General features: G+C 40.3%; 1 protein-coding gene across 1 annotated transcript; it reads right to left on the reverse strand.

Moving 5' to 3' along the window:
• Positions 1 to 2630: 2630 nt before the first annotated feature.
• On the reverse strand, positions 2631 to 109602 carry SEMA3G (semaphorin 3G; the record flags this gene model as incomplete). Its single annotated transcript, XM_083353417.1, has 16 exons — positions 2631 to 4454; positions 7041 to 7180; positions 7754 to 7979; positions 12338 to 12379; positions 15527 to 15618; positions 17004 to 17235; positions 17530 to 17674; positions 18010 to 18079; positions 20350 to 20464; positions 30115 to 30257; positions 30794 to 30910; positions 32569 to 32659; positions 38635 to 38754; positions 59107 to 59169; positions 65229 to 65389; positions 109476 to 109602. The coding sequence occupies 16 exons, from the start codon at positions 109600 to 109602 to the stop codon at positions 3960 to 3962; spliced, it is 2379 nt and encodes a 792-aa protein (XP_083209543.1). The 3' UTR covers positions 2631 to 3959.
• Between the last annotated feature and the right edge of the window lie 34577 nt (positions 109603 to 144179).

Below are 144179 nucleotides of genomic sequence, written 5' to 3' on the forward strand. Positions count from 1 at the left end.
CTTGTGACATTTTCAGCCTATTCTTACTTCATGAAACATCCAAGATTGCTTGATTGGAACAAGATGAACTCATTAATTGGACTGCTTTCTTTTAGTCTATTTCCAGGATGAATGATTTTTTACTTATCCCTTTTCCTTCATTATTTTTAAGATTCATTTGGATCAAAGCATTTTCACTTTTTTGGTAAATATTTAGTGGAATTCTGTAGGCACAGACATTGCAGGACAGCCATGTTTGTCTATGGTAGCAAAAAATCAGGAGTCTTATAGCCATTTTTCCAAATAAAAGTATGATTACGCAAATGTTATGCATATGAATTGCTCTGGTGTTTTAAGATGATTGCCATCCAAACTAAAAAAAACAAAAAAAAACAAAAACATTTCAAATATTTTAGTTCATACAAAGAATGGGGCAAAGTTGGTTTGTTCTGGAAATGGACCAACGAACGATTCTTCTGGAGGGAAGGGATTCAGAAGAGGTATGAGGAAGAAAAAGGCAAGGACATTAGCAGCAGCTTTTAGAAGGGAAGGGTAGCCACATAGAAGATCAGGAGTGGGTGGGCTGCTTGGATATTCTGTGCTGTAGCTACTAGGGAAGGTGGGGGGAGAGGGCAATCTGAACCAGTCTTGCCCTGTTTGCCCAATCATCCCTCCAGAACATATCTTGAAATGGTGTTTTGCACAGAACATTAGGCACAAACCCCGTGCCAAGAGAATCTAGTATATCATTTGTTGGTTATAGATAATCTATTGATGGTGAGCAATGATAAAAATGGGTTCAGAGGAAAAACAGATGAACTGACTTTACGAAGTAGTTCTGATTTGTTTTCTGGTTACATGTGGTGATAAGAATCATGCCCATCCCATCATCTCCCATGGGAGTCTATTCTGTTTCTAGACCCAATCGATACCTGCACATCATCCTCCAAACCATGTTCATTCCATCTAGTCCAGGGGTAGGCAACCTTGGCTCTTTTATGACTCGTGGACTTCAACTCCCAGAATTCCTAAGCCAGCTGGCTCAGGAATTCTGGGAGTTGAAGTCCAAGAGTCATAAAAGAGCCAAGGCCACCTACCCCGATCTACTCCATTCTTTTTTTAATAGGACAATGTCCAGTAGTATAGTCAATCAGGATGTGGGACCTAAAGTTTACAAAAGCTTTGCTTGATCTTGGATTGTTTTGAATGAGCTATACATTAGAGTTTAAGGAACATGTCACCAACTTGGCAAAAGAGAAATCCACAAATCTGGGGTGTACACAAATAGAACAAGCGTTGGAAACACCCTAGTGGATTATTGCCTTAGTGCCAACCAGGCTCTCTGATCTGCCTGTCCTTTTGTTACATTTTATTAATTAAACATATTCATGCTGACATGTTATAGGACAAAGCACAGCTATAGCGTCATCTTTATTTCCAAGAAAGTCTGTGAGCCATATGTTGGTTTTATCAGCATTCTCAGAAGCAACAACGACTCATGGTTGCAGCCCGATGCTTCCTTTGAAAACATGCCCATCTGTTAGGAAAAAGCCAACCATATGCAATACAGCAGATAGGAGGGGCTCGTGGAGGTGGGTGGGAATAGAGGAAAAATTGGGACAGAATCACCATGGCAACCATTTCTTACAATCCTTCCTGACAGACGGCTATTCCTTCTGCTTTTCAAGTCCTTGAGTCATCACAAAAATATGTAGGCTTGAATTGGGCTATCCTGACAGTCAACTACAAGGCTTGCAAGTAGTACTTTTATAGCTTTAATGCGGGAGAGAGTAAGGAACGCAATGGATGAATTTTCTGTTGATGAGAAAAATTACTCTCCCTAACATGGGATACAGCTGAAGCTTGGGAAGGAAGTGAGTTTTGATAGATGGCTTGACCCATCTGTCAGAATATGCCATTCAGTCCACACATGGAATCAAATCCCTCAGCTAAACAATACTGTGATTGTCAAGAAATAATGTTTCTACTTGGCAGTCACTTTTGTTCCTTTCAAGCAAATGCTTTGAAGTGCCAACATCTTAAACCTTCTTCCCTCAGTGAGATGACCTATCTGATGGGCTGGGTCAGACCCCCAAGTTGGGACCTTCTGGTTTGGGATCTATCCCACTGCACCTTTGAGGAAACAAACCGGAAACTCTCCTGATTTGTTTTTATTATCTATTCTTGGCAATCACGGTGCCATAGGGCACTCAAATCAAAGCAACCCAGGGGATTGAAAGATATTAGTATTAGTGGGCAGATGTCCAGACAAAACTGTTTTGTTATGAGGCTAGAAAGCTATCCCGCATCAGCATTTCCCATTTGACAAATGTTACAATCCAGGTCTCTCTCGTTCTCCCACTCTCTCGTTTGCTCTTTCCCCATATAAATGGCAAATGTTGGCAGGGCTGTGGCTAGGTTCTAGTAACGAACACCCCACTTCTCCTGCCCCCTTCCCAGCATTGCTACTGAAGCTTCTCTTCTCTGCTGCATCCATTGCCTGAACAGCAGTGAAAAGATGAAGCCCTGATCAGTTGGTAAAAAGTAACTAATATCTCAATCCCAGGTCCACCTTGTCCTACGTCTATTCATTATGCTGATGAAAGTCAAGAAGCGGGTGTAAAATTACATCCAAGACAGAGCTTGCTATGTAAGATTTAATTTATTTGAGGAACAAACGGCTAGTTTTCATTTAGCTGTCAATCTTTAAAACAAAGGAATTAATACAAGTCCATGAAAGGCATATTGGCTCATGTTGCCATCCGGTGGTGGGTCCCATGTGTGATTGTACTGCCCAAGAAAAGTGGCCAGCAATGAAATAATGAAATAATTATAATTATCCAGGCTTTCCTGGTCAGGATAAGATATTGGCAAGCAAAATGTAGGAAGCTCGGGAATAGGTCGACCAAACTACGTTATGCGGCCAAGGTTAGCCTAGTGGTTCCTCTGCTTTTCGACAGAGGGCTTGTGGGGAGGGGGGGGGGAAATTGCAACAAAGGAGGGCTGAGGAAAAGAAAAACTTAGCTGCTTTTCCGCCATTCATTTCCCCACTGAAATCTCTGCTCAGTCTAAGAAAAACCCAGGAAAGTAATGGGAGCTGCATAAGATTTTTTTATTTTTTATTTTTTTGGTCTGGCCCATGCTACCCCTGAGGTTTCTGTTTATTTCTTTGCTTGTTTGTTTGGCAAGTTTAGTTTCGCCTCCAACTGTTGGTTATTTGAAAAGAATGCAGTAGAGGGACACACGCGGTGTAAATGAGCATTAGGGTCAAATCATACTGTGAACATAACTGGCCTTTTTAAAAACTCATATGTAATCATGCCCAAAGAATTGGCATTACTTTCGACCTGTTGGACAGAACAAGGAAAAGCATGAGGCCGGAAGTGCTATAATGATCTGCTTTGCACCTCCAGGTACCATGATACGCAGAGTTCAGTGGTCACACCCGTACCCAGCATGTAGTATAGGGAGAACAGGTCACTGGAAGCAGCATCTGTTCCTTCAAAGGGGTGACCATGTCACCTGTCATCTACAGCTGATCCTTTTCACCTCCAGAAGAGCATGGGTTACATATCCCCATTCTTTCCAGCTCCCCACTGTTTCGTCTCAGTCCTGTAAGAGGAATGGGTGCTGCCGTTCCTTACTTGCTGGCAAGAGTCTCCCAGCCACCTGGTTAGATCCTTAAGGCTCCTTTTCTGAGTCACGTAGCTCAGCCGTACTGAACGTGAGGCTTCGTGGATGCTAGCATTTAACACAGTCACGAGTGAGGCCACCTCCACCCTTTCTTAGACTTGACACCGTGGGAGGGAGGTGTGATATAACTCACACCAGGGTTGTCAATATGGGATAGAAAAACAATACTTTGGTATTTGTTAAATCTCCAGCATTTTGACAGAAGGAAGGGATATCGATAGGCTCAGTTGATCAGCAAGGGCAAGGGGCTTCCATCAAGGCAAAGTTTTAGAAGGGTGGGTTTTAATTTACGGGATGCTTTTGCCAAGAGTTGGCTCCGTGTCCCCTTCAGTGGCTACTGCTTGCCTGGGCACCCGGTTTCTGTCACCGGGCTGCTTGCCTCTTCCCTTTTTGCCACCATCCAGCAGGTTCTTGCTCTTTGGGAGTTTGCCTTTATGCCACAGTGCACGATCTCCGCACCACACACGCTCACAGTACTCCTCCACTCTCTGCAGATTGCCGTAGCCGATCAGATGCATGATGTCTTTGAACCACAATCGCTGTCCCTGCACCAGGCGGAGATTGGGAACTCGGCATGGAGGCCGAGGCAGCTCCTCCTCCTGCTCCCTCTGGAAAATTTGTTCCAGCTGCTCATTCTCAACCACTTCCAAAATGATCTTGGTGACAGTCTGAGTAAAGCCCTGCTCCTGAGACCTGCAGTAATAAGTTCCAGTATCCTGACGAAAGAGTTTCCGAAACAGCAAGCCGTACTCTGTCTTCATGATCCGTTCATCCGTTTTCACCTGGAAGAGCCAGGAAAAAAGAAAGAAAGAAATAAACTAGGAAGCTAAAGAGTTTTCTGGAACTTCAGTTTGATTTAATCAAGATACCACAGGGCAAGGAGTGGGCAATAACAGGGCTGCAAACCTTCCCACAATCTTTCTTAGGAACAAAAACCCAAACAGATCTGCGGATATGCTATGATTCATATATTTTCTGACATATATTACAGTATGCTGGAATTGAAGCAGTGGTGTATGACAAAGTGATAACAGCATGGGTATGTGTAGAAAGTCCAGTGGCGAGAAATGCATCTCGCTTCTCCTCATGAGTAGTCAAGGTAGAATAAAAAAAGGAAATGCTTATTCATGTGACTGATGTGAGTCTGAGAATCCAGGGATTTTTATAATTTTTTTTAAAGAAAAAAAAATAGAATTACACTTACTAAATATTGAACATACTGGTAAAGAATGAGCCCAGAGACTGGAACATCCAGGCAAATTGATAGATATATAAAATATTGCCCCTAAGATCAGAGCTGTTCAAAATAAAGCTACTACTTCACTTCCCCTATTTCAGGGGTAGGCAACCTTGGCTCTTTTATGACTCATGGACTTCAACTCCCAGAATTCCTGAGTCCTGCTGTCAACTGCTGTTACTGAAATACTTGTGTTGATATTCCTGAGGTCCCCAATGTCTATTTCCTTGGTTACTTCCAATATGAAAAAAAGCTGGAATCTCACTTTCTAGCCTGAAAGGCAATTAATCTGTTAAGTGTATGGCATTTTCCTTCTTCACTGCCGATGGTAAGTACCTCTTCTTAGTATACTCTCCACCAACATCACAACAATAATCTTCCCAAACAATTTCTTCCCCCCTTTGGCTTGCCTGCCAAAGTAGTTCTTGACTGATGGTCAATTTGCCAATGTCTGAACACTAGCCATTTGCAAATTAACACTCTGGTTGCCATCGACTGCGGTTGCATCAGCAATCAATTCAGCTGTTTTAGAAAAATCACTGAATGCCTCCTTAAGGCAGGGGTGTCAAACTCAATTTGCCTTGGTGGAGCAGTGGGCTAATGCCTCCTTAAGTAACACCAGCTGCCTGCAATTAGTGCAGGTTCGCATCCCACCAGGCTCAAGGTTGACTCAGCCTTCCATCCTTCCGAGGTAGGTAAAATGAGGACCCAGATTGTTGGGGGCAATTAAGCTGACTTTGTAATAATGCCGCTTGGGGTGTGTGTGAAAGCCCTAATAAGCAGGCATATACATAGAATGAAGGCTATTGCTAAGCTTGTAAGCCGCCCTGAGTCTTCGGAGAAGGGCGGGATATAAATGGGATTTTAAAAAAAAATTCATTGAGGGCCGTATCAGCATTGTGGTTGCCCTCAGGGGGCCGGGTGGGTGTGGCCAGGGTGGGTGTGGCCTACTGGGTGGGTGTGGCTAGAGAGCTTATGGCCTACTGGGTGAGCATGGCCAGCTATACATCGTTCGCATCAAGGGTGCCTATGGGGGCCTGGGCAGGAGTGGGACAGATCTGAGGGTCTCTGGCAGAAGGAGGGTCTCTGGGCCAGGGCCAAGGCAGTGGGGGCTGTTCCCTCACTGTTTCCAGGATGGATTCGCGGGCCACATGAAACCACTTCGCGGGTGGAATCCGGCCCCCGGGCCTTGTGTTTGACATGTCTGCCTTAAGGAATTCAGGGTCAGTTAGTAAAGCCTTAAACAACTCACATAGCCACCTTCTTCTCCGAGCTGGGGGGGGGGGAGAGAGAGAGACAGCTATAAAAATAACTTCCAAGGCTTGAAGGCCCACAACAGCTTTTTCCTGTTATTTAAACTCTATCCATCTTACATTCAGTAGGATCCATTAGAACTGTACTTCCTTCTCTTTGGACCACTGTCTTGGCAATGATGGCCATGAGTAGTTTATTGACAAAAGACATTCCAAGTTATTGTATTGCCTCCTTGAAAAGGAGGTAAAAATCAAGAGAAGAAAATGCTTTTATTTTATTTTATTTTATTTTATTTTATTATTTAGTAGGCTCAGTTACATGATAATCTATTTTCTTTTGTTCAAGTCCGGATACAAATTACTTCCCCCACCCAAGCCCAGAATTAAAGAAAAAAATCAGATTGAGGAGTGAGAGGGAGGGTAGATCACATCCACCAGGTGCAAGAATTTAGCTCTGCGTTATTACTGGAAGAGGTTGAGGGGACCTTTCTTATCGGTTTCATCTTCAGTAACCAAAAACTCCATATGTACTTACAGCCTGAAGAGAAAGCAATTTTATTCACAGACAGGGAACATTTCCACAGAATGGGAATGGGTATATTTGGCAGAGATCCTCAGCTTTTAGAGCTGTATTGCAGACAGAAATTTAGTAAGTAAAGATCTCCCAGACCCTCACAATGCTCTATAATAATAAATAACTAATGTAAGAAAACAGTCAAGACAAAAAAAATGTGGTAGTTATGTGGCAGAAACAGCAGGAACGATAATGTGCTAACGTGACTCATATATTTACATGAGAGAGTAAATGTTTGGGTATACTTAGAAGGAGAAGTTTAAAGAAAATTGCCATTAAGAAGACAAAAGCAAGAGCGTCTCACCTCATCTCTTAGCTCCTCTGGAGATCTACGTACAAACCATTGCACTGCAGCTTGGTGTGACTTGGGGATACACTCTAAGAAGGTACTGTTGTGCTCCGTCCCATACACCACCTTCTCCTCAGTGCTGTCAAAGTCATCCACTACAAAAACACAAAAAGGCTATTACCAAAGACCAATCGTTCTGTAAGTGCCCGTCTCCATAAAGGGCGTCACAAAGGCCCAGGATTGCTTCTGAACATGCGGGAGGTAGGAATGGGTCTGGCCCATCCTGAGTCTTTGCTCTTTGGTACAGAGAGATATTTATTCCCCATCCAAGAAAACTGAATAAAAATTGCCGGAATGTTTGCAGCGTTAATTCAAGAGGCCAAAGACTCCAAGCTTTCCTCTCTTTCCCAATATTCCGGTGAAGATTATGGTGCTCTGTTTATGTTTTCAAATCATAAAACAGATACTGCCCAAAGTAAAAGTTGGCCCATCTTCCTGTGAAAATTTTTGTTTCCGTGAACACAGAGGTCATATTAGCAGTAACACAGCAGCCACCTCACCAGTAACACAGCAGCCACCTCACCTCACCTCACCACCTCATTTGTAACTGATCTTAATGCTGCCATGTTCACACTCTCCAGTGTTCTGGAAAGCCAAAGATATGACAGGTAGCCCTCCACAAAAGCCAGCCCATTCCGCTCTAAGCAGACATGCCCAAGTTTCTTCACCTGTCAGGTTTTGATCCAGGCACTGGTGCATGGGATTCCCATTCTGGATGTCTTGCCTGCGAAAGCGACGTTTGCCCGATTCCTGGTATCTGGTGCAAGTGAGGCCATCCCAGGCACAATATGGGTCCCGTGCCAGGCAACATTCTGCACAGGCGGTCCCGTAAATCTCACACTGATGCAGTTTCACTTGGGCCACACCGACCCGTGAGCCCACGTAAAGCATTTGCTGTCAAAGCAAACCAAAGCAGGGTTAATAGGAGAAACACCAAATCACTTTGGAGCTGGTATTTTTAGTAGCCGCCTCACGCTGATGAAAGGAGTAAAACACACAGTGAAATTGGTGGACAGTTTTTAAAACAGGGAGCAACCCACCCACCCTCCCCACTCACTAACATTGATATTACCACCTGGTTGGGTAATGAAACGTCTGCAAGTAAATAACCATGCTGAGAGAGCACCCAGGGCTCCACAGTTCAATCCTGAGCTACAGATATTCTCTCCTACTGGGACATCTTTTGTCTCTATCAGAATTTCCTCGGCAATTTTCAGAAAAGAAAACTGGGGTTTAGCTTGCTAAAGGCAGCTCCATATGATGGTTCTGATCCTACCCGAAGCCAACTCTACACCTGCCTAACTGGCTTGTCTGGAGAGTTGGCTGTCTTACTCCTAGCGGTGTTTTGATTCAGTAAAACTGGAGTACATGTGCAGTGTTTGATGGAATGCTGTTGCTGAATGGGAATTGTGAAGGCGAGGGGCATCCTCCCTGGCTCATTTCCTGGGCCCAAGCGAGCCTTCGCTCATTCCTTCTCCCACACCACTGAGGGTCAATTCCTACATCCTCAACTATGTGTTCGTTTCCCTTTCTCGCTCCCCCTCCCCCATCCCAAAACTCTTACAGGTCCTGGAAGAAATGCCCTGCCACAAACTTGCTGATATGCTTTTGTTTGATGTGTTTTTAAATATAAAGGTAAAGGTTCCCCCGCACATGCGTGCTAGTCGTTTCCAACTCTAGGGGCCGGTGCTCATCTCCGTTTCAAAGCCGAAGAGCCAGCGCTTGTCCGAGGACGTCTCTGTGGTCATGTGGCCGGCATGACTAGACGCCAAAGGCGCACGGAACGCTGTTACCTTCCCACCGTAGTGGTCCCTATTTTTCTACTTGCATTTTTTACGTGCTTTTGAACTGCTAGGTTGGCAGAAGCTGGGACGAGTAACAGGCGCTCGCTCTGTTACGCGGCACTCGGGATTCGACCCGCTAAACTGCCGACCTTCTGATCTACAAGCACAGCGTCCTAACCCACTGAGCCACCGCGTCCCTGTGTTTTTAAATACACACAGATAATTCCTTTTTACTTTTTATTTTTCAGTCCCACCCCCTGCTTTATCTTACGTTCCCATAGTAGTAACATGGCCATTGGAAACACTCAGAGTCAATTTCACTTTTGCTGTGAAATGGGTAACAGGAAATTTTTTCTCCTTTAGGACCCAGACAAAGTTAGGGAGCAGATCCTAACTGAACTATTTTTTCTAAGCTACCTTACTGATCAGCAGGCAGGGACACTGGTTGGCTCATGCTGATCTTTTACAGGTAAGATGGCAAATGCCATCTTGCTGTAGAAACAAGTGCAGCAAGGGTCAAATTGCGTGGGAACAATGGGACCGGGAAGGACTTGTTCAGTCTATACCCCACCCCCCAACTAGATTTTCCTGATTTAAATTGCCATCTTCCTTTTTCTACTGAATTTGGTCTTCTGAGTGAAAATATACACAGCTGTGTCATCAGCCTTCTTAAGTTACAGCATTTGGAGGAGCAATAAAATTAAGTGGCTTTGGAATCCCCAGTTTCCTGGATATGTTATGGCATTATTTATGGCCATTCAGAAATGAAACTGATTGCATACATTCACGTCAAAGAAAATCTACTTGGTAACGCCGGAGGTCTTAGAAGTCAAGACCTACAGAAAGAAGCCACATTACATATGCCTTGAGATAATTAATATCTGCAGTGTCAGACTACAGTTAACTACAGTTAAATCACAGATCTGTGTGATTTAAAATAGAAATTCATGATTTAAATGATTTCATATTTCTAATTTGCATATTGGTGACTATTTGAGAATAATTGGGAAGTTGTCAGCTGTTTATAAAGCAGGCACATGTTTTTCCCCAATGTAGCGCCCACTGAAATCTTGGACTATACAACCCATGATTTACAAACAAGATTCCCAGTCTATTGAGATTATGGTTACTGAATCCAACAGAGCTGGATAATGTTAGGTTGGAGGAAGGTAAATTATATTATGATAGTTCCCTGTTTGGGTAGAAAGTGTTTGCTATGAAGTATCTGAACTTTTCCTGGTCTGATTAGAACTTAGTATCTTTATTGTATTTGTTTTATTCTATCTAAATTTCAACAAAAAATCATCACAGTCTCCCGTAATCTAAAATCCAGTAAGTGTTCTGTTGGACTTCAGGCATGGTGGTGATTGAAAGCTGCTTTGACCACCACCACCACATTCCCATAAAGAACCTATTCTTTTGGGTGGGCGGGGTTGGTTCCTATTTTCAAATTTTTATTTGAAACAATCAAACCTTTGCGCTGGCACTTTAACTAGTTTAGCATCAACACTGTCTCATTACAGATCATATTATGATTTCCTTATATCCCCTGGGATGACAGAAGATGACAGTATTGTTTATAAAATATAGTCCCTCCAGATCCTGTAAAATTTTTAATATGAAACAAATGTGCTCTGTTTGAGTATCTATCATATTGCCTGCAAAAATTTAGTAATTCTCTCCCTCCCTCTCTATACACACACACAACTACTGTGAATTTATTATTCATGCATAATACTACTATAGCTTCAGTATTTAGATTAAATAGTAAAGAGATAATAGACATCCTTGATTAAAACCTCAAAATATTAAATTGTCCACTTAGTCATAATTAATTTTTATCCAGGTCTTTATGGGTTTATGAATTTGATCTATTATGTCTAAAAAATTACCAAATTTAAATTTTTGTAAACTTCTTTTCAGAAATATTTTTGGTACACAATCAATATATCTGACTAACACATTGATACCAAATTGATTTTACAGAAGAGTACAATATTTACTAATTTTCTAATAGGACTGGCTATAGTTCTGTGACTAAATCCAGACTAGTTTGGATACATAATTTTATTTATAATTGAATTGAGGGGATTAGTAATAATTCAATAAATACAGTACTTTATAATCAGTGCGGAGTAGAAAAATGGGTCAGTGTAAACTTACTTCTTGTCATTTTTTGCCTGGTTTGGAAATAAGGATAATTTTGCAATTGTACCAAGATACAGGAAGATTTTTCTCTGGGATAATAAGAAAATAATAAGAACTCTTGTATTTAAATATCCTTGCATTGTTCTTAAAATTCACTACTTAGTCTGTATACTTAAGCTGTATAATATACTAGGAGAAGGAAAGGTTGTATAAACCTGGTTTTAGTATGGAAATTTAAAGCCCAGTTGGAAAGAAGAATAGTTTTTAATAATTGATATAAAATTGTTTTGTCTGTGATTGTTCTTATTGGGTACCATTGATACTATTGTGGTGGATATTAAATGGATGTTGAATTTAACTGTGGCAGTAAGATTTCTAGTAAAAAGGTAAAATTACTGATTACAGAAGAATGGACTGTAAAATTTTTAATTTCGAGGATATGGTAAAGATCTTAGTGCACCTGAAAGACTATTTGCAATAGAGAGATACTACGGAGCAAATATGGGACTAAAAAGTATTATTTTGCATTTGAATAATTATTGATATGATATATATATGTTTGGAGTTTATCTATATGAATTAAAGTGCGATAGTTTAAATAGTTTAGGATTGTTTGCATAAGTTAGATTATGATTGTTTGTATTTTTATACCCTGTACTCAGCTCTGGGAAGTCGGGGGGGGGGGAAAGGGCGGGAGGGGTCGGGGAGGGTTGGGGAGTGGGAAGAGGGTGGGAGGGGAGGGGGTTGGGAGGGGTTTTGTTTTGCTAAAGATAAAATGTATTGTAAAACTTTTCAATAAAAAAAGAATAATTATATAATCTTCTTTAAAATTATTAAAATCTGAAATAAATGTTATTTTGCTGCTCCCTATGAATAGACTAAACTCTGAATCTGCATAATTTTATTACAGGCTTTTGTACAGTGATTTTTGGGTGTTGGATTTCTGAATAGCAATTTTTGTTCAAACCATGCCTGAGTCTGTGTTTACCATCTGTCTCATCAGCAAGTTCTCTATGTCAAATCCATTTAAACACTGTATTACATTCTGAAGGAACCTTGTAGATTAATAAATTAATTGCTATTTTTTGTCCAATTTCCTTTAATAAACATTTAAGATTTTTAAAATTCAACTATAGTAATGCTACAGGAAATTAAACCAATAGAATAAAGGATAAATATTTTGGAACCCTACAATTTGTTGGAAGAAATGAAAGAGTGAATGGCCATGCCTAGCTTAAATAATATTAATTTGAGTTTTATAGTAAAAATGCAAATGGATAGAGATGGATGATTTATTTTTATAATTCATTCATTACTTACCCGTTTCACAGAAATTTCCATCTCAGTGATGGGGACTGGTACCTGGAGGGCAAGAAGACATGGCAAACTCAGCTAAAATGTCACCAAAATGACTCCCAGCCCTATCCTATGACTCTACATTTATGTATTTCTTTTTTAAAAAAACAAGTTTTATTGGTTTTTCAGTTAAAATCTACATATTTAGAAAGCATCATGACGACTGGGTAATCAGAGATTCAGTAACAGAGTTTTCAGTACATAATTCAGCTTACAATATCAAAACATCCTTCTCAATTTCACTTAACATTTCATACAACCAGTTTAAACTAGTAAATTTCTAGAAATAGCATGGTCAGTTGAAAAATTTGCCAATTCAATTTCATTGAAATATATCTATGTCCTGTTATTAAAGTTTATCTAATTTTAATTTTAATTATATTATTCAAATTTAGCCTTTAACATCCCAAATAATATTCACAACCCAAATTTCCCTTATTTCATTACAGCAAAAACTATAGCATCTAACATGTACGCAGTGGCTGAGTAGCTATGTTCTACCTAATAAACATTGTCTGTTTCACATCCTAATACATCACACGTTACTGACAGGACCACAGCCTATGTTTATCAATCTACAACTATTTATACACAACCAGATTCTGTTTTAAATTTTAGCTAATGTCTTTTAACATCAAGTGGGACCTATAAACCAAATTTCCATTATGTCAGTGCACAAATTATAATGTCTAAAATAAGCCTAATAGATACATAAACACATTCTAGTTCTATCTCATAAACATTTTCTATTTTTGATTTTAATTGATTACTAAAAAGATAATCTTTAATGGTTCTCTACGAACTCACTTTTTAAATCTAACTTTGGGTTTCTTTTTTTGCCAATCAGGTTTCCAAACCAAGGCCTTTGAATTGCCAGATAGGTCTCCCTTAGCTCCAATACATATTATTTGAATCGAAGGAGGCCATCTAGCCATCAATGATCCACAAAAACCAAACCATTTGTAATCATTACATTATTGCCCTGTTAGTTCTAGTCTGTATTTGCTCTAAAAACTTTATTTTCAGTTCGGTCTGGATTTCTCTTTCGTCTGGGTTCATCTGCTTTAAGTAAAGAGTCTTATCCAATTTTGTAATTAATGCTTGGCTATCCAGGCTTTCAGAAAACTGTCTTTGTTGATCTTCCACGTACTCTATGTTAGCATCACTATCTTGTACATAGTATACTTCTAAAGTTATAGGTTCTTTTGATGGAGTCAACAGTTGAGTATTAAGTTTTCCCATAGTTTGTTGTTGGTCCTTAAGGTTATTTGCCATAGTGATAGTTCCTTGTACTTTTAAAGTTGTTGGTTCTTTGGATAGTTGTTGCTTATATTCCACTGTCTCAATAGTAATATCTTCCAATTTTGTTATATTCTGAAGTATAAATTCTTTAGTTGCAGTCTGGGTTTCAATTTGTGACTTAAGGTTGGCATGTAAATTATTAAATCTGGAGATAGACATCTCAGTGACTCTGTAGATTGTTTCAAGTATGAGGTTATAATCAAGCAAGGTTTGTGGCTGATCCTTCTCCATTTTGTAATAATTATAAATAGTCCTTGGTGGAGGCTATGTTTCAAACAAAAATCAGTAAGAGTCCACCTCCACAAGTCTAAGCCAAATTCATCTCCAGCTTTCAGGTTTTTATCTTAATGCCAAGGTCAGTCCAAAATGTAAGCAAGCTTGTTTGCCAATAGTATTCACTAGATGTCTCCAGATACTTCAACCTTTTCAGACAGTATCTTTTTATTTATTTATTTATTTGGTCCCCTTTTTTTAGACTAATAGGTAGAATAGTCCATTTCTGTAAATATAGGAACTTTGGGCCAAAAGTAGAAAGGCAGTAAGTCCAATAAATCAGTATAATTTAGTAGAAGGATGTTTCTTTTCTCTTCCAATGTAGACAAAGGCCGCTCTTAAGGAGGGTGGGGAAAAAAATCCCTTCCCTCTCTCCTCACAGGGGGAAGCAAATTCAAGAAGCTTTTGAAAGGGAAAGTAGACAATTAGGAAAACAAGAAGACAATTCTCAGCCAGTTTTCAACTGCTTTCAAGTGCTTTGTTGTGCTTTTGGATTTGGCAGGAAATGGCTAAATGATGGGGCATGGGAGTGGCCGATGCTTTCTTCTTCGGTTCGGAAAGTAGCTCCAAGCCGATGGGAGGGCCGCCACCCTTCTACCGCCGAGTGGAGAGACCTCTCCCCCACTCATTGCCCCTCCAGGGCAACTTTCGACCCATTTACAGGGGCCCCCCGATGAAGAAATCCAGGCGACATGAGGAGCGATTCCCTCACACGTCTGGAAGCATCGAAAGTCCAGAACCGGAAGCCTACATTTATGTATTTCCATTAGTCATAGAAAATCACTATTGTCCCAGCTATTTTCTCACAAAAACAAATGTGTGCACATAAGGGCAGTTGGACAAATCACTTGTTCGAAAATTAAACTTTCAGTAAATCTGAAAATTAGGGCTAATGGAAGTATACAACCATTCTCTTTCCCAGATTACTCAATAGTTATAAGTATAAATAAGTATACTTTCTATGGTCTTTTTCTCTTTTATCCTGAGAAAAACTGGATCATACAGAATGGCAAATTTGGGAGTGACAGCACAAAATCCAACAAGCAAGGATCTTGGGCTATCTAAAAAGCTGGGCAAGGTCCCATTAGCTAGCCACATGGGAACCAAACCTAAAAGAAGGCTTAAATAATTATTGCAGTATTCACATTATGGCTACTTTTATCATAGCTCCTTTTCATACTGTATGTATGCATACACACTTATCTGGATTAATAAAATACAATTTTTCACTTTCCGAGTGAAATTAATAAAAAATAATAAAAATTAATTAATACCAATTATTTTAAAAAAGAAATGGGGTATCTTTTGTGTTCAGGACGATAACTGTCTCCATAAAACACTTTGTAAACTTGGAATTATATAGCTAAAAAGTAATCAGGCAGAAAAGTGGTCCATTACCGTACATGTGTACATTAATATTGTAAGACTTTGTCAGAGGAACACATGTAAATACTGTGCAAGAAAACAGTGAATACCAAGCAATATGCAATACAGTCAAAATTAGCCAGCCAGGATTGCTCCTTTGCTGATCTATATACATGAGGCTCGCACATATACTGGGTGTTTTTTTTACTGCACCTTAAACACTTGAAGCTCTTCCAAAACCACTTCTTCAATAGCAGCAAAATTTCCTCTTTGTAGGGCTATGACCTTCAATATGGAGCCAGCCTCTGAAAGGGAGGAAGGAGAGAAAGAGCACTAAAACAAGGGCATCCCTGAAGTTGCCTAAAATCCTGGCAAAGGTAATTAGAAATTTTTTCAAGAGCTACTCTTGGATAGCAAGTAGCCTAGAATCTGACTCCTAGTTTTACACTACGAAAGACATGTCAAACACAAGGCCCGGGGGCCAGATGCGGCCCGCGAAGTGGTTTCATGCGGCCCGCGAAGCCATCCTAGAAACAGTGAGGGAACAGCCCCCACTGCCTTGGCCCTGGCCCAGAGACTCTCCTTCTGCCAGAGACCCTCAGATCTGTCTCACTCCTGCCCAGGCCCCCATAGGCACCCTCGATGCGAACGATGTAGAGCTGGCCATGCCCACCCAGTAGGCCATACGCACTCTAGCCACACGCACCCAGTAGGCCACGCCCACCCAGGCCACACCCGCCCGGCCCCTTGAGAGCAACCGCAATGCTGATGCGGCCCTCAATGAAATTGAGTTTGACACCCCTGCACTACGAGATGCACTACGCTACTAGTATGTGATTTTGGACCTCTCCTTTGCATCTCTGAATCATTTTTATTCTTTCTCTACTTAAATCTTTTAAACTTAAAAGCTATTGGGGAAATGCTAATTTAAAAAGAAACTATTTTTCAATGCTCAACTTTCCACCTTAAAAAAATTAAGTGGTAATTTAACCAGTTCATTTTTTTTTCTCATTCCCCGACCTTGACTTGGAAAACATTTCATGTAGTTGGCCAAGCTATTGTTTTTCTCACCGTTGAATGGGGGCTACATTTTGAAATACAACAAGTAAAAGGACACAATTTCTAAGAAAGGAGCCTTGATGGGAGATAAATTTGAACATTCCTTCCACACAACACTGTAACTGGAGATTCCCTGAAAAAGTATTTTCCCTGAAAAAGATACATTTGTGACTCACTCAAATCCTTCCATCTCCTTCACCATTTCTCTCCTCCTGAATATGTAAAAGTTGAAAATATTCTATTTTGCTGGTATAGGGCAAACTCCCTGTAGTGCCAAAACATGCCAAATCATTCACAGAGCCGCGTGGTGGTCACAATTTAGTTCTAACTGCTTCACATCCTGCCAAATTGGTCCAAATGGCTCACTTCTATTCTGAATTCAGCCAAACATGATGCACAGGCCTTGTTTCAATGCATAGCAAAGTTTTGCTTGCCCATTTATCAGTATTTTACCCAAGACTCCTTTTCAACGTCAGGATATAGTCTGAAGATTTGAAAATTCAGGAGATTAAGCTCACAACTTCTACAACATAATGAGAAGTAACTCCATATTCTGCATGCAGTATGCAGTTTGGAAGAGAGGTGTTCAGGTACTGCTGAACCCCAATACATTGCACGATTAAGGCCACACCTGTGCCAATGAACATGACATCATAATGCCCGTCCTCAGCTTCCACGCGGTCCACCACAATCTGCCGCAGGCGATGCTGCAGATTGGTTTTCACCAGCACAGGCCGCCGTTGTAGTGGATACACAGCTCTGCTCATCAGGGGGTGAGCACGTGCAAATTGCAGTACCTCATCTGGGTAGTCTTTGGTGGAAGAGTACTGACGACTTGGCTGGTTGGTGGTTTTGCTGGGGCACTAGGAGAAAGGGCAACTTTTTAGCAAATAGCTATTTATCAGGAATCAAAGCCAACCCTTCCCCCCATTTCATTACATTCCTTTATTCTTCCCATGCTAGCAGAATTTATTCCAGAAGTTGAGGAAATTGTTTTATTGTCATTTCCACTGACGTGAATAGTTCTGGCAGCTTTAGATAATCACACAAAATGTTATTTTGCATTTATTTTTTTAAAATTTCTTTGTTTCCTATATACTGTTCTTTTCTAACTCTTGTTTTTTCAAGAAAATCATCATCTTCATTCTTATACTTACAACTCCTGGCCTTGGGTAAGGCACCTTGCCCTCATAAGCTGCCCACTGATGATCAGGACCATCTTTATGAGCAAATGGCCCATTAAAAACCTCCCAGATGTCTGCCATACGATAGACACAGATGGCGAAGCCTTGGAAGACATTGCTGTTATGAGAAAAAAAATACCCAAATATTGCTTGTAACACAAGATTTAAATGTAACTGAGATTTGTTTCTTATCTCTCTAGGCTGCAATTCAGAAAAAAAAAATGAAAAAATTGTTTTTAGGTAAATAAATGCCCAGAAGGTTACAGCTTTTTTTGGAAAAACTAATTCATACTGTATGAATCCTATTGAAGTTGACTGAAGACGAATTGGAGAAACAGCAAACTCTACTGAGTATACAAAAAATTATAAATTCATTATTAAGGACATTTTTAAAAGATTCACTATTAAAAGTAATTATAGAAGAACTAGAAACCACAGACGGAAAAATCTCACCTGATGGTGCTAAACAGTGCATAGACTTCAGAATTCTTGCCATCTTTAGCCCTCAGAAGAAAGACGTCCTCTGTTGAAAAGTGGAGGATCAAATAAGTTCTATAACTGTTCTGTCAATATACTCACTCTACACAAACATTTCTCTAAGTGCTTTTTCTAATACCTTGGCAAACTCAGGAATTCTGGGAGTTGAAGTCCGCAAGTCATAAAAGGGCCATAGTTCTCCAGCTCTGGTCTAAAAGATATTTGTGCTGTCCATTTTGTTTCACTGCTACTAACTCCTCTTACACTAAAAAGGTAAAGGTAAAGGTTCCCCCGCACATGCGTGCTAGTCATTTCCGACTCTAGCTAGCTAGTCATCTCCGTTTCAAAGCCGAAGAGCCAGCGCTTGTCCGAGGACGTCTCCGTGGTCATGTGGCTGGCATGACTAGACGCCAAAGGTGTACGGAACGCAGTTACCTTCCCACTGTAGTGGTCCCTATTTTTCTACTTGCATTTTTTATGTGCTTTCGAACTGCTAGGTTACACTAGCACTGCCCAATTTAAAAGAAAATTGCATGGCACCAGACTCTAGCGTAGGAACATAAACTTCTTCAGAAGTGAGGGTTGTGCTGGTCTGTGGGTGCTATGCTGGAGAAGTGACCCAATTCCAAACACAGAGCCAGAATAAGACTACAATTGGTTTCATTTGTAAACAGCAAGGGAGTCAAGCTATTCTCCAAAGCACCCAAAGGCAGGACAAAAAGCAACGGATGGAAACTAACCAAAGAGAGAAGCAACCTAGAACTAAGAAGAAATTTTTCTGACAGTTAGAACAAGTAATCAGTGGAACAACCTGCCTCCAGAAGCTGTGAATGCTCCAACACTGTAAGTTTTTAAGAAGAGACTGGACAGCCATTTGTCCAAAATGGTATAGTGTTTCCTGCCTGAGCAGGGGGTTGGACTAAAATAGGGCTTTTCAACCTTTTCACTGATTGTACCACTTTTAGACTATGGCAATATTCGAGTACCACCAGTCCCCTAGCAAGGTGTCAAAAGCTTGATGAACAAAAAAAACGGAAAAAAGTGATTAAGTACAGGTAGTCCTTGATTTACAACATTTCGCTTAGTGACTGTTCAATTTACAACAGCACTGGAAAAAGTGACTTATCACCATTTTTCACACTTATGACCATTGCAGCATGCCCAGGGTCATGTGATTTACATTTGGATGCTTGGCAACCGATTCATATTTATGATGGTCACATTGTCCCGGGGTCATGTGATCCCCTTTTGTAACCTTCTGACAAGCAAAGTCAGTGGGGAAACCAGATTCACTTAACAACCATGTTACTAATTTAACAACTGCAGTGATTCACTTAACAACTGTGGCAAGAAAAGTCATAAAATGGGGCAAAACTCATTTAACAATTTTTTCTCCCCCCTTTATATCCTCTCCCTTTATATCCACTCTTCTCTCCCCCTTTTATATCCTCTCTTCTGTCCCATTTATATCCTCTCATCTCTCCCCCCTTTATATCCTCTCATCTCTCTCCCCTTTATATCCTCTCTTCTCTCCCTCCCTTTATATTCTCTCTTCTCCCCCCCCCCTTTTATATCCTCTCTTCTCTCCCCCTCAGCAAGACCCAGGCAGGCAATGCCTTGTGCAGCTCCAGCTGAATCTCTGCCTGAAGACTGTGTGAGGCTGCCTGCCACCCCCAAGGCCCCCCCCAATCAGCTGGAGCTGCACACTTCGATCCTGGGCTCTTAGTAGGACCCAGGCAATGCCTCGCAAAGTTCCAGCTGACTTTCCCACAAGCCTGTATTGCGCTGCCGCTGCTTCACCTCATCCACTTTTAGACTTTTTTTACACATATTCTTTTACAGTGCTGTTCAACCCGTCGTACGCATACCACTTGCCATGTACCGACATACCACTAGTGGTACATGTACCACCGGTTGAAAAGTCCTGGACTAGAAGACCTCCAAGGTCCCCTCCAACTCTATTATTATTATCATCGATAGAACTACTCTTCATCCATGCATTTAATAATTTCCCCTTTCTCCTATATCAAAAATTATAATTTGGTAATTTTCTGAAAGCCTTTGGAGATTGCAGACAAATCTTTTGGGGGCTGCATAAGGCCACGGATCTGAGATTATGGGTTCCTAACATAAGCATTTAAACGCCAAGTGATTTTTCATCAAGCTCTGATCAAATCTCCACTTGCTTAGTTTTAGGATTAATATAGCAGTAAATTTTCCTGATCTTTCCTTTGGTTCCACTTTTCCCCTATTGTAAATATAAATTCCTAATCCTCTACAAACCAACCAACTGAGATTATGGAATATAAATCACACCCAGTTCATCAAAGTGTGTGTCAATGCCATCTGGTCCTGGAACAGAACACACAAGACGGGCTTTGTTGAAAGTGCTCCATTTGTTGACCAGCACTCGTTGTCCACCAGCATCATTCTGAAAGAAGAGAAATAAATATTGTTCAGAAGTAAAAGCCACTGATATAGTGGCACATAGCAATTTTTGAACCTTTTGAATTTTTATTATTTCTGCATAAATGTGACCTAAAACATGATCTTTCTCTACATAAAGTCCTGAAACAAGATCCTGAGAACCTAGTTGAACAAACAAATCAAAAACAAAAACATTATACTTGTTTATTCATTGAGAGAAATGGACCAAGGATACTTTTAAAGGGGTTTTGTTTTGTTTTTCAAAGGACTGGACAGTTTTTTCCTTGGGAAAGAAGAAGACATTTCGCTTCTCGTCCAAGAAGCTTCATCGGTTCTGGCAGGGTGGTGGGGATTAAGGAAGGATTCATTCTGACAGGATGAGGAGGGAGCTGTTGGAAGGAGCTCTTGAGGCCACTTGGGGGTTTATCTGTGCCCTCAGGGTCATCTGTATCAAACTGCAAATGGGAGTGGAATCTTCTTGGAACTGCTGTCTCGTATCTGACCTTTCCCTAGCCGGCATCCCGTCGCCCTGTCTCCCAAGGTCTCCCACATCTCCCCCTTCCTCATTAAGAAAGAGAGGACCTGTCATCGTCCCTTAAGCTTTGACACTTTAAATTAGTACCTACTTGGCCTTAGCCTAAGGCCATCTCTTGTCACCGTTCTGGGAAGAGATCAGGAGGTGTTAGTCCAGAAACAATCCTGTGTCGTGGCTCAGATTTGGTGAAGTCTTTTTTCTCCAGAGGTTCACCATTTTGTCTGAGTGGGCATTGGATAAGTGGTTTGATTTTATTGATTTTGAGATTTTATATTTTGGTTTAGTTTCATGGAGATTAGGAATTGGGCAGCACAGAAATTTTTGTAATAAGTGGAGGGGAAAAAACTTTGAGTGACAGACGTAAGAAGAAGAGAGACAACTTTAAAACCAGATGGGGGGAAAGGGGGAGGGGAAATAAAAAAAACAATGACAATCACATATAATATTAAAAAGTATAAAGGGAGACGATGGCTCATCTAACATTGCAAACTCTAATTCTGCCCATAAGACTAGTTTGATAATGCACCTCTAAACAGAAGTAACTTGTAGTAATTCTACACACAATATTACTATTAATTATTCTGTTTATAATTAACTGCTCCCTTGAGAAACAGAATAATCTTTTCCCCCTCACACACACACACACTTAAAATGTTACACTCCAAGAAAAACACTGATAAGACTGAAAGTAACAATCAACTTTATAGTTTTGGGAAGTTGGTGGCAAGACTTTAAACTATATTTATTTCTCCCCAAAATAAACTTTAGACTTCTGACTAAAATAAATCCCATTTCACCACAGGAAGCATAAAGAAGTAACAGTGTACATGCTAAAATTATTCTTTGCAACTAGAAAATGCAAAGAAAAATACCCCAACATCTCCAGAAACCCAGGAAAAACACAGAAGATCCTTGCTCACTCTACACACTGTAATATAACCCTAACCTACTTTTCATCACTGCCCTGCTCAATTTGGTTTTCCTTCTCCCTCTCAAATATTCAATATAACACACAAGGAACACGTGTCTGTTTTCCTCTGCCATAGAGGAACCAAAATAAACTCCAATTATCTTACCACAATCACCATCACTACATTTCAGGTATTGTTCTATGTCGACAACTGTTCTTTTTCCTTCACAAAAGTAGCCCTACAAGGTCCAGAAATCCCTCTGAGTTTATTGTGGATCAATACTCTCAAGCGACTGCAGCAGTTTAACCCGGCCATTGTGTGTGTGTGTGTGTGTGTGTGTGTGTTTTGTCTGCTAAAGAGGCAAAAGGACAAGGCCACAGATTGTCTTAACTAAGCAGGGTACTCCCCCCCCCCCACCCCGTCCTTGATTTATCTGTGTCCCTGCCAACCCTGCAAATCAAATTAGATCCCCATCCTGGATGCCTCTTAAACACAAAATCCCTCTTCGTAGAAAGATTGGTTAATAAAGCAAATAATTGCTTCATCTTTATGTTTTATTGTTTAGGATGTAGGACTAGGATGAGAACAAGGAATTCACAGCCAGCAGAATTAGTCTATTTCCATGGAAATCTGCCATCTCCATTTCTCTAGTCCATTGTAGTACAATGACTTTATGACTTATTCTAGGGAGTTTGAATTATTGCAGGCAGGCGCCATCAGGAAAATTTCCAGCTGACAAATACTTCTCCTCAGCAGCTCTTTAGGCAGAGAAAGGTGGTTGTTGTTTTTCAATTTTTCAACAGCAGTGAATAGAGACTGAATCCTGCCTTGTTCATTAGGTTGGTTCTTAGCTTTGTAGAGGCCAAGCTCTGACTTTTGCTTCACAAACATGTTAAGTCTTTGAATTGTTAGTTATAGCTGCTTCCAGATGTGTTTTTAGAATGCAGGCACTCTGCCTCAAAAGGCAAATATTTAGAGTGGATTAGATGATCTTCCATTTAATATTCTCCTTCGCTCCACTTCTTATTTGATGTACAGTAGTTTTCTTTTTCTCCCTTTCTCTCTCTCTCTCTCTCTCTCTCTCTTTCTCTCATACACAAACACACACACACAAGCACGCACATAGAGATACACAGATACATATACACACAATTAAGAAGTGGAAGATGTTAATTGCTGTCCATCCACAAGGATCCTCTGGAAAAGTGTCTCCCAAGAGGTCATTTTCTAATATATCTAGATTCTGAATAAGCATCTACTGTATGCTTCTCTGTTCAGATTTTATTTATTTATTTATTGTACAGGTTGTCCTCAACTTACGACCACAATTGGCCCCAAAATTTCTTAAGCAAGACATTTGTTAAGTGAGTTTTGCCCCATTTTTTTGCCCCTTTCTTGCCAGACTTGCTAAATGAATCACTGAAATTGTTAAGTTAGCTATATGGTTGTGAAATGAATCTAACTTCCCCACTGACTTTACTTGTCAGAAGGTCGCAAAAGGTGATCACATGGCTGCAAGACACTGCAACTGTCACAAATATGAGTCAATTGCCAAGTGTCCACATTTTGCTCATGTTATCAGGGGATATTGCAACGGTCGTAAGTGTGAAAGATGTTCCTAAGTCACTTTTTTCAGTGCCACTGTAACTTTGAGCAGTCACTAAAGGAATCGTTATAAGTTGAGAACCACCTGTATTTGCTATATTCTTCTGGCTAGAAAACATTAAGAGAGAAAAAGAATATACTGGCAAACATTTGGTACAAAAGAACAGGAATATATGTCTGAAGCATCTCCCAAAATAGGAACATGTGTGGAACACACCCAGGTTCAGGCCAAGCATCAAATGATAAATTAGAGAAAATTCTTTGCTGCCTGTTGTGCAGCATATTGGTTCTTCTGGCAATAGCCTCTCTTTCCCTGATTTAAGAGACAGTAGACTATTCTCTGTTTTAGTTGAATATAAACATTAAAAAAATCAGCTCTCCTAAAATATGCTGTGAATAATCCAAATGCACTTTATCAAGCTGTAATATGACAGACTGCACACTCCAAAGTGCCTTATGTACCACACCCTCTCTGCAGAGTCTAGGAATCTGAGTCTTAAAGATGAGGCTAGCAATGTATTAATATATCCCAGTATGGTGAAAACAATGGCAATAAATCACCAAAAACAGGTCACAAATGAGCTGGCCAGTTGGAGCATAGGAGAAAGCAGCCCTAGACTTGAACTAGCTTAACGGTTTGCAGACTCTTTACACACCCGTAGGCAGCTCCATCCAGCATTTTTGGCCTTCACTGTTGCCATGGAGCATCCATAGCTCTGAGGTATGGTAAGATGGAACAGTAGTACTCATTCATCAAAATGATAATGGCTCTAGCACTGAGCGTAAGAACTGATGAATCCCAAGAATGAAGGGGGAGGGGAGCTAAAGAGATGAATGTATTTTACGAAGTGCTTAACCAAAAGTACTCGAACAATTTCAGCCAAGGATGGAATAGTAGGCGGGGGTGAAAGACCCTCCACTTGCCCACTTGGTGGAGATGCTCTCTGACATTTCAAGTATACAAAGATGCTATGGTGTTTGCTGGATACCTATTTCAAAGAGGGGTCCTCTCTTAACAAGTAAGAAAATCTATCTGTGGGGCTACTAGGAGTTGAAAACAATTGATTGCACGTAACTGTAAAGGAACTAGCAGTCAAGAAATATGTCACAGAGTAGCCCTGGATGAAGGGCTTGGAAAAGATATTCAGATGCTGAGGTTTTCCCTGTGCTCTCTATCAAAGTGAAAGTTGGACTAGGAAGAAGCTAGACAGAAAACGTAATGACACTTCTGAGTTTCCGTGCTGAAGAAAATTCCCAAACATACCATGGACAGCTAAAGAAACAAAACAAAACAAGATCATGAAACAAATCAACCCGGAGTTCTCCGTTGTGCCAGAAATGACCTAGTTCCATAGCTTACATAAGAAAAAGATGAAGCTATTTGTCAAACCCCTGATTCTTTCAAAGGCAACAGAAATAAAAGTGGGCAAATAATTCTCTCAGGTCTCTACCAGGCAAGCCATTCTATCTGCTGTCTGAAAAATGGAGATGCCAGAATTGGATTGCGATGTGCTTTCTACATTTATCATATATTTCACCACTGAACTGCATCACCTACTTAAACTTTTAAAGTCAATAAAGTACTGCCTTTCTTGTGAAAGCAATCCAATGTGGGCCCTATCATTAGTCATTAGAGGTATTTTGGGGCAGTAGCTACCAAAAAATTGGAGTTATTAAGGGAAACTGTGTTCCTCACAGTCTGTCTGCACTGTATCATCTAAGCTAACTTAACTCCCTCCAAAATGGCTAGAAAGTCAGTTTCTGTGCATTAAAGTCTCCTCTTAATGACTGAGATTCAGATGACTACTTTTCTCAGGCTATGTGTTTTACCATGAGTATACAGAATATTTCCCTGGGCTTATTTTTTTCAGATATTTTTTAATCACACCTTTATTATTTTTATAAATATTTCAAAGCAACGAAATAGTTTTACTTCCTAGTCCACCCTATAGTTTAGATTTTCCTGGTAATCTCTCAATCCTAGATCTGACCTTGCTTAGCTTTTTCAAAGCAGTCAGATTGGTTAGAATCTCAGACATGTCAAACTCGCGACATCATGTATCAGGATGGTTTTGCCATTGCTGGCAATGGGGTGGGTGTGGCTTCCGGATGACACGTCCGGCCCGCGGGCCGGCACTTTGACACCCCTGGGTTAGATGCTGAAATTTATCTTGGAAAACCGACAGTTTATTTATTTTAAATGGATAATTTGATCACCATCACGTGGCATATCAAAAGCAAAGGATCTGCTCCAGGTACTCTGCCAATAGCACTTATCAACAGCACCGATATACTGCTCCATAGTGCTTTATTGTACTCTCTGGGTAGTTTACAATGTCAACATTATTTGTATATTTCCCCCAACAATCTGGGTCCTCATTTTACCAACCTCAGAACGATGGAATGACTGAGTCAACCTCAAGCCTGTCAGGATCGAACTCCAGGCTGTGGGCAGAGTAGGCTAAGCTAAAGCAAGGTAAGTATGATCTCATCACTTCAGTTGTAGCATCCAACTTCCCCGGTAAAATACACCTAACACCATCTTTGCTATTATTTTGGTGCCAAGCAAAACATTTTTATTGTGCCTGGCTCTTTAAAAATAATTCTGCTGTTATTTTAACCTTTTATGGCTGCTTTTTCTTGTTACTGCCTTATTATTTTTATTCTGCATATATTTTATAGCAATTTAATATATGTTTGAATTTCTTAAATTGTTTTAATTATTTCTTATTGTAAATCTCTTTGCATTTTTTTAAATGAGCAAATAAAAATACTTTAAGTTTAATGTTGTATGTGTCTATGTGTTTTATAGATATATACATAAAATCTTAAGATACTTAAAATTAATATATATATTAAAATTTCACGAACACTGGCATGTAAAAATCTTCTGCTGATTCCAAACAAGTAAGTAAGACAGATTTAGCAAGGGGCTGGAGCTGAAAAGAACCATTTAGACATTCATTTTTAAAAGAAAAACCGTTCTGCTACCTGAAAACCTTGTGAAGAGAACTGAGTGAAGATAATTCAAAACACTTTTAGTGAAAGAGATCCAATCCCTACCCCTCCAGGAACCTATGGAAACTTTTCTCTTAAATCGGGCACTGGTTGGGGGCAGGGGGTGGCGCCTTCCAGTCTCAAAAAAGGGTACAGGATTTTATTTGTGATGTATCAGCTTAGCCCTCTGCTTTTAATGATGGGGAATGACATTACAAACGGTATTTAAAAATACAGCTGAGCTAGGTTTCAGATAAATATAAAAAGGTGCTTCAGATAGTGGAGGGAGATCTTCAGATAGCACTTATCTGCAATTCCTTCAAACAACTGTGCTTTTTTCCTGGAATCATGCACTTGCTTTTCACAGACAGTCAGTATAATCCCAGCAAAAACATTTTTGGATTAAGGAGCCACACCAGGCATTACATAGGCAGCCACATGAGCTCCGAAGCACCATTTTGGCTTCAAATCTGAAGCACTGTACATCCCTATTAAAAAGTAAATACATCGGTGCCGGTGCTCGAACAAGAAAAGGTTTTTGGTCAGTGAGAAAGAGAAAATTAAAGAGCTAGGAATGTATTTGCAATACGTTCATTTTTCTCAGTTTTGGCTTTCTACATGAGACAGATGTCATAAAAATACAAAGGGGAATATAATGACCTATAACTCCAATTTATTTGTTTTGTCCCTTCAAATCAGTTTTGACTCCTGTTGACTGCCTAGACCAGTCCCTGCCCTTCCCTAGGTAAGATTTTGGAAATGGTTTACCATGGCCTATTTCCAAGGCTGAGACAATATGGCTGGCCCAAGATTAGTCAGTTGCCTCTGTACCTGAGGCAAGACCAGAATTCCAACTTTCTAGCTGGACGCCTTAACTATTACACCAAACTGTCTCTCATGTTACTCGAATGACACAATCAATTACAATACTATGGAGGTTCAGGGAAGAGGAGCTTCTAGGATCAGCCGCCTTTTCTATTTCTACAATTAGCCTGTTTTCTTGAAGAGCAAGATTTTCATTACATTACACTTCATGCATGTGTGATGGTGAGAAATCCAGGAGGCAGAACTGAAGCTGGCATTGAAATGGCTTTGTGGAACCTTTGGCTAGAAGGAACTGCTCACAGGAGAACTGTAAACAGAAAGAAGGGAGGAAGTGAAAATGGCTTGAACAAAATAAAATAAAATAAAATAGGGCATTTCCACTTGGAAGAACAACTGAATTCAAAAGCTTTAAAGTATTATCCCTTCCTCCCATACAGCAACACCAGTCTCCTCCCCCCCCCCCCGCTGTCACTTTTGGGGGGGGGAAATCACAAGAAAGAGAATTACCAGAAAGAAAAGGTCCATGTTCGTAACTTGGCTGGAAAAGAAACAATTGTGTCAGGCAAGATTTATGCAGCCTGCAAAAGCCTGGCCTTACCAAAGAGGAGATCTTGATAGGAGAACTTAAGACCAGCCATGTGTTCCAAACAGACCTCCATTACATCACTCACTGCTCTTCTTGAGGAACCCGAGGCAAAGGGACAGCAAGTTTAACTTCAGTATAAAACAATTCAGTATAAATCAGGATTTAGTTGAAGATAAACCAGAATCAACTCGGCTCACCTAGGTTTCAGATAATTTGTCAACGTTTTCTCCTCCCCTGTTTCAAAACATTCGTTCCTTTAAAAAAAATATCTTACCAATGGTTCTATTTTTAGGTGGGTTGTTACTGGAAGCCAGTGAACATAGATTGAAGAACACTGTTGGTAATGGCTTTTTAAAGCATTTTCCAGCTTTAACTAGTTGCATATTCAGCTCTGGGTGTTAAAATAACCCTGTTGTGAATCCCAACAATGTTATATCTCCCCATCATGAAACTGATCACAAATAAGCAAGTGTAGTGAATAAGGAGGGAGAAAAGACACTTCCACATAAAGCTGCATACTGTGGCAAAGATATCAGGGAGACTTTCTGCTATGTATCTGCTCTTGCAGCTTACTTTCTTTTTCATCATATGAGAGGGACTGTTTGGTACTTCCTTGCATGAAAACAGTGAGAGAACTTGTCTTTTGGGATGTAAGGCACTTTAAGTGAAAGGGAGTTTATACAAGGTGTGCAGATGTCCTAGCAGTAGAAAAAGAAAATATAGCGTGAAACCACATTGGCTCCCGTAGGCACTTTAATCTTAATTTGGATTTAGCAACACATCCAACTTTGGCTACTTCACTTTTCATATATGTATTTTTATTTATTAAATTTATATGCTGTCTGTCTCACTGCTGAGCGACTGTGAACACTTAGGTTACAATAGTCTACAAATTCTTACTTGGTCACCTCTACCACTCACCAGAACCCATACCTAGTGATAGCATCTTCCCCAAATTCTTTAGCAAATTTATTTAGCCTCTCCAGGTTTTCGGAGCTGGGCTGGACAACTTTGTTTAATTGAAAGCAGACAATTTCTCCACGATCAGAGGGAAACCTTTTAAAATGTTTCCATGTTCAGTGCATCTGTAGCACTGCCAAGTCCTTGAGGCAATTCTTGCTTACCAGCAGAGCTTAGGGCTTCAACGGTTACGACTTTATTTTTCATTTGGACCCTTGGCTGCAGATCATACATGCCAATCCTTTTCTGGGAAAGTTTTTTGTTCCACTCTCCAGAGGCTGGACTACAATTTTGTTTGATTATTTCTTATGTGCAAATCCAAATTATCAATTCTTGGGTGTATTTTTTAGTAAGGAAGCTAAGAATTCACATAGGGTCTTAGAAAGCAAAAATGAAGCTGAAACACTTATCCCTTCTGGTGTGGAAAGCTGGCCATCTATACATTTTTGGTCTAGCCTCTGCTATTTCTGCATAAAAGTATGCAATGCCATTTAAGCCCCCAAATGAAATGTGTACAGCACCATTTCTGCCACTGATACCAGGAGAGGATTAATTTTTAAATGTATTTTTTAAAAAATCAATATAATGAATATACACATTCAGATATCTTCATTTCTCATATTCTCATTTGACTCACAGAAAACAAGTAATCAGACTGAAGCCTATTATTGCTTAACCATTTTCATAATAACCAGTAATACCATAAATCACAAAATGACATGCCCTTGTGCTAAGTTATAAAGTGGCCTTGTATCTATTAATAAATCTCTTTAAACTCACCCGTGAAATATAATTAGGCACCAGTCAAAGACCAAATGATCCATTTCACTTGTGCATAAAGATGTCAACTGACTCGTTTAACCTATATTTCTGATTTATTTATTACATTAATTTATATACTGCCTCCTTCTAGATCTCTAGCCAGCTTGCAACAACATCCGCAAAACACATTACAATGTACCACTAAAACAACAGAGCAGCAATAAAAATAAAATAAAGACACATCATATGGCCTTTATCTTCAACTACCATACAATAATTCAACTGCTTCTCCTAAATTAAATCCTAAAGGCTCGTGAGAGCAGCAAGCAACCACTTCACAGGGGATAAGCTGTCCCAGGATCTAGAGATTTTAAAATATGATATCCAGAGCTGCAAGGATTTTTTTTAGTTCAATACCAGCTCACATCTCTAAGGGGGCATCATTATGCCCAGAAATGACCTGAGAAACTCACCACACAGATTCTGCCCACACGGCTGAAGATGGCATGCCCTTTGCTGTCTGACTCTGCTGCCTTCTCCGTGAAGAAGAAATAGACTTTGTCATTGTCCCGATCATCATTCTCTGGGATCATATAAGCAGCAACAAATTTGGGAGCTGAACAAAAAATAATAATAATTGGACAGATTAAGAAAAAAGATCCCCAGAAGCAATTTGTAGCTTGGTGCTGGTCGTAAAAGTTTAAAATCTTGGCAGATTCTGTCTTGGAACAGTTAATGAAGATTATTGCCAAGAGAGATAACCGATAAGGACTCTTATTAAAACTCTACAGGGTTAGTTATATAAACACTTCCCCATCTCCTCCTTCTTTCCCATGTACAAATTTACAGTGATCATGACCTCCATTTCACCTTTCCCCCCTTTCTTATTTCTGTGGACAACATTCCCTTTTTCATTGATTGCTGTGTACATTGTATAGGTTTCTGTCAGTCACTTTTCTTCTCACTATCTCTGAGCTTTGCATGAGCTTTGTTTAATCCCCTTTATATCCTTGCCATGACCCAGTGCACAACATTCATGGAGCACACACCTATTTCATTCTTTGCCTAAAATGAAGCAATCCCAACTTCTCTAAGGCTGCATATTTACATGTTCACTATGTGCCTTTTGACGATGACTTAATTTTTCCCTACCATTAAGTAGCCTCTGGTCCATCTCTGTGCGTAGAGAAGAGCGATGTCCCATGGTCCGGAAGATCACAGGGTCCCTGCCCAAGAAATCGGCTGTTAGCCCTGTATACAAGTCTCCACCTAGAGAATAAGTTCAGTTAAAAACAGTAGTTGTTTATATACGTGTTTTGTATTAACACTTTTAATAGTAAAGGCACCAGCACATAAAGATGCATTCCATTATATTTAAAGGATTTCATGAGTATTCTGATTGCCCTATAACACGGGTCTGCAACCTTGACAACTTTAAGACTTGTGGACTTCAGCTCCCAGAATTCCTCAGCCAGCTTCTGGGAGCTGAAGTCCACAAGTCTACGTTATCAAAGTTGCAGACCCCTGCCTTATAACATTCACAGATGGTTCACGGTGAGAAAGCATAGCTTGCCTAAAGCCATCAATTGCATTGATGGCAGAGGTCAGATCTGAATGGGAGATTCCTTGGCTGCCATTCTGACAAGTCTGGTCTCTCAATTCTCCGGGTCTTTCTAGATCAGCCCTTTCTTATGCAACAGCCCATGGGATCTGATGGGGAGGGAAGTCCAGATGATTTCATCTACCATTTTTAATCCTCCCGTCTGTTCCTGTTACTTTTCCCATCATTTTTCTTACCATAAACAATTCATTACCAAAAGTAACACTGAAATGTATAGCACAATTTTTTGTGTGCGATGAGGAAAGAAAATAATTGAAGCATGGGGGAAGCAGTTGTCCCTGGAGAGAATGAACGGAGTTTTGTAGCTGCCTTTCCTTTCTCTACTGTCTTTTCTTTTTTAAATTATGTGGACTCAAAATCACACTGAAATTCTAAATGAATGCGACTATACTGGGAAGGAGCAGGCCTTACATCTATAGGGAAAACTCATCAACACAAGTTTTTAAAAAAATCAGCCCAGTGTTTCTCAACTTTAGCAATCTTCAGATGCAACGATTTCCAGAATTCCCCAGCCTTAAAGTTGTCAAGGTTGAGAAATACTGGGTTAAACAATCTTTGTCCTCATCCTGGTTCTTCTCACAGATTCCACTGAGCACTAAAACATAATTTAAATATAAATCGGGAAATTGAGACTAGAAGAGGTAGCAGTCTTTTATTTCAGCAAAACAGCAACTGTTTTCTCCCCCGAACCCTCAATACTGCTGGCTATAGCTACTGCTTATAATGGTAGTCTTAGAAAACACAACAGGAACCCACATCTATCACAGAATCATAAATTCAGCAACTGCACAACGGATTTTACATAGGAATTCAAGAAAGGCCTCAGAGAAATACACCCTCAGTAGTGTATTATGTTTTTTGGTTTTGTTGAGCTTTTTAATTTTGTTCATTATTGGGTTTTTGTTTTTTTTCCCCATTTTGTATGCTACCCTACATAACAAATGGTGAGAGAGGAGGCTTTCTAATACATGCTTACAGACAAATAACCCAAGTTATTGATCATTGAGCAGAGTGACCAGCAGCAAACTGGAAGAATGGTCCAACATATCCTTTCTAGACTTTTCTGAGTTCGCTTGAAGAACTGAATTCTCTCTGGAGAACAGAAAAAGGCCAGGCAAAGAAGCCTAGAAGATCAATTCCTGAAAAGTCCACCTGAAACAATGCAATTTTTCAATTGTTTTCACCATGTCTTAAACTGTAGATTAAGGTAGCAGGAAAAAAATATACGCATAAAATAATAAAATAATAAATATCCATGGACAGCTATTAGGATAAAAGATTCAGATTAATTTACTTTGGCACTTACTGAAAAATATGCTTGCAAACGCCCGATTAGGCTCATGTGGACATCTGCCCCGGCCACTTTCTATACTGGTTGGATCCAAGCTGAACATGTGCTGGAAAGAGAAATGAGGGGAAAAAATTAGGTTTCCACACCAAGCAAACAAAGTCAAAGGAAACGTGGAAGTACTTATGTGATAAAAATGAAGAGAACTCTAAAAGGCACTCAGATCGTAGGATGTGTAAGGAAACCCTTGTCGTGATAGCACAGATTCACCAAGAGGAAGTAACAGCAGCTTTTTATTCTTAATATAAGCAAAAACCAAGTTACTAAGACTGATGTTCATCCCATTATTAATGCTATGGCTTTCTCAGTGCCAATAGATCTTGGAATATTTACATATTTATGAATAATTTTAGTTGGTTATGTGTTGCTGAAATTAAAAAAAAATATTTCAAAATCAGTTGCCAATAAGGTATTAACACTGTCACACGGTCTTTCTATCAATTTTTTCAGTCAACATTTCAAAATCATAATGGACAAAGCCTTGAAATTAATGGCTTGGATCTGAACAGCAGGGGTGTCAAACTGCTGGCCCGCGGGCCAGACGCGTCGCAACGAAACCGTGCCCACCCCATTGCCGGCAATGGGGGAAAAGCTCCAATACGTCTCGCAACGTCACCAGTTTGACATGTCTGCTGAACAGTAAGGGGAAAAATTAAAGTTAATTAAACTTTAATTTAAGCTTTAGTGTTGTTGAGCATTTTAGAAAAATTTACCTCCCTCTCTAAATCAATCTCTAATGACCCACAGATCTTATAAACTTAGCCTTTTTACCAAATTAGCCTTTCCCAGTTGAATTATAAATATACTTAATATACAAATATGAATTTGATTTTATTAAACCTGCCGAATCTGCAAACATCTGGGAAACTGAAGAGAAGGAAAGTTAATCTAGACTGTAATGGTATAATTACAAGTGGAAAAAAAATGGAAAAGGGTTTATTCTGTTATTTCCTAAATTTAAATTGCAACTTTCATTCAGAAATTCAAGGTGGCATGCCTAATGCCAAACTCTTGAAATTATTTATGATATTTCCACTACATACAAATTTCAGTGTTTATAATTCCCTATATTTTGCAGTTTGAAAACTTCAATTGTCTTCATTTCTGGCAGCTTGCTGGCATAGCATCCATGATGTAACAATATCCTGCCCCTTGAACTGCTACAAAAAACCCCTTTCCTTACACAGTATAAAAGAACACACAGAGAGAGACACCCACACGGATACCACATCATATTTTCAGTATGTACTATGCATTTCTCTGGCCACTTGCAAAAACAAAAACAAATCTAAGTTGTTGTGGGAGACAACCTACCACTATATAAAGATGGTGAAACTGAGTCTTTTCATCAAAAGTTGGACAATTTTTTTCTAAATTTATTTTGGTAATAATTACTATTACAGCAAAACGTTGCTGCCCCCTCAAATAATAAATAAGTTCTTGTAGTGAAGTTACATATCCTTTTTAACAATACAGTAACACTGTATGAAGAAATGAAACAGGGTAGAGACATTGTTCATCTATAGTGGAACCTATAAAGGTATTTCAAAACTTATTTGAAATGCTTATTTACAAAAATCACCAAAAATTGTCCTTACCTTTCCTTCCTTCCTTCCTTCCTTCCTTCCTTCCTTCCTTCCTTCCTTCCTTCCTTCCTTCTTCCTTTCCTCCCTCCCTCCTTTCCTGCTATCTCCATTCCTCCCCTTTTTTACCATAGTCACTTGGCACCTGCTGACTTCTTCCAAATTCTCTCAATTTTCTGCCTCTTCCATATAAGGAAGTGTCCAGTGAGCTCCTGCTTGCCTTCTACTAATATATCAATCTATGATTCCTGCACATCATTACTTCTACTTCTATTAAAAATTCTCTGCTCGCTATGATTCCAGTAGGATAACAAAGTGACATTTTTTCAGCAGAAATGTTTTGCAATAACTTCACCCTGGTTCTCAACCATTTTGTGTACAGTGCTTCCAACAGTAGTGAAAATCAAACCAAGCAACTCTTTGCAGATATTCATGATGATGACAATAACAAAGTTTGTGAAACTGGCTACAAATTAGCTAGAAAGATTAATATTGGCCTGCTAAGAAGGTTGCTTATGTTTCTTTCTTAGCACAGTTAGGTTGCAGTAGCGGTTAAGTATAAGCCTTAGTAGAGGTTAAGAAGTTTGGGTTTAAGAACTTAGAGAGAGAGAGAGAGACAGAGACAGAGACAGAGACAGAAACAGAGAGAGGGGAGAAACAACGCAAACAATTGCATTGCCCCCCCCCTCCAAAAAAGGTGTCAGTTTCATTCTAGGTTCATATAAACCAGCATGGAGCCACAAAAAGGCTGACTCATCTCTTCAAAAAAACTGACATTTGATTTTAGTATTGACTCTAAATGTTGTCAATGACAAAATAAATGATGATCAAACTTTCATTATATGGAGGTAAAGGCCACAACCCATCCTAAAATTGCATTAAACGTCCTTGCCACAGTTAACTGTTTGGTGAAATGTTTTTGGTGCAGTCTTCACTATCCTGTTCAATTTCAAGAAATATCCCTCAGCTTAATGAAACTGCCTCCTTTGAAAATTGCAATGCTGATATTATTTCTGCAATTTTTGACTGTTTCTCTAGAGTCATTGCCTTGGCTGGACAAAGCAATCTCTTCAAATCACTTTCATTCAGGCTTTCTGCACACCCACACTTGGTATGACTCCCTTGCAGGCGCAACACAGGGCTCAGATTGTGTTTCTGCTTTGCATGGCAAACCAGAGTGATGTCAGTCTGAACATTTGGGGAGGGGGTTGCATGATGTGAGAAGTCCAAGTGATCATCCCAGGGGCTCATGATAAACAGCTGTGCTGAAAGGACTCTTTCTCCCACAGGCTTGGTCGTAAAAGCTTCTGAAATTGCCAGAGCCAAGAAGGGTTATGAGGTGAAATTGGGTGACCTTCCTGCTTAGGCCAGCTTGATTAATGAGGAAAGGACAAGAAATGCCACCCACAGATTTTATATCTGGTTGTTGATCTGGGTGTTTTTCATGAGAGGCCAGTGGGTCAAATGGTTACTAATTGGTTTTAACTCTTGGTTAGTTTTGATTTTATTTGTATTTGTTCTTTATGGAGCTAAACTAGACATTTAAACTAAGTTTTATAGAATGCAAAATTTTATTACTACATAATCTTTGTTACACCAAAGATTTTGTAATTTATGTATATATAGAAAGGTGTTGCATATATGTGTGTGCACACATACACACACACACGAAGACAACCATACATTTTCAGGAAGTAGACCCCAAAGCCTTCTAAGAGATTGAGCTAATAATGGATCTGTCTGTCTGTCTGTCTGTCTGTCTGTCTGTCTGTCTGTCTGTCTGTCTGTCTGTCTATCTGTCTATCTATCTATCTATCTATCTATCTATCTATCTATCTATCTATCTATCTATCTATCTCAGCTTTTTGATCTATTCACATACACCCCCAAAGTCCCTAAAGACAGCATCACCAAAACACAAAATGACTAGTTTGGGGAACATGATCAGTTACAAACTATCAAAATATCAGATGCGTGTGTAGGCTCTCTCTCAGCAGATGATTTCTACTAATTTTACTTCATTCCTGAGTAGGTATGCATAGGCCAAAGGTCCCGATGGAAACCATCCACTAATTTTCTCTTTAAAAGAAGATTATGGTGCCTATTTGGGATCCAAAGACATTTTTTAAAATTAAGACAACACTGGAGACTGTTGTTTCATTTCATAGCAGTTATTTCCTAATTTAAAAGATTTCTTTAAAAATGTTAAAAACCATGGGGGAAGCAGCAGCTTCCAAAATAGATCTCACAGTTCCAAAGGAATCCATTCTTGGAAGCTACAGTATTTGTAGCTCATATCCCAAATATCCTATATAGGCCCAATATTTATGCTATCCCCCAAGCACAAGACAGATAGCTTAATATTAATGTAGAGCATTATACAGTTGCAATTTCACTGGTTTTTATAGGTTGCTAGCACTGATGATGTTACCTAGGTTGGGTTATGAAACAACTGCAGGAAAACAATCAAGCTCAGAAAGCACCAAGGACTCCTCATTTTTTTTCATCTATCCCCATCTAATGTTATGTCTGCACTCTCCATTTAAGTATGCCTAGGAGTGAATGCTAGGGATGCAGTGGCTCAGTGGGTTAGGACGCTGAGCTTGTCGATCAGAAGGTCGGCAGTTTGGCGGGTCGAATCCCGAGTGCCACGTAACAGAGTGAGCGCCTGTTACTCGTCCCAGCTTCTGCCAACCTAGCAGTTCGAAAGCACGTAAAAATGCAAGTAGAAAAATAGGGACCACTACGGTGGGAAGGTAACAGCGTTCCGTGCAACTTTGGCATCTAGTCATGCCAGCCACATGACCACGGAGACGTCCTCGGACAAGCGCTGGCTCTTCGGCTTTGAAACGGAGATGAGCCCCTAGAGTCGGAAACGACTAGCACACATGTGCAGGGGAACCTTTACCTTTAGGAGTGAATGAACATATTCAGATGGAATATGCAAATTGGGTTTAGTTTGGTTTGTTTTTAAAAAAGAGAGCAGACAGGAAGATAGGCAGAGGAAGAAAGCAGTATAAGTAGGAGTTAGATATGAATGGAGCAATACACTGATCAGCTTGACAGCTTCATATATCCTACATTCATTTCTTAGAAGGCTGAGAAAGCTGAACAAATTCCACAAAGGCAGTTATGTTAAATTGCAACAACAAGGAGGCTAAGTGCAGTGAACTGAGAAATCAAGGGTTTTTTTCCTATTTGAGAAGCATAAGCACATAAATCAACTTTTCCAAATTTAACATGATATAAGGCATTTAACATAAAGAATTGCAAACCTAGTTGCTGTCTGCATTGTTTCCTTCTTGGAAATGGAAATACCACTGTTTAATCTTTCTGCCTTAAGTGAGTAAACGTGTACACATACAAGAAAAGCTCTGTTAAATCAATCAAAGGCTTCTATATGGTTTCAAGAGATATCTGTCAGCTTATGAAACCAGATACTAGTCTGATTAAATCTTTGTCTGATTCAAAAGATCTTTTTTTATTTTATTTGCAAAACTGTAGTTTACTGTATTTAATATGGTGACTTGCTTTGAATATAACACTACATTATAGTTTAGTATTTTATAACAACAATCCTCGCTTCCTCTCATGCCAGCACTCCTGTCTCTCCAATATTGTTGCATTCATTTGCAGTTTTGTGTAGCTACAACTCAATTTCAATCCAGAAGTTGAGTTATTTCTTTTCACCATTATTAAGGCCAGCCATAATACTACCCCATTGTCTGAAACCGATAGGCAGCTACTGATTTCTTTGCAGCTGCCTTGGAAATGGGAAGGGAAGGGAAGGCAAGCAAAAGGGAACTGATAGGGGGAAACCATACGTGATGTAATGATTGAAACATTGGAATGGGACTGGAAGGACATGGGTTCAAGTCTCACTCAACTGGTACACCCTTGAGGCAGTCACTGCTTCTCAATCTTGTAAGGATCAATGAGGGAAACTCCCTCCCCAAGGAGCCCACCCTTATTTCTATAGCAATCAGGATAGATGCTATAAATATAATAATGAATAAAATAAGAGTACCATTTTCCACAAGAAAAGGGAAGGCTTGGGAACTCTTTCCTCACCAACAAGTCTTCCTTCATCTCCTTTATTTGCTTTATATCCTACCTTTATTTTTTGCAACTCAGGGCAAAATTTTTTTCTGTGAGATGAGTTGGACTGAGAGAGAGAGACTTACTCAAAGTCGCCCAGCCAAGTTCAATGAATAGTGGAGGTCTAGAGTTCATGGTGGGTAGAAGGTTTCTAGTCCAGCATCTTGGCTCCCTCAGTTGAAAAAAAGGCTGACTGACTCAAAGAAACATTTTACAAACAAACAAAAGTCATCTCCTGCCACCCCAGGGCAGGTGTTGTTGGTCACAACTGCTCTTCATAGAAAAGGGTCTCAATCCTTCACTAGAGTACTTATAAGGTCAATGAGGCACCTTGTCTCCTTACCTCTCCTCTGTGACCCACATAGATGAAAGCACAGATAGGATGAAAAGCTCCAGTCCCGCAAGCTAAGAGATGAGTCCGGTTTAAAGGATAAAGAACTCGGATATAGTTTGCACACTCCGTCTGGAAAAGAAATGACAATTGGTATTTGCAATGCTTTCTATGTTTCCATGAAATGACTTCATCTGGATGGTCACAGCTAGGTATTATGAGTAAAAGAAGGTGTTGAGCAAAGGATGACACAACTAGAAGTAGGCGGGACTTCTGGTTCAAGGGATAAAGTATCATGAAGAGATACAGTTATTGAGAACCAAGCTCAACTAGCTCTAGCTTTGGTTTCTGAACGCTGATTTTGGCCAGTCCTTTTCACCCATTCTCCATGCTTTGGAACACCTTCCCCCACAGAGATCCATGAAAGCACCTGCAATCCAATCATTCAACCTATCCCAGGAGGAAAGCATGTTGCGACGGTTAGGTCACCTAGTCAATACATGGCTTAGTATGTTTTCTTCTGCTTTTTATACAACCGTAAAAACATTAGTTAATTTATTACCTTCAGGGGAGTTTTCTTGTTTTATGATGATTTTGACTGTTAGCAATGTAGCCTTTGGGAATGGGCAGCTTAATAAAGAATAAATAATCAAAAACAGTAAAGTGATACATTGAGCATAATGAACCAAACAGCATTTTCCATTTGCCAAACTAATGTTATTTTAGATCCAATATCTATACTGAAGTATAGAAAACAAATCCCTTCTCATATTTCAAATTCTCACACGCCATTTCCCAGGGTTATAAAAATCTTTCTTCTCGTTGAGACAATATCACCACCACCGATCATAGTACAGCTTTTGATCAGGCAGCAAACTTTTCTCGTGTTTTCCAAAGCGGATAGCAAATTCCTGTTTATCTCCACATTACAACCTCCTCCCATGTTCCTGTCACTTCAGCTGAACCAATGATGATCTTTCCTCACCTCTGACTGCGTGGATGACTGATGTGACTGGAACCATTTTATTATCATTCATAGGTCAGGAAGTGAGGTTGTCATATTGCCTTGTGCAGTGATATCCTGTATTAGTCTAAGTATATATAATGTAACACTGCTCTTAAATCAGCAGAAAACAGGAAGAAAGTATCACAATGGGTCTTAAAATAACATTTTCATTTAGAAATTCAAATGGGCATCTTGAAAGAAATTTATGCAGAAAATAAGGTTTATCCTGCCATAGTTCACAACCATGTCCCATGCAGGAAGGGAGGACAGACGGACAGACAAACAGAGAGAGAGAGAGAGAGAGAGAGAGAGAGAGAGAGAGAGAGAGAGAGAGAGAGAGAGAGAGAGAGAGAGAGAGAGAGAGAGAGAGAGAGAGAGAGAGAGAGAGAGAGAGAGAGAGAGAGAGAGAGAGATTTCTGCTTTCCAGTCTTTATTTTTCAGGATAGATTTCTTTTTCTTAGAAATGTTTATATGGACACACAGTCTCCATCACTCCATCACACAGACACACATCACTCCATCACTCCATCACACAGACACAGTCTCCATCACTCCATCACGTAGCCTCCTCTATATGTCTATGTTAAAGACTTTTTAAAATTTAAAGTAAAACTAAATAGGAAGCGAAGCACAGCGCCAGTCTCTAACATCAGATTCCTTTGTAGGAAGGATACGCGGTCCTCAAAGATCCCATTGTGATGACAATATTTTGAAGGATTAGTTCTTTTTTTGACAAATGGGATGTAATGGGACACACATAATCCTGCACATGGCTGACAAACGGTAGGTTCGTTTGGATAGGGAAATGTATTGGGGATGCCCAACTCCACCTTACAATCCCTCCCATACCTTGCAGCAGGAGCTTTATTGGGTAAATGCTGCTACATTTCCCCAAGAAAAGATGAAGGACAACATAAAGGGTTTCTAATGGGATTATCTCAGCTACTTCTCTATCAGCAAAACTCCAGAAATATTAATCCCACATTTAATTTGCCTGTTCCCTAGATGGCTATTTTCCCCACATCTTCAAGCAATTCCTGGATTGAAGTTCTGCCTCTCCGGATTTAATAATAATTAATAATAATAATAATAATAATAATAATAATAATAATAATAATAATAATAATAATAATAATAATAAGTTGGAAGGGACCTTGGAGGTCATCTAGTCCAACCCCCTGCTAAGGCAGGAAACCCTATACCATTTCAGACAAATGGCTGTCCAGTCTCTTCTTAAAAACATCCAGTGACCCCAGAAGGGAAAAAGGAAAAAAGGAAAAGACAGAATGGAGTTGCCCCTTCCTCTTTTTAAAGCCTACCTAAAAGGAGAATCTGTTTGATTCTTGCAGATTTTGGACATTTATGTCCATATTCCTGGATTGATAGACCTAGTTTTGCTTTCAGGTTTCAGCATCTGTATCCCTTGAAACCAGTGCCAGGTTTAGACCTGGTGAGGCATTAAGCTATATAAATTTAAACTAGAAGGCTTCAGAAAGGAACATATTGAAACAGAACTTTGGGTGACCACAAAAAACACTGAATACACACATACACACACACACCCCTTTTAATTATTTAATAACAAGGCATTTAAAGTGAAAAATACAATTTATTTTCAAATGAATGTATTTACTGCTAACATATCTATCATTTGGCTGGCTTAATATCTCTCATAAATTATAATACAGTACAACAACATACTTAAATGTAATTTCTAAAAGCAAAAAGAAAACAAATATCAAACATGTGGTGGGGTCCTAAGTTGTAGCTTGTTTGCCTTATGTCTGAATCCAGCATTTCTTGAAACAGATTATCTCATTCATTTTTGGGTGCTGCTTCCTACAAACTTGCCAAGGGAGCCATTTTGTGAAGGTAGTTGATCTATTCTCAAAATCTCAAATGTACCCCCAATTTAAAACTATTGTCTATTCCTGATTTTAATTGCTCAGAAGTTGACTTACAATAATCAAATGCTACTTTAAACTCCAACAGTTATAATAAAATTGTTGGCAGACATTCTCAAAAGGTAGCTATCTTCCAGACAAAGAGGACTTGATTTAGGAAGAGCTGTTTCCAAACACAATAAAGTTAAGAGGCCAGGTGATTAAAGGGGAAAAAAGAATACATATGATTTACTTGTTTGCTTTTTTTCCTACATGTAAAGCAGGCTATGCTATCGAAATAAATTTGTCCAGCAAGTTTCATAGAAAAATAGGAATCGGAATCTGGGTTTCTGTACTCCATGCTCATAATTTAACAGCCGTAGTACACAAGTTCAAAAAATATACTTTCAGAGCTACAAGTTATTGAAAAATATTCCTTCTGTTTCAGAAATGGAGAGTGTCTGGATTCTGTGACAGCCATCTCTACATGCTGGATTCCAGGCACCAAGATTATGGGAGATTCCTCCCTCAGAACAGAATACCAATGAAGGCTGCAGAGTTGATACTGACTAGGCAACTTGGTTCTATGGGCATAAGGCAATATATAACAATTCAGGACCCATGAATAGAATGGGATTTGACATAAAACATTCATTTCTAGGGTCCAGCAATCCCAAAAGCCATCTTGGACTTTTCTCTGCTCTAAGAGTCTTATGAAAATTTAGGGAAACTTCAAATGAATTGGCTCATACCCTAAATAAGAAAATGACTGACTTATAAGCAGCCACTCTCTAATGCTTCAAACTAGATCAGCCTTCCTCAACATGGTCCTATAATACCATAGTATTAAGCATTAAACTATAATACTTCAAGCCAGAGGGCTGGTAGCTGTGCTGCATGGAGAATATGAGAGTTGTAACCCAATGTATGCAGACAGTACTAGCTGATAAAGACTGCATAGAACAGTAAAATACATAATCTCTCTCTCTCAGAGCAAGACCTCCTCAGGACTTCTTAATCCATTTTGCTTCCCCCACCCCAGGAAAAATTATTAGTAAAAAAGAACACATCAGAATCAGAGCAAGGGCCTTAGATTCAGTTGCCTGCAAATTCCAGTTAAGATGTTGGGGGGGGGGGGCGAGTGTTGCTGGTAGGGACACAATTACAGGAAATGAAGGAGACAAACAACCTTCATCTAGCCAAACCAGTTATTTAAAACGGAAGTTTAGTTACATGGCAAAATAACAAACGATTACTCAGAAGTCTGACCTGGATTAATTGTTGACTTTTCCGGAGCAGAAGTCATTGGCAGATAAGCAGAGAGAAGCCATGGAGTCTATTGGAGGCACCACCAGATAGATTCCAATGGCCATCACACATAACAAACTATATTATGTATTGCTGTAGAAACCCAAGGTCTTACCCTCCCTTTCTTACACTGTTCTTTCCCTCTGCATCATATCATCAAACAGAACACGTTGTATCCCAGCTCTCATTTCTATTTTGAACACACCACTTTAAAAAAAAAGTCCCTGGGTATTTCAAGTAAACTACTAAGTAGTAGGCTGCTCTTTTAACACTCAGTCTCAAAACCAGGCAACAGTTGGTACCCACTTACGTAAGACTACCCAGGGGTTATATTAAAATGGGAAATCTGACTGATACTAAGGAGGTATCACATGTTTTCATGATAACTTTATGATGAGTTCAAAGACTAAGTTAAAGGTGCTCATAATGCATCAGTTCAACTTCCAAACCAGAACTATTTAACCAAGAATTGCCTTTAACTCCAAAAGCCAAACGCAGAGCCTAGAAACCTGCAAAGGTTGCCACCAAACTGTAATTTTAACAAGGTAGCGGGGGGGGAAAAATGATAAAATATCTCAGAAGAAAGCAAACATAATAATAATAAAGTTGGAAGAGACCTTGGAGGTCATCTAGTTCAACCCCTTGCTCAGGCAGGAAACCTTATACCATTTCAGACAAATGGCTGTCCAGTCTCTTCTTAAAAACTTCCAGTGTTGGAGCATTCACAACTTCTGGAGGCAAGTTGTTCCACAGATTAATTGTTCTAACTGTCAGGAAATTTCTCCTTAGTTCTAGGTTGCTTCTCTGCTTGGTTAGTTTCCATCTGTTGCTTCTTGTCTGCCTTCAGGTGCTTTGGAGAATAGCTTGACTCCGTCTTCTTTGTGGCAGCCCTGAGATATTGGAACACTGCTATCATGTCAACCCTCATCCTTCTCTTCATTAGACTAGATATACCCAATTCCAGCAACCGTACCTTATATATTCACTATATAGGTAGTCTTTGACTTAACAACCATAGTCTGGACCAGTTTCCATTGTTAAGCAAGACGGTTATTAAATGAGTCATTCCTGATTTTACAACTTATTTTGCCATGGTTGTTAAATGAATCACTGTACTTGTTAAGTAGATCAGGCGGGTTAAGCAAACCCAGCTTCCCCCACTGAGTTTCCTTGTCAGAAGTCTGATGGGAAGGTCTCAAATGGCAAAACTCCGGGACAGTGCAAGTGTTGTAAATACATGCCAGCTGCCAAGCACCCAGATTTTAATCACATGACTCTGTAGAAGCTATAACAGAATGACAGGTCTGGAAGGAATTTTGGAGGTTATCTAGTCCAATCCCCTGCTCAGGCAGGACACGTGATACCATTTCAGACAAATGGCTGTCCAATCTCTTCTTAAAGACTTCCAGTGTTGGAGCATTCACCGCTTCTGGAGGCAGGTTGTTTAATTGTTTTAACTGTCAGGAAATTTCTCCTTAGTTCTAGGTTGCTTCTCTCTTTGGTTAGTTTCCATCCGTTGCTTCTTGTCTTGCCTTCAGGTGCTTTGGAGAATAGCTTGACTCCCTCTTCTTTGTGGCAACCCCTGAAATATTGGAACACTGCCACCATGTCACCCCTCATTCTTCTCTTCATTAAAGCAGACATACGCTGTGATGGTTGTAAGTTGGAGGACTGATTGTAAGTCACTATTGTAATTTTAAATGGTCGCTAAATGAATGGTTGTGAGTCGACTAGCTGTACTTAATTTTAATCAAATATAAATGTAAAAGAATGAAACCTTACTGAGATTTTGTTCAGGTCATAATCATTACTTTTGGAATATGCCCTCCTACCACCGTGCCTTTCAAACACTATGTGGTGCCTCTAGTTGGGGAAGAATTTTATATATCCATTTGAATAGGATCAAATTCATCTCTAATGTATTTATTTGGACAGAGATTCTTCCTGTAATTTAGGCATGTCCAACATGCGGCCTGCATGCAGCCCTGGACAGCTAGTAATACGGTCCCAGAAGATTGTAAACTTTTAACTTTATTATGTGATTTTTAGCAATATTTATATACATTAATTATATTATATACTTTATATGTGGCCCAAGACAATTCCTCTTCACTTAATGCAGCCTGGACAAGCCAAAAATCTGGACACCCATGTTGTAATTCATATTATAATATCATCAATTATTCCTTTATTAGTCTTTCAGCCAATAATGACATTGCTAGTGCTGCTAATGCCTTTATGTATTTTCCCTCCTCAAGAGATTGAGGAAAATTGAGGAAAAGCAATATCGACACTTTGAAACAGGCAGCGTTCCACAGATCAGTGTGTTCCGGGCACATAAGCAACTCCCATAATTCCCAAATGGCACAATTCCTGGCCCTGCTGAATCGGAATTCTGGGAATTGTATTCCTAAAAACATCTGGAGGGCATGAGGTTGGAGAAGGTGGAGCTACAGTAATTTCCATATTTCTCATAAGAAAATGCCTATTCAAAAGGAAAATTATCTCATTTCAAATATATAATCAAAAAGTCAGCCTGCCCTTCAAGTGATTATTTTGTGCCTTGTTACTCTTCTTCAGTTTCCAGAGAAGAGTCATTTATTTGAATTCTTTCAAAGCTTGATAATCAATTCCATATTTTCAGCTTTCAAGTTTTCCCTTTGAGAACCTTACCAGAACAAACAGCGGATAGATCTCAACCAGAGATTTGTGTTTCATATCAGGTTAATGCCTTTTAATCCGAAAATGTTATTCTTTCAAGGAACAATAAACAGGCATAACATTTTTTATCATATATGTAATAGCAGAAAAATAAGTCAAATTTTAAAATATTTTGTATTAAATTATCCTGGTCTAGATGGCAGAAGTGTGGAAAATGCATATTTTAAACATTTTAAATTTTGTCATATAAGGTTTTTATTTTATTTTTTTCATACTTTAGGGACCACGATTTAGTACACATTTGCAGATTTAATATGCTAGATTTAGTATTTATGCATGCACTGGAATCTGAAATTAATTTCTTACAAAATGATGTTTTTGTTAGATTATTTTGCTATATTTTTAAATTTGTAACACTTGAAAATCGTAGAAATGTTGTTGTTGTTAGTTGCGAAGTCGTGTCTGACCCATCGCGAACCCATGGACAACGTTCCTCCAGGCCTTCCTGTCCTCTACCGTCTTCTGGAGTCCGTTTAAGCTCACCCTTACTGCTTCAGTGACTCCACTTCATTCTCTGTCGTCCCCTTCTTCTCTTGCTCTCAGTCTTTCCCAGCATTAGGCTCTTTGCCTAGTGAGTCCTTCCTTCTCAATAGGTGGCCAAAGTATTTGAGTTTCAACTTCAGGATCTGGCCTTCTAAAGAGCAGTCAGGGTTGATCTCCTCTAGGACTGACCGGTTTGAACGCCTTGCACTCCAAGGGACTTCCAGGAGTCTTCTCCAGCACCATAGTTCAAAGGCCTCAATTCTTTGGCGCTCAGCCTTTCTTATGGTCCAACTTTCACAGCCATACATTGCAACTGGGAAAACCATGGCCTTGACTATACGCACTTTTGTTGGCAGGATGATGTCTCTGCTTTTTAGTATGCTGTCTAGATTTGCTATGGCTTTCATCCCCAGAAGCCAGCGTCTTTTAATTTCTTGGCTGCAGTCCCCATCTGCAGTGAACTTGGAGCCCAGGAAAATAAAATCTGTCACTACCTCCATTTCTTTCCCAAATATTTGCCAGGAATTGAGAGGGCTGGATGCCATGATCTTGGTTTTCTTAATGTTAAGTTTCAAGCCAACTTTTTCACTCTCCTTCTTCACCCGCAACAAGAGGCTCTTTAGTTCCTCTTCACTTTCTGCCATTAGAGTGGTATCATCTGCATATCTTAGGTTGTTCATATTTCTCCCAGCAATCTTAATTCCAACTTTTTATTCATCTAGCCCTGCCTTTCTCATGATGTGCTCTGCATATAAGTTAATTAGGCAGGGCGACAATATACAGCCTTGCCGGACTCCTTTCCCAATTTTGAACCAATCAGTGGTTCTGTGTCCAGTTCTCACTGTTGCTTCTTGGCCCACATATAGGTTTCTCAAGAGATAAATAAGTTGGTCTGGTACTCCCATCTCTTTAAGAACTTGCCACAATTTGTTGTGATCCACACAATCAAAGGCTTTAGCATAGTCAATGAAGCAGAAGTAGAAGTTCTTCTGGAACTCCCTAGCTTTCTCCATGATTCAGCATATGTTGGCAATTTGATCTCTAGTTCCTCTGCCTCTTCGAAATCCTGCCTGTACTTCTAGTAGTTATCGATCCATATACTGCTGGAGTCTAGCTTGTAGGATTTTAAGCATGTGAAATGAGTGCAATGGTGCAATAGTTTGAACATTCTTTGGCATTGCCTTTCTTTGGAATTGGAATGTAAACTGACCTTTTCCAATCCTGTGGCCACTGTTGAGTTTTCCAAATTTGCTGGCAAATTGAGTGTAACACTTTTACTGCATCGTCTTTTAAGATTTTGAATAGCTCAGCTGGAATACTGTCACCTCCACTAGCTTTGTTGTTGCTCAGATTTCCTAAGGCCCATTTCACTTCACATTCTAGGATGTCTGGCTCGGGGTCAGTGACCACCCAATTGTGGTTATCTGGGATGTTAAGTTCGTTCTTGTATAGTTCTTCTGTGTAGTTTTGCTACCTCTTCTTAATCTCTTCTGCCTCTGTTAGGTCCCTGCCATTTTGGTCCTTTATCATGCCCATTTTTGCATGAAACGTTCCCTTCATATCTCCAATTTTCTTGAAGAGATCTCTAGTTCTCCCTATTCTGTTGTTTTCTTCTATTTCTTTGCACTGTTCACTTAAGAAGGCATTCTTACCTCTTCTAGATATTCTCTGGAATTCTGCATTCAATTGGGCGTATCTTTCTTTTTCTCCCATGTCTTTCGCTTCCCTCCTTTCCTCAGCTATTTGCAAAGCTTCCTCAGACAGCCATTTTGCTTTCTTGCATTTCTTTTTCTTTGGGATGGTTTTAGTTGCTACCTCTTGTACAATGTTGCGAACCACCGTCCATAATTCTTCAGGCACTCTATCAGATCTAATTCCTTAAATCTATTTGTCACCTCTACTGTGTATTCATCAGGGATTTGATTTAGCTCATATCTGAGTGGTCTAGCGCTTTTCCCTACTTTCTTCAATTTAAGGCTAAATTTTGCAACAAGAAGCTCATGATCTGAATCACAGTCAGCTCCTGGTCTTGCTTTTACTGGGTGCAGAGCACATAGTCAATCTGATTTTTGTGTTGGCCGTTTGGCGATGTCCATATGTAGATCCGTCTGTTGGGTTGTTGGTTGTTGCTATGACCATTGTATTTTCTTGGCAAAATTCTATCAGCCTGTGCCCTGCTTCATTTTGTACTCCAAGGCCAAACTTGCCTGTTATTCCAGTTATCTTTTGGCTTCCTACTTTAGCATTCCAATCCCCCATGATGATAAGGACATCATTTTTTGTTGTTAATTCTATAAGGTGCTATAGGGCTTTATAGAACCAGTCAATTTCATCCTCTTCGGCACCAGTGTTTGGGGCATAAATTACTGTGATACTGAATGGTTTGTCTTGGATTCGCACTGAGATCATTCTGTCACTTTGGGGATTGTATCCCAGTATCCTAGGAATAGAAAAGCTTAATTAAAAAAATCAGTGCAATTATTCGATGCATTTATATCCCATCTTTTTCCAAGAGCTCAAGGCTGTTTACACTGGGATGGCCTTTCAATTTATCCTAATAGTAGCCAACCTCTGAGAATTGTTGGGTTGACAGAGAATGGTATCAATAGAAGGGAATATCTGTAGTTCAGTGTTGAACTATGGAGTCCTTGGTCTCTAAGTTTGGTTATAGTCTTACTAACACTAATAATGTTACCTAGTTTGGAATGAAGTCTCTGCAAGAAAACAGCTAAACCCACAGAGCATCAAGGACTCCAAGGACAAAGAATGACTGCCACAACCCAAACTAATAGGGTTCCATGACTAAGGGTGAACATAACTTGGATCTCCTTGGTGCTGGTCCCAACTATTAAAGACACTGGTTGTCTTTTTCAGGTCTCATTATGATTTAGGAATCCAGAGATTCAAAGTCATATCCCAGGTTCAAAGAGTTCCCTATTTCTCAGATTAGGCTACAAAAGAGATTACAGTTATAGATACTATAAAGCTAAAACAAAGACATCATTTCATATAACCACTATATCTAACAGCAAGGGATTATGTGAGTTGTAATTCAAAACATCTGGAAGGCACCAAGTTGACTGGCCTAAGCTAATTATTTTTCTGCATCCAACTCTCTCCTCATGAGTTAGCTTCCTTCTTCCTTTCTTCCTCCTCCTTTCTTCTCCCCATTCCTTCTACTACTGCTGCTATTTTAATATGACATGGGGAGTTCTAATGAATCTGTCAACCATGATTAACCTGTTTCCATTTTGCTGATTTGTGGTGCTTAGACAATCCTTTTAGCTCTTAGCCTTTTAAATATACTTCAGGAGAAATTTCTTTCCTTCAGACAAGAGGGCACTAGAATTCAGTGGGGAAAACAGCAGCACCTTAAAATAAGAATTAGATTTATTTTCCTTATCCATCTTATGGACGATCACTTGACCATGAGCCAGCAGTGCGCAGCAATAGCAAAAAAGCTAATACAATCCTGGTTGTATAAACAGAGGCATAGAATCAAGATCACGCGAAGTATTAGTACCGCTTTATAAAACCCTAGTAAGATGACACTTCGAATACTGCAACCAAATTTGGTCACCATGCTACAAAAAAGATGTCAAGATCTTGGAAAAAGTTCAGAGAAGAGCAACTAAAATGATCAAAGGCTTGGAGACTAAAACACATGAAGAATGGATGCAGGACTTGGGTTTGGCTAACCTAAAGAAAAGAAGAAATAGGGAGACATGATAGCAGTATTCCAGTATTTGAGGCACTGCCACAAAGAAGAGGGCATCAAACTATTCTCCAAAGCACCAGAGGGCAAGACAAGAAACAATGGTTGGAAGCTGACCACAGAGAGAAGCAACCAGTGGAACAGTTTGCCTTCAAAATCGTGGGTGCTCCATCACTGGAGATTTTTAAGAAGAGATTAGACCAGGGCTTTTCAACCAGTGGTACGGGTACCACCTGTGGTACATTGGCACCTGGCAGGTGGTACACGACCATCCTAGAAAAGTGGTAGCAGGGGAGGGGAATGAGCTGAACTGGTGGCAGCACCGTACAAGCCTGAGCGAGAGATGGCTGAAACTGCAGGGCTGTCAGGGCTCAGCAGAAGCACCAGGATCAGCACTGCTTTCCAGCTGATTGGCGCTTCTTTGGGGCTGTCAGGGCTCAGCAGAAGTCCCAGGATCAGCACCAGGCTCCAGATGGAGCTCGGCGCTGATCCTGGTGCTTCTGAGCCCAGAAGAAGTGCCAATCAACTGGAATGTTGTAGCATCTCCAGGCTCTTGTGATTTACATTCAGATGCTTGGCAACTGATTCATATTTATAATAGTCACAGTGTCCAAGGATCATGTGAAGTGACCAAAATCTGCTTCAACCACCCAGCAGACTGGGGGAATAAAAACCAAACACCCCCCCCCCCACCCCTGCTGCCAACCCTCAACAGAAATGCTCACAACGATAAAAACCTCGGACAGGAGGAAGAGCGCTGCTGGGCGGGCAGGCATGTGTCTTGCTCGGCTATGGCTTGGGGGGCACTTTTTTCAGTGCCATTGTAACTTTGAATAGTCACTAAGCGAACTGTTGTAAGTCGAGGACTACCTGTACTTCATCACTTTTCCTTTTTTTGGTCATCAAGTTTTTGACACCTTGCTAGGCAACTGGTGGTACTCGGATGTTGCCATATCCTAAAAGTGGTACAATGGGTGAAAAGGTTGAAAAGCCCTGGACTAGACAGTCACCTGTCGGAAATGGTATAAAACAGAGAAGATGTACAAACATATTCACCTACTGATGAACTGAAAGTCCAAATAGCCAAGCAAGTGCCTAAGTAAAAAAGGAGAAATTTAAAGTACGGTAACGTCTTTCAATAATTATTTAGAAAAAAATGCAATTTCCTATGAAGTTATTTATATAATATTTGTCTGCGGTCACATATCCAAATTATGATGGATAATCTATACAACTTTTAAAAGGCAATTGAAATATAAAATCAGATAGTATTAAACTCCAATAAAACAAAATGCAGAATACCTTGGAATTACAAATGCACAACATCTGGCATCAAAATGCCTCTCCGCAAATAAGCTGTGTCTCACCTACTACAGGGGGTGCGTCAAAGCAAGATCCCCAAGAGATGCAAGAAGCAAAGTTCTTTTTTCACTCTTTTCATACCCTGTACCAACACCCAGTTCTTCAGCTCCATCCACTGAATAGCACTGAACATAAATACAGATAAGTAAGAAGAATAAGAGTTCCTTGATGAACTAAAAATCCAATATTCTTTAATGGCTCTTGGTGTATTACGTAAGGCTTCATTTTATATAAGTGGAAAGACTATAAGCTAAACCTAGAATGTGTCTGGCAGCAAGCTCATGGAAAGAGTTATCGGACCTCTAAGCCAGTCTAAAAATGTACTGGAGAACTGGACATATTTTCCACTTTTATTATTCTAACAATGCTTTTAACTAACAAGGAGGATAGTGAAGACATGGCATTTTAACTCCCATTACATTAGTGGATCTTTAATAGCTGGTGTATTCTATAAATGTAATCATTGCTTCTATTGATCCATTCCTTCTGGATAACATTGGTCAAGTTCTCATGTATCCTATTAAGAGCAGAAATGCTGGGAAAAGAATACTTTTTTTCTGCAGCTACAAGAACAGATTTCTTTATTTTGTGTTTCTAGCAGCTAAGAATGAGCATTTTAAGACTCCCCTCAAAGCCTGCAGCTTTTTTTCAGACTGCAAAATAAATACCATAAGGCTGAAGGGAGTGATACTCACTCTTGGGAACCATCACAGTGAGATAGACTGTCAACAAAAGATCCCAGGGTTCTCATAGGCCCCACATTTACCCCCCTCCCCATCTCAGATTATTGCTTGCATGATGTAGAAGCAAAGAATAGGCACTACGTATTAGTAATAAGATCTATAGTGAATCTAACACCAAAATGCAATCCAGTAGACAGCTTAATGTCTCCTGAGAATGTGTTCTGCAATCAATACCTAATGAGTTCTTGCCTCCCCAATCTGTATAAAGAAGATGGAATTTCAGCAATAAGAATCCCAAACTTCAACGGTAGAGAGTACAGTACCCCAAGGAATAAGATCAGAATCAAGAATCAAGCTCAAACTGATGATATTGTACTAATGCCTTTAAACTGTGATGCTGGAGAAAAAGCTGAGAATACCCTAGCCCACAAAAAGAACAGATCATTCAATATTAGATTAAGTAAGATTAGACAACCGCCTAGAAACACTAATAATGGAGCAATGCTATTTTGAGCATATAATACAAAGGTTACCGGAGAAGATGCTAATGTTTTGGAAAACTGAAGCAATCCACAGGAAAGCTAAGAAAAGATAAGAGCATTAGATACGATCTCTGACGACACAAGCATAAGCTCACAAAAACCCCAAAGAGCAGTTAACATCAGATAATCTTAAAAAAATAATGGCCACCAAGTCATAAATATCCAGTAAAAAGCCTGTGAGTGTCAGGCACAAGTGACCAGGAACAGGATTTGAGCTAAAAACACTAAAGGTTTATTACATATTATTTATCCACAAGGGGTGTGGTGGCCTAGCAATTCAAATGCTGGGCTTGTCGATCAGAAGGTAGGCAGTTTGGGATACAAGTACCGGGTGAGCTCCCATTCTTAACCCAGCTCCTGCCAACCTAGCAGTTTGAAATCATGCAAATGCAAGCAGATAAATAGGTGGGAGGGTAAGAACAGCATTCCATGTGTCTCAGTATATAGCCATGCTGGCCAAATTATTACGGAAGCGTCTTCCGACAACACTGGCTCTCTCAGCTAAGAAACAGAGATGAGCACCGCCCACTAGAGTCAGACATGACTGGCCAGGGGAAACTTTTACCTTTACCTTACCTATACACAAGAATCTGATCTACTAATGGTCAAGTCAAATTGGTGCTAGATAAGAGTCAATAGAATTCACAGGGGGCTGGACTTAAGTCTCTTGTGGAAGCACAGTGACTCCAAACTGATAACATGTTTGACCCTGCCCTCTGGGTCAGGCTGCTAATCTCTTACAGTGAAATGGATTGGACTGAGAGACACTGGCCCAAATTCACTCATGCCTAAATCGGAAATGGAATAGACATTCTACTGATTTCCAGACCAGCCCCTCAACCACTACAGCAGACTGACACTTTTTATGAGCGGGCCCATATTTAGCAAATTACTCCAATCTGAAAATCATTACAGTATTTCATTTCCAGAAAGATCTGCCTTTACTAGGAAAGGATATAATTAGCACACTATTAAAATGGAGGAAAAGAAGTCTTGAGCATAACCCACTAGAAGCACTCCCAAACTATCTGCATATCAGCTATTCCTCCTAATGTGAGCTCTCGTACCCCTTTGAATCAAGCTTTGTTAGCCTGCATTTACCCTTGTACAGTTTCTCAAAACCATATGGTAGACGAGAACATACATCATCAGCCTAAGAAGAATACTGCAATAGGTTTAATATAGATGTTAACTGAAATTCTGGACAGACCAGGCAAATCCATGATCAGATATGACATCTACACTCCACAAAAATAAAACTGGCATGAGATAAATTCACTGGGAATATGAGGAACTGCAGTTCAATGCAGCTGAAATGTATCAAGGTGGGTAATGCTGCTGTAGGAGGAACTATGGAAATCATATGTGATTGGATGAAAAAAAAAGTTTTGTTTTTATTTTAATGCAAACTTATCTTAGGCTTACTTTCCAAATCTATAGATTAATAGAAAATTTATTGTCTATTAATATGTGGATGCTACTGGATTTTGGGATGCAGTTTTATGAACAAACAGCATAAAGCAATATGCAGATATTTTATAATTGGAATATGTTCTCAAAAATGTTTACAGTAGAGGAAACAACAATCAAAACTATGTCATTCTAGGAAAAAAGCCTATAAAATAAATACATTAGGAAAAACTTTTACAAAAACGTGTACATAAATAAGAAGCATTTATTTTTGGTGAGCACTACGAGAAAAAAAACTCAATTCAGAAGAGATGCCAAAAGTAGCATGGAACAAAATTAGCATTGGAAAACATGAAAAACTGAGCAAAACTGATACTGGCAGATTTTCTCATCCCTGCTTTTCTTGGATTAACTGACTGCATGGAACTGAATACCGACGGATTGGCGATTACAACAGGAGAAGCTGCTGACTTCAAGCCCAATTTGTGGATTTTCCTAGGTATCTGGCTGGTGTCTGAAGTGGGATTTAAGACCAGATAAATATCTGACCTGATTTAGGAAAGTTCCTCTCCTATGTAATTATTAGGAAGGAAAAAACCTAAGGGACTTTGGACAATACGCCACCAATTCAGAATAGCCTGAGCTTACAAAATAAGTAAGCTTGCTAAGACAGTACATGATTCCCAACAAATGCAAGACCTTGGAAGATTTGTTTACATGGCTATGAGAGCCAGGGCAACAGCCTATGTTGGAAAATGCATGCGCTAAAATAAAGCATGGTGCAAAGTCATCACTGGCATGTCGGCCTCGGCGGACATGCTAGCGAACTTTTTGATTCAATATAGCTGCTGGGACTACCTCTTTCCTCCGTTGGAGATGGTTTGGACTGGCGGACGGGCATTGACTGACGGCGCTGATTGGCGGTGTGAGGATCAACAGAGGCTTGGCCTCCCTGTCCTTTACTTTTTTGTTGCCAGGCAGGCGTTATGACTGGCTCCGTACCTGATGGGAATTAAGATCTCCCTATTGATAGTCTAATGTGGACGGGACCGAACCGTGGTGGGAGGACGGTTTTGGACTTGTCAGCGTCCACCTCACTGGTGTGAGAGACCAGTTGGGGTGGGCCTGGCTCAGGATCCCCTTTTTCTCTCTCTGCTCCAGTCAGATGCCTCAGCCGGAGTGAGAGGACGGCTGAGGTTGTCTTTTGGATTTCCATCTCAGGTGAGAGCTGAGATGGCTCTGCAGATTGAGAGATACGCCCACTGGACTTTTTCTTTTTCCATCTATGTACCATCAACGAGCAATCCTCTGGATATATTTGCAACATCGGCCCTGAGAGACTATTCGAGCGCAATATGATTTATCGTTATTCCGAAGCGGACTTGTATGCCCTTAGGGCGGTTCCTGCCTCATGGGCACGACCTGTCGCCTGTTTCCATACTCCCCTTAATGACGGGTCCAAGCTTTGGGACTCCGAGAGGTGGTTGGGCTTGGACAGGGGCCTCGAGTTAAGACGCGCTAAGAGGCCCCTGATAAGATTCTTAGCCGGTTATTTTAAGAGGTTAGGGAGGGGGAGGATGGGGAGGGTGGGGAAGGAATCCGTAACCGGCACTCAGTCTGGACCTGTTAGAGGTCCCGACGGGACGGGGTCGGGGGAGGTGGCTGCTGGCGCTGGGAATGTGGGGGTGGGGCATCGAATCCCCACGGCGATAGGGTATGGCAGCAGGTGTTTGCGCGGAGGGCCATATCAACATCTGGGATCGCGCCCCCGCTATCTCCTAGCGGTGGCGCGCTCCGACCCTCCGGTTAGCACCCTCCTACCCGGGGATGAGGGTGATCAGGCCCCTGAGCTCAGGTTGGTCTATTTTAACGCTAGATCCGTAGTTAACAAAGCTCCCCTCATCCGTGACTTGATCGAGGAGGAATGTGCGGATCTAGCGTGCATCACGGAAACTTGGTTGGGTTCGGAGGGAGGGGTGCCTCTCACCGAGTTATGCCCGCCAGGTTTCCGGGTGCTGCACCAGCCACGGGCTCAGGGCAGGGGTGGTGGGGTGGCAGTGGTTATTCGGGAGACTTTGTGTCCTCGGGAGGCCACCATTGTCCAGATGGCCGGGAGTGAATCCCTCCTCTTGAGATGTGGTCCTCGGGTTCAGCTGGGCTTGTTGCTCACATACCTGGCGCCCAGCTGTGTGGCAACAGCCCTGCCTGAGCTGCTCGACACCCTCTCAGGGTTGGCGGTGGAGTTCCCCAGGCTTATAGTCCTGGGTGACTTCAACCTGCCATCACTGGGGGGGTCGTCGGAGTTAGCTCGGGAGTTCATGGCTTCCATGACAGCCATGGGCCTGACCCAGGTTATTGAGGGCCCGACTCATGAGGATCATACTCTCGACCTGGTGTTCCTGTCTGGACAATGGTTGGATGATCTGGGAGGGGGTTCTCCGTCCATCACCCCTCTGTCATGGTCAGATCATCACCTCCTGAGGCTGGTTTTCCGTCATGCCATCCCCTGCCGCTGGGCGGCGGAACCGACCAGGTGGTTCCGCCCCAGGCGCCTAATGGACCCGGACCGGTTCCAGAGGGCGCTTGGGCCGATACCTATCACCCTTACCCACAGCCCAGTCGATGCTCTGGTGGAGGCCTGGGAAACGGCTGCCACCAGGGCACTCGACTGTGTTGTACCCATGCGACCTCTGACTCGGCGCAGATCCCGTTGGGCTCCATGGTTCTCTGTGGAGCTCCGGGAGATGAAGCGTCGGAGACGAGGTCTAGAGAGCGGTTGGAGATCCAGCCGATCCGAATCCGACCGATTGCAGTTAAGAACCTTCATAAGGTCTTATCTTGCGGCGATAAGGACGGCGAAGTCTAACTACTTTGCCGCCCTTATCGCGTCCGCAGATAATCGCCCGGCCGCCCTGTTTAGGGTGACTCGCTCCCTCCTTAACCAGGAGGTGAGGGAGGATCCCTTGCAGGGACGAGCCGAGGAGTTTAGTCATCATCTGACGGACAAAATCGCTCGGATCCGGACCGGCTTGGACTCTGACTGGGCAGAGTCTAATGTGGAGGAATCAGGCGGTCTTGAGCACGTTATCTGGACTGAGTTCGACCCTGTTTCCCCTGATGATGTGGACAGGATCATGGGGAGACTGAGCTCCACCACCTGTTTGTTGGATCCGTGCCCCTCCTGGCTAGCTTATGCGGCTCGGGAGGGAACACGAGGCTGGTTCCATGCAGTAATAACTGCTTCTTTGAAGGAGGGTGTCTTCCCTGCCGCCTTGAAGGAGGCGGTGGTGAGACCCCTCCTCAAGAAGCCTGCTTTGGACCCGGCTGTTTTAAACAACTATCGTCCAGTCTCCAACCTTCGCTTCCTGGCGAAGGTTGTTGAGAGTGTGGTGGCGCATCAGCTCCCTCTGTTCCTGGAGGAAACTGATTATCTGGACCCGTACCAATCGGGCTTCAGGCCTGGACACAGCACGGAGACGGCATTGGTCGCGCTGGTGAATGATCTCTGGAGGGCTAGGGACAGGGGTTGCTCCTCTGTCCTGGTCCTATTAGATCTCTCAGCGGCTTTCGATACCATCGACCATGGTATCCTGCTGCGGCGTCTCAGGGGGCTGGGAGTGGGAGGCACCGTTTTACGGTGGTTCTCCTCCTACCTCCAGGGCCGCTCGCAGTCGGTGTTGACAGGAGGGCAGAGATCCGCCCCGAGGTCTCTCATTTGTGGAGTCCCTCAGGGGTCGGTTCTCTCGCCCCTCCTGTTCAACATCTACATGAAGCCGCTGGGCGAGATCATTCGTGGTTTTGGGGTGGGGTATCACCAGTACGCTGATGATACCCAACTTTTTCTTTCCACCCCGAACCAACCCAGTGATGCCCTCTCCGTGATGTCCCGGTGCCTGGAGGCGGTTCAGGTCTGGATGGGGAGAAACAGGCTTCGTCTCAATCCCGCCAAGACTGAGTGGCTGTGCATATCGGCGTCTCGGGTTAACCAAGTTATTCCACCTCTAACGATGGGGGGTGAGGTGTTACCCCCCGTTGATAGGGCTCGCAACTTGGGCGTCCTCCTGGATTCACGGCTCAATTTTGAAGATCACATAGGAGCCGTGACCAGGGGGGCTTTTGCACAGGTTCGCCTGGTGCGCCAGTTGCGTCCCTATCTGGACCGAGACGCCCTACGCACAGTCACTCATGCGCTTGTGACCTCCCGTTTGGACTACTGCAACGCTCTCTACATGGGGCTGCCCTTGAAGACCACTCGGAGGCTTCAACTGGTGCAGAATGCGGCCGCGCGAGTTGTAATGGGGGTTTCCCGATACTCCCATGTAACACCTCTACTCCGCGAGCTGCATTGGCTTCCGGTTGCCCTCCGGGTGAAATTCAAGGTGCTGGTTATCACCTATAAAGCCCTACATGGCCTGGGTCCGGGTTATTTGAGGGAACACCTGCTGCCGGCATCAAACGCCCTTCGCCCAGTGCGCTCCCACAGGGAGGGTCTGCTCAGGGTTCCGCCGGTGAGAGATTGCCGGCGGGTGACACCCAGGGATAGGGCCTTCTCAGTGGGAGCGCCTGCCCTCTGGAACCAGCTGCCGGTAGAGCTGAGGACTGCTCCCGACCTCCGATCATTCCGCCGGGGCCTGAAGACCTGGCTCTTTGAGCTCTCGGGCCCAGGCTGAGGAGAAAATTTTAACTGGGGTTTTAATTTACAGGGTGAATTTAATGCTTTTTTAATTGGTTTTAACTTTTCTATGTTTCGATTTTAATTCCCTGTAAACCGCCCTGAGTCCTCAGGGAAAGGGCGGTATACAAATGCAAATATTACATTATTAAATTAATTAAATTTTCCTCACCTCCTTTATTAAAGTGCTATCCACCTATCCTTGAGTAGACGGAAAACTATGCTAGTGTGAAATTTACTGTCCCACTAACACCCCATATACCCTGACTACATCTGTTCCCTTCCCTTCCCATCACGCCTATGAGTAACAAAACTTTTAGACTCCTTGAGTTTGCTCGTTGATGGTGTCAGAATAAAGGGGAAATAATGCATTAATAGTATAGATCGGGACGACTTAAGCCTCATGCAGCTGGGGATGAAATCAAGAATGTCATGGGGCACAGCAGATACCAAGTCGTTTTTGTGCTGTGGCTAGGTAGGTAGGTACAAGTGAGGAAATAGATCCCTCATCTCCTTCCTCACAGAACGCAATTTGCTTAAGTTAGGGTAGGGAGTGATGTTCAACCACGGATGAATCCTTTGTGTAGAAAATCCAAGGTGACCGCAGACATTTTCAGAAGCTGCAAATTCATTTCAAATATGTCACAGAGTGGCGATGAAATTTAGCATAAGCATTTTACAAGCCATGGGATGACCTACCGCTATGTCCTTTCCTTTCCGGAAGCATTCTTCCTTCTGCCCAGGAAGAGGTGGCCAGTAAATCTGTAAAAGAAGACAAACGTGAGTTCAAATCAATTGAAGAACGTGCCTGAGGGACTGGGGATCTTCTGAATCAGAAGAGTAGTTTCAGTTCAGTAAATCCCAAGTTTCAGGATCTGCTCTCTAGGCGATATTTTGGAAACATCAAAAAATGGCTCCAGTTACCAGGAATAAAACTCTCCCAGAGATAATATTATCGAATTTACTTATCTCCCCCAAACCCCACAGATCTTTGTCAGTCTTAAGCCAAGTGACTGACTACAAGTAGCCAAGCAAGCAAGATGAAGCAGCTCTTGGACTCAACAAAGCACTCTCCACTCTGAAGTGATATAGGAAAATAGTTTCTCTCTGCAGAAGAAGGAGCAAATTAAGCAATAACCATAACTCTAAAATGAGCATAAACCATTTATTTATGTTATGTAATAAATGCCAAACATAGTCGAAAACCACAAGACAAGCAAATAAAGAGACCAGACAAGGAAAAAACCACCTCAGTCATTAAAATGAGTAGTTCAAATAAATTCATAAAGACAAGTGGACAATTGATAAATGGTTGAACCAAGTAGAAATAAGAACAGAACTCATGAAGTACAACGTTGAAGTGATGACAGAATTTAAAAAAACCACAAGGGAAAAAAAGAATAACTCAGAATACAGTTAAGCGTTATAAATCATATGTAGTAACTGTCAAAAAAAATCTTAGCAAAACACGCACTAAACAAAAAGAGAAATAAAGAAGAAAATAATCAGTAAAAGGAAAAGAAAGTGCTACCATACCAAGATTTCCCACCTTAATTTTCTACTGGACATGGCCCCATCTATCTCATGCCACCAGCTGCAAAACCACACAGGTAAGTTACAAGCAGCTAAAAAAAACCCCTAGATTTTTCCAAAAACAGAAAACCAGCTACTTCTACTGTGGGTGGAATACTCAATCAAGTGTGTTTCTCCTGCAGGTTTTTTTTTAATTGGCAGATTGACTGCCCATCATCTATCATGCATCCTGACTCCTGGTTCACATTTCACACTGACTCAGTAACACTCCTGAAAGTGATTGTGGTCTGCAATTGGTGTAGACAAAACAAAGGAAAGCATGTTGGCTTTACACGCATTGGGTATGGCTGGCAAGTCGAGGGCGTCATCATGCATGGCAAGGCTCAGAAGCAACAATAAGAGTTTCTCAAGGACGATGAAAGGGAAACAAGGCAATGGAAGAAATAGAAGGCTAAGAAAGTGGACCACTAATTAGATCATCATAAGAGACGTCCTCGGACAAGCGCTGGCTCTTCGGCTTTGAAACGGAGATGAGCACCGGCCCCTAGAGTCAGAAATGACTAGCACGCATGTGCGGGGGATCCTTTACCTTTTAAGAAATGTTAGAACCATCAAAAATGAAAACTAGAGGATGAAACCAGAAGGCATGAAAAAAAGAGAAAGTTGGTGTGATGACTTCCTCAGATGCTTCCCCAGGTGATAGTTCAGGTGAGGAAGAGCCTGACCCAAGGATGCTAGTGGGAGATGTGGAGAAACATCTGGAGGTTGCCAGAGGGCATGAGCCAGGAGCGGAGGGGCCGAGCACAGTGGAGCAACCAGAGGAGCAGCTGGACAGGAGAGGCACTGTTGCAGCTGGGAAGCCCAGAGGCTTCAGAAAGAGAAGGCGTGCAGCTACAGCTGGTCAGTGGCGATCAGGATGAACTGCCTCCTCCTTCAGAGCATGTAGGGCTGAGAGGAGGTAGGCATAACGAAGGTCAGCCAGGTTACTTGTGAGGCGGCAGCCTTGTCCCTGTTGATGAAGCAGGAAGCAGTTATTTAGTTCAGCAAGTGGAGTGTAACAACATGTCCATTTCCTTGTTGTGTGTTCTTAGCCTTTGTGATTCTTGACTTGACTCTCAGACTGGATTCTGTGTCTTGAACTTTGGATCATGCTTCTTGAACTCTGGACTTGCCTTTGCCTAGTGGATTTGCCTTGCCTTTGCACTGTGGACTGGCGCTGGCTTCTCTTGAGTAGCCTGTTGAACTCATTAGGGGTGTGCTGGTGTTGGTGAAGGAAATTACTGGGGAATACTCATTTGGACTTGGAAGCCTTAATAAAGACTCCCAACATCCGTGGTGCTTGGATGTGGGTGGGGGTGGGACAGCACAGTTCAATGCTGAAAACCGAACTAAATTTTATTATGTTACTTGAAATTAATCTATTAATCTATCTACTCTGAGAAAATGAATTTTAAGAGGCTATCTCAGTATTTCAAATATAAAGGAGTCTCTGGGATTGTTTTATGTTATTGAGCTGTAGTTTCATGACACAAGAGAGAATTAAGATAAAATCTTAAATAAGGAACTTCTGATTAACCCTAACCTGACCCCACAACTTGGCACTTTTATCCCTACTTGTTTATGCAAGCCCAAGACCTGATTTATAAAGTTTGTTTTACTGGCGGATGAGCTGGCAGAGAATTGTAGAGAAACATTCAGTTTTAAAAAGAAGTATAGAGGAGTAAATGTTGACTCTTTTGTGTGGTCTCACACCCTCAGGAACTTAGCTATGCATAAATGACAAATTGCTATTTCTAAAAACCTTACAATTTACAACTGGCTAAGATTTCATCCAAAGGCAGTAGTGCTCAAAATCTTCCTTTCAAAATGGCCATGAGAAGCCAAGCTATATAATGAAGGAGAATAAATTTGCTCTTGTCCCATAGAATATATCATACAGGCTTGTCTCAATGTCTCTTATTAATAAAACAACAACAGGGATGGACTCCTGCAGGGCAGTCAGGTAAGCAATACAAAAGCCTGAAGACTAACTAAAATGAAAGCCATAATTTTGGCTTTCAGCTGCTGTATTTTAAAAACCGAAGTACCAAAAAATGAAGTGACCAACATTAATGAATAATGCATGAGTGCATGACTCCATTTAGACATCTAAATGAATATCAAGTAGCCATAACTAATGCAACATTTGAGCAGAATATACCTAGATACATCATAATATCATGATGGAATTGATCTAAAGGGAAAAATGAAAATCTTTCAACAGAGAACTCTATATAGTCTGTTCAGAAGCACCCCTGATCTTACTGTTGATCCTTCCTGCTTCAAAACCTAAGTTGTTTTAGATGTCCTTTCTTTACATATAAAAACTGAAGAGAAGACAAACACATCCCTGGCTGAGGACCATTTAGTTGAAAGTCAAAACAGTATCTGATCATATGAAACTATAGGTTATGAGTCTTTATTCCCTAGGTGCTGGATTCCTACTTTTTCAAAACTGTTAATGTAGACTTCCTCTATCAACCTTCCATCTAGCTAATGATGATACTGGCTAGTGATTATGAGAATTAAAACCAAAAACGTCTAGAGGGAACCAGATTAAAGAAGGCAGAACTAATGCCAAGACCTACCTATATAGCTGCACACTCAGAGGATATCTATTGCATTCCCTCTTCTCTCAAACATCCATACACATAAATCTCTTCAGTCTAGGTACAGTGCACACAGATATAACTACGGTAGTTTTCTTCTGTTGTCACTGCATCTATTATATTCTTCAGATTAATGAAATGACTTTTCTTTTATTGACTGATTCAGTGAGACCAGATTTAGACAGTGACTTTATATTACATCTTTACATGGATTGGAGGAAAAGTTTGTTATGACTCATGTGGGCCAGGCAGAAACCAATAACACAAAGAAGACAGTCTTCTATGGAAACCCTATCTTGACTAAACCAATTAGATTGTCTCTCTTCAAATCACTGAACAAATCCCATCACATTAGTTATAGAATATACTTAAGCATATGTTCCAAGGCATATTAGATCTGTGCATTTGCAGTGACCCCACAAAGAACAAATGGGACACAACCCATAATTTACCTTTAAATTGCAGCTTATGCATTTGCAAATAGCTTTCACTGAATATACATCCTTGCACAAAGGGATCAAGCAATTCTCTTCCACATGCATGATTTAGAGAATATAATGTTGGCCGGACCAAAAGAAGAAAAAATTCTGGATTTAATTTCTCATTGGCCAGATTCCCTCTAGATACTCTTGATTTTTTCTTTATAGGCTTATGAAAGTGTAAATGGCCTATCTCACAGAATTAATGAACAAAGAAACAAAACAATTATCATTAAGAAGTTTGCATAGTACTTGTACTAAAAAAACTCCTAACCTGTCAGATCTCATTTCCTATCTCAATTTATTCTAAGGTTGACCTAGCAGTTGATTTACTCATTTTACATGTATGGCAGAAATCCTTCTGTAAACTTCTATAAAATACTCAAAACTTGATTGTGTCTCAGCTTCCCATGCTTTCAATTATTTTAATTGCAATATAATCTCTTTTGGGCTGTATGTTTTGCAAAACCCTCATCCATCTATCCAATCTGGTGTCACATTTCTGGCTTCTATTGAAGAAAGTTTGCTCTGCTCTTGACTCTAGCAGAACTTAGACTTGACTTTGCAGAGCTCCTTCTGTCCATCTCAAGTTTCAACTTCTATGGAAGAAAATCTCCTCTAGGGATGATTTAATATCCTCATCTAAAACTACTGAAAAGTGCTTGGTCATGCTAGAGCAACATTCAATGAGCACATTTAAAACCACACACATAGAGAAATAAAAACCAATATGCAACCCTCTGAAGTATCCAAAAAGGAGGAATGACTGCTGAAAATAACAGAATTAAAATGGAAGGCAAAATTGACCTGTTTGATTAGGGAAAGACAATAATCACGTTTAGTGATTGGAAACCCCTTATGGACTTTTTACAAAAGAAGGGGAAAAACGAGCTTTTGATTAGAAAGGGTAGACTTTGGAAAGCGGGAAATTATGATGTAAACTTAAGAGAGAGAGGACAAAATTTAAAAGCATTTATAATAGTTGCTAAGAAAACTGGGAGCCACTTTTTATAATCTTTTCTTTATCATTTTTTCCTGTATTCTTTTTCCTATTTCCTTTCTTATCTATTCACTATTTCTCCTCTATTTTATTTCTTTTCTAAAATTTATATTGTTCTATCTTGTTAAACATTTGTTTAATAAAAACAAACACAACTCAGTGTGCTTGTAGAGGCACTTGACTATTATCATGTAGATAATTAATGTTAAGTATACATTTTATGGCAAGCTTTCCCAATAATATTTAAACTGGCCAGCAAGAGGAAATATATAACTAAGATTAATAAACACAAGTATAGAGGCAAACTCTTAGTATCTCAACAATTTGCAAAAAGTTCCCATAAATGGCACAGATGGCTACTTCCAAATTGATTTCCAATTTTTTACAGAGCAGGAAATCCAATAATTTCTCTCCCCATTTGCTGCTATGGTCATGGAGAAGCAGCCAGAGCATCCACGGTGGGATGAACTGATAATCTGCAAACTCTAGACTGCCACTCTTCCGTTGAAATGGGCAACCAGTCCTGCTGTCCAAAACCTAGGTTTTATAGTCTTCTTCTCTGCTACCTTGGTCCTATTTATCCCCACTGCAAGCAGGTCACTTTTTCCTCCAAAGGAGGTCTCCAACTAGTCAGATTCTTAGAAAACTATTCAAACTGAAGTCTCCTTTCACTTTTCTGAGCTTGACCCCTAAGGATCTCAAAGACACGTTCATCTAGTTTTCTTGGCAACAATAGGGAAATAACTTGTCATTGTCATCTTTTGGGGTGGAAGGTGAGGAGCCTTCCCAGTCTAGATTGCAGTCCTAGCACTCCATTCACCAGATACTACCCAGGCTTAAGCCTGCTTAGCTTGGGGTCCAGACAAGATCGGCTAGATGCTAATCACTAATAAAACCATATAATAAATACATTCCCAATATAGAATGAACTGAGAACTTATAGTTCCAGTCTCAGCTGAGTACAGAAAACATTTGATGGCCATAAATAAGCCATAGTCTCTGGCTTCTTTCATTCTGTGTTCTATGAGAATCAGTAGAATAGTCTCCTTTTAGAAGCCACCATGAAGAGGGACCATGTGGAGCAAATTTTAATTATTCTTATGTAAATAATCAGTACTATTACAAAACCTGACTGCAAACAATCCATCTTAAGAGCATTACCTCCTTAACATCCATATTGGTTTGGTCTAGCCGAAGCGAGTACAGAGTATCCTTTCCTCCAATGAATAGGCGGTCACGGTATTCATCTAGGTACAGGGAGCGAAAGTCTAAACTTCCCCGGTGACCAAGAAACAGGACTGAGCGGTTAGTGGCCAGGAGATCTAAGAGACAAGAATCAAATGACAAAACAAAAAAGTTAGGAAAAATAAGTTGAAACAGAAGATGTTCTCTGTATCACATAGCTTGGGTAAGCCATTGCTTTGTTTGGGCATAAGGCACAATTCAACAAAAGAAGGTAGCAACAAGTGAGTAACAGCAAGTGGCTGAGGATTTGCTGGGATTAAAGTCTCATTCTTTCCAATGTGTCTTGCCCATTACATTTTCCATTTTTGCAAGTATAGGCTTTGGGTCAATTGCTATAGGATCTTTTGAGGCAATATTTAAACCAATGTCTATTTCTCTACCACTTATCATGGTCAATTGAATTGTAGTATAATTCACCCAATTTTCTTTCTTTACATAGCTCACTGATTTATATATTAACCACAGAGAGAGTTTGCACAACATGGTAAGCAATGTACTGACTAATTAGCAGCTCTGCAGAGCAGACAAAGACATAGTGTGTTTTGCTTGATTTTGGCTTAGTGTGTTTTGTAAGCCCATCTACTGTGGCTTGTAAACCATAGTTATAGCTTGGTGTGCTACATGACTGTAGCCAATTGCAGTTTAATAATAGGCTCATAATCAAATCATAAGAACTAGTTTACTGAATTCATACTGAACGCAAAAGGTGATAGGAAGACTTAACAGAATAACAGAGTTGGAAGGGACTTTGGAAGTACAATCTTCTGCTCAAGCAGAAAACCTTATACCATTTCAGACAAATCCAGTCTGTTCTTAAAAATCTCCAGTGTTGGAGCATCCACAATTTCTGGAGGCAAGTCATTGCACTTATTAATTGTTCTGTCAGAAAATTTCTCCTTGGTTCTAGGTTGGTTCTCACCTTGATTAGTTTCCATCCGTTGCTTTTTGTCCTGCCTTCAGATGCTTTGGAGAATTGCCCCCCTCTTCCTTGTGGCATATCAGTGCCTTATTTTCCCTAAATTCCTCTACAAAACTCATCTTTTCCATGAAGATTTTGGCAGAAATGCTTAGTTGTACTCCAAAATGTTACTAAACCTAAGAATGTATATTTTAAAAAACATATTCAGGTTATTCCTGGATCTCTCTTCTTTTCTTTTTATCTGCTTTAAATTGAGATTGTGATTTTCTCAGGATGAGAATCTTTAGAACTTTATTAAACTGCAAACCTATAGCATTCCTTCTATTTTTCTCTAGTTCAGGTGAGTAGGAATCTCAAAGTCCCAAAACTCAAAGGTTGTAGAATTACAAAATTAAGGGGGTGGGGGACCACTAAAGGGGAAATTTCCTCTGGATCACAAGGCCAGGAAAGGGGAGGGAGGGGTCTTAGAATGGAGCAATCAGCCACATTCAAGAACTTTTGCCCTCTCTGCTCTCCTTCACAGAACCCTCTGCAAAAAAGGATCCAAGGGGACCAAAATGGCAGCCATCAAAGCCCCACCCAGTGCGTGTACAGCAGTCATACATATGTAGCAAGGGATGGGGCTTCAATCTGCAGTTCTGCCCACTCTTTTGGTCCCCTTATTCCTCTTGCAGAGAATAAGAGCAAGGTGGATGGACTCAGCTATAGTGGCAATGAGTGCATCGCTGGGAGACAAACAGATTAAGGATAGATCATCATGGGGAAAAATCTGTGTAGCTGCTAGAAGTTGAAAATGATTTTATGGCACATATTTAATCAATCAAACTGCTTTGCAGTTGGTTCTGCATAAGGATGCATTAGGGAATTTTCTTTCTGGGTTTTTTCTCCATAGCTATGTTGCCAGATATGGCTGATTTTCAAACTTAGTCTATCTTTTGCTGGCTTCTCCAGCCACATCAAATTTAATCCTATTCTGTTCAGGGTTGGGTTTTTTTTAACATTACCATGTTGACCCACAGACAGCAGTCCTGAGCCTCTTTACATCATTTTTCCAAAATTCTTTTGGGTTGGAAAGAACAAAAAGTTGGTGGGAAAAGAACTGGAATAGAGAAGAGCAGGGCTGGAGACTGGAATGCTAAATAGAAAGAATCCAAATTATAACCTTTTCTTGTGGTCTTGTTTTGCATAGAAAGATATACACACATGCATACAATTTCCCACTCTTTTTTGTGCTATAAAATGAAGAGAGATCATATGGTTAATTTTCTAGTGCAAGTCAAAAGACAAATACATTTCTCATATCAGTGCATGCCAGACGACAGTGACAGATTCAAGTAGTATCTCAGAAAATCTGATAAATCCTTTTTTTAAAAAAAATACTTTTTAAAAAGCTGTTTAATCTTTCAGTGTGTTATTCTTACTCATTAAACATCTTTCTTAGTTTAAAAAAGCACACACTTCTGAAACTGAGAACCACAAAATCTGAGAATGTTCTTACTTGGCATAAAATCCAAGAACTGTGGAGTTCTTGGTGCTCTCTGAGCTTGGTTGTAAGAGAACTCCAAGAACTCTTCTTGGTTTACTGAAAAACACATAGTCTAGTTTCAGGGAGGGTGTAGGGCCTGGAAACGGTATTTTAACATCATCTGTGTAAGCCCTAAGAAAGTACTGCAAGATGACAAATGCCAAAATTAATCTTTTTCAATTCCACAAACTTCTCAAGTTTCAGGGACAGAAGCAGGGGAGAGGAGTTATAAAGGCGGATTTCTCTAAATCAATTACTACAAAAGTTTCTGCTCTTGATGATATATACCAGGGGTGTCAAACTCAATTTCATTGAGGGCCACATCAGCATTGCGGTTGCCCTCAGGGGGCCGGGTGGGGGTGGCCTGGGTGGGCATGGGTAGAGTGCGTATGGCCTACTGGGTGGGCGTGGCCAGCTCTACATCGTTTGCATCAAGGGTGCCTATGAGGGCCTGGGCAGGAGTGGGACAGATCTGAGGGTCTCTGACAGAAGGAGGGTCTCTGGGCCAGGGCCAAGGCAGTGGGGGCCGTTCCCTCACTGTTTCCAGGATGGCTTCGCGGGCCGCATGAAACCATTTCGCGGGCCGCATCCGGCCCCCGGGCCTTGTGTTTGACATGTCTGATATATACTGAATTTGTCAAGAATCAAATGGCTTCGTGTCAGGGAAATTGGATGCAGTAAAAACAATTTTGAACCCTGGTTCAGATTTCTACTTGGGTTAGGAAGAAGGGGATGGCTAGAAAGGTAGTATTTGTTCCATCCGCCATGTCTCAGCAGCAATAATGCTAGTAGAAAAGATGGGGTTTAAACCTGGTGAAATAACACCTATGCTAGGAGGGCCATCTTTTTATTCTGAGAACTTCCCAAGAGATTTTTCTAGCTAGGAAAGCTATGTACTCCTGCGGAAAGGCTGGAAGGAGTGGCCATTATCTGGGAGTGAAGACAGAAGGATTCTTTAAGGCTGATAAAAAGGCTAAAGGATAAATGCTCTATAAAGCAGTCAATCGTGTGACAAGGATAACTCCCCAACAGTTGCAGAATGAGTCTTAACTGTGGCTCCTGAAAGCTGGAGTGGATTTGAGGTCTTGCAACACTATGGGGAAAAGTCAGGAAAAGAAATGTGGGGAAAAAGAGATGAGAGAAGAGCACACAGGGTTTCATAAAAAGAGAAACTAGTAATATTAATTAAAACCCTTTTTATCAATAAAGGAGAATATTTGTAGTTCAGGGTGGAAATGAGGGGTCCATGGTACTCTCTGAGTTTGGTTGTTTGCTTGCAGATTTTCATTACCCAAACTAGGTAAAATCATTAATGCTAGTCCTCTAGCACTGATGAAGTTACCTAGTTTGGGTAATGAAATGTCTGCAAGCAAACAACCAAGCTCAGAGAGCACCAAGGACCCCTCAAAAACCTTTATAAAAAGCTGAAGCCCAGTAGATGCTCTTCATGTGTGTTCCTCACCCTCCTTCCACTGGGTCATTATGTTTTGGGGTAATGAGAAATCTCAATGTACCTAATGGTCAAAGCACCTGACATGGCAATAAACAAAGGTCGAAACGCTCATCATGAGATGTAGCCCACACAGAAACCAACAGGTTAATGAAGCCTGTTGCCTGTTGTTCTTTAACGTAGGAGGAGATACAATATCTGCAAAAAAAAATACCATCTGTAATTTTTCTTCTCGATTGTCTACTCATTAAAAGAAAAATATTTGCAGACTGAAATTTATTTGAGCTTTCTCATGTTAAATATGACTGACCAAGGTCAGGAGGATGTGATATTAGAATATATAAACATCACATATATTCCTGAACGTTACAATCATCACTATGGAATTCACTGCATTAACATTTCCTCCTGTTGTAATGCTGAAATACTGTTATGATGAAGTTTTAAGATGGAAACAGTCTTAGTGAGAAGAGGCCTCTGTCAAGTCAGATGGTTAGTGTCAATTGCACAACATAACTGTTCTGTTGTATAGTGATGAGAAAATGCAAGGAGGAGAAATCCCCCAGGGAATTGTTTCACACATGTAGGAATCTATCTTTTTTTTTTTTGCCCCTGAAGATGGTGAGCTTGGAGTCAGGTGCTAGTCATGCTGAATAGTTCCCAGCTGTTAACAGGCATGCCAATACAGAAAGCATCCTTGGAGACCAGCATTCCAGTTGGCTTCCTAGGCATTCATCAGCTGCTTCTCTGTTTCTCTGGCAAGGTTGGAACTATTATATGAAATATAATTGTGTATTTATAACCCTTACTCCACAGGAGGATAAACCAGACCATATATCTCTGACCTTTTAAATCAGCACTGGCTGTAAGAATCTGACTACAGAATATTTTGCAATACCTAACAGGATTGCTCAGGTCTGACTCAGGAATTATTGAAATTCATTGCCAGGCTCTGCGCTTCCAGCTAAATTCTCAGACACATTTTTATTTCATTAATCTGTTCTTGCTAAATTGTGCCTTCCTTGAATATGCAACACCTTTGATTCAGTAGCTTTCTTTCCCCACCTCACTTTTGTCCCTCTAAAATCTAAGAATTCCCAGCAACATCTTCCTGTTTCCTACAAGTTTTCTCCATAAATCACAGCAGTAGAGGGAGGGAGGGAGGCAAATAGGATGACATGTGGGAGATGTTGCTGAGCAATTATAAGTTGGAGGGAGAAAAACAACCAATCCTGACCTCAGCATGTTCCTCACATACCAGATTCAGCTCTGGCTGACTTCATTTCACCCTCATCATCTTGGCTCAGCATTTAATCATTTGGTGCACCTTCTTGCTACCCTGAAAAAAAACGACTCAACAATTGCTGGCTCAAAGCTTATTCCAGAAGAATCCGGATTTTTCCTTGGGGTGGACAGTCCCAAAGTCCTTCAAGATTGCCTCCAAGTTATCCTGTAGAAAGATGAGTGGCCAATAAACACAATAAATAAAACAACAAAAAATCACTCTATTACCACAATTTGGGAACGCATGGAGAAGAAATGGGAAAATTAAGGGAAATACAAATGGATTTAATGACTCAATTTTTAAGTTAAGACAGTTGCTTATTGGGAGCTGAACATTTCTGACTTGCCTTCTTCACCATGACATCACCTTGTTAGAGTTTTGTATGTTTTGTTCTCTTAAAGTAAAATCCTAAGCCTTGCAGAATGCAGAGCCTGACTTGAGACTCAATACTTCTTTCAGAAAACTGCATTGCTCTTGATGAAATCAGGTCACACAATGCTCAAGGAACTTTAAAATTCATTCCTAAAAGGAGGCAAACAGGAACACTGACTCTTTTTCATGTCCACAAGAAATTCTACTGGGTATTTTGCACCGGGTGTCATAAATATCCTTGGGTCTCGGTGGCAAGGATCACCAATGAAATTCAATGGTAAAAAAGTAAGGTTTTACACTTAGCCAAGAAAAACCAAATGCACAGGTATAGTATAGGTGGTACCTTGCTCAATAGTAGTAACTGTGAGACGGATCTTGGAGTCCTAGTGGACAATCACTTAAATATGAGCCAAAAGTGTGCTGCAGCTGCCAAAACAGCCAACACAGTGCTAGGCTGCATTAATAGAGGGATAGAATCAAGATCATGTGAAGTGTTAATACCACTTTACAATGCCTTGGTAAGGCCACACTTGGAATACTGCATCCAGTTTTGGTCACCACAGTATAAAAAAGATGTTGAGACTCTAGAAAGAGTACAGAGAAGAGCAACAAAGATGATTAGGGGACTAGAGGCTAAAACATACAAGGAACGGTTGCTGGAATTGGATATGTCTAGTTTAATGAAGAAAAGGATGAGAGTTGACATGACAGCAGTGTTCCAATATCTCAGGGGTTGCCACAAAGAAGAGGGAGTCAAGCTATTCTCTAAAGCACCTGAAGGCAGGACAAGAAGCAATGGATGGAAACTAACCAAAGAGAGAAGCAACCTAGAACTAAGGAGAAATTTCCTGATAGTTAGAACAATTAATCAATGGAACAACCTGCCTTCAAAAGCTGTGAATGCTCCAACACTGGAAGTCTTTAAGAAGAGAATGGACAGCCATTTATCTGAAATGGTATGGGGTTTCCTGCCTGAGCAGGCGGTTGGATTAGATGACCTCCAAGGTACCTTCCAACTGTATTATTGTTGTTGTTGTTGTTGTTATTCATTGCACAGTCAGCCAGATGTTCAGACTGGATTTGGCATTTTTGTCTACCTATCGAGTCCTTACCAAGGACCTGGGATAGCAGATGTGGATGTTTGATAGTATTACAGATATCGTCACAGGATGGAAGCAGTTCCTAGTACGGCCGCCTTTTGCAATTGACTAACGGCAATGGTATTCAAGTCGTGCTCAAGTTGTTTTGGGATTGCACCCAAGGCACCTATTACAAGGCACCTATTGGTACTACCCTTGCTTGCCTTTGCCACAGTCTTTCTATTTCTATTTGTAGGTCTTTGTATTTTGTTATCTTCTCTAGTTCTTTCTCGTCTATTCTGCTGTCTCCAGGCACTGCCACGTCCACTATCCAGACTTTTTTGTCTTTCTTATAGACAATTGTTAAGTCCAGGGTGTTATGTTGCAGGTGCTTATCTGTTTAAATTCTGAAGTCCAAGAACAGTTTAACTTTATCATTTTCTATGACTTTCTCTATTTTATGATCCCACCAGTTCTTGCTTACAGGCAAATGATATTTCTTGAAGATCTTCCAATGCACCATTGTTGCTACTTTGTCATGCCGCTGCTTGTAGTCTGTCTGTGCAATCTTCTTGCAGCAGCTTACCAGGTGGTCCACTGTTTCTTCAGCTTCTTTGCACAGGCAGCACTTACTGTCTATTGCTATGTTCTCAGTTTTGACTTTGTAGGCATTTGTCCTTAAGGCCCGGTCTTGTGCAGCCAGAATTAGTCCCTCGGTCTCTTTCTTCAACTTTCCTGCTCTTAGCCATTGCCAGGTCTTGTTATTATCTGCTTTCCCAGCTATTTTTTTTTAATGTAATGGCCATGTAGTGCTTTGTCTTCCCATGCCTCTATTCTGTACTTCATTGGTCTTTCTTGTAGGCCAGTTTGGTCTCTCCAGTAGTCAGTAAGCCTTCCTGATATACTAATTTCAGTGCCTCTTCATCATTGTCCTTCAGATATTCTTCCAAAGCCATTTTTTCTTCTTCAACCATCTGATGTACTTGCAGCATTCCAAGTCCACCTATTTGCCTTGGTAGATAGAGTCTGTCAATGTCACTGTGTGGATGAAGGGCATGATTCATTGTCATTATTTTTCTAGTCTTACTATCCATTGCTTTTAGTTCTGCTTGAGTCCAGTCCACTCTATTCCAGCTGTGTATCTAATGACTGGAATTGCCCAGGTGTTGATTGCCTTCATGGTATTTCCTCCATTGAGTTTGGACTTTCTTCTTCACTCTTTTGATGTATTCACCTCTAATCTTTTTCTTGACTTCAGTGTGCTTGATGTTGTCAGCTTGAAGGATACCCAGGTATTTATAGTAATCTTCCTCATCCAGATTCTTAATGTTATTTTTGTGGGGCATCTTGATTCCTTCAGTTTTCACTATTTTTCCTTGTTTGAGAGTAAGTGTGGCACATTTGTCCAAGCCAAACTCCATTGCAATATCTTGGCTATATGTATGGACAGTGTTCAGCAGCGATTCCATTTCAGATGATGTTTTTTTCATACAGCTTCAGATCATCTCTGTAAAGGAGGTGGGATAGTCTGGCAGATGTTTTTGATGTTTGATAGCCATGTCCTGAGTTATTCAGTATTGTTGACAGAGGAAACAGTGCAATAACATATAGTAGTGGTGATAATGAATCTCCTTGAAATATTCCTCTCTTGATATTAACCTCTCCCAGTCTCTCACCATTGACCTGCAACTGTGTCTTCCATTGTGCCATCGATCTTTGCACAAATTTTCTGATATTTCTACTGACTCCTGTTATTTCTAGGCACTTGATTATCTAGTCATGTGGCAGAGTCAAATGCCATTTTGTAGTGAATTCATGCCACATTCAGGTTGGTCTTCCTTTTGTTGCAGTTTTCCAAGATCATTCTGTCTATTAGGAGTTCATCTTTTGTTCCTCTGCTATTGGGGTGGTTTCCTTCTGCTCAGGTGGAAAGAGATTGTTTTCAACTAGATGCTGTTGTACTGCATCACCTACCACAGCAGTTAGCAATTTTCAATCACTGTGTATTTGCAACAGGTAAACACCTTTTCTTCCAGTAGTTCTGCAGCTGCTCAACCAACAGTCCTGAGTCTTATAACCCATTTTTCACCAACTATCCAGGAACTCCAACATCTAGCGCAGACCTTGTTAACCTGGGCGACATCCAAGCCGGTATGACATTCTGAAATTTACGTCTCACCATATTTTTTATTGAAGAGACACTCTTTATCTGACTCCTCTGATGAGACCTGTCCAGTATGGTTGAACCTCTGGCATAGCTCTCATCTTTCTCAGAGTACACAAGCTCCACAACCACGTCAAGATAGTTCCTCACTGGAAGTTGTTTTTATTTTTATATTATTATTATTATTAATTATTATTATTATTATTATTATTATTATTATTATTATTATTAATTATATTGTGGGCCTGAAACACCATATGTGGACATCCTACTCTGAGGGTGAAGGTTCATTTATAGAGAAAAACAGAACACTGATACTGACATCCCCTAAACTCTGCTGAAGATGTTACCTAGCCTGGTAACGAAATATTTGGAAACCAATCTACAAGCTCAGAGAACAAACCTTCACCTTCATCCTACACCCGAGCTACAGATGTTTGCCACTATTGCACAGCCTGCTTTCTCATATCAATCGACACTTCCAAATGAGCTCAAATGTAATGGACGATATCATCCATTAAAGGCCAGGCAGGGACAGAAGCCTCCTGTTCTGATCTTTGTGGACTGCATGCCAGAGCCCAGCACTACAGCAACTGTCCTACTGTGGCTCTTCCATTTGGCTGGACATAATTATTGAGACTAGGGTAGAAGGCAACAATAAGTCATGCTGCCTCTTCCCATCCCTCAAAAACACTGTAATTTTTCCCACTAACAAGCCTTTATGTGGAGCCCTCTCCATTAATTCCCCAATTATGTGCCTCTTGGTAGAAAACAGTCCTTTTTCACCACACATCTGGAACGGTTTTGACAGTCTTCCAATAAAAGGAATGATACGTCATGCTTCACTGCCAAGTCCCCTAAGACCACACACTTCCCCCTCCCCTCCACAGATGTCAAATCAGAATTAGGATATTAAGGGGGCAGTAAATTATTAGAACAAAAAAAAGGCAGGTTAGTTTGAGGAAGCCTCTCTTCAAGCTAGGATATCCTCATTATTCACTAGAGCAAAAAATCAGGTAAAATAAAGGTACGTATGTCACATGGCAAAGCAGCCAAATCCTTCACCCCAAACCTATATTCAGCACTAGGGTCAGTCCTCCTATTAGGCAAAAGGAATCAATCACTTCTGGGGGCAGTATAACAAAATTTGAAAGAGGAAAGCATGTGCCACATATTCATTCCAATAGCTGTTACACTAGTCTGCTCTCTGTACCATCAAGACTATCAAAGAAAGATGAAATTATTTGGCCGGAAAGCTTTTATAAATGGAACAGGATAGTGCAGCATCTGTTTTATACTTCAGAGATTAAGATAGTTCGACTGATTTGTTTTTCAACCACCTGTGGTCTTCAATGCCAATTTAAATACTCCCTACTTAACTGAGATAATACTAGAAGATTAATTTAGATCAGCAGTCCAGTCATTACCACATTGGACAGCTACAGGAACTGATGGAATATCCACTGTAATATAGCAAGCAACAGAAAAAGAATCAGTCAAGATTTAAACCAAGCTAAGCCAGTAAACCTGGAGAATGACATAGGAGCCAACAGATTGTAAGATATTCCCATACCAAAAAAAAGAGACCTAACAGAGTGTGCAGACTATCATACAATACCCTTAATTCCCACGCTGGCGAAATAATGCTTAGAATCATGCAATGCAGATTCAAATTTTATGTGGAAAAAGAGATGCCAGATGTTCAAGAAAACACCAAGGAACAAAAGACATCATTGCTGGTGCACATTGATCACTGGGAAAGCCAAAGAATAGCCAAACAGAAATCACTACGTACTTGATTGATTATAGAAAGACCTTTGATTGTGTCAATCACATCAAGCTCTGGAATGTGCTTAGAAACTGGGAATCCAAGAACATCTTGTTCTCCTCGTGAAAAACTTATATACGGATCAGGAAGCCACAGTATGGACAAAACATGATGAAACAGACTGGCTCTAGGAAAACTGGATTGGAAGAGTATGGCTTTACGTTGGAGGAAGAAAATTAATAATCTGCACCATGGTGATGATACTTCTAACCAAAAAAATGGAAAAGATCTGCAAACTCTAGTAATAAAAGCCAGGGAGCTCAGAAAAAAAAATAGAACTAAAATTAAATAAAGAAAACGAAAATCATGAGAATAGATACAACAACAAGCTTTGGAACTGGCAATAAAGATATCAAAATCAGCCATAAAGGAACAAACAGTAAAGAAATTAAAACCGCAATCTAGCTTTTGATACAGCAATTGTTCAAATGTCACAACGTAGCTATACTTACAAAGATCATAATCATCTTGATGAAATATAATCAACCAATCATTTAACTAAGACAATAATTAGGATCCGGTTATCAGTTGTCAATGGGGAAGCCAGATTCATTTAACAACTGTGGCAAGAAAAGTCATAAAATGGGGCAAATGTCTCACTTAGCAACAAAAAATGGAGGGCTCAATTGTGGTCATAAGTTGAGGGCTACCTGTACACCCCATCAAATTCCATCTTCAAGTGCCATCAGGCTAGATTAGGGAAAAAAAGTTGTGCATGAGATAGTAAATCTAAATGAGAATGGCCTGCACCTCAGAGATATAAAAGCAGCCCAGTTCTGAGTTTAGTGTGGGTAAATAAATTATCAGATGTTTGAACCGAAGACTAGCAGGTTGTGTGCAACATGCTGAATGCACTCTTCAATTCTTCTGTCATCAGCTTCTCTCATGTAGCTTTCTTAATCTCTTTGCAAATCCTCCCCTTGAGTTTCTTCTCTCTGCTTTCAAAGGAGTTTATTTTAAAAACCCAATGTCCTCCCCAGCCCACATCCCAGGGTTGTTTTCTTTAGCTGTGTCATTTATTTCTAGTTGAGGCTTTGCTTATTTGCGTTGGGCTGGGTAATTATTTCTCTAGAGAAATTGGTTGGGCTCAGACAGGGCCAAAATCACTTGAACCTATGAGAGAGCAGAGACAGAAAATAATTACTAACCCCGCTGGGATCACAAAATGCATCCTATCAACACAAGGGAGAGCTTGAAGGGATGAGAAAGAGGGTGTAAACAACAGATTTGCAAATGACAAGAAAAAGCTAAAACAATCCCCAGCTATAACTAATTTGAAGCCTGTATTGACCTATAAGAAGAAAACCAGTATATAGGAACAACCTCTTTGAAAGACACAGCTGCCCTCTTCCTTGTTTTAAAATGTACCAAAATTGAAATCATGGGGTGGTTATTTTTTTAATTATATACCAAGATTTCTGCACTACCACCTGAGAAGTTGATCCGATATCAACTTAATTAATTTATTGCTATGCAGGACTGTAGAATTGTAGTGACCAGAGCTACACTTATCTACTAATATTTTATTAAGATGCAGGATTGTAGTGAGCGCAAGAAAACAAGAAAATATTCAGGATTCCTACCAATACCTGAATGGAAAATTATTCTACCTTGGCCTCTGCTACCCTATGCAATAGCAAACCCCAAAAACATCTGAATACATACACACACACAAACACGCACACACATGCACAGAGAGAGAGAGAGAGAGAGAGAGAGAGAGAGAGGGAGAGAGAGAGAGCAGAAGGATATTGGCAGTAGAGTTTCCAGAAGCAATTCACTGAAGACACTTATAGCTGCTTTCCTGTCACAGATTCCAAGAGTAGGCCACAAATAAACTATTTTATTGGACAAAGGAATCCAATAAAAATCCAACAGGAATAGTTTTTTTAAGGCAAGAAAAAATAACTAAAATGCTTATGCAAATTTTGAGGAGGTAAGGTAAGGTAGGACAGGACAGGATAGGATAGGATAGGATAAGGTAAGATGAGATGAGACAAGACAAGACGAGACGAGGCAAGACAAGGCAAGGCAAGGCAAGGCAAGGCAAGACAAGATAGCTCTCTAGGAAGACAGTTCCACAGACAAATGGTTATAACTTGTGCCATCTTCCTTCCAAAACAAAATCCCTCCTCCAGGCTCATCTCAGTTAGAAACTCAGCTGGGTCCTTTGCCAATGTTTTTTCTATGGAAAAAATACATCATTGAAGCATCAACCACCATCTGATGCCTGACAATGATGGCCTGTCAGGCTCCAGAAACCAAGAAAGACACATTGAAATTCTAAGCAGTGTCCTTTATTGTTCCTCACCCACAGGCAGAAATCTTGCTAAACTAAAGCAGACTACCTGCACCACAATCATATACATACTCTAGAAACTATGAGGGAGAAGCTATCTTCACTCTCTTTCTCCCACACAAACTATCTAAACTGCATTGTCTCTTGTTCTCTGGAAGGCACACCCTCCCTCTTGGGAATTATTATTTATTAAATGTATATGCTGCCCATCTCACTATTTAAGTGACTCTGTATGGCTTACAACACAATGAAAGCCAGAATATAAAAACATTAAAATTAACAAAGATTGGATTAAACTAGGAACAAATACATGAGTGGAATGGAGATGGGGTCTTCTTTCTTAGTGCACTAACCATCTCCAGCATGGAACATCCCCACTGGGGCCCTAATCTAATGGGCTCTGGGAGTCCATCATACCCAACAGTAGTGTCATGGTTCCAAGAGATGAATCTCTTTAAAACAACTTGGAGGCATTGTTTTCTTTAAAGAATCTTTTATTCGAGAAACAAAGTATCGGCGCTACAGTTGAAGCAAAAAACTGAGTTCCCCTCCCCTGGCACAAAGTAGCAAAGCACAATTCCCTCCTCCAATTAACAGTCATAAATCGCATTCCCCAATTAACTTGAAGTGTGGGCTTTCTCCCCAGCTCTCCAGCCCGCCAAATCTCTATCAACTCTGGACCTAATAACCTTGAGGTCCCACAGCTGAATTATTATTTTTATGACTAGCTGCACTCTCACCCACATTCCCCCTCCCAGCATCAACGAACATCATCGACAGAGGAAAAAATGGCTACATTTCCATCTCTTGTCAAAGCAAGAACATCCGATGTTAGCAGCGTTGACAGGTAGCTTATCTCCAACTTTTCTGGCCTTTTGGAAAGCCATGAAGACCAGGCTATTTTCTCAGGGATGGGGGGTCAGGAAGTTATTTATTTATTTATTTTATTTTATTACATTTATATACCGCCCTTTCCCGAAGGACTCAGGGCGGTTTACAGGGTGATTAAAAACAAAAATACAAAAGTTAAAAACAATTTTAAAAATTATATCCGTCCCTGAACAAATAAAACCCCAGTTAAAATTAAAATTAAAATTAAAATAATTAAAATTAAAATTAATTAAAATTAAAATTAAAATTAAAATTAAAATTAAAATAATTAAAATTAAAATTCTCAGCCTGGGTGAGAATTAGTTAGTTGAACCTGGGTGAATTGGTGTCCTTGGTTGCCATAGTACTTTTTTCTCATCTTTAGTTATTGTTTTCAGTTCACTGGTTGTATGGTTTTTAAATTTTGTAGCCACCCAGAATCATTTTTGCCTGAAGGTCATAGCACTCATCAATCAATCAATTTTCTCTTATAAAATTTATAAATCATATATTTCATTTGTATATATTATTTCAGATTATATGTATTGATATTTGGAGAGGCAAGCTTTTTTCTAATTGAATAGAGGTGCCACAAAACATATCTGTTAGATAAAAAGTGGAGAAACCTGGTGCCCTCTTGAATTTTATAGGATAAGGATGGGCAGGTGAGTTAAAATTGCTACTGGTCAACCTTACAAGCAAGAATAAGAATTTTATTAAAGGATATTAAGATTTGAAAAAGCAAATACTTTTATTTATTTACTTACAGAATTTGCACAGCTGCTCTCCTGCAAATCAACTCAGGGTTACCTTTGAATAAACAGTATACATGCACATTATCACGCAGAACCCCAAAACTGCACGTTATCCTTGTGTGTGTGAGAGAGAGGGAGACAGGGAGAGGGAGAGGGAGAGGGAGAGGGAGGGAGGGAGGGAGGGAGGGAAGGAAAGAAAGAAAAGAGAAAGAGAGAGAGAAAGAGAGAGAGAGAGAGAGAGAGAGAGAGAGAGAAAGAAAGAAAGAAAGAAAGAAAGAAAGAAAGAAAGAAAGAAAGAAAGAAAGAAAGAAAGAAAGAAAAACTGCTCTCCAACAATTGGCAGGCAATTAAGCAGAGACATTAGGGAAATTATCATGATTTCCTCTGCACCAAGAGTGCAAGCCATGTACCCTTAGGCACGTCCTCTAATATGGAATTAACTCCAAATTCACCCAGTCAGCAACATACAGTATTTCCCACTGTGAAAATTATAGTTCCCACTGCCAAGAATAGAAATTCAGAAACTTTCTCTCTGAGCTGGTTCCAGGCATTCCCAGGGAAACTACAACAGTACTGCCGCCCACCTGGCCAAGCCTCATTTCCCCTCCTGGGCAGATGGTACCTAGTGTCCCTCCTTAGGCATCCCAGCGAACCAAACATTGTTATTAAAGAGCAGTGGCCCAGCATAAGGGTCTTGCAGCTGTTTCATAGACCTTTGCCCTTCCCCTGTGTTCCCATGGATTCCCACAGAACACCCACAAACACACATGAAGGATATAACATGAGAAACGGTTTTCCATTCCTTAATTTTTTTATTCCATTTTCTACCAACTTCCTGAACATAACCATCCAGAACTATTACAAAATAGAGCTGGATGCGGATGAAGCTTCAAAAGAAAGGTTCCAATAGATCAGTATCTGGTTTGAATGTAACTGCACCAAATTATTATTTTTTTGAAAGACTGTTTGTAATTTTTTTTAAATAGTCTCTATATATTCGGTTAGAATCAGAAAAATGTGTCTGCCATTGGTTTACATATTTATAATTGAAAGAAAGATTTAAATTAGATAAAAAGAGTCATGGGGTTGACTTTGGGGAAAAATGAATCGGAAATCCTACTGCATGGTAGTGATGAACATATTATTGCTAAAGTTTAGAATTGTTATTGAATTTGAATTTGAAGAATGATTATGTAAAGCATTATATGATTTGGTGAGCAAAAAACTTTGGATATAATGTAATGCTTGAACAATGAGAGAATATGTGGACAAAAGGTCTAATATTTACACTAAATTATAATTTAAAAGAAAACTTTTATAAGATGATGTATCGTTTGTATTTAACATCATATAAGTTGTCAAGAATGTATAATCAAAAAACAGATTTGTGAACAACTAGAAGCAAACAAAGTTATAACTAGTAGCCAGCACAGGCTTGTTAAAAAGAGATCATGCCAAACAAATCTTATTTCATTCTTTAATAAAGTGACTAAATTAATAGGCCAGAGAAATGCCGTGGATGAAGAATACTTAGATTTCAGTAAGGCCTTTGACAAAGTAGACCTTAGATTTCAGTAAGGCCTTTGACAAATTCTCAATTATGCGCCAAAAGCGCCTATCTCTGTTAACCTTAATAATCTCCAACCAAACTAAACTATGATCAAAAATAGTTCTTGCATGTATCACGCCAAATGTCTCACAGTTCCAGATCATCCTTGAGTTCAAGTAAAAAGAATAAAAAAAGGTTTAGGCAGTCTCTAAGACAACTTGTTGTTAATTAGGAGCTTGCGTACCCATTCTCAGTTCAACACATACTTTTAGTCCATAACCCTAATATACTTTTCTAGCAAGCAAATAACATCAATCTTAAATTGTGTTAAATATTAAAAAAAAACTTTCTTTCTCCTCTATGATAAATTTAATCCATTGAGATTCTAATTTAAAAATTTAATCACCAATCTTGACACCCCAAAGCTTTTGGAGCACGTCTGTCATAACCCCCATAACTTCTTTGGACCGCGCCCCGTCCACAGCTTCACTGTAAGTATGCTTTGGAGATTCCATAACTTTCTGCTGGTCTTGCTCTTGCTCTCGTCTCGCTCTTCTTAGGGCGGCACGCGTCATCCTCTGGCCTCCTGCAACAATCGATGAGACTGTAACTTGATCCCCTCCAACACCATTGTCCTCTGTCTGTCTATCTGCAACATCTTGAAGCTTTCCCTCGCCGTATCCCTTTACAGCTTCCAAAAATGATAGGGGGGGTTGCTTTTAACACATTGCTATAAAAATCACGTGCCTGGGCCACAGTAACCAGACGATGTCTTTTACCTTCGTGCGTCACCACCAGTCCAACTGGAATCTCCCATCTAAACTTAATATCACATTTCTTAAGTTCCTGTACTAGAAATGCAAAATCTTTCCTTCTCCTTAAAATCTTCGGAGGAATCTCTTTTAAAACCAAGATTTCTTGCTCAGCCACTACCAATTTAGTATCATAGGCAGCTTGAATGACTTCATCTCTAATTACTCTCTTTGTAAAATAGACCACCACATCTCTGGGTAACTTCCTCTGTCTTGCAATCCATGAATTTACACGAAAAATTTTGTCCATATTTCCCTCAATTTCAGATGCTGGCTGGCCCAGTACCCCTTCCAGAGCCTCAGAAATCAGCTGCTTTAAATCTTCTTTACAATTCTCCTTTAACCCCCTGATTCTAATAGCATACTGCATCTGATGATACTGAACAAGGCTCAATTCTCCGTCCATTTTATCCCTTATATCTTCATTTTCTAATACCTTTGCTTCTAATAAAGAGTTCTTTTGACTGAGATCCTCCACTTTTACATCCAGCTGTTGCACACATTCAGCTACAGATTCAATCATAGACAACATGTCCACCCTCATTGCTCTAAACTTCTCTTCCATCTTCTTCTCCAATTTCTCCATTTTCTCCTCCATTTTCTCCTCCAGCTTTTTCAACTTTTCATCCATCATGTCAGACATCAATTGTGAATGCTTTCCAAGAGCATCTTGTAAATCCTTAAGCATCAATGCCGGAGGAGGTGCAGAAGGAAGCAAAGCTTGCAATGAGGTCTGTTGCACCAGGGAAGACCCCGCACTCTGAAGAGCTTTAGAAGTTTTAGCCGCCATCTTCCCCCACTTTCACTTATTGCGCACTTTCACTTTAAAGCTATAAAATCCATTGAGCTAGAGAGTAAAGATAAGAGTCCACATCACCTTGACCTCCTGTACCGCTCTGCCTGCATCTTGATAATCAAAAGTATTTCCTTTTGGCAGGGGTGGTTGCTAACGCCTGGGTCTGCTCCAAAAATCACGGAGCAGAGACGCTGCGCAGCTCGGAGCAACCCAGGCTTCGGGGGGGCTCAATCCTTCAGCCGCCCAAACTCTCAGCTCAGGCGGCCCCGGAGAGCTCAAGCCCTACCTGGGGCCTCAACCCCTCCTCTTCTCCTGAGGAGGGGGCTTCAAATCCATCTAAACAGCTGATTGGAAAAACACAGCTGCGGAGCGGGCAGCCCAAAAACGGCTGTCTTCAGCGTCGCGTCGCCACCGGAAGCCCTCCTCTTCAATATCTTCATAAATAACTTAGATGGGGGAATAGGAGAACTCACCAAATTTGCAGATGACACTAAACTGGCAGGAATAGCCAATATCTCAGAATCCAAAAAGATCTTGACAAACTTGAACAATGGGCCCTATCCAACAAAATGAAATTTAATGTGGAGAAGAGCAAAGTTTTACATTTAGGCAGGAAAAATCAAAGGTATAAGTACATATTAGGTGAGACCTGGGTCAAAAACAGTAACTTTAGAAGAGCCTTGGTGGAGCAGTGGGCTAATGCCTCCTTAAGTAACACCAGCTGCCTGCAATTAGTGCAGGTTAGAGTCCCACCAGGCTCAAGGTTGACTCAGCCTTCCATCCTTCCGAGGTAGGTAAAATGAGGACCCAGATTGTTGGGGGCAATAAGCTGACTTTGTAAAATGCCGCTTGGGGAGGGGGGGGAAAGCCCTAATAAGCAGGCATATACATAGAATGAAGGCTATTGCTAAGCACATTGATTTGTGCTTCTTAGATTGTAAGCCGCCCTGAGTCTTTGGAGAAGGGCGGGATATAAATGGGATTAAAAAAAACTGTGAGAGGGACCTTGGAGTCCTAGTGGATGATCACTTAATCATGAGCCAGCAGTGTGCAGCAGCAGCCAAAGAAGCTAATACAATCCTGCGTTGTATAAACAGAGGCATAGAATCAAGATCAGGGGTTTTATTTTATTCAAGGACCAAATTTAATTATTTTAATTGTTCTTAACTTTTGTAATGTGTATTAAATTCCTTGTGAACCGCCCTGAGTCCTACAGGAGAAGGGCGGTATATAAGTCCAATAAACATAAACAAACATAAACATCATGCGAAGTATTAGTACCACTTTATAAAATCCTAATAAGATCACACCTGGAATAATGAAAACAGTTTTGGTTACCATACTACAAAAAAGATGTTAAGATGTTGGAAAAAATTCAGAGAAGAGCAACTAAGACGATCAAAGACCTGGAGACTAAAACATATGAAGAATTGCAGGATTTGGGTTTGGCTAGACTAAAGAAAAGAAGTAACAGGGGTGACATGACAGCAGTATTCCAGTATTTGAAGGGCTGCCACAAAGAAGAGGGGGTCAAATTATTCTCCAAGACACCAGAGGGCAGAAACAATGGTTGGAAACTGATCAAAGAGAGAAGCAACCTGAAATTAAGGAAAAACTTCCTAACAGTGAGGACAATTAACCAGCGGAATAGCTTGCCTTCAGAAATTGTGGGCACTTCATCATAGGAGGTTTTTAAGAAAAGACTAGACAGTCACTTATCTGAAATGGTATAAGTTCTCCTGCTTGAGCAGGGGGCTGGACTAGAAGTCCTCCCAGGTCCCTTTCTATTCTATTCTATTCTATTCTATTCTATTCTATTCTATTCTATTCTATTCTATTCTATTCTATTCTAAATAAATGTTGGAAATGCAAATGTAAAAAAGAGACCTTTTATCATTTCTGGGGACATGTGATAAGGCAAAGAAATATTGGAGTACGATTCACATGTTAATACAGAAGATTCTCAAAGTGAATTAAACCAGAGACTTTTCTTCTGGGTTTAATGGAAAAAGTCTTGGGAAAACATTCGGAACTTTGATGTTATATATGACGGCAGCAAGATTACTTTATGCACAGAAATGGAAGGTCATTTTGATTCCTACAATGGATGAATGGTTGCAAAAGTTGATGGAGTTGGCAGAGATGGCCGAATTGACTGCTTTGATCAAAGAAAAAAATACAAATGCTTTTCTTTCTACTTGGAAACCATTTCTGGACTTGTGCTTGAGATGGAAAAAATATGAAACTTTGATTTGGGGTTTTACCAATTAATAGGTTTGTTGCTATAGTAATGGCTAGTTTATATTATTATGTAAAAGTAAAAAGTTGAGGTTTGATAATACTATCTTATTCTTTTTCACCAAAGGGGAGTCGGAAGTCAATGCCTTTTCTTTCTTTTTTCCCCCCCTTGCTCCACACTTTTCCCTTCCCTTTTTCCTCCCCTATTTTTCTACTATTTTCTTTCATATTTTTGTATTACATATTATAAACTAATAAATAAATTAAAGCTCTATAATATACTCATTCTCATTTAAGGGAAAATATTTTCAAGGCGGCTCATAGCGATAATAAAGCAACCCAATACAAAAGTGAAACTGAAAGCAACCCACCATTGCATCACCGGCTTCTACTCCAAATTGTGGAATGTGCATACCGGTTTGCCTAAATGATACCTTGCCCTTAATGATGTTATGGAGTGATTCAGTAATTCAATAATTTCAATATTTTTCCCCCTGAGAGCATTTATTCTGAGACTGAAGCACTTGTACATGAATTTTCAACTGTCCCAGTTGAAAATTGGCAATTGCAGCTAATTTTCATTAAATATTGCACCACTCCAGTTGCCCCCCAACGACCAACTCTGCATTTCCAGCTAACGGTCACTATTTCAAAGTTTCTGGAAAAGTGATTAGATTCTGTGCCATAGCAATTGCTGATAGCAGTCGCTGGTTCTGAACAAAATCCTGTTATGCTTAGTTTCTGTTATGTGCAAGGTTTTTATCCAAGATGCCTGGATATGTTTGGCACCTTGAGTTAAAAATAATAAAAGGACATACATAACTAAACAAACAAACAAACAAAGTTTATGGGATTTTGAATTTGTCCCTGTCCTACTTCTCACAAAAGTACCAAAGAAATCCCCAGTGGAACTTTCAATTTGGCTGAAATGAAATTCTTTTCGCTTCATAACAACACACCAAGATTGAAAAATAGCATCCATATGTATGGAATTTGTGCTATTGTTCAATTATTTTTTTAAAAAAACATCTTTTTTTTCTATAGCAGTGTCTCTCAATCTCAGCAGCTTCAAAATGTGTGGACTGCGACTCCCAGAATTCCCTATCCAATATACTGGCTGGGGAATTCTGGGAGTCGAAGTCCACACATCTTGAAGCTGCTGAGATTGAGAGACACTGTTTTCTATATAATGAGAAAGAAGCGAATGAAAATTAAGAAGACAGCAGTTAGACAATGAAAGCCTATGTACGTCCCTTTACATGTAAATGAAAGAGCCTTGGTGGAGCAGTGGGCTAATGCCTCCTTAAGTAACACCAGCTGCCTGCAATTAGTGCAGGTTCACATCCCACCAGGCTCAAGGTTGACTCAGCCTTCCATCCTTCCGAGGTACGTAAAATGAGGACCTAGATTGTTGGGGGAAATAAGCTGACTTTGTAATAATGCCGCTTGGGGTGTGTGTGAAAGCCCTAATAAGCAGGCATATACATAGAATGAAGGCTACTGCTAAGCTTGTAAGCCGCCCTGAGTCTTCGGAGAAGGGCGGGATATAAATGGAATTAAAATAAAATAAAATAAATAAGGAAATACTGCAATGCTGTACTAAAACCCTATTTTGGAAGCACCTGTACTGTTTTTTCCTAAGGCACCTTATAATGCTATTTATCGTAATTTCCAACCATCTTTAACTACTAGTGCTGCCTTCCCAGAATTCCTTCACAGTTCATCATGAAATCCACAAGCAAAGGCTTAGTTTGGAAAGTGACCCATCTTGCTGGCATTTATTACCTTTGTTTCAAAAAAAAAGAATTCTTCCAGCACTTTCCAGAAGAGAGAAAAGAGGAAATAACACAGCTGAAGGAGGAAGGGGAATATAATTTCAGACTGTGGACTAAGTGGGAATGGAACTTCATTTAAAAAATAAATTTCAAAGCCCCCCTCCCTAATTCCCACAAGACTATGATGGGAATAGAAGAAAAGAATGGTATTGTATATTAACCATGTAACAGAAAATTACCTGAGAGGCTTATTCATAGACTGCACCATCTTTCATATGAAACAGTACTGGCAAGGACAACACAAGAAAGCAGGAAAGGGGGCTGTGGGGAACTGGCATTAGTCCAGCAACATGGAAACTGGGTTTGCTTGCTTAGACATCCAAACCTATCAGAGCAACTCCAGTTAGTCAGAAAACTGCCCAGCTGGTCTTCCATCAAATGGACATTTGTTACATGCCTCGTGTTTTCATCCTCCTTCATCCTCCTCTATGATGGGTATCTAATAAGGTATTTCTCTTCTTCCTGAACATACAATGGCCTTCTTACCTATTCCTGTGGAAAGCTTCTCAACAATAGAAGTGCAACAAATAGCCACTTCAAAAGGAGCTATCTTTTCTGCTGTAATTAAACAAAAGTAATATTTTCCCACCTCAAAACAGCATTGGGCTTAAGCTCTCAGCCTTTTTTTGTTTCAGAAAACTTCCACCATAGAAAAGAGAGCTTTTATATTTGTATTAATCCAACAGGAATTTCCCCTGCTAAAGCATTATGGCCATTTCAAAAGAGATTAATGGCACAAGCAAGAGAAGAATGGCTGTGGGTCAACTCTGGCTTTGACTGCTTATGCCCAGCCCCCTTCAGACTTCACCAAAATTCATTCTCCTGAGGCAAAAGAATGAAGCATTTTGCAACATTATGGTGTATTACAAACAATACTATGCTATCTTTAGTGAATCCTTCAGCTTTACTGAAAGGAGTAATTTATAATCGAAATTTCAGTTCAACCATGCACCAGAGCTTTGGTCTTTGGGTGCTTCTTGAAAAATTACTTGTGTCATAAATTTTCTTCTGTATCAAATTACTGCAAATTCCTTTCACTTCTCCAGCAGGAGCTTTTCTCTATTAAAAAAAACCTATTTTTAGGCTTTTATTTTTCATAGCACCTTTAATTTTTACCGTTCTTCATTAACATTCCTGTATTCCTTCAGGTTATACTCATATGTGAATTCTAGGTAAGACAGTTCCTTCTTGTAAGATCTCAGGAGACATCATTTAGTGATGTGTCCAGCAGCAAAGCACCCTGAGAAATGTCTGCAGAACTCAAAATTAACAATTATTTTTAAAACAATCTCTCAGGACTGCAAAATCTCAGCATTGTTGCCTAAACGTCTCATTCAATTTAATGATCTTGTTCTATTTTATTCCTTTAAAAATATTAATGCCCAGCCTTTTAGAAGACTGAAAAATCATCTTACTACTAATTGATATTATTATTACTTCATTGTTATAAATTCCAAAGTGGTTACCAGCATTTGTAGCCAACATAAAAATGCAAGTTTTGAACAGCATGTCAATATTCTCTATCAAGAAAACATCCTTGCACATCCCCCAATAATCCAAATTAACAATAGGATCTCCTGCAAAGGCTGCAGAGACTTTTTGTGGCTGTGTCAGGAGTTGCCTTGCTCCAATTCAGCTCTGCCTGCTTTTGGGATACCAAGCTCTGTATGGAAAATAAAGGTCTTCCTATATTATCTGTTAAAGGCTAAGTCACATACAGTACAAAGAAACCAAGATAATAAATTAGTCACATATCAAGCTGTTCTAGGATGAAGTAGTGACCAATCAACATTTTTAAAAATCATGTAGGCAACGAAGTGCTTTGTATATGCAAATGATGTAAAGTTTATTTATTTTATTTATTTATTTTAATTCCATTTATATCCCGCCCTTCTCCGAAGACTCAGGGCGGCTTACAAGCTTAGCAGTAGCCTTCATTCTATGTATATGCCTGCTTATTAGGGCTTTTACACACACCCCGAAGCGGCATTATTACAAAGTCAGCTTAATTGCCCCCAACAATCTGGGTCCTCATTTTACCTACCTCGGAAGGATGGAAGGCTGAGTCAACCTTGAGCCTGGTGGGATGCGAACCTGCACTAATTTAACCATATAAGGCAGAAGTGAGCACTGAACCAATGAGAAATGGATATATTGCGTGATAGATAGATAGATAGATAGATAGATAGATAGATAGATAGATAGATAGATAGATAGATAGACAGACAGACAGACAGACAGACAGACAGACAGAGGCAGGCAGTATTGTAACCGATGCTGTTATCTGCTCTTGCAGGACACATTCGACTATTGTTGCTGACAATAGCTTGTTTATTTATTTATTTATTTGAAAAAGGTAAAAGAGCAGTTGTCATTTACACATGTCTCATCAGTTCTCTACCTAAACAGCTTGTGGACATGAAAGTATCGTCAAATATGCCCACATGTTTCATTCAAATTTTCTTTTTTTTAAAAAAAAATAAATTTTATTGAATATACAGTTAAAACACAGAAAACACAGTGGACATGATACAACTTCCCTGGCTTAAACAATACTATTAGTATTTACCTTGTGAAAAGAAAAAGAAAAAGGTCTCTTTACAATATGACAAAATATACATATAATCTGTAAACTCTCTAGTAAATATTCTTTCGATCATGTACATTATAGTTAAATAACTTTCAATTCTATCTTATAGAGAATACTGGTGTAAAGATTTCTAAGCTGTCGACTTATCAATCAACATTTGTCCCAGCCGTCCTCCTTAACTCTGGCCATTTATACACTTCATTCCAAATTTCATAATAGTCTCTTTCAGTTTTGTTCTTAAGCTCTAATGTTAACCTATCCATTTCGGCGCAGGATAGGATATTTATTTACTACTTCTTCGGTGGGGGTTTCTCTTCCCTTCCATTTCTGAGCACAGGCTAGTCTTGCTGCAGTTAGAATATGCAGTACTAAATATAAAGATCCTTTACTGAATTTATCCTTAGTAATCCCTAATAAAAAAGTTTCTGGTTTTAATTCATTTTTTTGTGATATCTCTTCCAGCCAATTTTTTATCTGATGACAAAATTCTTGAGCTTTTGGGCACTCCCACCACGTGTGATAGTAGGTTCTTGGAAGTTTTCTACATTTCCAAAAGCATCCTAGGAGCAAGTTTCTTTTTTTCAGAAAAGACCAAGTTTTCCTTTGCACCTAAAGTCTAGAATTTCAATTATTTTTCCCTCAGATTTACTATTGTCAAAATAGTGGCCTCCTTTTTTGTCACCCAATTTACCAGCAAGCAAGGAGACCTGGGAATCTGTGCTGACAGCTTCTTCTCACAAAGACAAGCGGATACACAAACAGACCCCTTCAAACACACATCTATTCACCAAGATTCAGCCATTAAGCAAAAAACCCTACTTCCTCTGAGCTTGTGATAATTATGATGAATGCCTTCTGTAAAATCTCAATGTGGCTTTTGACAAGACCTCCCCACGATATTATTGAGTCCCCATGGTTCTTTGGGAAAAGATGATAATCTGGCTTTGCTTCAACAGTTCCTTTTCATTTAAAACCAAAGCTATAAACTGATATATCTGTTGCTGGCAAGACATATGGGAGATTGCCAAACAAGGGCCCCATATAGTCTGAGAATGGAAATTCATGGGATTGGTAAACCAACCTCTTCTCTGAAATCAATGCATTCCCTCCCTTGGAGATCATTTTTCTTTTTTCTTTTCCATTTTCCAAAATGCATAAAAATGCATTTTGCAGCTATTTTTCTTCTTGTAAAGGCTAAAGTGGATTAGGTGCAGCTCGACATCCACTGATTTTGATCAATACCATTGATTAACTGCTTTCCATGACTTTACACAAAAGTTTTTTTTTCAAAGTTGCCTGGAGCTAAATCTAAGACCTCCTGAGTCCTATGCATGGCTATTCCTCTAACTTTGAAGGAAAGGTCAAAAGACCCCCTCTCTTAAAAACCTAGTCTCTATAGGAAATTATTATTTGCAGACATTTTTAATCATTGCTAGTGCATAAGTAATGGAAACAGCTTAGTTAGTGTAATCCTCAGAAAATGCATGCTCTGATGAAATCCCAAATGTAGTTATGGAACAAGGCAACTGCATGAACAGGGCACCTGAGGGTCACAAGTGCAAGGAATAGATGATTATGCTGAAATGCTGTATATACAGTATAAGATTTGCTAATATATCAAAGGCAGCAGCTTGGGAAAAGAGGAATTGGGAGGAGAGACTGAGAATGTATTAATCATGGCATAATGTGCTAATTATTACTGGAAACTAGGGGCAAATGTGCTGATTGCTGCTAGACACTGAGGATGCAAGCTAAGCAATATTAATAAACATTGATAAGGTCATAGGATGACCTAAAAGGGGTTGGCTTAAGGAGGGCTTATGGAGAAGTACCTATGAAAACTGTTGAAGCAATAGCCTTTAACAGACCAGTGGGAGTGATCCTGTGTCCTTTCTTCTGCGTAGAATAAATTTTTTGCCAATCTGTGGTTTTTTGTGCCGCGTAACAGAGTGAGCGCCTGTTACTCGTCCCAGCTTCTGCCAACCTAGCAGTTCGAAAGCACGTAAAAATGCAAGTAGAAAAATAGGGACCACTACGGTGGGAAGGTAACAGCGTTCCGTGCGCCTTTGGCATCTAGTCATGCCGGCCACATGACCACGGAGACGTCCTCGGACAAACGCTGGCTCTTCGGCTTTGAAACGGAGATGAGCACCGGCCCCTGGAGTCGGAAACGACTAGCACGCATGTGCGGGGAAACCTTTACCTTTACCTTTATACCAGGAAGAACCAGTTTTCTGGGTTAACTTGACATCCTGCAAACTTGTTTTCTGGAAGGTCACTGTTCTCCTCAACACATCCATTTTTAACGTTGTTAAAAGTTTGAATTCTCCGCTACTACCACCAAAAAGACCTACGCATTGTGTAAATGTCTTACATGGATGTTTTCATCCATTAGGTTCATGCTGAGAACACAGCAGCAGTTTATACCCAAGATGCTCTTGGTCTTCTGTGGGACAAATCACATCCATGTGTTTAGCAGCAACACTTGCCCACAACAGCTAAATATTTTGTTGAAAATAAGTTTCCTGGAAGTGCTGCACCTCTTTTGCTCCTTCAGCAGCTAACTTTAATCATGTGCCACTACTGATAAAGCCAGGTCCCCACAAAGCACTGTGATATTGTCGAACAGCACTCTCAGATTTGGAAGACTCAAAATAAAACTTTGGAGAAGATTTGGTATTTGGGTGGGGTTTTCATCATTGCTCGTTTTGTTTTTGCCTTTCAATCAAACATGTAAACATCAATAAATATCAAACATGGCATTTAAACATTAATTGCCATTTTTAACACCTTATGTTTTAAAAATTCCTTGACTGGCAAAGACTAGTGTATCTACCACCTTTATATTAGAAAAGCCAAAGCTGGCAGACCCTGTCTCGAACAACTCTCTTTTTCCTACGTCTTTTAAAATCAGTCTCTTTTCCACCATTCATTTCTCTTAGATCTCATTATACACCAGGCAATTTCTCCTTGAAAATGTGGGCAATATGTGGTAGACAGTATCCAGCCTAGCTACATAACCATTTCTCCTCAGTATTCATGCCTATCTGAGTATTATGAAATGGTTGGAACTGGACCTTTTCAATGATTGGCTGCTTTTCAACCTAACCTACCTTAGAAAACGTATTGCCCAGATGAAATGATCAAAAACTAGAGCTGTGCAGCTATTCTGATTGTGTTTCAGAAGGCGTGCAACTACAAACAGCACCAATTTCCAATACCATCTGCTTTCCCAGGATCACAAGCCAGCTGCAGTCCACAACTGCAGGAACAGGTACAGCTGCTGTGAAGTGCTACAGGCAGCTGCTTACAGGTATGTTTCTCGGTGCTTGGAAATCCAAACACTATAAATTCACTATAAAATCCTAACTTTCTTAAGTAAATAGTACAAGTCATTCTAGACTTACAAGCCCAATTGAGATCACAATTTCCATCATAAGTCAGTGTGATTGTAAAGTAAATCATCACATAACCCTATCCAATTTTTTTGACCATTTTTACTATGGTTGCTAAGCGAATCACATGGTCATTAAGCTCAGCTCCTCCAGAAGCAAAGATAAGGTTTAAGGTTTATTAAATTTATATGCCGCCCTTCTCCCTGAGGACTCAGGGCGGCTCACAACAATAAAAAGTTAAAAGATATAAATACAAAAATTCAAAGAGGATTAAACAATATAAGAAATAAGAACAATTTAAACCAATAAAAAAACAAATTTAAAAACTATCATCAGTCCAGGCTCGCTTGTTGGAATAACCAGGTTTTTAGGTCACGGCGGAAGGACTGAAGGTCAGGGGCCATCCGCAGCTCCGGGGGCAGTTCGTTCCAGAGGGTCAGTGCGCCCACAGAGAAGGCTCTCCCCCTGGGGGTCACCGGCCGGCATTGCCTGGCCGACGGCACCCTGAGGAGGCCGACTCTATGGGAGCGGACCGGGCGATGGGAGGTTGACATTGGCAGCAGGTGGTCTTGCAAGTACCCCGGGCCTAAGCCATGTAGGGCTTTCAAGGTGATTATCAGCACCTTGAATCGCACCCAGAGGGCAACCGGAAGCCAATGCAGCTCGCGCAGGAGTGGTGTAACATGGGAGTATCAAGATACTCCCATAAGCGGCCGCATTTTGAACCAGTTGAAGCCTTCGGATGCACTTCAAGGGCAGCCCCATGTAGACAGCATTGCAGTAATCCAGGCGAGAGGTGACAAGGGCATGGGTGACTGTGCATAGGGCATCTCGGTCCAAAAAGGGGCGCAACTGGTGTACCAGGCGAACCTGTGCAAAAGCCCCCCTGGTCACGGCAGTTAGATGATCTTCCAAATTAAGCCGTGAATCCAGGAGGACACCCAAGTTGCGGGCCCTTTCTGAGGGGGGCAATAGCTCCCCCCCATCAGAAGAGATGGAACCTGTTGGACAGTATGAGATGCTGATATCCACAGCCACTCGGTCTTGGAGGGGTTCAGCCTGAGCCTGTTCCTTCCCATCCAGACCCGCACCACCTCCAGGCACCAGGACATCACATCAAGGGCATCACTGGGTTGGCTCGGGATGGAGATAAACAACTGGGTATCATCGGCATATTGGTGATACACCCCAAAGCCACGGATGATCTCACCCAGTGGCTTCATATAGATGTTGAACAGGAGGGGGGAGAGAACCGACCCCTGAGGTACCCCACAAGAAAGGGGCCTCGGGGTAGATCTCTGCCCCCCTGCCACTACAAATTGCGAACGGCCTGAGAGGTAGAAGGAAAACCACTGTAAAACAGTGCCTCCCACTCCCAACCCCTCGAGCCGTCACAGCAGGATACCATGGTCGATGGAATCAAAAGCCGCTGAGAGGTCAAGTAGGACCAGGACAGAGGAGCAACCCCTGTCCCGGGCCTGCCAGAGATCATCTACCAGTACGACCAATGCCGTTTCCGTGCTGTAACTGGGTCTGAAACCAGACTGGTACGGGTCCAGATAGTCTGCTTCATCCAGGAGTTGTGGAAGTTGACGTGCCACAACACTCTCGACAACCTTTGCTACAAAGCGAAGGTTGGAGACAGGACGATAGTTATTCAATGAGGCCGGGTCCAGAGCAGGCTTCTTGAGGAGGGGCCTTACCACCGCCTCTTTTAAGGTGGAGGGGAAGACACCCTCTGTCAATGAAGCGTTGACAACTGCCTGGAGCCAGCCCCCTGCCACCTCCCTAGCAGCCGAAACCAGCCAGGAGGGACATGGGTCCAATAAACAAGTTGCAGCACTCCGCTTACGCATAATCCTGTCCACATCATCCAAAGTCACAGGGTCAAACTCACCCCAAATGGTATGACCAAGACCTGCCCTCTCCACTCCGTTGGATTCCGCCCAGTCAGAGTCCAAACCAGTCCGGATCTGAGCGATTTTGTCCTGCAGATACTGAACAAATTCCTCAGCCCTACCCTGCAAGGGGTCATTCCTCGGTCACTCAGTTATAGAATATATATAACTCAGTTACACCTGCAGCTTGGCTATATTATAGCAGTTGCCAGTTGTCAGCCTCTTCTTGAGAACAACCATATCAACCTGGGACCCATCATTCCTGTTTTGCATTCTAAACTGGCTAACTATGCTTCTTGGTGACTACACTTTTGAACTGTTCCAGAGTACATCTTCCTTCCCTCCCTCCCTCCCTCCCTCCCTCCCTCTGTATTGACTCTACACTGAACTCTCTAACCACCCAACTCTCAAGCAAAACCTTGCTTTCCTATATACAGTTCTGGAGGAGAGATGCTGGCTTCTGCTTGTCCGTAATGGTTCGGTACCTAGTAGTAAACTATTTGCAAATCAAGTTGGTGTGTGAAATAGAACATTTTGCACAAGTTTTTCAAAGCAAACTTCTACTTCTGCTTATCACTGTTTACTGGAGTATAACATGAATTATCACTAATCTATTCTATTCATTCCTACTTGCATAGGCACTCAGGGTGCCGCCGGTAAAAGACTGCCGGCGGATAACACCCAGGGGGAGGGCCTTCTCAGTGGGTGCACCTGCCCTTTGGAACCAGCTGCCCGTGGAGCTTAGGACTGCCCCCGACCTTCGGTCATTCCGCCAGGACCTGAAGACCTGGCTCTTTGAGCTTTCTGGCCCAGGCTGAGAGTTTTTAAATGGGGTTTTATATTTGTTCAGGGATTAAATTTAATTATTTTAACTGTTTTTAACTTTTGTATTGTATGGACATTTTTAAATACTTTGTAAACCGCCCTGAGTCCTATGGGAAAAGGGCGGTATATAAATTCAATAAACTAACTAACTAACTAACTCCCCAAAACCTAGATATCACCAATATAGTGTATACTTGCTGATATACATGTTAGCTCTTTTCTTTATAACTATATCTGCACTTTTACTTCCTTAAGTATAACTCTAGTCTATAGGTCAGACCAACTCTATTCAGATTTACAGTTTTGCTTCCTTCCTTTTTCTCTATGTTTCTCTTTCACACACACATACCTGTTGTTTTTTTCTTTCTCTCACTGCATTGGTTAATTCATTCCCATTGCCATTTATAGTACTCATAGTATACAGTCTAAATGCAGTCTTTGACATTTATTTATTTATTGTGTTGATGCACCACTGGACTCAGAAAACAACTCAAGGCACATTACAAATGAAAACCACAAAAACATACCGTAATACAAACCATAAAAACCAGAATGCTCTCATATTGCAACAGGCACAATAATGACTATTCATTCATTCTGGAGCAACTTCTTATTTAATAGCTTCTGAAAGACCAACAATGAGGGTGCCACCCTAATATCAATGGGGAAGTTGTTCTGTAATATGGGGGCTGCAATTGAAAAATGCTATGAACCCCATCTCTTCACCTTATCCCTCTCACTTGTGGAACTTTAGAAGATATTGATAGCAAATCAGTATTGGATGAGTTGGGTGGATCATTTCCTGAATGGAGAAGGTGATCCTGGAAGTCCCTGAGTGCCAAGCCATAGATGGCTTTAAAGGTCAAAACCAGCAGCTTGAATTGCACCTGAAGACTTATTGGTAACTAATGCAGCAAATGCAAAAGAGTTGCTACATGACTAAAGTGGCTCTAATTTGCTAATATCTGGGCAACACATCTTGTAATAATTGTAGTTTCTGAACGGTTCTCAAAGACATTGCAGAAAACAAAGAGAGGGTGATGACAGAACATCACTATAGGTTACAGGGACAAGAGCTCTCTCCTCCAGCTCTGGATGTCACAGCTGCAGAGCCACAGATGGATGAAGGCTCACCTGACCATAGCCTCCATCTATCTCTCAAACAAAAGCTGTGAGTTCAGGATGAGAAGTTTTGATAATTTAGAATGGTCTTTTAAATTTCCAGTGGTGAAGAAAATGAACTCTTGCTTAGACGTTTTTCCAGGGATTCAAAGTTTTATCATGAACAAGCAGCAAAGAGAAAATACATCTAAAGCATGCTACATCACATAAAGGACAAGACAAGATTGCTCAGTTCTCCCTTTCTGATTTTATTGGTATTAGAACCATTAGCAAGGAAGATTTAACAGGATAGTAATTTTTTTAGAATTAAAATGGCAAGACAAGCATATAAGTTCAAAATATACACTGATAAAGTTGTAGTTATAGTTACTCATCCATGGGGTTGTCTAGAATTAATAATGGAATATATACAATACAGTATAGGATCTTGGGTCAACAACAATGAGACACAGATGACTGCATGGAAATTCTCCAAAGAGGAACAACAATTCCTAAGATAAACATCAAAATTTAATATTACTATTAAATCAATGAAACAATTAGGAATTTACTTAGCTAGAAAATAATATGCACTCTAAAATAATTTGTAAATCTGAAAGTGTATAATGGACATTCTTAGATGAAAAAACACATTTTGGCCAGGGAGAATGTTAACAATAAAAATGAACATTCTTCCAAGAGTCAGTTTCCTGTTCCAAATGATTCCTATAAACATTGATGAAAAGATGCTGAATGAGTGGCAAAGACAAAATGTGTAATTTTATCTGGTTAAATAAACAAACATGAATTAAACTTCAGATTTAAACTTCAGTTCAGACTAAAGAAGGAACAGGAATTGCAGAAATAACTGAATGAATATAAGTATGAACTTTGTTCAAAGCAGTATTAACGTATGAGATTATTGGACAAAAAATATTGACAGCCTGCAAAAATAAAATCACTCAAGATTCTTTCCTTAGAATGCTCAAAAGTGTTTCAACTATTTCAAATGAGCAGTCTAGTCCAGAAGAAAGTACAAAAACAAGTTACAACATGCTCAGATTTGACTGAATTTGAAATGCTTGTCATACAAAATGCAAAAAACTTGCTGGATTTTTAAGTAAGTTGGTACTGAAATATGATTTAGAGACCAAGCTAGTTAAAGATTACACAATCAAAAAGGGACAGACAGAACTTAAATGATATAATTGACAAGCAACAATGAGAGTATTAATGGAAGACGAGCAACAGATTAACTGTGAATAATACACTATAACAAAGAAGTCATAGTTATAACAAGATGTTCTTCTGCTGATAAATTATCCCAGTGATAATTGTTAAAAATCGGTGGAACTATAACAATTGGATGTGCTATCATACGTATCTGGTGGTAATATCATAAATATTTCAGCTATTCTTTAGATGATTTACTGCAGGATGCAACAAACCCTAAGAGTTGGATTTCCTTTTCTATCACATATTTTTCTGTTACGTATTACTAAACTTTATATATCTTTGAAACACGCTAAGTTGACTTTATATGTCCCCAGAATACTTTATGCTTTTTATTGGAAATCACACCTTATTCCTTCATTAAAGAAATAGCAACTTAAATTGTGCAAGTGTGCAATAATCCCCAAAATAATGGCATTCTGAAAAGAGGACTGATGTTAGTTACAGCTGGAAATTGTTTATGGAGTACAGTTCGACAGAAGGCTTGCTGAGACATCTGAGGTTTGGCTTCTCTTGAAATAAAGGTTCTAAACTCTTTAGTTAAAATTATTTATTTTTACTACATTGAAATCTTGTTTTAATTTTTTAAAATAGCAATTAAATGTAGAAGTGTATTTATTATTAAATGTAACAGCATAAATACTGTTTCTGAGAGTTTAACACTATAAAATGCTAAAGTGCTAAACTGTCTGAAAATTAGTTTTATTTTTATCCTAGTTCCAAATGAATACATAAGGATAAAAATGAGACGTTTCTTCCAATGGAAGAGTTTGTATTTTCCCCTCATTTAATAATAATAATAATAATAATAATAATAATAATAATAATAAGAAGAAGAAGAAGAAGAAGAAGAAGAAGAAGAAGAAGAAGAAGAAGAAGAAGAAGAAGAAGAAGAAGAAGAAGAAGAAGAAGTTGGAAGGTACCTTGGAGGTCATCTAGTCCAACCCCCTGCTCAGGCAGGAAACCTTATACTATTTCAGACAAATGGCTGTCCAGTCTCTTCTTAAAAATCTCCAGTGTTGGAGCATTCACCACCTCTGGAGGCAGGTTGTTCAAATGATTAATTGTTCTAACTGTCAGGAAATTTCTCCTTAGTTCTAGGTTGCTTCTCTCCTTGATTAGTTTCCATCCGTTGCTTCTTGTCCTGCCTTCAGGTGCTTTGGAGAATAGCTTGACTCCCTCTTCTTTGTGGCAGCCCCTGAGATATTGGAACACTGCTATCATGTCACCCCTCACTCTTCTCTTATATTGTTCTGAAAACATTTCCATGTTATGACAGTATTTTGCAAATTCTATGGATCCTTCTTTTTTCTCTTCCTTCTTTCCCTTTCACACCAAATATTATGCAAAGATCAAAAGTTATCATTGGTGACAATAGAGATACTTCATCAGAAATGGCTTGTTTGGGTTCAGTTTTAACCTGCTTTGTTGCATCCAGATCTCAGCAGCCTCCAAAGCACCCATTCAAGACTTCCACAGCATGTCAGGCTCATTCCAGGATAAAAAGACTGAATATTATCAGTATGGTATCTCACCCCCCAAACCAATAGGTGATGTTTTCCACTAGCTTCATCAAGATGACCCAGGGCAAGTGAATCAAAGCATTCTGGATCCTGTAAATAATGCCATAGCAATCAACCCTTGGTCCACAAAGATTGACTGACACCATTCCTTGGAGTTTTGATTAATTGAGGTTTTCAATAACACTTTTTAATAAGATAGTTTCATGTGCAAAATTCCTTTGGAATGATAAGGAATTCCCTTATCATTTTGGCACCTTTTGATTAGCATACCTCAAGTACAACTGAAGTCCAGCAGAATCTTAGATGTAGATATGACCTTGCAGACCAACACATTGTTGCATCCCACCAACCGGGAGGTGCAGGCTGTGTACTGACAAACTGTACACACAGGATGCACACAGGCATTCCAAGCCGTGATGTCACTGTCTTTGCAATATTAGAGGGGGAGTAAAATGCAGACAAAAATACTCTGTAACAAAAAAGACCATGACCTTCCTTTCTTACATGTGGCTACATAGAGTAGAGGAAATGTAGCTGATCCTAGGCAATGGAAAACAATGTGCAGGCTTTATTTATTCATTAAAAATATTTATATGTATACATTACTTTTCTGCCCACCAGGGCCCTCAGACTAATTTAAACCAGGAAGGCAAGAAAATGACAACAGAGTAAAAGACAAAACCAACCATTCTTTAGAACTGGGGATGGGATTGTGCCAACCTGATCTTTCCTGGAAACTGCTCATAAAAGCTCCTCAGCTTTGTCCAACTTAGTCTATCTTCAGCTGTCCCTCATGGAACATTTTACCCTCTCAGTCTACCTCATCCAATCCTACTCAATCATTCAGTGACTCCTAAAGCTAAGCTCTTATTTTCTGCCACTTCTCTTATTCTGAGACTGCTTCCAGCTAGGCCTCAAATGCAGTTGGGAATGTGATATTAGGGTTGTTTGTTTGTTTCTTTGTTTGTTTGATAAAATTATATGGCTGTCTATCTACCCAAGGGACTCTGGCAACAAATGGAAATAAAAACAAAAACCAGCTGTAAAGATCTACTGAAAAGAAAGGGGGTTGAGGCTCCAAAAAAATCACATTATAATGTAGTTCGTTAAACAAACCGCATCCATTCCCTTTTTTATTATTAAGAATATAAATACAAATGAAAATAAAAGTGATAGGAAAGTGGGGGGAAAAGAAAGAGAAAGAAAAAATGAGGAATAGGATAGAAGAAAAAAAGCACTGAGTTCCAACTTTTTTCAGCGCAGTAAAATGCAAATGCAAACCAGAATTGCAGCCTCAACTTTTTACTGTATCATTCTAACAAACACTAGCCATTTCCATAACAAGCTAGTTTAATCAAGAAAATCCAAAGTCAAAATTTCATATTCTTTTTCTGTCTCAAGCACAAAATCCAGAAGTGATTTCCAGGTAGAAACAAAACTGGATATATTTTTTTCTCTGATTAAAACATCAATTTTGCCATCCCTGCTAGCTCTGACACTTTTTCCATCCAGTGTTACTATTGTGGGGATTGATGTCTCTCTCCACTTCTGTGCATATTCAATTCTTGCTGCAGTTAACATATACAGTAATAAAGCTCCAAATCTTTTTTCCCAACTCCTTATCGTAAAAGAAAACTTCTGGTCTCAATTTTATGCTGATTTTAAGGATACAAACCACATCCATTCCATCAACCCATCAATATCCAGTCTCAGCGCCCAAGGGAAGAGCCCAGGTTTCACAACTGGCTTACCAGATTTGCATTGCAAAAAATGGATAGCAAACAGCATTTCTGTTTCTGCTGCCATGTAGATTTTTGCAGCCCCACCGCCATAGCCCTATTTATCTTGACAGTGTGGCTCTCACGTTCCTGGATTTTGGTACCTGGTTCTCCTCCCACAATGTTGTTGTGCAATTATACTTTTTAAAAGGTAAAGGGAAAGGTTCCCCCGCACATGCGTGCTTATACGTTAAATTTAGATGGTATTAATATATCATGTTTTTAGATAAGGATGGAGAATCCAATATTGGAAAAGAATGAGTCACTGCCTCAAATGACAGCTGTACATTTCTATTTTTACCTTTTAATCTATAGATTTCCAACAGATTCATTCTCTTGTTCTACACCAGAATAAGCTCAAATGGTAGCTTTTTTAAAAAAAAGTTTTTAAGCCACACAATTGAAAAAGAAGACAGTTAGCTATGCAGAGTTAGACAACTGTATATATTAGGAGGCTTAGCGCTCCGAGCTTGCTTGTTTTCTTGCAGAAGTTTCATTACCCAAACTAGGTAACATCATCAGTGCTAGTAAGGAGTGCTGTTTCCGGTCAGTTTATATTCTAGTGGCTTGCCTGTCAGTGTTGGTGGGGGTGCTCTTAGAGATTGTTTGGTTGGGCTGTTTACTATTGGCTTCTTTGGCAATTTCTTGATTGGGGTATTGTTTACTTGATTATTGGTCGGATGTTAACCTTGGAGTTAATCTATGCTGAGCTGGGTGCTGATTGCTGGTGGAGAGGTGCTTCCCTTTTTTGCTGAGAGATTGTCTCTTTTGCATAGTCTAAAGATGTTGTTAATGCCTCCTAAAGTAACACCAGCTGCCTGCAATTAGTGCAGGTTTGCATCCCACCAGGCTCAAGGTTGACTCAGCCTTCCATCCTTCAGAGGTAGGTAAAATGAGGACCCAGATTGTTGGGGGCAATTAAGCTGACTTTGTAATAATGCCGCTTGGGTTGTGTGTGAAAGCCCTAATAAGCAGGCATATACATAGAATGAAGGCTACTGCTAAGCTTGTAAGCCGCCCTGAGTCTTCGGAGAAGGGTGGGATATAAATGGAATTAAAATAAAAAATAAATAAAAATAAAAATTTATTTACCGGTATTTAATGTCTATGTGTCTATTGATGGCTAATTTGTCAGAGTGCCGGGCTTCTAGAAATCCCCTGGTGTTTTTGGACTTGGTCTTGGACTCCAAGATTAACATCAGACCAACAGTCAAGTAAACAATACCCCAATCAAGAAACTGACAAAGAAGCCAACAGTAAACAGCCCAACCCAAGAATCTCTAAGACCATCCCCCATGAATGCTGACAGGGCAAAGCACCAGAATATAAGCTGAGAGCAAACTGCACTCCTTACTAGCATTGATGACGTTTCCTAGTTTTGGCAATGAAACATCTACAAGAAAACAAGCAAGTTCAGAGAGCGCCAGGGACCCCTCATTTCAATCCTGAGCTACAAATATTCTCTTTTATTAGAAGGCTTAGCTGCAAGGAAGACATACACAAGCAAATTCAGCATTTGTTAGATTTTTCCCAGGCTCAAGCCTTCCCTATGTGTTTTTGTACGGTCTATTGTGTGTGATTGGGTCAGAGGAACAGGAGCCAGACCATCAGAGTCCCCTACTTGACAAATAAACTGCCACATGAAAGGGTGAGCTATTTAAAAACAAACAACATAAGAAAGGAAGTGGCAAGGGTGAGAAGTAAGTAAGACATTTCAACATATGGATGGAGAAAAAGGATGTTTGGCCCTGCTTCTTTGAAAAGAAAAATGGGAGTGAAGTCTTCTGAGTACCAGGTATGATTAACAGCAGCCAACAAAGTTCTATCTCCAAACACCAACTTTCTCCAACAATTATTTCAGAGTTGGGTTGACCTAGGCCTACCTAATCCATTGCATGGTGCAGAAGAGATTCAGACTTTAGCTCAACTTGCACTCAAGGCCTCAGGGAGCTGCTTCCCTCCTTCCCCTACCCTACCCTACTCCTGAAAGCAGAGTTTTGATGGACTGCAAGTATTGGGATTTTCTGGCTGCTTATGACACCAAATGAGAGGTACAGCTCTGGGACAGGCACAGTTATATTTCTAGAAATCAGAGGCCCATCCAGCAAGTGGTGAAAAAGCATGAAGTATAATACAAGATGGCTTACACAGGGGACTTTTTAAAAATACACAGACATACTATTATCAACAGCCCAAAGAACAGTTTACCAAAGACACCTCTTTACAATGTAATGGCCTCTCTCTCTCTCTGTGTGTGTGTGTGTGTGTGTGTGTGTGTGTGTGTGCACATGTGTGTGTATGTGTGTATGCGTATGTTTGCAAGCATGCACATGTATACTGTGCTTGCTTGTGGTAATTGGACCTATATGTGTGCTACCATCTTTCTTTTTGAAAGGTGCACTAAGCTATGTTCATAAAGCAGAACAGTGGTGAGAGTGTCCTACAACTGCCTCCTCTCTGCTTCCCATTTCAAGACCAATTAGGAGGCACAGACATTAGCTAATCATAATCTTAATGAAAGGAAAAGAGGGGGAAAATCATCTAATGGAGGCTACATCAATACTGGATTCTTGTGAGCTCTGTGGTTTGCTATAGAATGTTCTTCCATTGGAACTCCGACGGATACAACCATTCTTAATTTGGATTATTTAAGGTCCCATCAAGCAGTTTATGGCACCTTAAACATGAGACAATTGTGAGTATTTGCTACAGTAGATCAAGAAGTCTGTCCCTAGAATTCCATCCCATTGTTAAATTGAGCCACTCATGCACATTTTTCGAGTCTGTACCAAGTGCCCTGATTATCACTGGAATAATTTGTGGTTTTGTTTTGTTTTCAGTAATAGCTCTGGTTATTGTTTCTGTCACTATTCATGTGGGTCCTTAAGGCCTCACCAAGTTTAGCACAAAGCTGGACATATACCTAAGTGATTTGGTACCAGAGAATGAACCACTGACAAACCTAAATATCTTAGATAGCATTCTAGACCTATTTTGAGATAGGAACCAGGTAAGTTTTTTTACTTATATGATTAAATAAAAACAAAAATCAGAGAATTGAGTGTGGTTGAGATCACCACGGGTGAGGTGGGATGAAATAAAACCTTCTATTCCTATTTTACTCTGCTTTTCAGGGTTATTTCTCTCTCTTGGAGTCTGCAAGCCATTTGCAGTGGCAATATGCAGAAACCAACCGCTACCTTAAGTAGCAAGAGGGTAGATAGTTTTCTTCCTAAGTAAAATAACAAAACACTGGTCTGGTTTAACCATGTCTTGGGAATGCAATCTATAAATAACTGGGAGAAAAGTTCTTTATTTTTCAAAAGTGCAGAAAAAAGGGCCTTTTTCAGTCAAATTTTTTGGCTAAATCCATATGTTTGGATTTATATATTTCTCTGATTACAGAACTCTTTGCTACCCAGTATAAGCATTTAAAAAACTAAAATATTACATATTGACAGTGACAATTGACTGGTTGCATTATTGCTTTAAGGCAGCTGGGACATTTTCCCCCTTCTCAGATGAGAAACATGGATAGCCTCAGCGTTCCTCCTAAAATAATTCCACTTAGACCCTTGTGTAAATATACTCCTTTTCAGATTCAAGAGTCCCAGATCGTAGCCTACAACAACCCATCAGCCAGGACCAGGTCTGTCTTTGGAAAAAAGATCTCCATAGCTATTCAGTCTAAGCCAGCATCAACCCAACTTTTCTGTTTTACATTTCCTGCCCTCCCACAGTTGCTCCTAAAAGCAGATTTTCCCTATTTCCTTTAGCCTATTTGGTTGTTACACTATCTTTGTTTCCTGGCCACAATATTTCTTTTTGCACAGAGCAGCATCTTAGAGCAAAGAAGAGAACATTTGGAAAAATGAACTATTTGTCTAAATAGATACAGATGCAGCTACTCCAGCAATACCTACATGCAATGTGTGCGTCAACCTTAACATGACTCATGAGGTTAGAAGTGCCAATAGTTATTCCTTTGAGAAGCACATGTGAATTTACTACAGGCTTCTGCGGGAACAAACCATCAAAAGAGCAACTTCTCCTTTTCACTATAATGCAAAGTTGTGGTCCCTGGTGGGTGGCTTCTTGGATTTCTTACTGCCACCAACCTTCACTTCGGAGCTTTCACGTTCCACAACAAGGATAAGCTTCAGAGATTACAAAATCCCCACTTCCCCTTCACGTGGCCCTCAAGTGCCCTTTTTTGTGGCCATCTGATCATCACTGTTAAAAATGGAATGCAGAGTATATTTTGTGATGCAAAACAGAAGAAAACTAACATATTGTAAATTCTAAACTTAAACATACCACAAAGAAGGAAAAATCCAAACAACTCTGCTGAAACAACTATGCTTTTGTAAGTTGTGGCTCCACTCCCTTTGTAGGCCTCAGATCTTCAAAACAGTCTGTGCAGCCTTCAGAACATTGCACCCCATCCCTGAATTGCAGCAAACCAGGATCACCCAAAGAACGTTCAAATTTATTGGACATAGTACTGACATCAAGTCATATGTGTTCCAGTTCACTGTAATCCCTGTTTTTCTCTTTATTGTTGGAATCTTCTGTAATGTCACCGAGCACCAGAGCTCCCTATTCAGCCTTTAAGTCCAAGATTGACAAAAAGGACTAACATAATAATTACATTTCCAATTATTTGAACGACATTTTACTATACTATTACAACTGAGGCTTTACTCGACAGTGACAGTTCTTTCTAGTATTCATATTTGAACAACACCCCAACTCTGAAGGACATCTTCCTAAAGGAAGGATATTTTGCTATTCCAGAAGAGCCACTGAGAACAGCAGCAATCCACTAATTATCCTCTTGACTAAGCCTAACCTCAGGTCAAGAATTATGGGGCTCAGAGTTAGCCTAAGAGATGGCATCTTGAATAATGAATTTAGGAGATCAAAAAGCGTCCCCAAGGGCCAGAAGCAAAAAAATTGTTCATATCAATAGGGACAGAGAGTTCTGCCAACTGATCACTGTCCTACTGATTGGGCACTAGGCATTTGGCAAGAAGCAATATTTCAGGAGTTGGCAAGTGAATGATTAAATATACAACATTCCAATAGTGTTTCCTTATCTTGCAGAAAAGCAATACACAAATTTTCACAGCAGCCATTCTAAATATGTAAATTCCACCTAACCTCTCAGATTTACTCTCCACTGTTCTGACATTTAGGCCCAGACTCATTATTTATAATGTTAAATGCAAGCAATCCAGTCCATCTGATCCATCACTGAGAGTTCAGACAACTTTACAAGCATCAGAGACGCCTGAAGCATTCTTGCCCTTGTTCTCATTCACACTGCCTCTCCAGATATCATCATTCTGCTTCCATTCTGGACCAAAGAAATGCAGCCTTGAACAAGGACCGCCTGTCTTATGATCCTTGTTAAAACTCTCTCCAGGGAATCCAGGTCAAGACACAAGGCTAGGAGGAAGACAGCCCAGCAATGTCATACATATAGAAGGCCCCAAGTTCAATCCTGGAGTTGTCTACATCATGCAAGACTGCCTGAGCTCTTAGAAAGCCAGTAGGTTTGCTATAAAGGTAAAGGTAAAGGTTCCCCCGCACATGCGTGATAGTCGTTTCCAACTCTAGGGGCCGGTGCTCATCTCCATTTCAAAGCCGAAGAGCCAGCGCTTGGCTGGGGACATCTCCGTGGTCATGTGGCCGGCATGACTAGACGCCAAAGGCGCACGGAACGCTGTTACCTTCCCACTGTAGTGGTCCCTATTTTTCGACTTGCATTTTTACGTGCTTTCGAACTGCTAGGTTGGCAGAAGCTAGGATGAGTAACAGGCGCTCACTCTGTTACGTGGCACTCGGAATTCGACCCGCCAAACTGCCGACCTTCTGATCGACAAGCTCAGCGTCCTAACCCACTGAGCCACCGCGTCCCTTGTTTGCTATAGGTGATACCAATAAAGGAGAATATTTGTAGCTCAGGGTTGACATGAGGGGTCCTTGGTGCCCTCTGAGCTTGCTAGCTCTCTTGCAAACGTTTCATTACCCAAACTAGGTAACACCATTAATGCTAACAAGCGTCTGCAAGAAAACATCCAAGCTCAGAGAGCACGGAAGGCCCCTCATGGACAATATTTACTGGTGAAAGCAGAGCCATTGGTTTAACTTTTCACAAGTTGTCTTCAGTATTCTCTCACCAGCACACTGCTGACAGACAATAGCTTCCATTCAGAAGAACCATATAATTTGGTGATTGTACACAAGTAAAAATTATTTGTTTAATTATTACTTAAATAATAAGGGGGAATGTTTTAAACCAGTGGTTCTCAACCTGTGGTCCACGGACCCCTGGGGGAAGCATGAGGTCGTCACAGGGGGTCCGTGAAAGCTTGAAGAAATGTTATGATTGAAATCTTAAGTCTTGGAGATCTGTGGCCATGGTCCGTGGCCACAAAAGGTACTTAAAGGGGGTTCAAGGTGAAGAAAAGGTTGACAACCACTGTTTTAAACAACTGAAAAGTAATAAAAATTCCTCTGCAGATCAGAAAAAAACAATAAAATCACAGCACAACACATTGCAGAATATAATGTGTGAAGATAGAAAAGCAAGTAGGAAAGTAAAACTGGAAACTAGGGAACTTCGGTGAAGGTTGCTCAATGATTTGTGACAAAAAGCAAATCCTGGGGCTAAAGACTTTATTGTGTTGGTTATTCCTTTAAACCTGCTTTTTCCAGGCAAATGCCACTCAGCTGCAAAGCTACAATAACTAGTATGTTCCTGAGATCATCCACAGAGACCCTATTAAATATGAACTGTCCTTATGTGGGGCTGCATAAATACAGGCATTGTTCATAGGACCATGTCAGAGAAAATTTTATGAGTGTTTGAGTTGAGCTGAAAGAAAATTAGCAAACCTCCCATAGAGGGGGTTTTTTCCCCCTCACACTTTAAAATTTAAAATTTCAGGAAAGACAAATGAAATCGATCTGTATTTACCCCCAGGGCTGACAACTTTTACAAAAACCAAATGTGTAAAGTACTTTGTTGTTGTTGTTTTTTGTCTGCAGGCTGACAAAATAAAGCACACTTGTTGATTTTCATATATTAAGTTGCTGTCGAGGGAATCAAGGCATGGTATGGCAGGCTGATTTTGCTTTTTGATCAGTCGGCAACCTTATCTGATTTGTATGCTTGTTTGACACGCTTTTTTCTGGGATAATTATATTGTGTGTATATATTAGAAAATATCCTTGCAGAAATGTACAGTGCAAATTCTATTATCTCTGAATTGCATGCAATTCAATCCCACCCACCACCCACCCCCAATCCCATGCAAAAAAGTTTAAATGCACACTATTTCAACTCATAACTTGCAGTCTTGATCTAGCACATACTCCACACTCTTGCACAATGCTGAAGCCAAAACCTCCTGCCTGCCATTCTTAGATTTCTTTCTTATCTATTCTTCTTCACTTACCCCTAACCATGATATAAACCTCCCCAGGAAAAGAATACTCACAATTTAAAGCAGTTCAAAGGATTTTAGTAATCCCCACCCCTTTAAAGAATGTGGATCTCAGTCCAAAGATCTCCCTTTGAGATTTAGGGACTTGTAATAAACCTAGCAAGTGCATGAAGTAGCCTACTAGTCCCTTCAAATGTCTCCTGCCCACACGTCTGTCTGTCTGTCCTCCAGATTTAATCAACGTACAATAAAGGTGAAAGAACCAACATTAGATTACAAAAAAAACAACAACCCTAAAAGATTATATAGAGACAGGTTTACTAAGGACAGGTTCACACAAACACACGTGCAGAAACACGGCTTAAAGAGGTTGAAGACAATACCGGGGAGCCAAGCGGCGGATCAAAATCCTTTTGACGGCCTCTGCCGCGCGCGATGGCTCAAGTTTCACTTGCTCAGCCTCAGTTCCCCCATCTGCAAAATGGGAATCATCGGCGCCCTATCGCCGAGGCTTAGCCCGACGGCAAAATCAGGAAGGAGAAGGGAAAAAAAAAGGCTTAAAGGAACTGCAAAAACCCGCCTGCAATTACCTTTATAGGAGAGGCGGAGGCGAGGCACGCGGCCCTTGGCAGCCTGGCAGACGGCGACGAGGTCCCAGCTGAGCCACCACCACCACCACATTCCCAGGCCGGCGAAGAGAGTTCCCGCGCGCTGCATAGCCCCTCACTTGCCGGGCTGGCAGCACTTAACCGGCCCCGCCAGAAGTTCTTTCAAACTCCGTCGGCTGGTCCCGAGCCCCGCAGCCTTTCCGAGGCCGCGCTCCAACTGCCTAGGGGAGGCTCCCGATGCCGGCTCGCTCGCTCGCCCGCCCGCCTGCCCGCCCTCAAGCGCGCCTTGCTCTTCAGCTGGCCGCCGCCGCCGCCGCCGCGCATTTCCCCCGAAGTTCTGCACGCGAGGGCTCCACCCAGCTTTTCGCGCCGAGACTGCCAGAGCCCGAGAGGCGAGAAGGAAAAGGCCGGAGGGAAGCGCGCTCCGTCTCCCAAGCCCAGGACTTTCCGGCCGCTGCCCGCCTCTTCGAGTTGTCCGCGGCAGGCTAGCTCGGAGCACAAGAACCACCCTCCGGGCAGCGGCCGTCTTTAATAATAATAATAATAAACCTTGGTTGACTCAGCCTTCCATCCTTCCGAGGTAGGTAAAATGAGGACCCAGATTGTTGGGGGCAATAAGCTGACTTTGTAATAATGCCGCTTGGGGGGTGTGTGAAAGCCCTAATAAGCAGGCATATACATAGAATGAAGGCTACTGCTAAGCTTGTAAGCCGCCCTGAGTCTTCGGAGAAGGGCGGGATATAAATGGGATTAAAAAACAAAAAGTACAACATGTGTACATTGATATTAGCTGAACTTCCCCCCCCCTCTCTCCCCCCAACACACAGTGACAACAAACCCTCCATCCCACCACACCATGTGAACCAACTACACCACACACCGGCCTCCCAAGTCAATTCTGCATAAGATTGTTGTTGTTAGCTGCGAAGTCGTGTCCGACCCATCGCGACCCTATGGACAACGTTCCTCCAGGCCTTCCTGTCCTCTACCATCTTCTGGAGTCCATTTAAGCTCACGCCTACTGCTTCAGTGACTCCATCCAGCCACCTCATTCTCTGTCGTCCCCTTCTTCTATTGCCCTCGATCTTTCCCAGCATTAGGCTTTTCTCCAGTGAGTCTTTCCTTCTCATTAGGTGGCCAAAGTATTTGAGTTTTAGCTTCAGGATCTGGCCTTCTAAAGAGCAGTCGGGATTGATCTCCTCTAGGACTGACCGGTTTGATCGCTTTGCAGTCCAAGGGACTCGCAGGAGTCTTCTCCAGCACCATAGTTCAAAGGCCTCAATTCTTTGGCGCTCAGCCTTTCTTATGGTCCAACTTTCACTGCCATACATTGCAACTGGGAAGACCATAGCCTTGACTATACGCACTTTTGTTGACAGGGTGATGTCTCTGCTTTTTAGTGTGCTGTCTAGATTTGCCATGGCTTTCCTCCCCAGGAGCAAGCGTCTTTTAATTTCTTGGCTACAGTCCCCATCTGCAGTGATCTTGGAGCCCAGGAAAATAAAATCTGTCACTACCTCCATTTCTTCCCCATCTATTTGCCAGGAATTGAGAGGGCCAGATGCCATGATCTTGGTTTTCTTAATGTTAAGTTTCAACCCAAGTTTTGCACTCTCCTTCTTCACCCGCAACAAGAGGCTCTTTAGTTCTTCTTCACTTTCTGCCATTAGAGTGGTATCATCTGCGTATCTTAGGTTGTTGATATTTCTTCCAGCAATCTTAATTCCAACTTTTGATTCATCTAGCCCTGCCTTTCTCATGATGTGCTCTGCATATAAGTTAAATAGGCAGGGCGACAGTATACAGCCTTGCCGGACTCCTTTCCCAATTTTGAACCAATCAGTGGTTCCATGTCCAGTTCTCACTGTTGCTTCTTGACCCGCATATAGGTTTCTCAAGAGACAAATAAGATGGTCTGGTACTCCCATCTCTTTAAGAACTTGCCACAGTTTGTTATGATCCACACAATCAAAGGCTTTAGCATAGTCAATGAAGCAGAAGTAGATGTTTTTCTGGAATTCCCTAGCTTTCTCCATGATCCAGCGTATGTTGGCAATTTGATCTCTAGTTCCTCTGCCTCTTCGAAATCCTGCCTGTACTTCTGGTAGTTCTCGATCCACATACTGCTGAAGTCTAGCTTGTAGGATTTTAAGCATGACTTTACTAGCATGAGAAATGAGTGCAATGGTGCGATAGTTTGAACATTCTTTGGCACTGCCTTTCTTTGGAATTGGAATGTAAACTGATCTTTTCCAATCCTGTGGCCACTGTTGAGTTTTCCAAATTTGCTGGCAAATTGAGTGTAGCACTTTTACTGCATTGTCTTTTAAGATTTTGAATAGCTCAGCTGGAATACTGTCACCTCCACTAGCTTTGTTGTTGCTCAGCTTTTCTAAGGCCCACTTCACTTCACATTCTAGGATGTCTGGCTCGAGGTCAGTGACCACCTCATTGTGATTATCTGGGACGTTAAGCTCATTCTTGTATAGTTCTTCTGTGTAATTTTGCCACCTCTTCTTAATCTCTTCTGCCTCTGTTAGGTCCCTGCCATTTTGGTCCCTTATCATGCCCATTTTTGCATTAAACGTTCCCTTCATCTCTCCAATTTTCTTGAAAAGATCTCTGGTCCTCCCTATTCTATTGTTTTCTTCTATTTCTTTGCACTGTTCATTTAAGAAGGCATTCTTATCTCTTCTAGCTATTCTCTGGAATTCTGCATTCAATTGGGCATATCTATGTTTTTCTCCCTTGCCTTTCGCTTCCCTCCTTTCCTCAGCTATTTGCAAAGCTTCCTCAGACAGCCATTTTGCTTTCTTGCATTTCTTTTTCTTTGGGATGGTTTTGGTTGCTACCTGTTGTACAATGTCGCGAACCTCTGTCCATAGTTCTTCAGGCACTCTGTCTATCAGATCTAATTCCTTAAATCTATTTGTCACCTCTACTGTATATTCAACAGGGATATGATTCAATTCATACCTGAGTGGCCTAGTGCTTTTCCCTACTTTCTTCAGTTTAAGCCTAAACTTTGCAAGGAGAAGCTCATGGTCTGAGCCACAGTCAGCTCCTGGTCTTGTTTTTACTGACTGTATAGAGCTTCTCCATCTTTGGCTGCAGAGCATATAGTCAATCTGATTTCTGTGTTGACCGTCTGGTGATGTCCATGTGTAGAGCCGTCTCTTGGGTTGTTGGAAAAGAGTGTTTGCTATGACCATCGTATTCTCTTGACAAAATTCTATCAGCCTGTGCCCTGCTTCATTTTGTACTCCAAGGCCAAACTTGCCTGTTATTCCAGTTATCTTTTGGCTTCCTACTTTAGCATTCCAATCCCCCATGATGATAAGGACATCATTTTTGGGTGTTAGTTCTATAAGGTGCTGTAGGGCTTCATAGAACCGGTCAATTTCTTCCTCTTCAGCACTGGTGGTTGGGGCATAGACTTGGACTACTGTGATATTGAATGGTTTGCCTTGGATTCGAACTGAGATCATTCTGTCATTTTGAGGATTGTATCCCAGTATTGCTTTTCCTACTCTTTTATTGACTATGAAGGCTACTCCATTTCTTCTGAGGGATTCTTGCCCGCAGTAGTATACCTGATGGTCATCTGAATTAAATTCACCCATTCCTGTCCATTTTAGTTCGCTGATACCTAAGATGTCGATGTTCAGTCTTGTCATCTCTTGTTTGACCACGTCCAACTTTCCTTGATTCATGGATCTTACATTCCAGGTTCCTATGGAGAAAAAATCTTTACAGCATCGGACTTTCCTTTCACCACCAGACACATCCACAGCTGAGCGTCCTTTCGGCTTTGGCCCAGTCGCTTCATTCTTTCTGGCGCTACTAGTACTAGCCCTCTGCTCTTCCCCAGTAGCATATTGGACGCCTTCCGACCTGAGGGGCTCATCTTCCAGCGTCATATCGTTTTGCCTTTTGGTACTGTCCATAGGGTTTTCATGGCAAAGATACTGGAGTGGTTTGCCATTTCCTTCTCCAGTGGATCACGTTTTGTCAGAACTCTCTGCTATGACCTGTCCGTCTTGGGTGGCCCTGCACGGCATAGCTCATAGCTTCATTGAATTACGCAAGCCCCTTCGCCACGACAAGGCAGTAATCCATGAAGGGGATTATAAGATTATGCATAAGATTATGTCCCATTTAAAAGCCTAACAGCCCACGGATAAAAGCTATTTTTCAGCCTGTTGCAGTGGCGTAGCGTGGGTTGTCAGCACCCAGGGCAAGCACCCGGCCGCTGCACTGTCCTTCCCCCAGATAGTCCCTCGCTCTCTCTCCGCACCGTACCACACGTCTGGCACCCCCCCTCCACAGTGGGCGGCGACCCGGCGGCTCAGATCGGATTGGCACAGCCAGCACTGCAGTGAGAGAGAGTGAGTGAGCCAGGCAGGGGCAGAGAGCTGCGAGTGCGAGCGCGCCCCCCCAGATGTTGCGCCCGGTGCGGCCGGCCCCCCCTGCACCCCCCACGCTACGCCACTGGCCTGTTGGTACGGCTGGCTATATTCCTATATCTTAGATCAGTCCTCTGGAATTCTGCCCACTTTCTCCTTGCTGGACCCCAAAGTTCAAGTACTCCCCGCTGTAGGAATTCCCCCTTTACGGCCTCCGATCCGTTTTACCAGTTTGGGGGTCTGGGTTTGAACCTTGCCAATGGGGAGGGCTGGTCAAGGAAAAGGAAAAAAAAGAAAGAAAGAAAAGGAGACAGTCAAATTTGGCCTCCCGGGATTGTTTCTTTGCCGGCTTTGTCTTCAGCTGGAAGGGAAAAAGAGGTGAGGAGGTCACCAGCAGCCAGGTGAATGGACGCAGTGGCATGGGGGCACTCTTGGAAGAGGCGAAGGGCCAGGTTAGGGACAGGTCATCGTGGATAAAATCTATCTATGTGGTCTCTTAAGCGTGCCATATAATCAATTAATTAATCAATGTCTGCTATAGTTTTTCTAGCCTAAAGAATGCTCTTTGCTATTGACTCCAGCCAGAAGAGAAGATTCCAGGGAGGTCCAAGTCTTCTTGCTGCTAAAGGACTTTTTGGATTGCCCCTTACCTGCTCCTTTGGCTTCCTCTGTATGAGTGCCAAGGGCTGCACAAGATGATTTTTTTTAAAAAAAAGGACGGGGTGTGTGTGCGCAGAAACATGCTGACAAGCGTTGTTAAGACCAATCAAGGTAGTCAAAGGTAGGACCTGGTTATCCCAGCCAAAGAGCAGATCTACCAACAGCTATAGTCCTATAGCTTTGTACAGTGTGGCAAGTGCTAAACCAGTCGTTAAGATTTTTTTTATTCCTGCTTGACAGGCTTGGGGAAGTTGGGGAATTTCCAGTAAACCACAATTAAGCAAATCAGGTCTTAGGTCAATGGATTAATCCAGGCAACATACTTTACTTCCAAGTAAGCAAAAGCCAACACTGTGTGTTGATATTGTACACTACGATATATTCATAGAATCACCGAGTTGGGGAGGGCCATTGAGATTTCTGAGCCCCACATTCTGCTTAGTACAGGAATCCAAATCAAAGCATCCCCAGGGAGAGGGCTGTCTAGCTTCCTCTTGAGCACATCCAAAGAGGAGGCCACCACTCTCCTGGGTGACTGGTTCCCCTGTCAAACTGCCCTTATCATTAGGTTCTTCCTAATGTTGGAGAAGGGACGTGGTGGCTCAGTGGGTTAGGACGCTGAGCTTGTCGATCAGAAGATCGGCAGTTTGGCAGGTCGAATCCCGAGTGCTGCGTAACAGAGTGAGCGCCTGTTACTCGTCCCAGCTTCTGCCAACCTAGCAGTTTGAAAGCACGTAAAAATGCAAGTCGAAAAATAGGGACCACTACGGTGGGAAGGTAACAGCGTTCCGTGTACCTTTGGCGTCTAGTCATGCCGGCCACATAACCACGGAGACATCCTCGCACAAGCGCTGGCTCTTCGGCTTTGAAACGGAGATGAGCACCGGCCCCTAGAGTCGGAAATGACTAGCACGCATGTGCGGGGGAACCTTTACCTTTAATAATCTACAGTCCTGTTACTTAAATCTGTTATCCCTTGTTCTGCCCTCTGAACGGGTCCTGACCTTCTCCTATGGGGCATCTTTTCAGGTATTTCAAGAGTGCTATTCTATGCCCTTTTCTCTCAAGGCTAACATATCATGTTCATCCAATTTTGCTCTGCAGCTATTAGTACCTAGTTTTCTAAGTGTCTTTGTTATCATTTTCTGAACTGGTTCCAATTTCTCAAAATCCTTTTAAAGTGGGATTTCCACTTAAAGTGTGAACTTAAAGTGTGTGGGACCTGACCCTGGCAGAATGGAATGGTTACTTCCTGTGACTGGATACCCATTTAATTTGATTTATTTACAAAACCACATTATATTACTGGCTCATTTGCAATTTCTAGTCAAGGATTAAGCCAAAATCTTTTTTTTTTTGCAGGTATTATTACTGAGCCAGGTGACCCCTGATCCTATGCTTGTAGATCTGATTTTTGTCCCCTAAGTAAAGAATTTTGCACTTGTCTTTGTTAAGCTTCATCCTTTTTAGTCCATTCCTCAAGTACATGATCATTTTGAGTCTTTTTTTTACTTCGAAAGCATGCAATATCCAACCCCATTTTTATAGTTTGCAAATTTCATAAACATTCCCTTCACTTCATCATTCAAATCTTTAATGGAAATAGTGAAGAACAGAAGACCCTGGATCTTTTTTTGTTTTGATATCTTCAATAAACCTGTTCAGTTATTGTATCGGTCCTTAATTTTTTCTACCCACCAAATTTTTATTTCTTGGGTATATACAGTAAGCTATCTAATTCAATTTTGTATCATCTGGAAATAGGATAAGCAGTTCCTTCCCATCCATCTGAAGCTCCTTTTCTTAAAAGCTTCTCTTCCCATGGAATTCTATTTATCAGTTACTGAAGATCTGCTTTTCTGAAGACAAAATACAGGTTTTACTATTCTTAGTTTCCCTTAAAATCAACAGTGATAATCACTTACCCAGAACGCTCTTGTTGCTTTGACATTTTCAAACTATATTTAAATAGACAATCTAAAAAAATAGCACAAAAATAAGACTAACAATTATTCTGACTCCTCTTGGCCAAATCAAAATGCCTAAAATGCCTAGAGTTGTTTAAAAAAAGCCTAACCAAACAAAATACTCCATCCCATCATCTCACTACGTGTCTAGAAGCAGAACATGGAAAGTAATAGTATCCATCTTGTGTCCTTTTGATTACCTGATGTTTCATGGGCATTTTCAAAAGGAGCCCCCCAAGGGACAACAGTACTGCAGGGTGAATAATGGCATAAAGTTATCTGTGGTGCACCAGCTAAGTAGTAAAAGATGCTCCAATCATCATCTATGTAATGTAGTATTTGAGAGTATCCCAGACTAAACATCTGATCCTATACAGGTATAGTGGTTATGCAGTTTTATTCACATCGCATACATCTCTCTCATACAACCCCCCACACACACACACACATTAAACATTCTTACTAAATCCAGGTACCAATTTAAAACATCCACCACTTCAAAAGTGGATTAAGTCTAGATGTCATCTGCATAAGGATATCAGCAGCAGCATTTTAAAATAAGCTCTCAGAAGTCCCATGTCATTGTTGAACAACATGCAGAATAACATTTAGTCACAAGGAATCATATTTGGACTAAAATATCATGGAAGTTCCACTTCTAAAACTAACTTAAGATCCTCATAGTTAAATGGCTGAGCCTCAACCCTTCTCCACAAAGCCTTTTGGCTTTTTATATCCTGGCCAAATCTCCTGTTCTGTGGTAGCAGCTTATTAATTTCTGCTGCCATCACTTAGTGTCAGGGAGCAGATGGTTTGACATCCACACTCTTAACAACACTGTGGAAAGAAATGGGACTTTCATAAACCATGCTGCCTTTCTGGCAATGAAAACATCAAAGAACAAAAATCAAAATAATTTCACTAGTGACTTTGTAGCGTAAAGGCATAGTATCTAGAGGATTTAGCCTTTTTCTCTGCCTCCTGTGATAGTTCAATGTCACAAGAGATAAACAAAATAAAGAAAAGGAGGAATAAAAGACAAAAGCTTTTTAAAACATTAATGCTAAAAAGGAAATATTCCATGTTTGAAATAAATAAGAGAGCAGCTCAGTTCAAGGGAAAAGCACTAGTAGCAGAAAAATCTAAAAGTCTATACCAACAGGATGGTATTGGTCTGCTCCATAAAGAGACAAGATAGAATTCCAAATTCATACTAGCAATTACAAGAAGAAAATTACAAGAGGAAACTGAGCAATTACAAGAGCAATTACAAGAGGAAACTGTATTTTTTGAACTCTGCCTGAAATATGGAAGTTGCAAATTCAGTATGAAGTTAAATAAGCTGTACAGAGAAATAAAAGACAGGAGCATGACACTAGCATTAAACAGCAAACAGAATCTCCAATCTATAATTTTAATTTCAGTTTATTTTGTTATTTATAGTATTTCTATGTTGCTTTATTATACTATAGAATAACCTTTTTCTAAAGCAGAACTTCTGTGCAATGGCTGTTTCACAGACTGATAAGGATTCAGGAGATGGCTTTGTAAACAGTGATCTGCAAGTTTTTCTGTTATCTATGAAAAAAATCGCCTCCTTATCAGTTCTCAACAAATGTGTTAGAAAGAATCTGAACCAGTCTCCACCAGAATGTATTTCAAGATAAATTGGTGCTAAATGAGAAATAATTCAGCTGCTGAAATGCTTGTAATCCTATCTATTTCATCTCAATAAATCCTGTCAATGATAAGGTTGCTTGAAAACGTTACTTTCAGCTGAGTCAGCCACCAAATGCCTGATGTTCTGCTTCAGTTATGTAGACTTCCCCCAGAATCTAGAACTTGTCAGAACATCTCTATTTTTGTAGATATTTTTACCAATGTAACATTTTATCATGTTCCCATCTTAATACTGCAATGAAAGGAGAAATTAACTGTTGAACACAAACAATTTAGTGGCTGAATTAATCCATTATGGGTTCGCTGGGTACATTGAACCATAAGTTAACCTTACCAGCTGGGTTTGCATAACACTCAAAGCTGAAAAAAGTTAGACCAAGATGACACAAGCCAAGCATTGTATGTTGTACGCATGCACCTACTAGCTCTTTAAATGACCTAGTTAAACATGTTGTACAAACATGGCTACAGTAAATTTGACAATCACAGAAAAATGTTCTTCTTTGACTTGATTCTATTGCTTCATTTATAAACTGGTCCTAATGCAAGCCTAGGCTTACTTGCCTAGAATGAAATTCCTCAGAAGCCGCATTTGTGACACCTTGAACCCCAAACTGGTCAACCATATTTTAGTCTACTATATTGTGCAAAACTGTGAGGTTAGTTGATGGTTTTAGGTGAACCAAGAAAAATTGGGTTGAGTAAACTACAGTTACAATAACCATGGGTAAGCAGGCTAGAATAAATACGTCTTACATCTGAATAAATATGCAGTCTCATGCCAGCAGTGTAAATGGTTAATTTAATACACTTTACAAAATCCTTTATTACCCTAATGTTGCCTTGGGGGGATATAAGGGAAACAATGCTTATTGTTTCAAGTAGATAATCATTAGCATATCTTGTGCCATTACTGTAGATACTTTATTAAATATCCATGTCAAAATTTAAATTACCAGGCTCCAAATAGAAATGAAATTTAAAAGACAAGGCACATATTAAGAAATACATGAGCCAATTTTACGTTGTCCAGATAGATTTACTACCCTTTCCTATGGGGCTAGCAGGGGAAGGTGAGCTTTGAAGAAAGTTCTGGAACGCATAAGAAAACTCCAAAATTATTGACCCTCCCTCTCAGAAATGACAGGCATTTTATTTTGGCAGGATAACAGATAGGTTTTCTCTCTGACCTTCAGTCCAGATTTTGTAAGAATTTGGAAAGCCCGTATGGTATAGTAATAAGCAGGGGAGACAAGTTGGATGTCAAGCACTCCAGACCTGAAGCTGTTAGGTTATCTTACACCACTTAGAGTCACAGCTTTGCCTGAGTGGCTTGAGGAAACCAAGGTGCCCCACTCTGAATTCCTTGCCAAAGGGATAGTATCACAACATAATTGACTCTGTTAATAGACTCTGTCCTAGTGAATTATGTAGATTATTGATTTAGATTACTGAAACAATTAGTCACATAAGGAACCTACTACATTCACAGACTCTGGTGCTGGATTACATGCTATTGCAGAAATCAGGCGCTGGATTTTATTTTATATTTTATTTTATTTTCCCACATTGCCAACACGGCTAAACTGTATGTTTGTTTTTGTTTCATTTTTCCAATGCTAACAGACATAGGTGCTTGGAAGCAAAATGAAAGGAGCAAAGAAAACACATGTTAAGCTGAAGAGACAAAGGGCAGCCATGAGGAGTGAGGTCCACCAGGCAGTCAGTTACAGCATGTCATTGAGGAGGGAGCGCTAATTGAATTCAATTAGTTCAGGGCTTGCCCCCAGAATCCCCAAGGAAGCATTTAGGAAGCAGATAAAGGTAAAAGACTTGTATTGTTAGACAGAGGAAGAGAGCCCAGAAGAAAAGAAAGAAACAGGCAGAGGAATATAATACAACTTCAGCATGAGCTAATATCAGCCCTGGAGAAAATTGGGTGTTTTAGAGGGAAAGTGCTATGATAATTAACATGCTGAAACCTGTCAAATAGCTACAGTATTGAAAGTGATCCATGGAAAAAGGAGTAGAAAGAAAGAACTTCTAAATTGCCAGTTCAACTAGTAAATGTTTAAATTAAGTGTTCGCCGGCCTTTTACTCTATATTCCATAGTTGAGCCCAACGTAGAATAATAATCAATGGAATTTGTTGTGGATTTGTTCATATTTAAACAAAATCTTACCATGAAAAAGTTCTACCTTTTAAAGCCTTCTATATCAGGGGTGTCAAACTGCCAGCCCGCAGGCCGGATGTGTCACACGGAAGCTGCACCCACCCCAGCTCCGGCAAGGAGAAAAAAGTCATGATACGTTGTGACACGTCACGTGACGCAGTGAAGTTGATACCCCTGTTCTATATTATTTACAGGCAGTCCTCAGCTTATGACTGTAATGGACCTCGCCCATTACATTCTTAAGTTGTGATGGGTCCTAAAGCGGGTTGTACCATGGCATCCAATTTTACTACCTTTTTTTGCGAGTCACTAAGTGAAAGCAACAGCTGTAAAACAACTGTCATGGTCTTTAAGTGGACCGGTTGTTCCCCCACTAGTCGGTTTTGCTGAAAATTGGAAATAAATGCCAATTTTCCATTGTAAACAAACCATCATGAAATATCATCACGTGACTGCAGGACCCTGAAATGCAGGTTAGTTGCCGACTGCCTGAAATGCAATTGTGTGTCTTGGGGGGGGGGGGCATCAGAATTTTGGAACCAAGTTCTAAGTGCCTCTGGGCAGATCCATTGTAACTTTGGCCACTAAGCAATCCAGTGATAAATCGAGGACTACTTGTACAGGCTGCTTGTTCACCAGACAGTGGTCCTGAAAGTGGCCTAAGTCACACTGCCTTGTAAATTAACAATCACTATGTTTTACGTAACATCCTTAATTAAAAGATCCACATAATGTCTTTCCTGGGCCAGTGAAAGATCATAAAACAGTGGGCAGACTTCCAGGACCTGCAGAATTCTTCTCCAAGCAGTTGGTAACGACAGCCTCCACCCCGCCACCTCTGATGTAAAATGACCGTGTTGGAGGGTTAAGTAATAGTTTGGAAAGAAGTTGCAGACATTCAGATTGGGGACTGCTTGCTGTTGTAATGGTTTCAGATTGTACCTAGCAGTCTCTCTAAGTCTGCTGGAACATGAAAGAACAACAATGGTTGACCCTCTTCCACCCTCCAGTTTTGAAAATATGAAATCCAGCTGTTATCCAGATCTCTCTTGATTTTTCAGACAATATACTCCAACTTCTTAGTAGATGGAAAACAGAAATGCGTAGTAATTAGAGAGAGGGCTTTTCTTTTTAATTAAAAAAAATCCTGACGGAGTTCTGCTTACTTTTGATTGCACTGGTTTTCGGAAAGTACTGTGGCCCGTAACTAAAGATTTTCAACCTGTTTTTCATTAGGAATGCAAGCAATCTTTTTTTAAAAAAACCTCATACCCATTAAACTGCCAGTGTGAACTAACAACTCAATCTAAGCAAATGAAAAATAACCAGCTTGTTAGGTGCAAAGAATCAGGACCATTTGTTAGGTTGCATCATAAAAGATTTCTTGAAGCCTATACGCAAAAATCTAGCCAACTAATGGTCAACAGTAAATTGGCACTAGATAAGGGTATTTCCAAGCCTAATGCTGGGAAAGATCGAGGGCAATAGAAGAAGGGGACGACAGAGAATGAGGTGGCTGGATGGAGTCACTGAAGCAGTAGGAGTGAGCTTAGATGGACTCCAGAAGATGGTAGAGGACAGGAAGGCCTGGAGGAACATTGTCCATAGGGTCGCGATGGGTCGGACACGACTTCGCAGCTAACAACAACAACAAGGGTATTCAAGGGAGACTGGACTCTTGTGGCAACACTACTAAGCTATTCTTGAAGTCAGTATAAAATCTGAAAGCTCTGTTATTTACCTCACTTACTTGTCAAAGTCAGAATGGCTTACCTTCTAAAAACTAAGCTTATTTACTGAAAAATGTTTCTGCTTACCCCTGTTTTGAAAATCAGCCTTTCAGTGATCCCTCTCGATGCAAATTTACGTCAGCCTCAAGCAAAACCTTTCTCCAGAGACGTGGCAAAGTTTTTCAGTCTCTTTCATCTCAGTCAAATTGCAATCGCATGAAATAAAGATGCGTGCCACTAAACTGCTCACCTTCTTAATACTCTGATACTTAAAGGCATTGGGAACTTCACTTTAGATTATTTCTCTTTTCTATTAAACACAAACTCAATAGCTCTGTCCTTTCTCTCATATTTTGGGGTCTGGTTTCTGACTTCTGAGTATGAAAATACCGGGATCACCTGCCTTTCAGGGAAAGTATCTTTGGCATCTGAATATGGCCTGTAATGTGTTATTAAGCATTAATGGCACACATCTGCACCCAGGAAGTTTCTTCATTTCTCATTTTCATTTTTTTTAAACTTTGAAATTCATCGTCTGTCTTTGACATTTGTTATGCCATTTGCTATGCACACACCTCTGGTAGTGGTGCGTCCTTGCCTGTGTGGATAGATCACGTGCAAAGGTCAACAGTTCTCCATCCCTCTATATCAGGGGTGTCAAACTCGCAACGTCACGTGACATGTCGCAACATATCATGCTCTGTATCAATGTTCCTTAAACTTCTTTCTCTCAGGATCCCTTCTCACTTTTACAAATTATGGAGGACCCCAAAAGAGCTTTTGTTTGTATGGGTTATATTTATCATTATTTGCCATATTATCAATTAAAATTGATGCATATCCACTGCCATTGTGCTTCTCATGATCGTTTCATGTGATTTCAGTACAGGTGGTCCTCGATTTATGACCATAATTGAACCTGAAATTATGTTTGTAAGTCACTGCAGTTGTAAGTCAAGGCATCACATGACCAGACCCAAGTTTTTAACATTTTTTTTTGTGGAAGTTGTTAAGCAAACATCACAGTCGTTAAGTGAATCCCTTTTCCCCAATGGGCATATTTTGCCTAAAATCAAAAATAAATGATGGAAACCCGCGAAAAAGTCACAAAGTGGAGCCACACAACTGCATGATGTTGCTAACAACTGTAAAGCTGAACCGGTTCCCAAGTGACCAAAAGCAATTATGTGACTGTGGGGTGTGTGTGTGCTGCCATTGTAACTTCAAAACTGGGTCATAACTGGCTTAGGGGAGATCTGTTGTAACTTCAAAAGCTGTTAAGTGACCCTGGTGGTATATCAAGGATTATCTGTATTATATTATTTTTCAACATAAGCTGGCAAATAATTTTGAGGGTCTTCAGGGCCTCCAGGGGTCCTAGGATCATCCTTTAAGGAACAGTGTTATACATTTTCACACCGTTCTCAGAATGTTTTAAGGGTTTTGTTGTCTTTTGTTTTTTAAAAACAACTTTTGAGTCTGTATCTCCTGGCTAGTAATGAAGCATTATATTTTCTAATGTTCACACTGTGCACTTTAATACAACCCTCTGGATTAGGCGGCAACTGAATATATATTTATTTAAAGCAGGAGGAAGCAATCTGGAGCCGGGCAGATATTTTTGTATTACAACTCCCACAGTTCCCTGTTATTGATCATGCTACCTAGTGCTGATGGGAAAGTACCAAGCTGTCTACCAAGGAAGTAAATATCTTATATCTCTGTTCAGCAGAAAACTTCCCTGAAAAAAAAGCACCTCTGCAATTTAGGAGACATGACAGGAAACAAGAAGCATATGAGGAGAGCAAAGCCAAAGAAGGAAACACTGGCAGTGATGCTTCAAGTTACAGTGTACTTCTGAAAATAATTAGTCAAGTGAGAAACTTTTCCAGGAGAGAGAAGCCAATCAGAGAGCAAGGAAATGGTTCAATTCAGACAGAACTAGGATCAAGGAATACCCATTCCACCACTTGCACTTACTTGTGACACTGTTTAGCTACGTGCACCGCACAATTAGTATACTTTGTATTGTAAGGTAAAGGTAAAGGTTCCCCCGCACATGTGTGCTAGTCATTTCCAACTCTAGGGGCCGGTGCTCATCTCCGTTTCAAAGCTGAAGAGCCAGCATTTGTCTGAGGACGTCTTCGTGGTCATGTGGCCGGCATGACTAGACGCCAAAGGCGCACGGTATTGATCCCTATTTTTCTACTTGCATTTTACGTGCTTTCGAACTGCTAGGTTGGCAGAAGCTGGGACGAGTAATAGGTGCTCACTCTGTTACGCAGCACTCGGGATTCGACCCGCCAAACTGCCGACCTTCTGATCGACAAGCTCAGCGTCCTAACCTACTGAGCCACCGCATCCCTTTTACTTTGTATTGTACAGTGGATAAATTTCTCTCTCTATTTCATCAATATAACAGATTCCAACAGTTCTGGCTTTAGCATATATGTGAACTGCCAGCATACATGTGGGCTCTGTTCATTTAAGAAGATGCTAGCAAAAGGCTGAAAAGGAAACGGTTCCTTCCAGGTTTAAACAAATAAGGCTTGTAAAAAGATACATGGGTCCTCACAGCTCTCAGAAATGTCCTGCACCTTGCCAAATTCTGCTAATTTAGCAACCATAGGTTTTCCTTGATGCCATCTGCCAAATATAGAGACACATTGCTAGAGGGCAGTGTGCTTCAGCCGTACAGCTGCTCAAATGATGCACGGTACCAAATCTGAGACTGAGAATCCTCCAGAGGTTTTCAAGTTACCCTTCTTCCTTCCAGCACTGAACAAAACTAGCCACCCCCCATTCCTCAAGTCATTTAAACCGCACCAGGGGAATGAGCTTCTGTCCCATACAATTATTATTTTTCTTTCACCTTATAACAGAAACTCTGTGGGAGAGTTTACTGCCCTAAGGTGGAATTGCTTGAAATAGTCTAAAAGTGTTGACATGTACAGGAAGTTGCAAATATTGTCAGTCTGTGACAACCAGATGTTCTTCACTTTCATTCTGGGAAGGACTAGCTCCATGTATCTGAGCATAATCGTTTCATTTCAGTCTCCCATCCTGAACTCCCATAAACCCAGGGTATATTTTCTTTCACTGTTGCCTGTACACTGCCAGAAGAACTCATCTCTCCGTCTGGAGCCAAGGGTGATTGATATCTGCACGATTATCACTTGTACTATTCTAGCAATGTCCTTCCCACTGAAGCCAAGCCACAGAGAAATATCTTTGAAAACCTATAGAAATATGGCACCACTATATCCCAGCAAATGAGAAGTTGATTAAGCATAGCATATAATATTCTATGCTAGATGAAAATTCATGTCTCTTTTCATCTTTCTGCACAGAAATCTACTCCTCATCTGTTTCCAGCATAGGATCTTTCTCTCCTTATTTCTCCTTCATTGTTTGATTCCTTTACACAGGCCATTTCTTTGACGATCATATTCCTACTTGTGCTGGGCATTTTGCTCCCCAGTGATTCCATTTTCCATTTCCTTATCCTGTACTATCTTTCCATTTTTATTGTGCTCATCTACTTAGGATCTACTAGGAGTCTACGTAGACTCCCAGTCTAGAAAGAAGAGATGGTTTAATATTACTCATCTGTATTATGCAGGGTAGGAAGACAAAGTGAGTGTTGGCATGCTCGCATTTGTCTGGGTCTCTGTATGAAATGTCTCTGTCAGCTGCTTAGCTGATGACCTACTATTTTTGTAAGATGCTCACTGTCATTAAGTATTGGTAGAGTTGAAAAAAATTAACATAACTTTCATGCGCTCATTTAATTGCATATCACCCGGTTCTCTTTCAAGGTAAGTAATGTAATACAAGAACCGAAAGGGCGTAAGAAATAATTTCTCTCAAAAAATTTAATGCATGAGATTAGATAGGGAAGGGAAAGCTGACCCTAATTTATTCTAACACCATTCACCAGATCTTTCTTTCCTTGCTTTATCCTGCAATGGAATGTGTGGATGACCCTGGGGGATGAGAGAAAGAGATGTTGCCTAGTGAAGGATCAGACCAATGAGGAAGACGCTTAACAAGCAGAGAAAGAAACTTAAGAACAATCCTCTCTAATTGATCAGACTGGTAAAAGTGATGGCAGAAAGTTTGTACTTCAGACTTGAAAGATTCTGCTAATGTAGCCTTATAATAAAGTATGGTAACCCACTTAGCTCATCTAGTCATGTTTCCTATCTGGTTTATGCAGGAAAGCTTATATATCCAGTGGCATAGCGTGGGTTGTCAGCACCCGGGGCAAGGCAACCGGAAGCGGAAATAGAGGGGCGGGCGGGCGGTGACGTCACGGCACTGCTGAAAAGATGCGCCCCGCAGCGGCGTAGACTTTCCAAGAAGAGTCGCGCGCATGCGGGATGCTTCCGGGTCCCTCTCGAGGGCGGCTGGGCGGGGCTCTGACCTGCAAGAGCCGCTGCATTCAAGCTCGCACGTGAGCCCCGCTAAATAAAGCCACGCATGCGCACGAAGCTAGGCCGGCCGGCCAGCGGGTCCGTCTTCGCTCGGCCAAACCTGCCAGGGCGCCTGCGGGGCGCTTGCCGTTGGCCTGAGCCTGGGCGGAGAGTTGGCCACTTCTATTTATTTTATTCAGTTTATGTGGCCGCCCATCTCACCTGCCGGACTCATTTCGCTTTGCAAGAAAGAGCAGCTCGAGAGCGGAGCCAAGCCAACTCTGTGCAGCCCTTGGGGCTCCCTGAGCAGCTCAGTGCGAGCGCGCCCCCCCCAGATGTTGCACCCGGTGCGGCCGGCCCCCCCTGCACCCCCCACGCTACGCCACTGTATATATCCACGTATCAGCAAAGTCAAAATGGCAGTTGCTTTAGTTTTTCATTCCAAATAATTTCATTGTTTTTGTGGTTAATTCCATTCATTAGGGTGAAAGCTTCAAACTACCGTATATTTTATTTCCCTCAAAACCACCTTGTATTTTGTCTGCCTTCTTTAATTTTTAACCAATTCTTGCTATCTTTTATTGTATTCATTGAAACTACCTTTTTCTCTATATATATTGTATGGTAACCTTCTCCCATCCTCTTTGTTTTTTTTAACCATTCACGGTTCCCTTCATTTCATCATTTTACTTCCCACACCACACACTTCCCTACACTCTGTAACATACCGTAATTCTTTTCACTCAGCAGTTTCCTCAGCCCATTTTGTTATATCCATATTCTGTTCCTTCTGTTGGGAGACCAGTCTGCCTTTTCATATAGGGCTTGCACTTTCACTTCCTGCAGTTATTTTCACTCTCATTTCCTTCATATTTTCTTTTCTTCCATGCCCATTTTTTCCTAAGATAGATTCTTAGCAGTACTGAAAATAGTCTTTCCAACATCCAGACTCTTATCATTTCTTGTATCATTCAACAACTCTCTCAATCCTTCATCACAAACAACCCAATCAATCATACTTTTAGATTTCTATTCAAAACATAGAGATCCCTGGTACCTTGGCAGGCATATATTTCTTTCATATTTATTTATTTATTTATTTATTTATTTATTTATAATTGAATTTCTATACCGCCCTTCTCCCGAAGGACTCAGGGCGGTGTACAGGGCAATAAAAGTATTATTTACAAAAGTTAAAATTAAATTAAATTAATTAATTAAGCCCTAACAATAAATAATTAAAAATACCCCAAACCCTTAAATCAGGCCGGCCTGTTCAAATAAATAGGTTTTCATCACACTTTTTCAGATTTTGCTCCGTAAGCTTCTTCTTGATTTGATTATTTTTTATTCTAGTTCATGTGATTATTTTTGATCAAGCTCTTAACTTTTTTCCTCACTAATCATTTTAATAAAGCCAGAACTAATTAGCATTCTAACTATCCCATTCTGAAGTCCTGGCAAGTTGTGGGAAATCTATAAAATCCTCTGCAGCTTGAACAGCCAAATGATCTCACCCAGGTTGCCCTGTCTATGTAAATTTTGATACGTTTCATAGTATTGCTATGGAGGTTTGTGTTTCTCCATGGATAGTAAAAGGACCTTTGTCCATTCCCACATCATCTCTACTTCAGGGTACATGATGGGTTTTCTTCATCATTAGCCAGTTTTCTGTCATCAGCACCTTGTGACTTTTTTTTAAGTCTAATGTCTGGCTAAAAGCTTTTATAGGCTAGCAGTGATAAGAGTTGTTCAGGAAATCACATTCTTATTAATAAAAACAGAGACCGACTTAAAGGAAATCAAAGTATGCAATTTAGAAGAGATTTTATGCCAGGCTATTTGAGCGGGAAATCACTCAATCTGCCACAATGAATGAAAAGCAAATTATATTATTCATTGATCTGGAACATTAAAAAAAATAAAACAACCCAGCAAACACAAAACAGCAGCAGAGAAACACCGTGGAAACAAGGAAACTATTTATAATCTTGAGTTAAAAATGATTAAAAACAGAAGGATTATATTTCAAAGATCTTCCTCTAAATGAAGATTATCATCAATTTCCAGACAGTTGTTATTGAGAAAGGGAGTTTCACAGCATTCTCTCTCTCTCTCTCTCTCTCTCTCTCTCTCTCTCTGTGTGTGTGTGTGTGTGTGTGTATACAGTAAGTGTATGTGTATGCACGTACATGTTTGTGTGTGATAGAATCCTTTGTCCATTCCCACATCTCTACTTCTCCCTTATACAAGTGGGATGAAACATCTATTGTTTTCAATATTTTCCTTAAATTAACTCACACAGGAAGCACAATACAACAAATATTAATAGTTCCTAACTTCTGTTTAAGTCAATGAAGCCATAATAAGGACTGCAGAAATCCAGAAAGCCCCTAGATGTGGCAAAGAGATACAGAAGCCTCCAACCTTTTGCTGCCATCTGCTGATCCTCAGTTGCAGCTGAGATCTGGCAGCCCTATGTTTAATCAATGGAGTCTGAATGGAATTGCCATCTAGACCAAACTTGCATGGATTGTAACAGGACAATACACAGACTGCTTTGTGTTTCCTGGAGAACAAGACCCTCCATTGGGAACACAAAAATCATATTCTTTGGAAACTACCCACCCAGAAGGCATCAATTTCCTGGAAGCTTAAGGCAAAGATAATGGGAGCTTGGCCAGAGAAATCATTCACTCAGAGGCTTTTGAATACAAGATATCAAAGATTTGTGAAGAGAAGTTGTCCGCTGAACTTCATTAGAAAATGAGGCCCTACACCAGGGGTGTCAAACTGCCGGCCCGTGGGCCAGATGCATCATAGCAAAACTGTGCCCACCCCATTGCCGGCAATGGCAAAAAAGTCACGATATGTCACGACACGTCATGTGACGTTGCAAGTTTGACACCCCTGCCCTACACTAACTATTTCCTTTCAATATGCATAAATTTCTTTTTCCAAAGGAAGCTGGCCTTACAATATTTCATGTCAGGAAAGCAAAAGAGAGAAACAGTTATTTCCAAATGTTAAAGCCAGAATATACCATTCTTTAAAATATGTGTTCTTTAAAAGTCTCTTTCTTCCAGACTCTCCTTGGCTGTTAAGTAAACACAGACTAAATTTCCTTTAGTTTAACATGCTGGATACTCTGAAAGTATGGCTTCTAAGTAAACTTGAGCCACAATGCCTCGAGTTTAATATATTAAATTTGTCAAGATGCCAAGCACTTTGTAAATAATATCCATAAGAAGAGATTAACCATGCAGATATTATAACTTTGTGTAGCAGTGTAGGAAGAGATGGGATCACTTGGACTTCACTACATTTTTCATAAATGTATAAGGCTGAATTGAAGCTGCTCTAGTCTTCATACCAAATTGGCCATTACATGGGCATTATCCCACAACCGTGGAATAATTGTATTTGTCTGTCTTGTAAAATTCTTCTCTAATTTCTATCCTCATTGTTGAAACCAGATGTTAAACATAGAGACAGATGTGAAGACAAAGATAAGACTTAGTGGAAGACAGAATGTGAACAAACTATACAGTATACAGGCAAAACCCTGCCTCAAGGAACTTGAGAAATTGCTTTCCACTTATTGGTTCAGATGTTATGCTAAGACATGGTTTGTTTCACCAAAATTTACTGAATACATCACAGTTGGCATATTGATATTAAGTCATAAACCATGGTTCACAAACATATTAAGTCAAAACAGTGGCTTTGTATGATGTATCACAGAATTAAACCTTTGCTCATTCTAACTTCTCAAAATTTGAGATAGGAGTTTTTGCAGCTCTACCTAGAGATGCCATGGATTAAGGATATTTTTGGTGCAAAGCAGATGTTCTGCCAGATAAGTGGGAACTGTTCAACTGATGTGATCTTTGGATTTCAGCTACAACCAAGTGATGGTGGAACATGAGAAACAGACCAAGCCTTGTTTTACAAACATTGTATTTTCCATTAATCTTAGGGTCAAGCAGGCCAAAGAAACCACATGAAGTGGTTTTTCAGGAGTGTCCCTAAGGAATGTTATAAGGAAAAACAGAAGTATATACATGACATTTCAAACAGCCGGAAGTAAATTGGCAATATAAGATCATGGGAGGAAAGCAAACATCTGTGAACCATGATGGAACATAGACAAGTTAGGAGATGATGGAATTAGAAGTGACACTAACTCAAAGCCAATTCTCCCATAAGACAGGATAGTTCTTGTTTTGAACTTTTAGTGATAAGCTTATCCTACCCTTCTTAAAACCACAACTTTTTCTGAACATAGGGAGCCAGCAATTGAAAGCCAGATGGAACTGAATCTGGATAAAGAAGCAAAGCAGGAAACCTTGATTAAAACACTGACATAATCATTGGCTGAAAGAGCAGAACAAGTAAACCACATTGCCATTCACATGTGCAAATATATGCATACAATAATAGGCTTATCTCATGACTCAACAAAGACAGGGTTTCATACCTTCAGTTGCAACAAAGCCATTTGTTATTTCTACTGATCATTTCAATCATAAATTCAGTATGGGCTGAATATTCAGTTGCCCTGAGAAACTGACAGCAGTTTATGTACAATATTGCTAAGAAAACCAATTTTAAAAACAGGTGCTTCTAGACAACCCTCTTCCTGTTTGAAAATACTATGTACAATCATTAGTGTTTACATCAGGTAATCAATGCAATTTTAAAAAATCCTACAATCTTGCACAATTCTTGGTTCTAGTAGAATATAATTTATATTGTCTGAGAATGTATAGTGCTAGCACTAGATTATGCTTTTCTTTAATTTGTTGTTTGAGAACTCTCACTGTGATATTCTGAAGATTAGGGTTTTTTTCATTCATAAATAAATCCAGTTCATTAAAAAGAATGTGTCTTATCTTGGAATAAAGGCAATTGTACAATTTCCTTCTTTTCTTCTTCTTTTGAGTTCTCTAGAATTCTCTAATTTTTTTCCAAAAAAGTAATAGGTAGTCCTTGACTTACAATCAGAATTGAGCCCAAAATTTGTGTTGTTAAGTGAGACATTTTTAAAGTGAGTTTTGCCCCATTTTACAACCTTTCTTGCCACAGTTGTTAAGTGAATCACTGCAGTTGATAAGTTAATAACCCGGTTGTTAAGTGAATCTGGCTTCCTCATTGACTTTGCTTGTCAGAAGATTGGGAATTTCATGACCTTAGGACACAGAAACAGTCATAAATATGAACCAGTTGCCAATCATCTGAATTTTGATATATGACCATGGGGATGTTGCAAAGGTGATAACTTTGAAAAAGGGCCATAAGTCATATTTTCCAATGTTGTTGTAACTTTGAATGGTCACTAAACAAAAATGTTGTAAGTCGAGGATTAACTGTTTTCTTCCTGGATCATAGGAATAGAGAATTTCAGTGATTATGCAACAAATGATCTAGGAACAAGAAAGCTATCAATTACAAAAGACATCCTGGAGAGGAATTCAAATATTTATAAGCTGAAGTTTTATATCTGAGTAGAATATTTAGACTTTGATTTCAGGAGCATAGATTGTGTTAAATGGCAGTAAAACCCTTTTCATACAAAAGATGCATAAAGCAGATTTAATTAGTGAAATGGTTAATCCAAGGAGGTGTGCACACTAATATTGAGATAATATTAATATTGTCTCAATCTTGGACACTTTTAAGATGTGTGAATTTCAACTCTGAGAAATTCACAGCCAGTCCTATGGGCAAACATTTCACAACTTAGATGTGATATCAAAAGTCTGTACTCCTGGTGATAGCCAGTTGTATAGTTTTCTAGCATTGTGAATATTAAAGGTGGCTAAGGATGACTTAAAGTAATTGAAATCTTGATATATACATCTTTTGCATCCTATTCTTCGTACATAGGAAGGGAAAGACACTGTGCATTGCACCGCATCTCAAAATTAAAAACTGACCTGTAATGCTTAAACCATAAACTAAGATCAATTATTTTATTGTAGCAATGAAGTGTTTGTGGTTCCCTTGTAACTCTTTTTCATTTTGACTTCATAATGCAGAAAGAATGCACCTGAAAGACACTAGTTTAAGAAGAGCTGCATCTCTATTTTTCTTGTTAGGATTTTTTTTTCTTGTATTTCCTTGTTACTTATGTGGCAAGAAGAAACTTGGCCAACTTCCAAGAAAACAGGTAATCCATTCACATTGAGAAAGATGGAAAGGCACCTTTATCTGATCCTGCAGCAATCTTAATGTAAAGCACTGGATTTGCCAGCCTTTGACCTCATGGTCACAATAAGTCAGAGGTCAATTTTATAGTCATATACAGAGCAATAAGGAATCCTGACTTTATTATAACTGCTCTCCTGATGAGAAGGAATTCCTTCTAATCTCTTATTTTTTGGCAAACATCTTCAAAGAGAAGCTGTTTTCCTTTCTTTCAAAAGATTGCAGCCCTTTGGCATTGCCTGCTGACTCAAGGATTATTAGGAAAAATATGTAATTGAGTATTTCTAAACAAATAATGAGTTGATTCAGCTGTTTGGCATCCTTGTTTATTTATAGTATTGTGGAGGATGAACTTTATGTTGGAGATCATCTTGTCCACAGGTAGGAAACCTGTGGCTTTCTAGATGCAGATTACATTTCCTATCATCCCTATTGGCCAGGGAGGCTGCGATTCCACCATTTGCCAGTTCAGAGATTTACTATCATCGACTTAATCTAATTAATCTCAGGAAAGGTAGGCAGTCTGGCTGAGAAAAAATTAGGACCCATTCCATTCAAGACCAAAACTTTAGGTCTTTCCCAATGGGGTGGATGGCTAGAAGTCAAAAGATCAGGCCTTTCCAAGAGCTGCTTGAACTGAAATGGCCATTTGACCAAGCCTTAAATTTTTGCACAATTTCTGAAGAAGTTTCTTAGTGGAATACTGTAGCCAGTTCAGCTTTTTTATGGCTAAAAATTCACATCCACCTCTCATGAAGTAAGCTGTATACACTGACTTTTCAGTTCTGTTACGTGCACTGTAAGTTTTTATGTAGAAATTTGTTTAAAATGTTGATATCTACCATCTATGAAGCTTCATAATCGACAATTAAAACAAAAATTCGTATGGTGAGGGAACTTCCGGTGCCTGCGCGGCGCCGAAGACAGCCTTCCCGGGCTGCCCGCGGCTCAGCTGTGTGTTTTTTCGCCCGAAACAGCGCCGATCAGCTGTTTGGGCGAATTTGAAGCCCCCTCCTCGGGAGAAGAGGAGGGGGTGAGGACCCAGGTAGGGGTCGAGTTCTCCGGGGCCGCCTGAGCTTGGAGCTTGGGCGGCTGAAGGATTGAACTCCCCCGAAGCCTGGGTTGCTCCCAGCTGGCCAGCGTCTCTGCTCCGGACTTCTTGGAGCAGAGCCAGGCGTCTGCAAACCACCCCTGCCTGAAGAAAGGACTATGGATTAAAGGAGCAGGCAGAGCGGTACAAGAGGAAAAGGTGAAGAGGATTATTTTACTATACTCTCGAGCTTGATGGACTTTTTAAACTTTAAGTGAAAGTGCGTCACAATTGAAAAGTAAAAGTAAAAGATGGCGGCTAAACCTCCCCCTAAAACTCTTCGGAGTGGTGGATCTTCTCCGGTGCAACAATCATCACTACAGGCGTTGCACCCTCCTGATGTACTGACACCGAAGGATTTACGAGATGCATTGGATAAACATGCCCAGGTACTTTTGGAATCAATTAATCAATCAATTGGTGATAAATTTGCACAGATGGAGGAGAAATTGGAGAAACTGGAGGAGAGAATGGAAGAGAGGATGGAACAGAAGTTCAGCGTGATGAAGGTAGACATTTTGTCTTCAGTGCATAAAGTGGCAGAATGTGTGGAAGATTTAGATGAAAAAGTGGATGATTTGACCCAAAAGAATGCAATATTAGAAGCAAAAGTACGGGAGAATGAAAATTTAAGAGACAAAATGGAAAGGGAGTTAAGCCTTGCTCAATATTACCAGATGCAGTTTGCTGTTAGAATCAGAGGTTTAAAAGAGGATATTAAGGAAGATTTAAAGCAGCTGGTTTCTGAGGCTCTTGAAGTGGTATTGAACCAGCCAGCATCTGAAGTAAGAGCAGCTATGGATAAAGTGTTCCGTGTGAATTCATGGATTGCCAGACAGAGAAAGTTACCTAGAGATGTGGTGGTATACTTTGCAAAAAGAGAAATTAGAGATGAAGTTATACAAGCTGCCTATGATGCTAAAGTTGTGATTGCTGATCAAGAAGTCTTGGTTTTAAAAGAAATCCCTCCAAAGATTTTAAGGAGAAGGAAGGATTTTACATTTCTCGTGCAAGAGCTTAAGCAACGAGATATAAGGTTCAGATGGGAGATTCCAGATGGGCTGATGGTGATGCATGAAGGTAAAAGGTATCGGCTGATTACTGTGAAGCAAGCGCGTGATTTCTATAATAATGTCTTAAAAGCAACCCCATTAACACTTCTGGAAGCTGCAAAGGGATCTGGAGAAGAAGAACATCAAGAGGATGAAACAGAGGAAAATGGAGCTGGAGGAGATCAAGTTATAACTTCTTTGGATGATCCTAGAGAGCAAAGGGTAACGCGTGCTGCTTTAAAACGAGCAAAGAAAATAAAAGAACAAGACCAGCAAAAGTCCTCAGAATCTTCACAACGTACTCATAGCCAAGCAGTGGGAGGAGCACGGCCTAAAGAAGTTAGTCCTATTAAAGCTGTGGTCCAAGAGCTTTGGGAGGATATGCATGGCAACTAAATTCCTAACCTGGAACGTTAATGGACTAAATTCACAACAGAAGAGGAAGAAAGTTTTTCAATATTTAAAACAATTTAAGACAGATGTTATATGTTTGCAAGAAACGCATATTAGAGCTTTGGGTCAAAAGTATTTATTGAACTCGAAGTTGGGTACGCAATTTGTTGCTTCTGCAGAAAACAAGAAAAATGGAGTGGTTGTTTATGTTAAAAGTGCCTTAACAACAGACTTAATTGAAGCAGACAAGCATGGAAGATATGTTATGATTGAGCTGCTGTTAGAAGGTAAAAAGACGCTTTTAGTTGGATTATATGCACCTAATCAACAACAAGATGACTTTTTTAGTTTACTTCACACAAAGCTTACCCAGTTGGATTATAAATCTTTTATTTTTATGGGGGACTGGAATGGTGTTTTGGATGTACAGTTGGACAAGGCTGGAGTTTTCAAGCGCACTCCAAGTCATGCTAGATTGCCTAAATCTTTTTTTGAAATGAAGGATGACTTGGAACTGCGAGATATTTGGCGTGAGAGACATTTGCAGGAGAAGGATTATACTTTTTATTCTGATAGACATCAATCTTTTTCGAGGATTGATTTTATTTTGTTGACTAATGATTTTTTTTGAGGACTAAAAAGGTGAAGATTTGTGCAAGAACTATCTCTGATCACAGTCCAGTTTGGTTAGAGATTGATAAGGAGATAAGAGACAGGCGCTCGTGGCGCGTAAATGAGAATTTGTTTAGAGATCAGAGAAATGTGGAAAAATGCAAACAGCGGATGAAGGACTTTTTTGAGACTAATATGTATAAGGGTACCTCTATGGATATGGTTTGGGATGCTAGCAAGGCCTATATGAGAGGGGTGTTGATATATATGAATAATAAACATAGACGTGCAGTGGAAACTAGAAGGAAAGAACTGGAGAATGAAATAAAGGAAAAAGAAAAGGCTTTGATTTTGAACCCAGAGGATGTGAAGACCAAGGAGGCTATTAGATTGCTAAGAGGACAATTTGATAAATTAATGGCTGATCAAGTGGCGACCAATCTGCGGTTTGCTAGGCATAATACTTTTTGCAACGCTAATAAACCAGGCAGATGGTTAGCTTATAGATTGAGGAAAAAACAAAGGGCTTCTAATATAGATAAGATTGAGTATAAAGGAAGGGTTGTGTTTCAACAGAATCTTATTAAGGATGCTTTTGTGGATTTTTATTCGAAATTATATGCTAAAGAGGAAATTAATGAAAAAGATATTGATATATATTTGGAGAATGCTAGCATCCCGGTTCTTACGCAAGTACAAAAAGAGGGGATTAATCAACTGATTACAGAAGAAGAAATTTTTACAGCAATTAAGGAATTGAAGGTGGACAAAGCACCAGGTACGGATGGCTTGACTGCGGCCTATTACAAAAATTTACAATTAGAGATGATAAAACCGTTAAAGGAACTGTTCCAGACAATCCAGAGGGGGGGAAAGGTGCCACCGTCTTGGAGAACAGCTTTTATTTCTTTGATTCCGAAGGAAGACCAAGATGCTACTCAAGTTAAAAACTATAGACCGATATCGCTTTTAAATACAGATTACAAGATATTTGCTAAGGTTTTGGCTAATAGACTGATGAGGGTTCTGCAACAGGTGATTCATGGGGATCAAACGGGGTTTATTAGTGGTAGGCAAATGAAAAGTAATGTGAGGCATATAGTTGATGTGTTAGAGTTTTTGGAAAGGAACAACCAGATCGCTGCGGTGCTAATTTTTTTAGATGCTGAAAAAGCTTTTGATCAATTGAATTGGAAATTCTTGTTGAAAGTTTTAGATAAAATGGATTTTGGGGAAAAATTTTTACAACCGATTAGGGCATTATATCAAAAACAAACTGCCCGAATTATAGTTAATAATAGTTTGACAGAAGCATGTAATATTGAGAAGGGCACAAGGCAAGGGTGTCCGTTATCGCCCTTGTTATTTGTGTTAACATTAGAGATATTATTGGTTAAAATTCGGAATTCGGAAAAAATTAAGGAGATACGAATTGGAGATCAGGACTATAGATTGAGAGCATTCGCAGATGATCTGGTTGTTACAGTGACCCAGCCAGAGAACTCTGTTGTGGACCTGATGGAGATAATAACACAATATGGGAAGGTTTCTGGATTTAAAGTTAATACACAGAAAACCAAAATTTTGGCCAGAAATATGACAGTTTCGCAAAAGGCTCTCTTAGAAGGATTAACTGGATTTGAGATTGTTAAAAGGGTTAAATATTTGGGGGTGATTTTGTCGCCCTCTAATACAAAGCTATATAAAAATAATTATGAAAAACTATGGGGGAAAATTCAAAAAGAACTGGAGAGTTGGGAAAAGTTGCAATTGTCTTTGTTGGGACGGATTGCAGCAGTAAAAATGAATGTCCTGCCTAAATTTTTATTTTTATTTCAAATGATACCGATTCTTAAGAAAGATTCTAATCTGGAGGAATGGCAGCGAGGTATCAATAAATTTGTGTGGGCAGGGAAAAAGCCACGAGTTAAACTTAAGATCATGCAGGATACTCGTGAGAGAGGTGGCCTTAAATTGCCTAATTTTAAATTATATTATGAGGCTGCTGCATTAGTAGGAATAAGTGATTGGATTAATTTGACGCAAGGGAGGTTATTAAATCTTGAGGGCCATGATTTGTTGTTTGGCTGGCATGCATATTTGTTGTATGATAAGAAGGTAGACAACGTGTTTAGGGTGCATATTTTAAGACAGGCATTGCTGAGAGTTTGGAAGAAGTATAGACATAAGTTAAGTTGCAAGATACCATTGTGGGCAATTCCAAAACACGCAATAGAAAATATACATGCTGGCTTCAAACATGATGTGACTACGTACAAGGAGATTCTTAGCTTGGAAAGAAATGTTTGGTGTCTGAAGTCATATAGCCTCTTGCGAGAAGAGAAGGTTGTTCAAAATTGGTTTCAATATATTCAGTTACGGGCCAGGTGGAAAGAAGACCAGAAAAATGGATTTACAATTACTGATGAAAATTTGATAAAGCAAATTAGAAATCAGGGACCTGCACATATCAAACAGATATATCTTGCATTGATAGAGATTGACTCAGAAACAGAGCTTGTTAAGGATTGTATGATTTAATTTTAATTTTTTTTTTTAATTTTAATTCCATTTATATCCCGCCCTTCTCCGAAGACTCAGGGCGGCTTACAAGCTTAGCAGTAGCCTTCATTCTATGTATATGCCTGCTTGTTAGGGCTTTCACACACACACACCAGCGGCATTATTACAAAGTCAGCTTAATTGCCCCCAACAATCTGGGTCCTCATTTTACCTACCTCGGAAGGATGGAAGGCTGAGTCAACCTTGAGCCTGGTGGGATGCGAACCTGCATGATAAAATGGGCCCAAAACATTCAGGAAGTTATCACAATGGACACGTGGGAAAAGATTTGGGTGAGGAACGTAAAATTTACTCAAGCTCAAAATCTAAGAGAGAACTTTTATAAAATGTTTTATAGATGGCATTTAGATCCTAAAAAGCTTGCAAGTATGTATCCGAATTATCAGCCTAAATGTTGGAGGTGCGGTGATGAAGATGCAACATATTTTCACATATGGTGGACATGTAAGAAGGTTAAGGCCTTTTGGATAAAAGTTTGGTGGAATATGCAGAAGATTTTTAAACAGAGGATAAAGTTTTGTCCGCAATTTTTTTTGTTGGGAATAATTGCAGACGCTACAGTTGTGGACACCAAATTGATGTTGAATTTAATTACGGCAGCAAGACTTTTGATAGGCCAATATTGGAAGAAAGAGGAACTGCCGACTATAGAAGAGTGGACTTTAAAGGTTTCCGACCTGGCAGAGATGGCGAAGATTTCGGCCTATTTGAAAGACCATTCGCAAGAACGCTATATTATGGAATGGAGGAAATGGATTGAGTTTATCCAGAACAAGTATAGGGTTAAGAAGTTTTATGTAGCATTTGAATAAGTCTTCTTTCGTTTTTTTTTCTTTTCTTATTTTAGTTTCTTTTTATATATATTCAATATTACTAAGGCTTGTTTATCCTATATAAGCTAGAGAGTGATGGATTTTAGACTTTATAGTTGTTAGTATATGATTGTTTATGATTGTTTTTTATATATATACCTTGTATTTAGCTCTGGGAAGTCGGGGGGGGGAGGGGGGGAGGGGGGGAGGTAGGGGGGGAGGAGGGGGGGAAGGGGGGATTTTTAAAGGAAAATTGTATTTTAAAACTTTTCAATAAAAAAAAAATTCGTATGGTGAGCTCTATACGAATCCTTGAAGACCTAAAGACAAACCTATAGTATATGACTAGATCTTCCCTTGCCACAGTAGAAAAAGGGATTGTCATCCCAAAACTCAGATCAAGTCAGGGTTACTTCACTATACCAAACCTGGAAAACTGGATGAATGTGCCCGCAGCCATTCCCTGGTACCTGTACAAAACATTGTCAGCACAACAAGGGTAACGGGAAGGGACCGATAGAAAAGAGCGCTGACTTTCTTGGTTATTCATAAAGCATGGGTAAAAAAAAACCACAGCTTATCAATATATGAAATGTCCTTATTATCATTGGTCCTATAAAGCATATAAGGCAAAATATAATTTTAAACAGATTGTCAGGGAACAAATTATACTGGATTAATTATAGACTACAGTATATAGTTGGTCACTTTTCCACAAAATACCCACTAAATGCCAGGCAGGCAGAGAGAAACCCAGCTTGAAGAAATTAGTGGGAAGCAGGAATGGCAGAGAGAAAATAATGGAGCATAATTATGTGCACAATCATAAACATTTGCACACTTTTTACATTACCTAGTTCTGAATTTCATTTCCAGAAGGGTTGAAGAAAAAGGTTATCTGAATATATTATACGTATGAATATATTATACATATATTTGTATGAAGTGTTTTGCTCAGCTTTCATCCTGTAAACAATTCAGCTCAAAATATGCTTGTTCAGCTTTAAATAAGAAAATAATGCTTTTATTAGAATGGCTTTGCAGAAGTTAAGTTGGCAAAATTTATCATTCAATACCAGCCTAAAGCACACATATATACCTTTCTTAAACTGAAATAATGCAAGTTGTAGTATTTCTCATACATTTGTTTTTAATAAACCATTGACATTCTCTTCACTTACTATTGTTTCATACTTTTTTGAAGACATACAATTGATAATTACTGTCTATGGCTTAACCAAGAGATCATCTCCCATGCTATCCTAAACAGAGCTTTTGCCTGTGGTTCTGGACAACACAGCCTCCCCTTTATGGCTGTATTATGCCTTCCCTATGCTTTTGGTAGCTTTTCTTATTGTTATAATATACTATGGTTGCACAATCAGCCAGCTATTTAGACTGGATTGTTATTGTTGTTATGGTTCATTGCACAAACATACCCACTGCTCCTTCTTCCTATTTTCTCCACAGCAACCTGTGAGATGGGTTGGGTTGAGAGTGAGTGACTTGCCCGAAGTCACCCAACTGGCTTTCATGCCCAAAGTGGGGCTAGAACTCATGGTCTCCTGGTTTCTAGGCCAGCATCCAATATACAGTATATACATTACAGATGGTGAAATGTCTACACTCAGAATATCATCCCCTAGTCACTTCCAGCCCACCCTGAAGATGGTCTCCTCCTTTGTTTCCTGCTTCAAGAGCATTGCCTGCAGGGCTTACTGGGATAGCTTTGATAGCCGTAGTCACAGCAGGATTATAGAGTTGCAAGGTGTTGACCATTTTGAAATGCTGGAACCAACCTACCTTCCTTCCTTCCTTCCTTCCTTCCTTCCTTCCTTCCTTCCTTCCTTCCTTCCTTCCTTCCTTCCTTCCTTCTCTTTGGCAGTTCTTACTCATCTGGGCTATTCCATATTTATAACACTAAATTCATTTTTAAGTGTTGATAATCAGGAAGTCAAATAGACTGCTCATCAGTGTTCTTACTAATCAGAACTCTGAGAGCGGGTTGATCTTGAGATTAACCACTTCCAGTCCAAACTGATACCAAAAAACTGACAATCATATTTTAGCAGTTACTGCATAGGGTCTATGGACAGGGACGTGGAAATAGAATGGAATGATTTTGAACTAGCCTGCTGGTAACCTAAATTGCAGTACTGGCATATTTGTTGCAAAACATGTTGGTTCATCACCACTTAACCCTCAACTAAACTCCTCCTTGGAGAGCAGTAGATGAACTTCCAAAAGGAAGCTTTCAATGAATAGTCATAGGCACCAACAGCATCTGCATGGGTTAAATTAATCCATATAATGAAAGCAACGTTGTCCCATCACAGCACAAGACCTGTCCCTTGTGAACAGGCATTGTGACAGTGCACATCCATCCAAAAGGGTCAGTGGAATAGTTTTGAGGAAATAAGCTGGAACTGCAGACCCCCATGTTAGAAATCTTCTCTTAACAGAACCTTCTTGTGAGTAAACATTAGGGGAGGAAAACCACTGTTGAATAATAAAACACTTAGAGACATTTATTCAAGCATTTCCTCTCTTGATTATACTTAACTGCCTCAGCAGCACTACAGGACTTTTACAGTCTTCTCTGAAAGTGTAAAATTATCATTGCTTGAAAAAAATGCATGAATAATCTGATTCAGTCAATAGCTTTGAAGCTGAGTTTTTGAAACTGATAGTATAGGACCAAGCTGATTTAAAACTACAGACAACAAGACTTCAATGCAATCTCCATTGCTTCATCTATTACTCAAATTTCATCTTAGTTTAGAAATGGTACATGGAAGGAAAGTAATAGTATTAGCAGAATCTTAGCAAGAGGGGATGTCAGGTAACATTCCCACTGGGAGAGAATTTCTATGAAAAAGGCAGCTCTTTAAAACGTATTTTTCTCCAGCTATTTCAAGCCTTAGTCATTTCAGTTGAATGGGAATGGTGGTTGTATACTTGGGGGCCTCTGTGTTTATTGCAGCTGACAAGGGCAAAGTTGATTTCCTGCAACTCCAACTTTATGTTGACAGATTAATTAGCACACACAAAAAAATCTCCCTTCTTAGTAGGATAGTCAACAGGATCTTCCACAAGAGCCAAAAATGAAATGAAGAACTCTTGACAAGAATCAATGTTATACTTTTCAGGCAAATCAGTGCAGTGACCCTTGCAATAAAATATCCCACAGGCTTACATTTAATATTCCTGATCCCTTCCACCACATCATCTTACATCATTCAGTTTCAAATAGCTGCCTTTCCTTTGCTTAAAAGTGCTGGCTATGTTGTTTATCTTAGATCAGACATTTTTAAAGAAGTGCTTTCAAAATAGAGATTGCTCTATCTTTCAGGGGGCAATGCCTTCATACAACAATTTCTACCTGTGATTTTACTTGCCTGTTAATTGTACCTGGTTGCACATTCCACTAAGTCATATACTAGGGTTTATAGAATAAACCATGATGACTGGGTTCTTCTTGAAATCTAGTACTTGAAATCTAGTACTAAAGGAGCTAATCTACAGGAAAGAAAACAAAAGCTGATTAAAAGTAGCTAAATTTTTAGAATTACCTATTAAAAAACAAAGGCTAAGCAAATTTTAAAAGGAAGCAAGTTTGGCAAATTTTGTGTAATCAGAAAAAAAAGGACAAGCACCAAAATTATCAGTATCCAATGTGCAGGGAATAATTTATAATAAATTTCCCATTCTGGCATGTAGGCAGTAAAGAAAGAAAATGGGAAAGTTTGAAAAGGAGGCCCATATGGGCAAGAATGCAATTCCTGGTTCAAGAGGAGGGAGATTGAGATGTCAAGGACTCTTCCTTGCTGTTGGACTTGTGTCTGGTACAAGTTATTTATTTAATAGCGGGTGCTCAAAAGCTCAGACTTGGTGTTTTAACAGGTAGGGCTGACCTGCTGCCACATCGTTCTCCTCCCCACCGAAACCCCATGTGAAACAGCATTTGCTGGAGGGATCAACAAGACAAAATGGGGCACGCGGGAACACAGTGCAACCTCCTTCCCTTTCGCTGATGTACACAAAGAGGTGAGGTTGCGTCATCATGCCGCTTTTAGCCATCTTGCCTTTTTTGATACACACAAACCTCCCCCCACCCTGCAAACACTGCAGCTGACACTGCTTCTGTAGCAAAGCATCCTTCCTTTTATTTAGCTTCAACATCAGCCATTAGGATCTGAGAGATCGCTCTAGAACACTCCCCATCTTTCTGCTCAGATGATAGCACAAGAAGAACAGTCCTAGGACACACTGGCTGTTGCCTGATATTCCTGTCTTTCCTCCTTGAGGAACTCAAACAGGGAAAATAAGGGTCCCTAGAAAACTGTGTTACTTACTTAATGACCTAAATTATCATTTCCTCTCGAAGTCTTCCAAATCTTTGTGATCAGCAGCCAGAACTCTTTGTCTTTGAAAACCACTCCATGAACACAGGAAAACCGCTGTAATTCTCAATTTTTCAGCATCCAGATTTAAGCCAGCATAGAATTGTTTTGACTTATATACATATGGGAAAATCCTGTTTATTATTCTCTTTGCCTTGCATCATACTCCATTACCCAGGAACGTTCAGGGGCCTATTTAATGGAAGCTATAGTCAGATTCAATAAGACATTTACTGCCTTGGCTGAACTGAAAAGCTATGCAACAGAAGATTGGGTACCAAATAGTGGGAATCAAGTGATGTCACGGATGTCGGCACTTGTATTCCCATTCAGCTGACTCTGGAGCTTAACTTTCTAATATATTAGATCTTCTGTTCTATGCATGGTTGGAGATAACACAGTGAGTTTTCTGGCAAAGGAAGAGTTGAGATAATCAAAACTCTATAGCTATATTATGAAACAGAACCAGTTTCTTATCCCGCTTTTCTTTTGTTAAATA

Source organism: Vipera ursinii, assembly GCF_947247035.1.
Source record: "Vipera ursinii genome assembly, chromosome: 2".
In the NCBI taxonomy this organism is placed as follows: domain Eukaryota; kingdom Metazoa; phylum Chordata; class Lepidosauria; order Squamata; family Viperidae; genus Vipera; species Vipera ursinii.